This window comes from Watersipora subatra, chromosome 7 (genome assembly GCF_963576615.1).
Source record: "Watersipora subatra chromosome 7, tzWatSuba1.1, whole genome shotgun sequence".
In the NCBI taxonomy this organism is placed as follows: Eukaryota; Metazoa; Bryozoa; class Gymnolaemata; order Cheilostomatida; family Watersiporidae; genus Watersipora; species Watersipora subatra.
The window spans coordinates 58,362,432-58,506,610 of NC_088714.1; the positions used below are offsets into that span (position 1 = coordinate 58,362,432).

Below are 144,179 nucleotides of genomic sequence, written 5' to 3' on the forward strand. Positions count from 1 at the left end.
GCAAGGGAATTGCTTGCTGTATGAGATGGTTTACTTTTCTTTAGGAACAGGGTATATATACCTCGGTCAATGAGCAAGCTGTATCTAGAGAAGTGTCATGTTGGTCACCAGGCAATGGATAAATGTTGTAGGAAAGCTATATGCCACTTCTGGTGGCCAGGAGTTAGCGTAGACATCTATGAGTTTATAAGGCAATGCGATACCTGTGTCATCCATGGGGCAGTCAAGCACCAACCCATGGTTGAATATGAGTTACCAACAAGGCCTTGGGAAGTACTCGTTAGTGATGTGTTTGTATTGAATGGCGAGTTATATTTGGTGATAGATGATTACTATTCCAGGTGGATTGAAGCACTGCACGTCAACACTCAAACATCTAGGAAGGTAATAACTGTTATGAAGAAAGTGTTTGCTAAATTCGGTATCCCTAGCATTTTGCAGTCAGATAACGGGCCTTGTTATGATAGTAAAGAGTTTAGAGATTTTGCAGATTTGTACAACATCAGAGTGGTTACTAGTAGTCCTTGGTATCCGCAGAGTAATAGCTTAGTGGAAAATGCAGTTAAAACAGTGAAAAGTTTGTGGAAAAAAGAGCGGGATAAGGATATGTCGTTATTAGTGTATAGAACAACCTCTTTGTCAACCGGCTACTCGCCCGCAAAACTAATGTTTGGCAGAACGGTTAAGTCGAGTTTGGGAGTAAGCAATAAAGGAGAATTAAATTATTAGGAGTTCGAAAATAGGGAAAGGGAAGCAAAGTCGAAATTAAAAGCAGTTGCGATAGAGTGCCATCATAAAGCTTAAATCAAGCTAATTTTGCGCTATTTATTCTAATATAGCTAAATATTCTAATACTAGAAATTCCCCTGTCATACAGCCCACGACCAAAGTGATAATGGAAAAAAGAAAGGGTACTGCTGGTTGTTGAAAAAGTAGTTACAACAGGTCAGAATTCTACAAAAGTAGAATTCTTTAGTTAGATGTTGTAGGCTTCGCCTACAACATCTAACTAAAAAGTTGTCAAGTTGTTTTGAAATGAAATTCAAAAGGTCAATTATGCAAAACAAAAGGTTGTATAAAAATTAGACCTAATCTATTACTATCTCAAACTATGTTTTACAACAATAAAATAAGTACATGTATTAATTCAAGCTGTAGACCTAACCTACTGTACGTAATTTAACTAACAACAGCAATAATAAAATATGTTTATTATATCTCTGAAATGCAATATTAAAAGTAAAATGGCAAGCTGCCGTGTAATATATACTTTGAAAGTTGGTTGTGTTGTGAATGTAGAAGGGTTTTGACAGCGATATGTAACAAAAAGCAAGGATTAGCATTCACACGTCTGGAAGTTTTCTGCAAACTGGAGTAAAATAAAGAAATACAAAAGGGCACAAAGGGGCATTGTAGTTCAGCCTTAGCTTTTAGATAAGATGTAAAGAAATCTGGTTAATGTTCTAGATAATTTAAAAAACTTTTGATAATTGGACAAAAAATGTAGGTTGATTTCGTACCTGTAAATTGGTCTACGCCTCAAACAGTCTACGTTAATTACTGTACAGAAACCGTTGGCAATTAAACAATGCTATAGACTGGTGAAATGTCCACGTTTTTCTCGTAAAATGCTGGCTACTTAATATTTTTACTCTCTGTCACACGGCTTTATTAGCGTTTCATGTGCCGGTCTTAATTTTGATTAAAATAGGCTTATAAAGTTTTTATTTCGATTTAAGGCCAAATTAATCTGTCTATTTATCTATAATTCGATCAGATGGGTTAGTTTTAAGATGTTGCGGTAACCTTTCAAAGACTTGGTAACATATTTAAATAGGTTTATATGTGTTTTGTATCATTATTATACTTAAACGACACTACACAAAAATGGTTAAATTTGTTGACGATATTTCGGTACAAGGGTTTGGTCACGCCGTTAACGGATAATTTTTCGGGAGTTGTGTGCACATATGCATTTATCATAAATCTCCCAAACAATCGCTATGCTCATGTTTGGTTATGGGACAAGTTATGCTTTTGTTTAGCTATTTATTAAATAGCCATATCTAATGGTTATATAAACTAGGTCTGGAAGGCAAGAGTGCAATACATACTATAAGAGTGAATAAACCACTTTTTGTGTTATTATTCATACAGGTAACATTTATTACTGTTATACTTTCCTTGTTGTCTCTACATGTTAATGCAATACATACTATGAGAGTGAATAAACCACATCTTGTGTTATTATTCATACAGAAACATAACAAGTTGGGATATTCAGCATAGGGTATCAAAGTTGCCAGAATTAGAGCCAGGACAGGTAGTCGGCCTGAAGGCGCCTACTGGCACCGGAGCATCAGGTACGGTGGTAAGAAAGGACAATACGTTAGAGAGTTGTTGAGTGAAGGTTGGTTTGGGTAAGACCAGGAAAAGTAGAAAACATTTTGTTACATATTAGCTGTGCAGTCACGCTTTCTTTTAGCTGTGCTATAATCGCATAATTGTCTAATAACTCATAGCTATGGGCTTGCTAACTAAGTCAGTTCCTTTATGTGCTTTTTACCTGTTAGCTGTGTTTTCTGTGATACAATACTTTTCGTGATAATACAATACAACAACTGGTATCAAAAACGAATATTGTGGACTCACAGCCAGCATTTTTCTATTGTCTTGCTATGGATCCTATCATAAAAGCTTTGATCGATGCTACGCAGAAACAGCAACAACAGTCCCAGCAGCAAAACGCTGATCTACAGAAGCAGTTTATTTCCTTGTTTGAAGCTACCAAGAGTGATAGTGCTGCATCAATACCAGTAGCTGTCGCCATACCCAAGTTTGAAGCATGGGACAGGGGTAAAGAAAAATGGAACCAGTACCTTCAACGTTTCAATCAGCACTTTAATGTGTATCGGTGGTAGATGACAGTCAGAAACGAGCATGCTTACTATCTTGGGCAGGAGCTGAGACATACGACTTGTTATCAAACTTATTTGGCGCAGAGGATATTACAAGCAAGTCATTTACTGAGTTTTCGGAGAAACTTAATGAACACTTTGCAGATACCATACATGTTCAGGCAGCAAGATTTGAATTTTCTCAATGTAAGATGAAAACTGGTCAGTTCTATGTTGATTGGGCTGCAGAACTTCGTGGACTCGCACGGCACTGTGCTTTCACGTGCAAAAGCACAGGCTGTGGCACTAGTTATGTTGATGAACAAATTCGTGACATAATCATTAAAGAGACGCCACATGCTGATGTACGTCGCCAGTGCCTACTTGATGCTGATCCCTCTCTTAATTATGTTCTTAAGAAGGCTGCAGCATTCATCAAGACAACAGAGACCGATAAAATTCTCAAGGGGGAGACAACTTCTCCAGCTATTGAAGACACAGTAAACAAAATGTCAGATCAGTACAAGCAAAGATCATGCCGAGGTCAACAAACCAATGGAAAGCAACAAGCTAATGCACAGAACACAGGTATGTTGAAGTCTTTCCCTAGCTGTTACATTAAACATGACAGAAAAAATAGTCCCTGCAGAGCATTTGTCTGCAGGAAATGTGTCGTCAAAGGTCACATTGAGGCTGTCTGTATGGCTAAGACAGCAGCACAAATTCAGACAGAACAGTCTGTTAGGACAGTTGAAAACTCTGTGTTAAGTGTGCTCACTGATGCAAGTAAACCTTATCATTCAGTAAATGCAGTTTCAGATAATCTTTTCCAACGAGTCAATAGAAAGGTTTGGATCAAAACTGTTGTCAATGGTCATGATGCGATGTTTCAATGGGACACAGGGGCTACTTGCTCTATAGTTGATTTCAAGGCTACCAAAGTCTTGGATCACCCCCCTCTTACCTGTCAGTACCCATCTTAAAGCGTATGGGCAGAGTGAGTTACAGATTAAAGGACAATGTTCAGTTAGTGTGAAGGTAGGAGATGTGGAAAAACAAAATCTCAAACTTCTTGTTGTAAACACAACACAAGGTTCAAACCTTTTTGGTCTAGATTGGAGTGACAAATTCGGTCTCTCGCAGCAGAGACTAGCTATATTGACCCAGGGTAGTTTTGATGTTACCTGTACTGTCACAGGAAGTAACCCTATTGGATTAAGGGACAAAATCGCTGCACTCTCCTCTAAGTACTCTGATATCTTTAAGGCAGGTCTTGGCCGATGTAAAAAGGTAAAAGTACCAGTACGTACGCTTGAAACCAGAAAGCACACCAAGCTTTTCTAAACCTCGTGTAGTGCCATTCTCTAGACGCCAAGCTGTAAAAGAAGAGCTAGATCGATTAGTTAAAGCAGGTGTTCTGGAACATGTGGACTTTAGTGATTATGCTGCTCCAATAGTAGCAGTTTTCAAACCAAATGGAAGAGTGCGTATATGTGGTGATTTCAAGATGTTGAACCAACAAATATCAATTGATCAACACCCATTACCAAGCCTTGAAGAGTTGCTAGAGAAGTTGAGAGGCGGGGTACACTTTTCCAAGATAGACCTGGCAGATGCCTACTTGCAACTAGAGTTAGATGATAATGCAAATAAGTTGTGTCATCAACACTCAATGTGGTTTGTTTCGCTACAACAGGATGTGTTTTGGATTGGCATCAAGCCTGCACAGTTTCAGCGATGCATGGACTCAATGATTGCTGACTTACCTGGAGTTGCAGCATACTTGGATGATCTGATTATCACTGGTAGCAGTGAGAGTGAGCACTAGTCTAATCTCGACAAACTCTTAGCTAGACTACAGAGAGAGAAATGCGAGTTCTTTAAGAATGCTGTTGAATACCTAGGTCACATAATAGACAAGAACGGCAAGACTCCCTTGACCTCTGCAATAGAGGCTATTGAACAGCTTCCACGACAACAGAACTCACAACAGCTACAGGCGTTTTTGGGCAAGATCAACTACTATGGCTCATACATTGCTGACCTGTTTAGCAAAGCAGCCCCACTCTACAAGTTTCTTCATGAAAATGTCGAGTTTGACTGGACTGATGAGTGTGACAAGGCCTTCCATGTTCTTAAAGAAAGTGTCATCAAGGCTACCAAACTTACCCATTTTGACCAGAGTGAACCGCTGGTTCTAGTAACAGACGCATCTAACTATGGAATTGGGGCAGTATTCCTACAAGAAGAAAATGGAGCTGAAAGACCACTAGCACATGCATCAAAGACATTGAACGTGCACCAAAAGAATTACTCACAGATAAAGAAAGAAGCGCTTTCTATCATCTATGGAGTGACTAAGTTTAGACAGTAGCTATAGGGAGACGTTTTACGCTCATTACTGATCATAAACCCCTGGTTGCCATGTTTTCACCAGAAAAGAATATCCCCGTTTTAAAAGCTCAGCGACTGCAGAGATGGGCCCTCACACTGATGGCTTATTAGTATGACATCAGGTACAAACCTACAGCACAGCACGGCAATGCAGATGGCTTGTCCATGTTACCTATAGGGGCAGACCCGAAGTTTGACCATGATGAAGAGAAGGAGAGCATTGAGGTCTCACACACTATACAAGAGGAGCTCGATCATGGTCCCCTTGATGATGAGGCTGTTAAACAAGAAACCATGAAAGACACATCACTACAGATAGTAAAAGAGTGGATACTGAATGGCCTTTGGCCCAATAAGCTTACAGCTAGCTATGAACATTTGTGGCCATATTGGAATATGAGGGAGTCTCTTTTTATTCATGGGGAGGCTGGGCTTTTGCAACGTGATGACACTACCAGAGTTGTCATTCCACAGGCTCTGAAGAGTAAAGTGTTAGACTTGCTGCATACATCATACTGGGGTGTAGAAAGAGTAAAACAGCTTGCTCGTCGATCCGCATGGTGGCCTAGCATCAATGCAGACATAGAACAGCTAATCAAAGCTTGTGAACCTTGCCGAATCTGTGCTAATGACCCAGCCAAGACTTACCAAAGTTGGTCATCCACCCAACTACCATGGGAACAAATTCATTTAGATTATGCAGGACTTTTTAAAGGTCAGATGTGGTTGGTTTGTGTAGATGCACATTCCCGATATCTGTATGTTGCTATGCTAGATGTAGGAAAAACTACTTCTAAGGACACAATTGACGTGCTACGACAGATCTTTGTACATGAAGGTATTCCTCGGACTATTATTACGAATAACGGCCCACAATTCGTGTCAAATGAATTTGACCAGTTCTGCACCATGCATGGCATTAAACATATAACATCACCCGCATTCCATCCTGCATCGAATGGAAAAGCGGAGAGATTTGTTCAGACTCTTAAGCAATCTGTAGAGAAGAATTGTGCAGGAGGGGAGAAAATGAAGACTGCCCTACAACTGTTTTTAACCACTTACAGATGTTTGCCTCATTCCTCTTTGAACTGGAAATCACCTGCTGAAGTTCTACATGGACGACAGCGGAGAAATACTCTGACCTTGCTAAAACCAATTCAGAACAAGAAAACTCTTTCGCCAGGTCAAGCATCTTCTACATCATCACGGTATGAAGTAGACTCTTTGGTTTATGCAATGAACTATAGCTCTGGACCTAAGTGGATACCTGGAACAATAATTAACAAGCTGGATAACATACTGTATGCTGTGTGAACAGATCGTGGTGTATGGAGACGATATGCCAATCAGCTACAAGCTAGACTTCAAGTTAATGATACATCAACCAATGACAATATCATCACAGCTTCAAATGATCTTAACATCCAACCTGCCCAATCTGTACCTGATGAGAGGCCAGTACAAAGTCCCAGATATCTACTCGTAATAGAAGACGACCTGATTACTTTGACAGTTCCAAGTTCTAACAAGATCATGCCTAACCATAAACTCAGAATAGTGAGGGAGATGTGTTACATATTAGCTGTGCAGTCACGCTTTATTTTAGCTGTGCTATAATCGCATAGTTGTCTAATAACCCATAGCTATGGGCTTGCTAACTAAGCCAGTTCCTTCATGTGCTTCTTACCTGTTAGCTGTGTTTTCTGTGATACAATACTTCTCGTGATAATACAATACAACACATTTGTTTCCTCTAAATAAGAATCTCGCCTGGGGATCCCCTAACGATACTAACACCGGCAGTCATGGGAGTGCTAATCATAACATCACTAATGATTTTTGTGAGTTGTTTGAAAGTAGTGAGGAAGGTAAAACACGGTACTGGGTAGACAGCCAGCTTAGGCATAAGGAAGGTGGGGAGAGAACAGGTGGTTTAAATGATGAATCACAGAAACCACCCAGTGCCACGGTCGAAAGTGGCCTAGCCAGTGGGGACCCTGATGTGAGTACTCGAGATACTCAAACTTCGCATGGGTCTGGAGAAGGGGTAATAGCTAGAAAAACAGTTATAAGGAGTGGTCGAGTCAGTAGACCCCGGCTAGATATAAATAGCTTTTACTACTAACTGTTGTTAAAAGATGGTTGCTATGTTGCAGGTTGTTGTAAAGAAATCCGAATTAACAATTCAATCTCGATGGCAGACAGTCTGGTGGTAGAGCTAGTGGTGGCGGACGACCGGAGAAGAGCAGTGATGAGAGGGTTGTAGAGAGGAAGGATGGTAGCGAGGCTAAGAAGCCTGTGGTATATGGTAGTAGCGGTAGGCTGTGGTGCATGATTTTTAGAGCGAAGCGAGATCACTTGGCTGTGAATTGCCCTGGTAATGCTGGTAGGAGGTGCGGGAGAAGTGGTCACTGGCAGAAGGACTGCAAAGTACCAATCTGTCAGTAGTGTAGTGAGACCGGGCAAGCGGTTAGTGGATGCCCCCGCCGGGATTCAGGTGGTCCTGTAAGTAACGAGACAGGGAAAAGGAAGGGCAGTGAGGAAGTACTGGTGCCTCAGAGGAAAGTGAGAAGTTATGCGGAGGTGAGTGGCGGTGCTAGGCAAGCTGTTATACCGGTACCCATTAGGGGAAAAGTAAGCTCTTTTTCGCAGATGTGTTCAGTAACGGGATGATGGGCAGAGAAGGGTGCCAGAGGAGGATCGCCAGTATTGAGAGTGAGGAATTGGAGGTGTGGAAGAAGTTTGAAGCAGAGTTGGCCAGATTGGCTGTCGAGCGCAGGGCAGCAGTCAGCAAGTTAGAGAATGCAAAGGCATTCAGGGCGGCCATTGAGCAGTTGGCTGAGGTCCAGAGGAAGATTGCAAGTAGTAGGCTTGCACCGAGGGAGGGTCAGGCCGAGGTAAATGCGTCTGGGCCTATACTAATTCCCAACGCTGTGGCGCCATCCCCTGTGCAGCCGATTACGGCCCTAGGGGAGACCTCCCACAGGATGCCTGTCAGGCCCGTCTCCATTGGAGAGCGTGTCAAGATGGAAGAGATGGAATCTGAGGTTGAGGAGTCGTTACTGACCCAACCACCAGGTCCCGAGCTAGTTGAGAGTAGTGGAGGTAGTAGTGAAGACAGTGATGTTGGTGTTGTTGGTGACAGAGGTCACGGCGGTAGTGAAGGAAGTGAAGGGGACCAGGAGAGTGAAGAGAGTGGCGCTGCCGAGTACGATGGCAGCCCAGGGTTGCTCGGGAGTAATGATGCTCCGGATGAGTTGATGGACCAGGCGTAAAGAGTAAGGTAAACTACACCAGCAAAGTGAGTCACTGAATGAGTTAAAGTGTATTTCTGGAAGGTTAGTGGCCCAAACAGGAAAAAAGGAAAAAAAAAAGGGCATGTTGTATAATTGGGTTAGCGGGCCCCAGGCTATGGTAATGTCTGAGGTCATGGCAGTTACAGGTAGTTACGAGAGGTTTTGAGAAGTCAAGGGCGTGGTAGTAGAGGGAACAGTACATAAGCGTGGGCAGAACAGGATCGGGTTTTCTTCTTCACATCAATTCATGTAAGTGTACATGTTTATACAACACAAAGTGACCCTGTTTAAACCTTCATTGAGTTTTAATAAGACGAGACACCTTGGATGTCACAAGTAAGAAGTTATTTCATACTAGCAGTAAGTACGGTCTGTAAGTACTAAGTAAGTATTAGCAGTAAACCTGGTGATGCCTGAGATTATTTTACTTTTCAATCAGACAGTCAGCAGTTGAATGCTCGAGAGGCTGGTTCTTGGAAACCAGGGAGAGGTTTGAAACCAAATATTTTTAGTGATCTAGCAGAAGGCATGGACCATAAGCATGTAAAATTTGGATGTAATGGGCCAAAGATTTCGGAAATGCGTAGTGTTTACACAGACTAACACAAAATAATAAACACACAAACGCGAACACACACACTGCCGACCATCCATGTGCACACCATATTCGCATGCACGCATACTCGCACAGGCACGCACACCATGCGAGCATACACACACACACGCATGCACACACACATGCACACACACAATAATAAAATGGGATACATTATTATCTATGCCGGGACTAATATTAACACAGATTTCAACAAATTTTCTCAAAAAATGTAAAAAGTTGGATGACCATCAGTCAATGTCTGACTGTCTATGATTAGACTGCAGTTCAACTTATGAGAACATTTCTAGAGTTGAAAGAGCCATGGGCTGAGAAAAAATTGTTATCAGAATTGTTTTTAAAGGTCTACGAGTTGAGAGCATCAACCAAGAAAAGTAAATTTTATTTATTTAATGAGTAGAACTCATAATGTTGTTCTGGACCTTACTTTGCTTGACTATTCTAACAGTAGTGACAGGAGGAGGTGAAGGTTTGCTTACCACATTGCAGAAATATTTAGTGCTTCTCAAAAATATTTCTTGAGATGACATGTTATAAGTGCAATTGTGAAGCGCACAAAGAAAAAATATGCTTAGAAAAAAGTTAAGGTACGCCAATGTATATAAACATACACTTGGATATACATATTACAAAGGCATATCCGTATTACATATACATATCACGTATCACATGTTACATATATATATCATCTATTACGCATTACATATACATATCAAGTATTATGTATTACATATACATATTATGTATTACATATACATATCACGTATTAGATGCTGAAAGCAGATTATCATTATTAATTAAAACAGTTACAAGTTCTCAACACTGTACCTTACCTACTCAACCACAATAATGTGTGGTACAAATAGAGTCTGGTACAAATAAGGAATGTGTTACAAATAGATCACCTCAAACTTGTTAACAACTTATTAAATCTCAAAAACAAAACTTGCAAGTTAAAGCTTGCCTCCATAATATGTTGCCCAAAATTAAATGCCCTTTTTACAAGAAGAACGAATGATCGACTTATGTTCCACCAAAAAGTGTGTTTAAGCTAAGTCGGATTCTAAATAAGAAATGGCCATTTTTTACAACAGCCAATTTTAATATTACTCAGATGTAATATCTTGATTGGCTACACAGTACATATTCTTAGCATGATTATTATTGACAGACTATGCTTTACCAATGTTTTCAACCTTTGAATTTTGATGAACATTGTCTAAAGCGAGTATTACACTAAACCAGTCCTTACCTTCAGATGACCTTGAAAGACTTAACAGCAAAACAGCTGCAAAGGCTGACCAAACGCCCTTCATTGTGTGTCTAGAAAGCTGCAAGAGTCAGAATATAGTTGACATAACTTGTGATTCGTACTACTACCCCAAAATTGCAGTCGATGGATTAGGCTTTATATAAAATTTAAATTTTAATAAACTTGAATTTGGTAAATTTAAACTATGTAAATTTAAATAAAATCAGTTGCTGAGTAATTCTTTAGATTCCATGGCAAAAATTTGATTCAAAATTCTGATTGAATCATCTTGTGTAACAAATGATGCCTGTGTTTCACGGCGCACTAGCTAATTCCCCTTTTTCAGGCTCCGAAATAATCACGCGTGGGAGTAGAGCGTTTTAGTATATTTGTATATAACAGGCACAATCGCAGCCAAGGGCTACTTCGCCATCTTAGAAAAAGTGCCAGCCTTTTATATGGTTGACCTACGACAACAACAAGTATTACATAAAGTGTGATCAAACTCGTGATGGCAATTACATAAATTGTGGTAAGACATTATTTAATACACAAGAGAGACAATAATAAACCACTAAATACTGTCAGATATACATACAACCACTACTACGAAAGATTACTAAAATAAAGTATAAGTTTTTTTCTAAAATTTAGCTGGTAATGTCTAGCTCACTATGGCCACCACATGAGCACCTAACTCTCAACAAACAAGAACATTCAAAAAATGGCTATAGTCAAACTTGTCATCTGTTTAGTTGAGTTAACTAACTAATAAGGTTCAAAGAAAAATATTTATGATGGAGATTACTGACCGGATTCAAAAACTCGGACTCTGAAGTCTATTCTTTGAAGGTTCTTCCACTTAACTGCCAAATTTGGTGAGCAATAGTATACCATCTGCTATTTCTCATACCCTTTTTATCATCATTCCTCTCATAGCCTTAGCAACATACACTACACATGCTCTATGAGTTTCAACATTAATAGCTTTCATAAGAACCAGAGTTGCGCTCTCCAACGAGACTAGAATCCATAGGGTTACAGATATTGGCTCCGGCTCAGATTCCTCAAGATAGATTGTCACCAAAATCGTATGATAGATTGTGCCAAGATAACTTTGAATCATTCTAAAGCTTCAAAAAGGTGATAGTTGCCTTGAAGGTTATATTATAATCAGAAAAAGGCTATTCTCATGTAAAAACCAGTTCTAGGTATGTAACTCTCTGTAACTATGTAATTCTATGTAACTCAGTGTTACAGAAATTATTAATTAACTAGAAATTCCACTGTCATACAGCCCACGACCAAAGTGATATTGGAAAAAAGAAAGGATACTGATGGTTGAGAAATGCAATATTAGCAGTCAAATGGCACTGCAGTGCAATAGGATAACTGCAATGATAGCTGTAATGTACTGGGTGTGGGTGTTATGATATACAACAAACAGCAATGACGAAAGGAAAAGATTATATGTTTATATCTTTCCCCCTGCCAAGCCCGTATTCCCTGGAGCGGCTGGCCGGCTGAGCCGCCCCAACTTTTTAGGAATTTTTGGCGGCCAAGTAGTCAAACTCGGATAACTCGCTCTCGGATAAAATGTAAAATTTTATCACGAACACTTGGTCAACTCGAACGGATTTGTTTGGTCCATTTCCACGCAATGATAAATTGCTTTAGATAACTCCACCTCAACATCATTAACTCGAACAGTTATTTGCCCAACTGCTACGGAAACGGTTTTTATCACTGTAGAGTATCCGCTTTATTCCAAGCCATAAACAAACGTCAACTTTTAATAGGTCTTTGGCGTCATTATTATCGTGATCGGCAAAATATTTTTGTTAACGACTTTTACATAAAGGTTTGAAAAAGGTCAAGTTTTAACAAACATTCACTTGGCATGGCCCCACGAAAGCGTAGAAACCTTCGGATGAACTTAAAATAAAATCGGCAAAATTGATCTTTGTTAAAACGCTCAAAGGAAAAGATGTATTTTTTCTGAGCGTTTCAACTGCGGTCAAGTTTAGCCTATTTTAATCTGAAAACGTCCTGGCAGTCACATCACCTAAAACAAACAAATCTCAAATAACAGAAAAAATGTTTATACTTTCCGATAACATTTTTTTAAACTTTACATGAGATACCCGGTTGAGGTCTTACATAAAAGAAACTGTTGGGGGGGGGGAGGCTGACACCGCCCCTCCAAACCCCCAGATGCTCATAACTAATCGCCTAACATTAGCCACTCCAACTTACAACCAGGAAATAAAGGCCTGCCCTCTGCAATAGGAGAAATGCAATATTGGCCAATATTAGAAGTAAAACGCACTGATATTATTAGAATAACCAATATTATTAATATAGTAATAATATGAAACCAATGCACAATTTTGTTTACATTTCAAAACGTCATAGCTAACAATATCAAGAAGTGATATTTATATAGATTTTTAGAAAATCTATTTAAAAAGGTGTTGGGTCATGACAAACAGCAATAATGAAAGGAAAAAATTATATGTTTATATCTCTCCCCCTGCAATAGGAGAAATGCAATATCAGAAGTAAAATGCACTGATATTATTAGAATTACCAATATTATTAATATAGCAATACAGTAATACAGTAATAATAAAAAACCAATGCACAATTTTGTTTACATTTCGAAACGTCATAGTTAACAATATCAAGAAGTATCAAAAAGAATATCCAAACTTATAATTAAATATCGTAATAATCTCATAAGAATCGTTAGAAAAAAATATCATCGTCATTTCCTTTACTTACACTGAGCTGGACATCAGTTAGAACACCAAAGTACTCCAAATTGTCTAAGATGTCGGTTACTTTGAAATCGGCAAAAATTAAACGATTTCAGTACTCCTACGTTAATTACAGAAACCTTCGGCAACTTGACAATGCTATAGACTCGTGAAATGTGCACGTTATTGTTTCGTGAAATGCGCATGACTTAATCGTTCTATTCTCTGTCGCTCGGCGTTTCAATTTCCAGTCTTTATTTTGAAAAAAGCAAGGCTTAGCAAGTTTTAAAAATGATTTTCGGCTAAATTAATCTGTCTATTTGTGTATAATCCGATCAGATGGGTAAGTTTTAAGATAATGTCGACGGTTTACAAAGACTTGGTAACATATTTAAATAGGCTTTTATGTGTTTTGTATCGTTGTTATACTTTAACGACTACAAAACGATGGTTAAATTTGTTGATGAAATTTCGAGATAAAAGCTCATCTGATTGTTGATGAGTAATTTTCGGGAGTTGGGTGCACATGTGCATTTATCATAAATCTCCCAACCAATCGCTTCGCTCGTGTTTGGTCGTGGGATTATTATTTAATGCATGCAAATATCTGACTAAATATTCATCAAGAAGCTCGATTGTCTGTTGTATTGTGAAGAACATTAGGCCATTATGGTGCTTACTGTCATTGCACCTAGTAATGCTTAGTGCCTCTGTCTGTTGTAATGTTATTGCCTCTGATTGTTGTAACGCTTAGTGCCTCTGACTGTTGTAATGTTATTGCCTCTGACTGCTATAATGCTTATTCCCCGTGACTGTTGTAATGCTTATTGCTTCTGACTGTTGTAATGTTATTGCCTCTGTCTGTTGTAATGCTTATTGCTTCTTACTGGTGTAATGCTTATTGCCTCTGTCTGTTGTAATGATTATTGCTTCTGTCTGTTTTAATGATTATTGCCTCTGTCTGTTGTAATGCTTATTGCCTCCGACTGCTGTAATGCTTTGTGCATATGTCTGTTGTAATGCTTATGGCCTCTGTCTGTTGTAATGCTTATTGTCTCTGTCTGTTGTAATGCTTATTGCCTCTGTCTGTTGTAATGCTTAGTGCCTCTGTCTGTTGCAATGCTTATTACATCTGTCTGTTGTAATGCTTATTGCTTCTGACTGTTGTAATGCTTAGTGCTCTGACTTGTGTAATGCTTGTGACCTCTGACTGTTGTAATGCTGATGGCCTCTGTCCGTTGTAATGCTTACTGCCTCTATATGTTGTACTGCTTATTGCTTTTGACTGTTTTTTTGCTGACTGTAGGTCAGCAAACATGAAACACCGCATAAGTCACATATTTTACCAGAAAAACATATTTCTGTGCCTCAACAGAAATGGTTATTTTTGCCAGAATGAAGCTTAAAAACGTTAAAAGACGTATATAATAGATAACCAGGTTCCAAAACTCCAGATCCATTCTCCAGATTTCAGAAATTCTTTGGCTCAACTAGAAAGGTAAGTAACTTTTAGCATACCATCTGGTACTTCTCACATCCATTTGCGTCATCATTTTTCGTGGAGTTTGATCAAACACAAGCCTTAGCAACATATATATAGGAAGGGTTCTTAAATATTCATTACATTAATAATCTCCAAGTTTCATAGAGAGCTGTTCAATATTTAGAGTAAAAAGCTAACTACATGTATTTGATTTGCATCATGAGTGGTATCAAAAGTTCAAAAAAAAATTCTAGAACATATTATCTGTTTTCCAAACCGACAAACATGCTTTTAAGTCAAGTTACATGCTAAAGGTTCATATTGTAAAGGTCATGGATACAACTACAACTTGGAGGATTGTTTCGTGTGCAAACCAAACATCATTAGTTTGTCATCACTCCAAAACCATTTCATGGGACAACCAACAAAAGTCTTAAATCAACCTTATTATTAACCTTTATTATCATCTCAAATAAATAATGACTTGATTTTTTAAAAGATGGTGTATTTATGGCTGAAATTTGCAAAATTTAAATTCAAGGTATTTTTCAGCGGCTGTGTACTTGTGTTACATTGTTACCTGTGTTATTTTGCTCCCATCAACACGCTGAGCAAATGAAATGATTTAAATATTAGACTAAAAAAAATTAATGCTATTACAAGAAAGTTACATTCAACTAGTAATGCTTTAAAAATAAACTTACACAAAATTTCAGTAGATTTTATCAGAAAGTATTCGTATTTTTCTATCATTTCCGACTGTTTTTGATGTTTGAGGTGATCTGATTGACAGGATGTTTCAAGATTAAAATTGACTAAACTAGAGTATGGTTAAAACCATCTAATCATGCGTTAGTGTGATGATGACGTCTATAATCGCAAAGAGACTTTCAGAATAGAAATGTGTAACGCTGCAACCTGTACGCAACTACACGTATAATCAATTATAGCAACTAGTGATAATTATCGGTTTAACCACTATCAAGTTTTGTCTATTTTAATCTTGAAGCATCCTGGCCATCAGATCACCTCAAACACCCTAAACAATCTCAACTAATAAAAAATACTAATACTTTCTGACAAAATCTACTAAAGTTTCATCTTTAAACATCTGTATCAGTAAAACTGCAGAGCTTATCCTCATGTTTGTATTAGTTAAAACATAATAATTGTTTGTACTTAGGTAATATTTGGTACTTGCTACTAAAATATTACCTTTGCTGAAATAACCTAAAGTCGTGCTTTTACCATCATATCCGGATTGGCAATCGGTTTTGTTAAATACTTCCAGCTTTGATTGGCTAGTTAATAGATTGTACAGTTTTGTTAGCTAATAGGTGGATTTACCTTGATTAGAGCCCTCATTGGTCAACTAATAGATTGAATAGATTTGATTGGTCAGCTAAAAGGTTGACTACTAGTCAACCTTTTAGCTGACCTTTTAGCTACCCATTTTTGGTTGACTAGTAGCTTTTATAGCTTTTGCTGATCAGCTGATACGAGGGCGATTCGATAAGTAAAGATAATTTCCTTATAAGTTAGAATATTATTGTGATACATGCATAATTTTTTGGGGTTATGTTCTTTTAGGTGTTGTCTTCACACTGTAATCCTTTTCAATAAATTGAGGCTATAAATTTTGTTTGAGACTATTTCAAAATGGCTGCCTTTCTTGAAATTTGCTCACATGTTGAACAGAGAGCTATAATAAGATTTTTGTCAAGTGAAGGAGTCAGACCAAGGGACATTTATAGGAGAATGAAAGCTCAATATGGTGACAGTTGTTTAAACCAAAACAGAGTTTTCAAATGGGCTAGCAGTTTTAAGAAAGGAAGGACCTCTATTGAGGATGAACCAAGGTCAGGCAGGCCAAAAGAGGCAGCCACACCATCCAATTTGGAGGCTGTGAACAAGCTTGTCAGAGCAGACAGGAGGATAAAGGTAGAGGAAATTGCTGAATCATTGAGCATCTCCATTGGAACAGTGCATCCCAGTCTTCGTGAAGGTCTTGGGTACTCAAAGGTGTGTTGCAGGTGAGTACCCAAAATGCTCAGTGATGCCAACAAAGCTAAGCGATTGGAAATGTCTAGGAAGAATCTGGACAGGGTTCAAAAAGAAGGTGATTTCTTTTTAAACATACTTGTGACTTGTGATGAGACCTGGGGGGCACACTATGAGCCAGAGTCAAAGCAGCAGTCATTGAGGTGGAAACACCCATCATATCCTGTCACAAAGAAGTTCAGAGCACAGAGAATTGTCAAGAAAGTGATGTTGACAGTGTTCTGGGATGTGAGAGGCCCCATTACAGTAAGCTTTCTTGAGCAGGGAACCACAGTAAACAGTGAAAATTACTGCCAACTACTACAACAAGTCAAGAAGGACATTAAGAACAAGAGAAGAGGCATGCAATTTCGTGGCGTCATTCTCCACCAAGGCAATGCAAGGCCCCACACTGCCACTCAAACCATTGAGACCATAAACCAAATAGGTTGGAAACTGTTGGACCCCTGTTGGACAACCCACCTTACAGCCCTGATCTTGCACCTTCTGACTATCATCTCTTTGGTGCTCTACAGTCCTATACCAGAGTGATTTATATGGAGACTCACGACGAGGTCAAAGCTACTGTGAGCGAATGGTTACAAAGGCAATCTGCAGAATTTTATGCAGATGGGATCAAAAAACTGGTACCAAGATGGCAGAAATGTGTTGACTTGTCTGGCAATTATGTTGAAAAAAAAGTATCTAACTCAACTACAACTTGACTTATTGTAAAATTATCTTTACTTATCGAATCGCCCTCGTATATTGACTATCTTTGATTGATCGGCTGATAGATTCACTAGTTTTGATTGGTCAGCTAATAAGTTGACTAGCCTTGATTGGTCAACTAATTAATTGAATAGCTTTGGTTGGTCAGCTAATATATTGACTATCTTTGATTTGTTAGCTAGCAAATTGAATAGCTTTGAATAGCCTGCTAATGGATTAAATAGCTTTGATTTGTCAACCAATAAAATGAAAAGCTTTGATAGGTCAACTAATAGAATGGTTTGTGTTGATTGGTCAGATAGTACTGCTTATGAGGTAGCTAAAAACAAATAATTGTAGGTGCATTATTTATTTTCAGAAACATTTAAATGGTGACAATATATATTTTCATCCAACAACTGCATTGCCGTTTCCCCGATTGAAATAATCTTGGGCTCCTTTGAACATAAACGACCTCTCAATAGGAAAGACCTTAATTTTTATCTTGGCATCTTTTGAGGTCGACATTCTTCCAGTAATACAAAACATGCTATCACAATATGTAACAGGTTGGACAGAATTTTTGTAAACTCGTCGTTTGAAGGAACCACTTCCACTGTACATTTTTTCAGCGGTGTCTGTCCCGTAATCATTCATCAACCCAACAGCAAGTACATTGTCACAGTCTTCATTAACAGAAATGGACCACGTGACGACAGCCTTTTTTCCTCCTGCCAAAGTTAAGGCTCCACTTCCATATGTTCTTAATGGAAGCGGTCGCCAAATATCCAAGAAATTCCATGGTTTCCGAAACACCACTATTGATTCTCTTTGCCCGGGCTGAACCGTTGTTATGTCCCCTATTTTGTCACCGTCATTCAAATTCCCTTGAAAATCGAACAATGGCCACATGCAATAATTTTCCAGGATTACCTGTGCCGAGGCTTTATACGCCAGGGCAGTCCCAGCGAAAGCTACATTAGCTATACCTACAGACCAACCATCAGTGATGACTGAACTTGGTACGTTTAATGCTTCTGACCTTTGACCTACAATCACATAAGAGATACAACTGAAACAGATATTTTGTGTTCATATAGTTTGATTTTGTAAACAAATGTGTTGATTTTTTAGTCAATTTTATAGTGTTCTCATACGCTGGCAGTCCCATTCACCAAGGGAGACCGTCATGTGCAATCAGTATGTCCACAATTATTCATACAAGCTCTATGGTGGGCCAGCGGTGCAGTTGGTAATGTGCTTGGATGCACACCTGAATGTATGAGTTCAACTCCTGTACAGTGCAATCTTTTTTAAAACTCTCAGCGATGCTTTGACGGAATGACAAATGGACACGCCTCTTATTATAGCAAAGACTAGCTGAATGCCCCGCGTTGCACAGGTAATAAAATAATCTTTGAATAGAAAGTTTACTTTTTTATTCAACTTATACAGCATTTACTATTCTAGCTTTTAAACTTCATATCAAAAGACAGTGTTTTCTGTGCAGTTCAAATGAATTAGGAGAAAAAAATAAAACAGCTGTACAGGTTTTCAAGCTTTTTCAAACAACTGTAACTTATAAACTTCATATCACAAGAGAAGTGTTTTGTTGAAATTAATTAGGAGACCGGAGTTAACAAGTCATGGAGCTATATAAAAGATAATGTTCACCAAAGAAGAGAGAAGCATTTTGTGCTTTCTATGTAATGTGCAATAGTTGTTTTATACTAAGTAATTGTATATAAATATTTTCTTTGAGGCTTTCACTACGAGTTCTTTTAAAACATTGGTGTGACCGCGTAGGCAGTCGCACTGACTTGTAATTAAATTTGTTAGTAAGAAGGAAAACTTAGTGGTTGTCTCTCTTGGATGGCGATGCTAGGTGAAAACAGAATGATCAGATACGTAATGGGAACAAAGTCTTTTAAGATTTGTTTGCCTATATACAGCAAAAGTATTTGTGTGACAAAGAAGGGTGCATAGATGGTGGCAAAAATCAGTAAAATATGTTAAATATTAAAGCATTAGGTATCCGCTCGAAAAAACTCACCAAGCACGTTTTTGACATAAAAACAATGAATCTCTCAGATGTTTGGGATAAAAAACTTTTATTATTGTTACTCAAAAATGCTGCTTGGAGAGACTAAATTGCATTTACATCTATGAATGAAGAGAGATTTTGATAAACATTCTAGTATTGAGAAGATAATTCCATAAGTCAATGGCGCTGTTATAGTCTCAAGGAAAAAAACTACTCTGCATATAATTTCGAATACAAACTATTGAGTTGGCGTTGCATGCATAGCTGTTGTTCATAGTTCTAGATATCTAGTCCACACAGACTTGCAGCATACATACTCTAATGCAGTCCGCCTTAACCCGTGTTAAATTGAACCTCAAAAGTTTGTCTTCAGTAATTCAGAGAAGGCCAAGCAACACAAGATATAGCCTTTTCACATCGGATAACTGGCAAGTTCACCCCACATACTATCAGTAAATGAGGTAAAAATGTCTCGCCAAGCCTAATTTATTGTTTATATAATTTCTCCGACTGTTGCATTTCTAAACTGTTATTTTTTTATTCTAGTAACTGTTGACTAGTTTTCTAATCCTTGTTTTTTATTTATTGAAGAATGTTCTAAAAGACTACTACAACATCTTACCATGAGATGACCTTGAAAGTGCTAGCATCAAGGTTAGTGCTAAGGATGTCCACTGACCCTTCATTGTTTGTCTACAATCAAATAAATAAATTTCGAGTCCTCACACCGTGGGTGGCATATCTATTAGTGACGTTACAGCGCAAAGTAGCAGATTGGATGGTTTCTAGTTGACAGAAGTTGCTACTTTCGCATTGACAGGTTGGATTGGTCACTTTTGAAAGTTTTGCTTCCGAGTAAACCAGTGTGACTAACAAGACCGTTCAAAAAGTCACTAAGAACAGTTTCAAAATTAAAAACTGTATAATAAAACTAGGATAGGGATAACTCACCAGGTTTCAAGAAGGCCACGACTTCTGGATTGTGTCTCCAGTATACGAGTTCTGCTCGACTAGTAAAGTAAGCAAGCAGTAGCATACCTTCTGCTACTTCCCACATATTTTTGTCTCTTCATTTATTATGTAGCCTGAGTAAATACCCGCCTTAACTAATACTCTTTAAGACGGGGCCTTGATCTGTCATTTTGCTAACGATCCCTAAAAGGGCTGGAGTTGTGTCCTCAATAAGGCTAGCTTTATAGCCATGTCTGAGAGGAATTTTGTATTGGTAGTCAGAGGCTTATTCTGATTGCCATTTTAGAAAAGGTGACAATAGTTCAAGAAACTATCTGTAACATTTTACAGGCAGAGCTAATATAATCCTTAACAACCTACTTATAGGATGGGCCCATAAATTTCATTTTTTAAGCGATAATTCTTGAATGTGTTTGCTGAAAATCTCAGCAAGGGAAAATTTTTGAATTTCTACATGCCATTCTTGTTGATACATCAAAAATTAAAAATGAATTCTAGAACATTCTAGCTGTTTTCTGCAAACCTGTCATGCTTCAACACAATGTTAAATAACCAAAAGCCTTTGTTGAAATTGTGAGAGAGAGGGGAGAGAGGGGGAGAGAGAGGGAGAGAGGGAGAGAGAGATGGAGAGAGTGTGTGTATGTGCAATATTTTGAGTAATATTTGCGCAATATAAAGTTTGTGCAATATTCCTTGAGTAAAGCTTGATGCACTCATCTGATGTAATTTTTAGTGTTTTTTTATCTTGTATCTCATGGTGTTTGCTTCTGTAAGTGGATGAAAAATACATCAGCTATTAACCATTTGGGTATCTTATCTTGTATGCAACAAGAATTGAAAAAATTGATAAAGCATTTGTAACCTCTGGCGTGAAAAACGCCAGAGGCAAAAAGTAAAACAACATAAAAATGTTAAATGTATAATAAGGAAGAAACAATTAAGTTAAAATAATTTAAGCTTCACTTACTCCCAGTTATTTTACTGTGTATCTCTACTTCTACTTTTACTTCTCCATAACGCTTCTCTTGCACTTTCATTTGCATAACTTCAAAATAGGTCAGAGTCAAAATGCTCTTTTATTGGTTACTTCTTTATTCAACAATTTTTTGCTCTTTCGCATACATACTTGTCATATATATATGTATACTGTATTTATATGTATTCATAATTTAGTGTATTCGCCATATTGTAAATGCGTCTTCTGCCTTATTGTTGAAAGTGTCTTATCGAGTGTATGTGTCATATTATAATTGTGTCTTTTGTCTTATTGCGCTGTCTTACTCTTGCCTGAGTCCTTACATAGGTTATTACATTTTGTGATTGGGATTAGCTGTGAGTAATAAATACATGTATGTAGTTGGTAGTTTTGTAGTTCAGTGCATTTTTATTGCTTATTTGTTTAATTAGGTACTTTGAGTAACTGTGTGTAATACCTTCCCACTGAGTTCTCTTTATGTGATTACATAACCTTCTTCTCCGCTCTCTTATAAATTTTTACTGTGTACATTCAGTGGGTGATTATAATACAAGTGCTCAGTCATGCAAGTTGTGTCGCTCATTTACTGAAAATTGTAACAACATATATAATGCCTTTGTTTTATTGTTGAATGTAGTTACGTGCCATTTATTAAGAAATTAGCCAAGATTTTTGAACTGTAGAATGAATTAAAAGAATTACAATGCATTTTTATGAGAAAATTTGATACAACATAAAAGCACCATAAACACCGATTTAAAAATATGAAGTAGAGTTTAGAATGAATTGAATTGATATATAGAGATTTGATCTGTGGTCACTGATAAAACGTCCGTTCATAAGAAACCAATAAGTAACTAGCAATTAATTGCGGCTCATCAAGTTAGGGCTTCAGGATTTTTCAAAGAGTTGATCGCTCGATGTGCAAAAGTTCTGAAACATTTCAAAGCCGGGTTAAACCTGTTGTTGTACTTCATTCTCTACTTTCTTGTCTACAATTTTATTGCTTTGTATCTTATCAGTGGTACAATATACAAATTAGTAAGTGGTTTTGTCAAGAATCTCCAGCCTTGATTAATCTGCTCACACCATGTCAAAATCACAAACATTTCAAGTTCGTAGACCAGTTTTATTTATTTGAAAACCTTTAAACTATGATCAGTTTTAACCCAACAACAGCATTTCCGTTCTTCTGATTCAAGTAATCACGTGCCTTTTTTATCATAAAGGAGCTGTCAATCGGAAAGACTTGAATTTTTACCTTAGCATTTTTTGAAGTTGACATTGTTCCAGTAATACAAAACATGCTATCACAATATGTAACAGGCTGGACAGAATCTTTGTAAACGTGTCTTTTAAAGGAGCCCTTTCCACTGTACATTTGGTCAGCATTAATCTCACTAGAATTTTTCATCAATCCGACAGCAAGCGTGTTCTGCTTCTTATCTGAAACTAACCACATCACGACTGCTCGTTTTCCTCCAGCTAAAGCCAAAGACCCGGTTCCATATACTCTGGGTGCTTGTGGAAAGCGATGCATCCAAAGTGCTATTTTGGGGTGTTTCAGAGCGAGTGGTGTCCATCTACGCTTTCTGTGATACACAACGATTGATTCTCGCTCCCCAGCCTTAACCATATCTATGGCACCTTTTGCTTCACCATCCTTCAAATTTCCTTCAAAGTTGAACAGCGGCCACTGGCAATAATTTTCGACTGTTATTTGTACCGATGCTGGCATTTGGGCATCATGCGCGAACTCTTGCTTCGCTGCCGATACAGTCTTTCCATCAGTGAGGACAGAGCCTGGTACGAGTAGTGTTTTTGACTGTTGAGCTACAATCATAGGAAATATTGTAAAGGATCTGACTCCGGTAGCTGAGTCAGCTTTACTTCCTAACAAGGGAGTCGCAACCTGGGCTACTGGCTGACCTTGTCCGAGGCCTGATTGACCTGCCTGTGGCGGTCAAGTCAGTCCAAGACAAGAACCTAGTAGTCAGGCTTGCTCCGAAACCAAACCCCCGGCCTGCCTCTGGATCTCTATCTCAGGCTAGTCTGGATCCACTAATGGCTGGTCTTAAGACTGGATCTCTTGTGCCATGGCACACCCGATCGAGTCTAGACAAGGCCGTGGATCGCCTCCTAGCCTTCTTAGAGTCACCCTGGCAGTTCCGTCTGTTGGTTGTACTGAGCCTGCTTGTACAATCGGTGAGCCAACCAGGCAGGCGTCAATAGAAGCGGTTCGTATGAGTGTATAGCAGTTTATTAATGATGTCTTCAATACAAGTATGCACAAGTATGAGTGGAATCAAGCACACCCTGCCTGTCTACCGCGCTGGCTTATATAGCCAGCGCCTATCGTTTAACTCCGCCTACTGATCTATTTATATCACAAAGGATATGCCAGATATAACAGGATGGTTATGTAACAGAAAGGCAGTTCAGTAATACAGTTATATAATAAAAAGGCAGTTCAGTAATACAGTTATATAATAATAAAAAGGCAGTTCAAGTATGCAATAAAGGAAGTTCGAGAGGTTCGGTTAAATGATAGTGCGGATATATATATGAGTGCAGTAAATAGTACACAGGTATGTCCCGGTCCTCCACACTCTCCCCCCCAATTGTTTGGCCAGGGGTGAACAATTAAGTGTTCTCAGTGGAAACGTCGCGCTTGTGTTCTCAACCTCTGAGCTTCTATATGGCATTCCTCGGCCATCCGGATGTAACGTTGGTATCGGTCCTCTTCTCTTCCTGCTCTACGGTTGTACTCTTCTCGCCGGGCCCGTGTGTTCTCTTTTTTCTGATCGACCGGAATCGTTGGTAGGTTTATCGAGCAGGCTTGTACTGGTCCTGGTCGTGGTCGAGTATCCAATTGGTGCCTCTGGCTAGTCTCTAGCGGAGGGCCACCCTGGAGTGGTTTACTTCCGCTCCTGACTTGGAAACTCTGGCCCTCAGAATTTTGCCTGGCCTGTTTTGGCTTGGCTTTGTCCTGGGGCGCCCTGTTCCCTACCATTTGCACCATCCTGGTATTGGTTATCGCCGGTTCTACCGGCCTCGCTCCCTTATAGGCAATGGGTGCAATATTTTTCTTGGCTATGTTATTCCCAGGTAGTTTTACCTGATCGACGTCTTGGTTCCCTGCCGTTATCTCAGTTTCCTCCAGGATCTCATCCAATTCTGTTAATAATTCCTGCAGTTCTGGATCCTCGATGGCGTTGGTTTCATCTGAAGTTGGTCTCATATTCGTGATATAGGTTTGTGGAGAGAGCTGGTTATTCGTTAGTGCGCAACGGTTGAAGTGACTGGAGGCTGTCTCAGTTTCACAAGATGGCCGCTTTCCGGTCCTGCCGTGCTCTTGTTCCTGAATTGTTCTGCCGTTCGGAGTCTGCTGTCGAAGGCCTTCATTGCCGGATGGTTCCTCTCCTGCTTGGTTTTCTTCGTCTGTCTCCGTCTCTGTCCCCTTTCCCGGGATATTTCGGTTAGGTATGATTGTATCTGGTTGCTCTCCTCCATGGCGGCTTGCGGCCATCATCTCTTCTAGTTCGGCAACCGACTCTTTTAGAATTGTATATTGAGACATCAATTCTAAGTTCGTCCTCAGACCTTCCCTCTCTATCAAGGTCTCCAGTTGTTCCACCATAGCTTTGGTAGACTGATACCGTTCCCTGAGTTCGGCCTGTCTTTCTCTAGCTTCCGGTCCTTCTTCTTCAGGGTCGATTTGGTGGCACACAGTCTCGCCGTATCTGATAGGAGGACCCACCATTCGCCGGGGTCTCCCGTCTCGTCTTTCTCCCATACCATTTTCTGTTCTCCTTGGTTCTGCGTTCATTTGCACCTCTTCTTCAGCTGGTGCTGGTGTAGAAACTTCGGGTTGGGGCGGATCCCTTTGTTCGGTGACCCCGGAGTCGGAGGTCTCATCGACTGCGGTATTGTCTGTCTCTCCTTCTGTCAAATCCTGTCCGGAGGGCTCCACCGGGGGTTCGGAACAGGGCCCGAGATTTGGTTCCTCTGGTTCTGCGTTGGATATACCGGTTTGCTCTGTTGCCTCCCTAACCCCTCCGGTGGGATCGTGACTGCCCGAGGCAGACCCTCTTTCTCTGGCCAGGACCTCCAGAAGTCGTCTCCTGAACGTGTTACTGTCCATATCCGGGGGAGGTTCCATCCTCTCCTGCCGTGTTGGCGGGGGGGGGGGGGGGGAGTATCCCTTCCAGTGTACTCTACTGCGGGCAGCATCTCCCTTAGCTCTTCCAGCCTCCTCTCTCTTCGTCCAGTGGCACCTCTCATGTTTGGCCTCCTGGTGGGTTCCTTGGTGGTCGGGGCCCTCCCATCGGCTTCTGGACACGCGTAGTATGGTTTTAATCTCTCTTCGTTTTGTACTGATATTTGTCCTTGTCTCTCTACTTGGTACGTATGGTTGGGATTACACCAAGTGACTGTATAGGGTCCCACATATTTGGGCTGTAACTTGGGGTTTTCTCCTCGTCTACGTCTCTTGTTGACCAGCAGCACCAAGTCACCGGTCCCAAACGATGGGGGCTCTTCGTCGTCCTCCACCCGGATTTTCATTTGGCGGTCTCGGAGAATTTCATACGTTTCCTCCAGCCAGCTGGCCAGTTCCAGTACGTAGGGCTGTACCGCCTGGCCAGTGACTGCAACGGGTTCCGAGAGCTGGTCTGGCAATCGCAGTTCCCTGCCCATCATCATGTAATTCGCGGTTTCTCCTGTGGCGGAGTGGGGAGTGCCCCGGAAAGCCCTCATTATCTGTGGCAGCAACAAGTCCCACTCTGTAGGCCCATGGCGCAGGAGCAAGGCTTTTAAGGAATCTCCCAGGCTCCGATTGTTTCTTTCTACAATGCCATTCCCCTTGGGGTGGTATGGTGTAGTCCGTGTTTTGTCTACGTTCCATAGACTACATAATTCTCCCATGAGTTTAAACTCAAATTGAGCCCCTTGGTCGGAGTGTAATTCCTCGAGTAGGCCAAAATAACAGAACACCCTTTCGTCCAGGGTTGTGGCTACCACCGGGGCAGTTGCATCCGGGATCGCTATTGCATCCTGCCATCTGGAGAAATGGTCGCTAATCACTAGGATCCACTTGTTCCCCCGGTTAGTCACTGGCATTGGTCCCACCAGGTCGACCGCTAGCTTCTGCCACGGTCGCCCGGCGTACAATCGGTGTCTGCTCCTAGTTGCGTGATTCCCGCCGGTTTTTGCCACTTGACAGATCTCACACGTCTTGATGAGTCGTCTCACGTCGGCATTCAGTCCCGGCCAATACCAATTGAGCAGTAATCTTTTTACAGTCTTGTGAACCCCCACGTGGGCAAGCCTGTGCGTGTCCCACATTACCCGGCTCCGGTCCGCCCGAGGACATAGGGTACACCATCTGGGGTGGCTGTCCGTCGTTAGTCTAACCTCCAGGACGCCGTTGGGGGATAACCTCAGAGCCTCCCGTCTCTTGTGTAGGACCCGGAGCTCGTTACTCCCTAGAGTCAGCTCCTCCTCTGGTAGCTCTTGATCATTTTTTACTGCCCAGTACATCCTGGCCACGGCCTGTGTCCCTTCCATTTGGCTCTGTACCAGCTGTCGGAAATTTCGGTCTCCTGGTAGCTTAATTGCGGCCACGGTGTCGGACTCTCCTTCCAGCAATGCCTGTTTGCTAGGGCCCCCGTCTCGCTCCTCTATTCGGATACACTGTCGACAGTCGTTTGGGCAGACCTGTCGACTCAGGCCGTCGGCATTCTCATGCTTGACCCCTGATCGGTGTTCCAGTAAGTACGAGAATTCTGACAGAATCTCCAGCCACCGAGCTACTTGAGCCGACGGCTCCCTCCTCCTACACAGCCATCTCAGGGAGGCATGGTCCGTGCGGAGCACGAACTGTTGACCATACAAGTAGGGCTGGAAGTGCTTGACGGCTTTTACTACTGCCAGGAGCTCTCGGCACGTTACACAGTAATTTTGTTCGGCTGGGCTGAGGGTCTTGCTGTAGTATGCCACTACGGTCTCCCTGCCCCCCTGGTTCTGAGACAGGACGGCCCCCACTCCCACATTACTGGCATCGGTGTCCAGAGTATATTGACTCTTTGGGTTGGGGTACCCCAGCACTGGTGCCGAGATCAGGCCTTGTCGGAGGGTCTCGAATGCCTGCTGCTCTTCCTCTCCCCACCTCCAAGGCTTCCCTTTGCTAGTCAAGATCGTGAGTGGCTTGGCAATAGTGGCGTAATCTCGCAGGTACTGTCGGTAGTACCCTGTGGTCCCCAGGAAGGCCTGCAGTTCCTTTATATTTCGAGGGGTCTGCCATTCGGCCACTGCTTTTACCTTTTCTGGGTCCGTGGACACTCCTTCCGGGCTCACCACATGGCCAAGGTACCTCACTTTCCTCTGGAGGAGCTCGCATTTAGAGGGCTTCAGTTTCAGCTGCGCGGCGGCGAGTCTCTGGAAGACCTCTCCCAAACGGGCCAAATGGGTCTCGAAGTCTGGAGCAATTACGATGATGTCGTCCAAGTATAGCAAGAGGGTTTTCCAATGGAGCCCGTGAAGTACAGACTCCATCAGTCTTTGGAAGGTGGCGGGGGCCGACGTCAATCCGAAGGGCAGTACCTTCCACTTCCACAACCCGCTTCTCGTGGCAAAGGCGGATTTCTCTTGAGCGTCCGGACCTAACGGTACTTGCCAGTATCCACTGGTCAGATCCAATGTACTAAAAAATCGGCTTCCTGCCAGGGCGTCCAGGCTTTCATCAATCCTAGGGATGGGGTACGCATCCTGTTGGGTGACCGCATTTAGCTGTCAATAATCAATACAAAATCTCCATCCGCCATCCTTCTTCCTCACCATGACGACCGGGGAACTCCATGCCCCATTGGCAGGCTCGATCAAACCCTTTTCCAGTAGTTCCTGTACTTGTTTATCCGCTTCTGCCTCCTTGAGGGGTCCCAACCGGTGGGGGGGTTGTCTGACCGGCCTGGCACCCTCCATCAGGGGTATGCTGTGGGCGATTCGGTCGGTCCTTCCCCCGTCGCCATCATACTTGCTGAACACGTCCTGGTACCTGGTCAGAAGATGGGCCAGGCTCTGCTTCTCTCCTTCGTGCCGGCATCCTGGGAGGGCCTGCCGATATAGCTCAACCAGGTGACCCGGGACGGCTTTCCCCGTCCTTACAGTGGCAAATCCCACTCCTGATTCGTCGAGGGTCCCGTGTTCCGGCCCAGACCAGAGATCCGTCTGTATGTCCTCTTCTTCCACAGCCGTGTATGAGCCAATGACGTGTCCGGCGCCCAACTATATCGGTTGACGTCCGGGGTTCAGGCATCGTATGGCGACATCACCCCCCTCTCCAGGCCTGTTCAGGCTGCATGCCACGGGTATGTGTGGATCAGAGCCCTCTATCAAGCCCATCGGGACGTAATTTCTGGCGGAGATCTTCCCCATCACTCTTACCTCCGACAAGGGAGGGATAGTAACTTTCTTCCAGGCGTGAACGTTGGACACCATTATCCTCCCGTATTTGTCGGTGCAAGTAAGTTGCCTATTCCCTAGGGAAATGACGGGTCGGCCGAATTCAATCTGACACTTGTGGGAGATCAGGAAAGGCATACCCAGAATAGCGTCTTCGCTGATCTGGCTTACGAGGAAGTTCTCCTCTATAGCCACGTCCCTGATCCTTCCGGTTAGCCTTATCAGTCCATAAAACTGGAGCTTGCTACCATCTGCCATGAGTCCGTACCGGTCATTCTCTTCTAACTGCACCCTCACTCGCTCCGGCATTCTGTCGAACACCTTTTTGGAGAGTAGGTTAGTGTTGCAGCCGGTGTCTATGAGGAACAGGAGGTCTTGCCTCTCTACCTTTCCCGGTAGGAAGTAGCTCGACCTATGGGGTTTTTCCAAGGCTCCAATCCTTGGCAACCCTTCCCCCGTTGCGGCGGTATCAAGCATCTCTTCCGATTTTTTCCTCCTCGGACGTCCCCTAGGCCTGTCTGGTGGTGGACTCTTTTTGAGCTGGTCCTCCAGGCTTTCCTCGGGAGTAGCTGGCCTTGTGCTCTCCCCGTACCGGCCTGTCGGACCCGACACCGGACTCGTGGGTTGGCCTAGTTTCCCTCCTCGGAGATGGCCGCCTCGGGTCGGCCCCCGTGTCGGGGGTTCGGCTTCATTCCAGCCCTTTTCGTCTCTGGGTCTATGGTACTCCGGTCTCTGGAGATGCTCCGCCATTGCTGGGTTCTCGTTCCATCCCGATCCGGTTGATACGGATCTCCTGAACGGATCAGCACCGGTGGGGCCATCTCTCTCTGACCTAACCTGTCTAGGCTTACGGCGGGGTTCCATCTGGGTCGCAAGCTCCCTTCTTCCTGATCTGTACAGCGTTGGTCTCTCGAGAGCTTCAGTTACCACTGAATCCGCTCTCTGTCCCGACCCTTGCTGTCCAGATCGCTCGGGGTGCTCGGCCCTAGTGGGACCTCCCTTCCGCCCTGGCCTCTCTGGTTCTCTGGTACGTCCATAAACTCTTCGTTTCTCGTCCAGTCTCTGAATCTGGTAGAGGTACTGCCGCTGCGCCTGTTTGGCCGCCCGCGGTGAGTCCCGGGGGCTCGCCTCGCATCCCTCTTCCTCCTCGTCCAGTTCCCATAGACTTTGGTATGGGTTGTAGACGGGAATCGTTTCTACCGGGGGTCTCTTGACCGGTGCCGCCGTTTTAGTCGGATGCTGCCAACCCTCCGGATCAGCCCCAGATTCCCTTCGACTTGTATTGTTACGTTGTCTGTGTTTTTCGTGTCCGGGTGCCCTTGTGCAGCCAGCAGGTAGACCTACTGCTGCGGGCCGTAGGCGTTTCCCTGGTCCTGCCTATAGGGTGTCCTCTGATTTGCCTGCCTCCGCGGACAACTTCTCCTCTGGTGGCCTTCCTGGTCGCACCCCCAGCATCTCGCCATTTCCTTTTTCTTGGTCCCGCTTTCTGTAATAGACTGCGGTCGATGGATATACAATTTTAACTTGGCCACTTCTTTGGCTAGGTCCGTCACCGAGGTCAACAGCAGCTCGAGGGTATTCGGGGTAGTCCTAGCCACCACAATCGGCTCTTCGGGGCCCCGTTCTCCCTCGCCCTGTCCTGTCTCGTCTGGCTGGACTGCCCTGACGTCCGACCTGAAGGGTTGGGCTTGGTGAGACGCTATACTAAGTCGAACCTGTAAGTACTCGTTCCCTGCTCTCACGGCTGCCTCCAACGTAGGAGTAGGCACCGCTAGCAGATGTCGCTGCAAATAAACATTGCCCAGCGTACCACAGAACGTGTCCACGGCCATCTCCTCTTTCAGGCGATCTGACATTTCCCCAAACGCGATGTCGGTCAGCTTCTCTATTTGGGTGGCGTGCTCAAATAGCGTTGCTTGCTGGTCCTTTTTTAGGCCCTGCAGTTTGGCTCTGGCTTCTTTGGGTGTCAGTCCAAACCTGGCCCGGAGGTTGTTAAATACGCCGTGTATGGTCTGCCCGTGTCCACAGTCCTTAGCCTGCCCTCACAGTCTCTCTCGGATGTGTAACAGCGCGGACCCTGGCCCCCAGTCATTTGCAACGGCTACATCGTTGAACTGCCTGATGAAGGCCTCTACATCGCTATTTCCGTCATATTCTGGGGCTCTGAATGTTTCTCTTGGTGCAGGGGGTCCCTGTGTTCCCTGGTTGACGAGCAGTCTTTCCAAGACACCCGTCAGTCGCTCTAGACCCCCTAGTCCCTCCTCTCGGAGAGCTTCCGGTCTTTCCGCGCTGCGAGCCCGTCTGGTCATACCTGCGTCGTCTTTTTGGTCCCCGTTAGTCGTCCTGTTGTGGGTTAAGCAAATCCCACTGCTGCCACCAGTGTAAAGGATCTGACTCCGGTAGCTGAGTCAGCTTTACTTCCTAACAAGGGAGTCGCAACCTGGGCTACTGGCTGACCTTGTCCGAGGCCTGATTGACCTGCCTGTGGCGGTCAAGTCAGTCCAAGACAAGAACCTAGTAGTCAGGCTTGCTCCGAAACCAAACCCCCGGCCTGCCTCTGGATCTCTATCTCAGGCTAGTCTGGATCCACTAATGGCTGGTCTTAAGACTGGATCTCTTGTGCCATGGCACACCCGATCGAGTCTAGACAAGGCCGTGGATCGCCTCCTAGCCTTCTTAGAATCACCCTGGCAGTTCCGTCTGTTGGTTGTACTGAGCCTGCTTGTACAATCGGTGAGCCAACCAGGCAGGCGTCAATAGAAGCGGTTCGTATGAGTGTATAGCAGTTTATTAATGATGTCTTCAATACAAGTATGCACAAGTATGAGTGGAATCAAGCACACCCTGCCTGTCTACCGCGCTGGCTTATATAGCCAGCGCCTATCGTTTAACTCCGCCTACTGATCTATTTATATCACAAAGGATATGCCAGATATAACAGGATGGTTATGTAACAGAAAGGCAGTTCAGTAATACAGTTATATAATAAAAAAGCAGTTCAGTAATACAGTTATATAATAATAAAAAGGCAGTTCAAGTATGCAATAAAGGAAGTTCGAGAGGTTCGGTTAAATGATAGTGCGGATATATATATGAGTGCAGTAAATAGTACACAGGTATGTCCCGGTCCTCCACAATATGCATGATTATTGTAAGCTATACATTTAAGTACTACTACATTTTAAGTAGTCTACTGCAAAAATAAAAAAAATAAAAAAATCAAAGCATAAACAATGAAGTCAAATGTTTGTTTGAATGTTTGTCAATCCATTATAACATATTTTCTTGAGCAAATCTTTTCGGCAAAAATTTCGAATATTGTGCTCGATACTATGGCTTGAATTGCAGATGTGGTCTTTCTATTTATCATAGAGCTTGTCATAGCCAAGCCTTATCAAAAATAGAAAGATCTAAGGCTATTTTCATTTTTTCACTTTATATTTTCAACATAGAATATCAGCAGGGTAGGGCAATTCTAGGAAGTAAAACAGCATTTTAAGTCAACTTTTGTAGAGTAAAAGAGGAGAATACATTTTATTGACCAGCCTAATTAATTTGACCAGGCACTTGATTTTAGCCTCTGTTCTTAAATACCTCTGTTTTCTTATTACCGTAGATGTTGTTAGCCTATTGAAAAAGGTGTGACATGAAAATAGCCTTGGTATAGTCAAGGTCAAGATCATAGGCCAAGTCATAGGCCAGAATCACAGTAGGGATAACGTAAAGAGCGAACGCATAGAGAGATTGTGTTTGGGTGCTAAGAACTGCTATGTAAAATGTAGAATGTAAAAATAAGTTACAAGAAAACAACAAGGTATCGATAAAACAGATAAAAGTATAACAAAATCATTCACTGCCTTATAAAACATGTACGTACGTAACGTACATATATGACTATTGTTGATACAAAAGCTTATCATTAGCTCATAGTGGCCTTCTTTGAGTTTTAATAAGTTGAGAAACTTTGAATGTTACAAGTAAGTTATTTCATACTAGCAATAAGTAAGGTCTGTAAGTACTAAGTATGTAGGCCTACTAAGTAAGTAAGTACTAACAGTAAATATGGTGATGCCTAAGATTATTTTACTTTTTAATCAGACAGTCAGCAGGTGAATGCTCGAGAGGTTGGTTCTTAGGAACCAGAGAGAGGTTTGAAGCCAAATATTTTTAGCACTCTGGCAAAAAGCATGGAGTATATGAATGTGAAGTCTGGATATAATCAGCCAAAAAATGCAGAAATGCATAGTGTTTACACAGACTAACACACAATGATAAACACAGACACGCGAACCACGCAGACATGCGCACCCACTCACACATGTGCACACCATATGCGCATGCACGCATACTCTCACGCGCGCACACACCATACACACACACGCACACACATACAATAATAAAATGGGATTCATTACTATCGATGCCGATACAAATTGTAACACAGATTTCACCACATTTTTTTCAAAATATTTAAAAAATTGGGCGAATATCAGTCAATGTCTGACTGATGGTCAGCACGTATTATGTATTACATATCACATATTACGTATTACATATCACGCATTAGATAATGAAAGTAGATTAGGCCTATCATTATTAATTAAAATAGTTACAAGTTCTCAACACTGTACCTTACCTACTCTACTACAATAATGTGTGGTACAAATAGAGTCTGGTACAAATGTGGAATGTGTTATAAATAGATCACCTCAAACTTGTTAACAACTTATTAAATCTCAGAAACAAAACTTGCAAATTAAAGCTTGCCTCCATAATATGTTACCCAAAAGTAAATACCCTTTTATACAAGAAGAACGAATGATCGACTTATGTTCCACCAAAAAGAGTGTTTAAGCTAAGTCAGATTCTAAATAAGAAAGGGCCATTTCTTACAACAGCCAATTTTAATATTAGTCAGATGTAATATCTTGATTGGCTACACAGTACATATTCTTAGCATGATTATTATTGACAGACTATGCTTTACCAATGTTTTCAACCTTTGAATTTTGATGAACATTGTCTAAAGCGAGTATTACACTAAACCAGTCCTTACCTTTAGATGACCTTGAAAGACTTAACAGCAAAACAGCTGCAAAGACTGACCAAACGCCCTTCATTGTGTTTCTAGAAAGCTGCAAGTAGAGTCAGAATATATCGTAGTTGACAAAACTAGTGATTCGTACTACAACCCCAAAATTGCAGTTGGCGGATTTAAATAAAATCAGTTGCTGAGTAATTTTTGGAGACTCCAGATTTAAATGGAAAAAAGTTGGTTCAAAATGCTGATTGAATCATCTTGTGTAAAAAACGATGCCCGTGTTTCACAGTACACTAGCTAATTCCCCTTTTTCAGGCTCCGAAATAATCACGCATAAGAGCAGAGTGCCTTAGTATATATTTGTATATAACAGACACAATCGCAGCCAAGGGCTTCTCCGCCGTCTTAGAAAAAGTGCCAGCCTTTTATATGGTTGGTCTATAACAACAACAAGTATTACGTAAAGTGTGGTCAAACTTTTGATGGCGATTACATAAGTCGTGGTAAGGTGTTATTTAATATACAAGGAAATTGATACTATTGCATAAATTGTGGCGAGACATTATTTAATACACAAGGAAGACAATAATAAACAATTAAATACTGCCAGATATACATACAACTACTGCTACGGAAGATTACTAAAATAAATTATAAGTTTTTTCCTAAAGTGTAGCCGGTAATGTCTAACTACGGCCACCACATGAGCACCTAACTCTCAGCCGACAAGAACATTAAAAAAATGACTATAGTCAAACTTGACATCTGTCTAGTTGAGTTAACTAACTAATCAGGTTCGAAGAATAATATTTACGATGGAGATGACTGACCGGATTCAAAACCTCGGACTCTGAAGTCTATTCTTTGAAGGTTCTTCCACTTAACTGCCAAAGTTGGTGAGCAATAGTATACCATCTGCTATTTCTCATACCCTTTTTATCATCACTCCTCTCATAGCCTTAGCAACATACACTACACATGCTCTATGAGTTATCACACTAATAACTTCTATAAGAACCAGAGTTGCACTCTCCAAGGAGACTAGATTCCATAGGGTTACAGATATTGGCTCCGGCTCAGATGCTTCAAATAGATTGCCACAAAATCCTTTGGTAGATTGTGCCAAGGTAACTCTGAATCATTCTGAAGCTTCAAACAGTTGGTAGTTGCCTTGAAAGTTATATTATAATCAGAAAAAGGCAATTCTTATGTCAAAACCAAGTCTAGGTATGTAACTCTATGTTACTGTGTAACTCTATGTAACTCAGTGTTGCAGAAATTAACAAGAATTCTTATGAACAGTTAAATTTGCATGCTATTTATAGAATTCAAAATCTTCTCTATGTTTCTTGTTATTTGTGATTATATATATATGGATATATACATTTTATATTTATTTATATAAATCTATATTTATTATTTATACAACTTTTGCAACAATCTAGTTTATCACGATAAATCGTCAGATGTGTTGACAAAACAAAAACTAGGATAGCTGCGCAGGTGCTCATAATTAAAAAGGCAATCGTTTGGTGTAGGTGTTATATCGTCGGTCCACCAATCCTAATGTATCAAGTTGGAGTATTGTAGAAATTTCTCATTAATCCTAACCTTGACCCCTGGATACAGATAGACAACGAACAGGAACAGGTAGTACCACTTTTTGTGAATTATTTTGTTTTGCTGGTAGACGTATAAAATATTGGTTATTAGTCTTACTTTGCTGAATAGACTTTGCTGTTTAGAAAAAATAAGCAGATTGTTGTAAATGAACGTCGAAGGTGTGCGCTCTCCATTAACTTATTTTAAAAGTACCCCAAACATGGTCTATAAAACCCGACAGATTTATCATAAAAAAGAGAAAAGTTGTCGATGCCAACCAATAATACTGCAGTTATGATACAGCCCGCAAATTGAAAGAGTTAGGTCAAGTTTTTCCTTTTTGCATAGCCAAAGGGCTGAGTTTCGAAAGATCTTGGAACAGATTAGGCAATTTACATGTATTTCACTGTTTTTATAATGTAAATTTCGTATAACGTAAACGTCCCTAGAACGAATTATTTCCATTGTAGGAGCGCCTACTATATGTATAAATCTCAAAGTTTGTATATCTTTCGGTATGCCCAGGTATAGCTATTAAAATCTTGAAATGAAGAATCCGTATCTCAAAAGATATGATCCTGGAACCTCCCTTTCACCAGTCAAATTTCTTACCAATTACACCACAAGAGCTTTATAGATTCATTAGACGATATATGTCGCTATGTGGTAGAAAATTCTATGTATTGGTACAGGCTTACTTAAATTAGCCATTGGCAATGTGCCAGGCTAATGACAAGTGGCATTGTTTATAAGCTGAGTTTATAAATGTGGCATTGCTATCACTGTTTATAATCAGATTTTTAATATCAATGCAAAGCAGAGCATTTCGCTAGCATATATAAAGCAGATATAACGTAAGTCAATTGACGAGTGCAGAAGCATATATATATATATATATATATATATATATATATAATTTGTTTTCTCACCCCGGATAACCCATGTGGGTGGTAACTTCTGCTCTAACTCGAGTCTCCTACCAGAGACCTGGGAGTTTGAGCACTCGCCTCAAGATCTTAGCTGTTCCCAATGGCGCACTTTTCTGCAACTCACCTGAGTTGATTGTTGTTGGTATTTGGGCAAGCCAAATTTTATGCGCCGGTGTTATTGCGCCCAGTGCCCCAATGACTACTGGGATTACAGTTGTTCCTACATCCCAGCATTTTTCAATCTCTTCTCCAAGAGGGAGATATTTCTCTACCTTTTCTTTTTCTTTGCTGGCTATATTGTAGTCATTGGGTACTGCTATATCTATTATAGTAGCCTTCTTGTTCTCCTTGTCCACCACCACTATATCTGGTTGGTTTGCTAGGACATGCTTGTCAGTCCGGATGTAGAAGTCCCAATATATATATATATAAATATATATATATAGTTATATATATAACTTGGCACTGGAGTCGATCTCAACTGGATCGATCAGTGAGACTAATGCCCTAATCTACAGTATGACAACCGTCGTCTTGGAGGAGATGGATATTAAGCCACTGTCAACAAGGCTTCAATTCATTCCATCTTGGCAGCTGAGGCTACAAAATAAGATCAAGGACTTGCGCAAGAAAGTTAGTAGGCTCAGTGAGAGATCTAACTACAGTTTGGAGCGTCCAAAAAGGGAAGCCACAATAAAAGCTCTAGAATCTGCCAAACAGCAGCTAGTAGCACTCTCAGCACGACTGAAGCGGTACACCAAAAAGTGGGATAACAAGAAAATGAACAAACTGTTCATCAATAATCCATTTAAAGTGTATTCCCAGTTCAAAGGTAAACTGCGGAGGCCAATGTCAGATCCTCCCCGATCCAGCACCTCAAAGTTCTGGAAGGACAACTGGGAGAAAGAGACTACTCATAACACCACTGCAAATTGGCTGAAGAGGCTTAAAGAGAGCCACCAACACACTGTGGCTCAGCAAGGACTCACCATCAGCAAAGTGGACATCAAGTGCAGAGTGCAGCGTATGAAGAACTGAGCAGCACCTGGCCATGACATGATTCAAGCCTTCTGGTTGAAGAAATTTACATCACTTCACACTAGAATGGCTAAGCAGATGGAATGCCTAATAAAATAAGGCGACCATTCGGAATGGCTGACCAAAGGACGAACTGTACTTCTGATAAAAGATCCAAAGCAGGGGCCGATTCCCAAGAACTATCGACCAATAACGTGCTTGCCCACCACCTGGAAACTCCTCTCAGGAATAGTTGTAGACAAACTGGAAGAGCACATGAGTCACTATATGACCAGTGCTCAGAAAGGAATTGGGCGCAACACCCGAGGAGCCAAACATCAGTTACTGGTGGATCAGACGGTCTATCAAGACAGCAGGATAAGGCATACCAATCTTGCCATGGCTTGGATCGACTACAACAAGGCCTATCACTCAATTCCCCATAGTTGGATACTTGAGTGCCTCAGTATGTACAATATTCACCCTGCTCTTGTGGCATTCATCAAGAGGTCAATGACCAAATGGAAGACGGAACTGGAGGCTAATGGCAAAAAGCTGGCGAGTGTAAAAATTAAGTGAGGCATCTATCAAGGTGACTCCTTATCACCACTGCTCTTCTGCATATGCCCAAACCCTCTAAGCAATATGCTGGAGAGGACTCAATATGGGTACCAGTTTAAGAGTGGCACCAAGATAAACCACCTCTTCTACATGGATGACATCAAGCTGTACGCTAACAAAGAAAGGTACATTGATTCGCTAATACACCTCACTCAGGTATACAGCAAGGACATCGGAATGACCTTCGGTATTGAGAAATGTGGAAGGCTAATTCTTAAGAAAGGCCATTCTATGCTCACAGATGGCCTAAGAATGCCAAATGGTACCATCAAAGATATAGAAGAAGGGTACAAGTACTTGGGGATTATGCAAAGCAACATCAACCATGAAGCCGAGGTACGTCACAAAGCCATTACTGAATACAAGAAACGCCTTCGGCAGGTCCTACGGAGCCAGCTCAATGCCAAGAACCAAGTCATGGCAATAAATACCTACGCACTGCCAGTAATAAGATATCCAGCAGGCACAATAAAGTGGGCTGAGGAAACCATCAAGGAAACAGATATAGCAACTCGTAAACTGCTGACCATGCATGGAGCACTCTACCCAAAATCTGATACTACTACATTGTATCTCGATAGGAAAGATGGCGGTAGGGGACTCAAAAGTGTACAGCAGACAGTGAAGGAGGAAGAACAAAGCATCAAAGCCTATGCAGCCTCTATGGCCACTTCAGATAAGTTGCTAGCTGAATTTCAATCGGCTGCTCTGACAATGGAGCTTCGCAGTGATGATGAGGAAACTGACTGGCACATGAAACCTCTTCATGGTGCCTACCACCGACAAATATCTAAGGTTGGCAATCTTCACCAGACATATATGTGGCTGAACAAAAGAAACCTAACGGCCAATACAGAGTCGCTAATCATGGCAGCCCAGGAGCAAGTGCTTCCAACAAGGCAACTTAGAAGTCTATGTGATGAGTATGGCCTTAATAAACCACAACACTGGTGAGAAGCTCCTGGTAAGGTCAATGAAAATGACCGCGCTAAGATTCTCTGGGACTTCTACATCCGGACTGACAAGCATGTCCTAGCAAACCAACCAGATATAGTGGTGGTGGACAAGGAGAACAAGAAGGCTACTATAATAGATATAGCAGTACCCAATGACTACAATATAGCCAGCAAAGAAAAAGAAAAGGTAGAAAAATATCTCCCTCTTGGAGACGAGATTGAAAAATGCTGGGATGTAAGAACAACTGTAATCCAAGTAGTCATTGGGGCACCGAGCGCAATAACACTGGTGCATAAAATGTGGCTTGCCCAAATACCGACAGCAATCAACTCAGGTGAGTTGCAGAAAAGTGCGCTATTGGGAACAGCTAAGATCTTGAGGCGAATGCCCAAACTCCCAGGTCTCTGGTAGGAGGCGCGAGTTGGAGCAGAAATTACCACCCATACGGGTTAACCATGGGGAGGAAACAATTATATATATATATAATTATATATATATTAACATGTTAATATGTTAACACAATATTAACATGTTTAACATATTATAGCCTGTGTCCTTCTTTGCAATTTGGTAGAGCTTTTAATTTTTATTTTCATCTAAAATTGAAGACATTTTCATTTTATATCTGTATTTAACAATGTTGTTCCATAAGTGCTCATTGCACTCATTGACATGTTCGCTACAGCTTGCAGTCAAAACTAGTTTTTATGCGCAATAGAAGAGGATTTACAAGCGCTGATAAATTGTAAGATCGAATTACTGCAAAGGATGCTACCAAACAATATGCTATAAATCTGCAAATTGATAAGTTATATGATGATAATCTATCGAATGCATCAAATTGAATTCAAAGAGTTTGAAAGAAATCACTGATTACAGTTTGGAGGAGAGGAAACTGTTTACCAATATCTGATTACATTCAATGTCATGTCAGAAGTAAAAAGCTTCTGAAGGTCAGGTATATTTGGTAGAATCATGTGGGTGATCAGTGGTTCAGAAGGTTCTCCATCTCACCATGTGAAAGCAGAAAACTGAAGTTTGTTTTGACCTGTTCATAATTTTTAACAAAAAAGCTTAGTTAGCAATTGTTGGCCCCCCAACTGCCCCCAAACACCCCTCGCAGTTGACTACCATAGCTGACCATTAGTTTATCATTATTTTAGCTAATCATTATGCTAGTTGATCATTATAGTGTACATGTATAATCTTTGTTGACCATTGGGTGACTACTAGATGTGACCACCAGTTGACCAATTTAACTGACTCCTACAATTGACTATCGATTGGCTATAGTTGATCATTAGTGAACCCTTTGTTGACCGGACTGCATGTATATAATATTTAATATTATTTACATAAAGTAAGCCATAATACATATATACTGTATATACATAATATTATATACAGAAGCCTCTCATAAAGTTAGCCAATCAGGACGTAGAAGTGATGTAATTTGCATGCTCGTTGGCTCCTACTCTGTTTTTGATTACAATAAAGATTACTCCATGCATTTGCTTGCTGTTTTACTTATACTGTTTTTTTATTGATTACGCAAGTTACTTTCTGAAAGAAGATTGCCTTCCCTACCTCTATGTTTTACAAGTTGTTTAAAGTGCAATTCCTATAGTAAATGTGCATTAATATGATGAAATATGGTGATGCTTCATAGTTTTCTATAGTACATGTAAAACAAGTGTATTCATTTATTTTGTAGCATTTGGAGCAATGAAACACAAAGCCATCTATGTTTTGTTATATTTTATTTTTATTCATCAAAATATACAATATAAAGTTAGTTAGTTTGGTCAGCTCCGGTGAAATGCTTTCCAATGGTGTCGACAGCGCTGTTGATAGTGTTGCCGATTCCATCAATGGCTGGCTGAGCATTGCTGAGGGTTTGTTCTGTAACAATTCAGAAGACTTATTACTGCTGGCATAAGTTGTTATAGCGATTCAGTCGATCGCTGCCAAAAGTCAGCGAGTTAATAATAATTTTATGTACAAGTAAAACCAGATTTAAGACTAACTCTAAGACATGGGCAGTGCTCTGAAACAACTACAACTGAGAAATGTGATATATTAACCTGATTGGCTATAAAATTACGACTGACGCTGACTTGACCTTGAAATGATGAAGGGAGAGTTTAATTCCCTGTGAAAATATTGTAAGACTTAAAATAAAGCAGCACATAGCTTTACATGTCATATTTAACGTTATGCTATATAAGCAGATTGTCTAGTCAATCCTTCACTTTGAGCATGATACAGAGGATGCATGAAACTCACTGAGAATGTCAGAAACAGCCTCTGAAAGAGCTCCAAGAGCATTCTTTCCGTGCTCGAGAAGGGCATTTCCATGGGTCTTCAAGTCCTCAACATGGCCAGAGAGTTTTCCCTTGAGGGCATTGACGTGTCCCTTGACAGTGTCAACCAAGTTGCTAAAGTGTCCCTTGAGTGTGTTTCCGAGTCCAGCAACAATCTACAAGGGCGGTGGCTAATTGACAGCAAACTTTACAACTTAATGAAAATGACTGGCAACACAATCCCAAAAAACTGAATCAAGAGCAGAGATGAGGCTCTCATAAATAGAGCTGCAACAAGTAAAAAACTCTTCCTTAATCTGTAGAGTGAGTACTCGAGAATTGCATAAGGACAAAACTTACTAGCCTTAGAGACCACAAACTGCAGTAATAAGGGGCATGACAGCTGTTGGCAGGTGCTCTAAACAAGCAATGTCGTATGAATGTTAAACTACTATAATACCAGATGTCTTAACTTACATCTTTGAATGGAGAGACTGCGGAGCTGATGGCAGTACCAATGTTCTGCAGATGCTCGCTGAGGGTGGTTCTCTTTGCTACTCCCTACAACATGAATGAGAATATAAGACTACAGCAATGACATGAAACAGTAGCTGTAGAGTGAAGTTGCTTTCTCTTTGCCTATGAAAAATAAATTTTTGACAATAAAATTATTGTTGTACTGTAAATAGTTCACTCCTCAGTTGATCGAACTTAGTCAACATTAAATCACTTTTGATAACCAAATCTTCCACTAACTTATAGTTCCCTAATATTGCTTGCAGAGAATCAGATTAAACCAACTCACTTAGCCAATTAGCAGGTAATAAAACCCATGGTGTTTTCAATAAAATTAAATATCATATGACGCTAGGGTTTGAGCTACCTCTCAATACTTCCCTGGCGTAATTTTTGTGAAGCAAATTTTAGTAGTTAAAGAAGTTAAATTAGCTGGCTAATAGAGATGAATGGTACAGCCATATTTATATACATACGCCTGAAAGAGTATCCTTGAGTGATTGTACGACTTCGGCAAGTTTTTCCTTGGCCTTCTGGATTGTGTCGAGCAAGAATCTCTTCTGTTCTACATGGTGCTCAGCCACAACATCATCAACTGCATCATTCACATCCTTGGCATCCTAAACAGGGGCAAACAGGTTGCGCGTACTGTGATGACAACGGGTTAGTTATTATGAAAAATAGATTGTGTGCATTTGAGCTAGGCCTAATTTTGGGAAAACATTTTCTACCGTTAATGAGGCGAGTCTCTCATGGAACTTCTGAGAAATCTCTTTGAGTTTGTCCATTGCCTTTCCGAAGGCGGATGCTGCAAGGTGCTTGCCATTGTCGAACAGCTCATGCAGCTAAAACAGACAATATTAATAACAGTCTAAAAAATACCCAGTTCAATAATTGTAATAGTTGCTATGGAATATTCTAGAACAGCTAAAAGAGACAATAACATCTTCAGGTACTAGTAATTAAAAAATAAGCAGTTCAATGCTGGTAATGGAATATTCTAGAACCTTAAAACAGAATAGACATGTCAAAGTCATACTTTTTCATTCATGGACTTCAAGTGTGGAAGGAAGGTCCCAACCTCTCGTTTTCCAAGCTTTCCGATCAAATCGCCCAGAATACTGGTGGCAGCGTCTATACAATATATTAATAAACAGTATGGCTAATGCTATCTTGAATATCTCTAAGCTAGTCACCACGACTAGTGAGTTGCAGCAAGAATAGAGTGGCTATTTTTTTCTTCTAAAAAACGTGATCATAGGGCTTGTTTTCAGGAAGTCTCGTTTTTTTTATCAAAACATTGTTACTATGTAGAAAATCGTGAGCTTTTTAAGTGAATTGTTTCAAAGTAAAAAATATAAAAAAGTACTTATAGCTTTTACGTTTAAAGTTTATATTTTATTTTTGTTGGAATTGGCCCATCTAATATGGCTTTCAGTACTAAAGGAGTTGTCATCTCTTGAACAAGGAGTTTTCAAAGGTAGTTTTTAAATGAAAATTTGTTACCACAATCCAGGCTAGGTCTTATCTTTCAGTGATACCTTTGCTTAAAAACTTTCACAGCACTAGAAAAGAAGGACATCAAAAAGTCATATGTAGCATGACTGCATCACGATAGTGGAGAGAAAGCTTTCATGTGGTGCCTCTGAGACAATTATAAATAAAAAAACTAGGTCTATATTGCTTGTCATGAAATACAGATTTTATCAAAAGTCTTGACAGCGTAATACAATGAATATCTGTGAGAGTATCACTCTATACTTACTTTTCAGGTCATCAAGAACTCCTGTTGCAACAGCAGTTGCCTTCTCCTTGAGGTCATCCAAAACATTAGCTTGGCCTGCGGCTAACAAGCCTACGACCACAATAAGGACGATGGAAGCTCTCATGATTCTAAAAGAAACAAACTGGGCTAGTGAAAACTAACATTTAGAATAAATGCACAGAAAAATTGAAAGGACACTAAATTCAGGTAAGTTTAACTCATCATGAACGGTTTTCTAAGCGAATCAAATAAAAAGATACCTTTGTCTACTGCGTTGAGATCCTGAATACCAGCAGAGTTCATAGGGAATTATTTATATGAGCATTTAGAAACTCCCATCTGCCTGTTCTCATGATGCTTCATAGCATTACAGGTGCGATGGTTGGGAAGCTAATGACAGCCCCTTCCTATCTAGTGATATTAACCTAAATTCGAGTCCAACTATCCAGAAACAAACGTCATTCGCTCTCATATCACCAAAAAGAAATGAATATGCTAGGCTGTCGGAAGGGCAAGAAATGGAATACGGTGTTCATGAAGCTTGGGAAGTGACATCAATGATATACAGCCACCATAGGAAGGGGGCTGTATATCATTGGTGACATGGAGTGCACCAAGCACAGCATTTGATTTCACATTGTTTAGCAGAGCACTACTACTAAATTCACTGTAAATGGTTGAATAAAAAATGTTATTTTATTTGTCAGTTTGCCAGTTTATGACCACAACCAGTACCTAATATTAGTTCCGCATTTACTAGCAAAACAGCATCCTATACTTTTGCCACAATTTTGTTCTTGAATAACCAGTATTTGTACTGCTTCAAATGTAGGTTGCTATGAATGCCATGTCGCTAATCCAACATTCAATACTCATTCCACCTTGTATTGCACATCTCCATATTTTATTATGTAACTCGAGATTATGGGAACTATTATGCAACTGCAAGCAGGAAATGTTGAAGCTGATAAAATATTGTGCGATGTGCAACTTATTGTTTACTAAGTATTTTGATTGTTGAAAAAACAAAATGGTGCAAAATATGTGCGTGCCTGCAATTCACAAGTTCAATATTGAACATTGATTATTCCTATGAATATAAGTTCTTCATTACAGTCAGATAATTCTAGCACAAGTTGAATGATAATGTTGGTCATCTTGACGATTCAGAGATAGCAATCAACATGAAAACTGAACAATTTGCTAATGACAACTAATACAGTAGCTCCTCAAAAGTTATATTGTTAAGCAGCTAGTACATATTCAACAAAAGTATGTGATGACTTGACGGGATGACGTGATGACTTGATGGTACTTTTTATTATTAAGGATACAGACCTAAATGTGTATAAATAGTAATGAAGATGCCTGAATACATGGACTACAAATGACGAATATAGAGCAATAGCAAAATCTTGATTAACGATGAAACTAATAAAATATTAATAATAATATGGTAGATTGCGTCTCTTCTTCCTAATTATTATCTTTGCTATCTTGTTTGAGGGTTCGTCTTGTTCTCCGTCTAACCAATCAGCCTTCCTCTTCAAACCCCTAGCAAAGTAAAATGATGGTACAGACAAGAGGATGTTGCAAAGCCTGTCTCTCAATCCAACCAACTGGGATATGGTGTTACACCGCGATGGACAGGTGATAACTAGGGATATCATCTTGACAAAAGACATGACATATTCTCACAGTATTTAAATATGTTGAAAAGTTTATAACTGTTTTAGAACAATTTTATAATAAACAGTGGAGTTCAATTTTTCGATTACTTGAAATACTATACATTTTTATTGAAAAAGGTTTTTTATGAAGGAGTCATTTATTCAGCGTGACAAATGGACTAAATATGTTAGTATGGTCAAGTAAAGATAAGCCATGAAGTTATTCAAGAACATACAACAGTTATAAAGTTATACAACAATTGGCTCCTTTTCGAACAATGCTAATCACATTCAACTAACAGTTTCGATGTTGACTACAGATACCAATCGAGTCACGCATAAAACATCATTTCAAAAACACCAAAAATAATCGATATGAACATAAATACTGCCGTAGAGACCAGAGCATAAAAAGAGTGACTACCAGAGAGGCAGCGGCTGGTCAGTTATCAGCGCAGCTGACAGCCTACATACTGATAACGGGCTTTTGACAGGCAGCGGAGCTATTTTTAGCACCAGCTAAAGTAATATCCGTTCACCGAGGTCATCATATTGCCCGGAGATAAGGAGTCAACAACATGCATATCCAAATAAGACCTTGACACTTGAGAACTGGTACCCTAATGTGAGGCTGCTTGTTATAACACAGAATCACAACTTGAATGGCCTGTCCAATGGTATCCATGCCGACCATTTGCAGCATATATTATATTTTAGCACCAATAAAGCCAAATAAATTGGCCCTGATTGGGTGAGAGTCATGATAACCGTTCAAGTTTTTATTTAAAGTTTATCACTGTCAAAGTAGAACAATTAATCAAACACTTTTCGAGAACATTTTAGCGAGTGGACCCAACGATATACAGCAATTGCCAATTTCTCACCGTAAAACAGGAATTGATAGACGATTTTTTTGTACATTCCATCAAGAAATTACAAAATTACTAAATGGTTTTTTTATCGTGAATTTAATTTCTCAGGTCATACACGTTATCCTCTTTATTACTCAACCTAGACAGTTACTGACAACAGCAGCCATCGCTCATAAAATCAAGCAAGTAATGAGTGGTTTTTGTCGCTCACATGTGACTAAATGAATAAACTGTATATAGAACTCTGATCAGTGGAATCAACTTCTCTGGCCATTTGCAGATGTAAAAGTATCAATGATAATGCCGATCAGCTACATGTTGCTACTGGAATAACATCTTCCCAACTAGATGACCATACTAGCCTCATTCCGTATCAGTCTTACCTTCCTGTTAGTACTGGGATCAAATGGTCGTCATCCTTGATGCCTCCTTTATGAGCAGAGGCAACCCTGACACTATCGATGTCAACGGTCGACTGAAGGGTAGTGGCCCAACCACGTCTTGTCTGCAATACATTACAGTTTCGCAGAACAGCAAAAAACATTAATACAAGTAGTATTAAAAGTTAAAACAAAAACAAGCTAATGAATGACTTAGTATTAAGGTTATTAGGGTTTATTGATAAATCATACCTGACTCGGACATACCATGTGGCAGCGCTGTCCTCCTGCGTGACCATCCTGTGAGGTATGATATTGATATGCCCTGACCATATTCTTTGATCCATACTTTATCGTGACTTCATCATCCCCAATTTTAATAACGCGACGCTGCGAAAATTGAACAACATGGTTTTTAAACGACTTACAGACACCGAACAAGAGCAGTTTCAGACTTGAGCACATAATTTGACAGATAAGTAATATCAACGAGCTCTGATCCATTACACCAACTCACTAATACAGTTTTTGGTGATTTCAAATTAAAATTTTCAAGTCAAACCAATGAAACTCTCACCATCCAATAGTGAGCAGTTTGGATACTACAATCAGAGATATCCCTCACTGTAACAACTTAAAGTCTGTCAATGGATTACTTGTCTCCGATAAAACTTACCAAAGACTGAATCACAATACAATATTACAATATAGAAACCTCACAACTTCATTGTTCGAAATACTTGAAGTAGCCAAATATCAAATGATGTTTAAACTTTATTACTTTTTATCATTTGATATTTCTTATACTTTCCTTTAATTTTTATACATCATGCTGTTCACTATCATTAGTAAAAATGTGAATGCTGTATGTAGAAAAGCACTTGGGTACAGAGTAAAATAATAACTCTAACTTTACATGTGTTGGAAAATACTTAGGCTAAGGCCGTGTTAAGTGCAGGTGTGACTGTATTTAGATTCACTTGACACCTGATAACAGGTAATAGCAAGTGAAATGACAACAATGGTGAGCAACAATCCTCACTAGCAAATACAGGGGTCCTTGACTTAGTGGAAGCTGATCCGTTCTTGAGACGCAGTGTAACTCCAATTTCTGTTTAAAAGTCAGAACATTCTAAATAAATTACTTTGTACTCTTATTAATAACTAGTTTAGGCTTCATGATGATGGCCTTTCTTTTCTTGGATACATCAACATTAGAAGCATCTGCCTTGCGCATGGGAGTCATAATGAAGGTCAAAAAATAGAACCAAACTCAGTCAGGCGACAGAGCTCGAACCGACATGCACAAAAAAAGGCTTATTAATAAAACTACAATCCACCACAAGCAAAACAAAGCATACTCATCACCTGCGCTCTAGATACTAGTTCACAATCATTTCCATCGCTTACACAGTAAGTGATACTAGGATGCAACTACATTGAATATTACTTTAGATACTGTCATATATCTAAAGGGCACCGTTCATAACCTCAATTTCCCTGTACATTATCCTTGGCAAAAATGATTTCAAATGGGTTCAAGATAATCCAAATCCTTTCTACTGAAGCAATTACTTTTGCAAGCCCACAAACATTTTGACAAAATAACAATGAAGGAACAGAAGATAAAAAAGACAAAACTTACGTATCGCAGAGCTGAAACACCTCTGCGTTTGACAGCCATCGGAATTGAAGGTAAGAGATCAACTCTTATTACATCTCTTGTACTTGGAGCAATTTACTAGCCCACATGCAGTACCAGCTGCAGTAGGAAAATAATAACGTGTCATCAATATATGAGTACGAACAAGGATAGGTCATATAAGATAGCTTTCAGTGGTTTTACAAGGTTAAATATTGCATGTTCATTAGAAAAGCATCTACTTCAAAACATCTCCTGTAGAAACCAACTGGTAATAGAAAGAAAACCTCATTTCAGAATCTCTTTGATAAGTTGAAAAGCAAAATATTTTAGTTTTGCCATGAACTCCATCACCGTTGAAACAAATGGATGGGCAGTCCTTGTAGAATGTAAATTGCAGTTTGTAGCTAGAGAATAAACATGAATGATGTACAATATGTGTACATACAAAATCGCCTGAGCCATACTCAGCTAATTACCCAATTTTTTATTTTTGATCATCTTGTCTCCATGACCCTATTAACAGAAGGAGCACACAAAACGATGTTCTATAAAATTGTACAAGTCAATAACTTGAAGTGAAACGATTCAGTTTTTATGCTGAGACAAAAATTTAGTAGAGAAGGATAAGACATCTGAAGCCATGTGTACACCAGTGCGAATAACGCCTTGGTAAAATATTGCAAAATGAGCATGAAAATAAAGTCCAAATGTGTGGACATTTTTGGTAACATATTATTACTACAGCATATTATTATTACAAATTTTGCAGCATTCTACTCAATGTCTCAAACATTAACATGTTAAGACCAAAATTTACCTGCTGCGAGGTTATCAGCAGGTAATCGACAATGATCGAAGCAAAATCAATTTAACACAACTCTAATCTCTTAGCAACTTTATTTCCTGATTAAACGTTGCAAAACATTCAGCTAGCCTGCTAATTATGTAAATTAGTGTGTGATGTTTTAGGAAGCGCACTGTACACATAGCTTAAGATGCCCAACTGGGAAAATATAAACATGATATTGTATATCATCGTAAGATGGAAGAGAACGACGATAAAACGCGAGTAACAATGAAAAGCTGACTATACCTGAAATGCCGAAATCGCGTCACACGCTCGACTTCCGCCGCCCATGTTTGTCACGTAGGAGACGGAATGAAGAAGGTATGCTTCATACATCGTGGTGAATGGGTCATAAGTACCCTACGAAACTTGCTATTAACTAAAGGGTTCCAGAAGTGAACGAGGGAAGGCTGTATACCGTATAACTTCAAATCTCTTTGTAACTTGTCATTTTTTATCATTGGTTGATTATTTCAAAGAACTTAGCAAAGGAATATTGGGTTGTATTTGTCATGAAGATGCTGGGGTTATGAGCATGTCGACTGTACTTATTTATTACAGGAAATCAACATTGAAAAGACAATTAACTGTACAGAAATATAATAAAAATGAATGTTCAGAAGTGTGATATTGAGACGGGGAATATGCGTAACCGAGAGTAGCCACTTATGCCGCACAACCGCATATCTATGCGACACGGTCAACGAAAGCTCTGTCCGTCCGAGGAGAGTAAAGGTCTGCAAAATAACAACAAGTGTCCGGAGCCAAAGGCTAGAGGTAGAGCTATAGAACCATAGAGCTACCAAGGTTTGTAACCTTGGTAGTTCTACTATCCACCTGTTAGATCTTATGGCAAATCTAAAGACAAGAATATGAGTGATGAACACCGTGCCGTTGTACAAACAAGAAAACAACTTCTGACATGTGACAGATTAGTGACTCCATCTCCGGCAAACCAGTTATCAAATGCACATCAATTGATCATCACAAAGGGAGAGTAGAGCGATTCCAACAAAATACCTTGCGATAGCCTTAATATGGTCTTGGAGCTCTTCTGTAGTATTCTCCGTGAGACCTGGAGAACAAAATATGGTGTCTCTAAGAGTTTTTACACAAACAATAACTACTAGAATACTCTATCACCCAATGTTGATATTATTGGAGTTCAATAAGTATTGATTTTCATTGCATTCACTCTAGACTCTAGATAACACAAAATGATCTAATTTTTTGAGGTTATATTCTTGAAATGCTAAAAATGCTTCTTAGCAAAAAACTGATTTAGTTGATAGCATCAATCTTGGGATGCTTTAAAATCTCTTTTTAGTATTCCATGCCTTGTTTTTAATTTTTGTTTACTTAAAGGGGATAATAGTGATGGCTGCACTCTTCATAGCGCCAACCTTCGCAAAACTGATAGCAATTAAACAGGGAATATCCATGGGCGTTCCATTCCACTCATCACCTTCCTGAGACATTATTCAGACATCAACTTTGGTATGGAGACATTGGGTGATTCAAGTTCATTGACTGCTACTTGATGTTTGTAGTAAGTTACATATCCAAGAGAATTGTCAATTTAGTAAACTTGACAAAGATTTGTAAGGCCTCCCTATCATGAAGTACTGGATGTTTTAAAGAGTTGCAAATGTATTGTTCCAACAAAGTCAATGGTCACTATAGTAACTGCTTTCACTCCATTTAGACAAGATGATTCACAGACACTAGGATGATACCTTGCCAACTAAACCAACTTTGAACAAGTCTGCAAGATTAATCCAAAATAGGGTACTAGCGTGCATCAAGTGTTAAACATTCAACCTAGAGAAGTCTGCAGTCTTCTGTAGATCTCAAGTGGTCTGACATTTCGCAAATGCAATCCTCTACACATACGAATAGACTTTCATACGAATCACACATTGCTACAGCAACTAATAAAATTTGGTAAATGGCGGTAGTAAAAAGATTTGAAGCAAAAGCTAGTTTCAACCATATCAAGTTAAATTTCTAAAAAAAAAAGTCAAGCTACCAAAAACAATAATTCGCATATTGAAGAGCGCTTATACTACCATGAACAGCTATAAGCATTGTAAAATATATACAGAACTATATACGAACCTGTCAGGACCTGGAGCACTATAGGCTGCCGGAAGCTGTCTGTCAGTCTCTCTAAACCTCTCAACACCGTCCTCGGCTGCTGCATACCGCTCCGGCTCACCAGTTGGAAATCTTTCCTGTTTCCCATGCATCATATCGCCACCATTAGAAGGAAACTGATCATGCATATGCCGCGACTCGCGTTCCGGAAAGCTAGCTAAAGGATCAATGTCCTCAGCAGAACGCTGAACAATTGGCCTCTCCACTTTGTCATCAGCAAAATCATAATAGACAGGTACAGCAGGTGTTGGGGCTGCCACAGGCTGTGGCACGCGTTCCGGAGGTGCACGCTCCACTGGCGCGCGTTCATAACGGTATTCATCAAAATCTCGAGGTGGTGGGGGTCGTCTGGGCGGCAGAGGGTAAGGGTCATCATACCTGTAGTAGGCTGGTGGAGGGCGTCGGCGGGGTGGAGGCAGTGGATAATCGTAATCATATGGGTCATCATAGTATAAAGGGGGAGGGAGCCGGCGCCTACAGTCATGAAAACAGACAACAAATATGTCAATTGTTTGCCTAACAATCGATCATACAAAGGGAATCAATGGGTGAGAAAAAATATGTAGAATATGTAGAGTTAATAATAACGATTCTTGCATAGATATGTGTGTGCGTATGAAAAAGTTACTGTCCCACCAGAAGCTATCCATCAAAACATTGAATGCGAAGATAATAGTACCTCTCGATGCTGGTACAAATGTAAAAATGAAATACCGGACTGTCGTTGTCTGACCGAACGGTGACAGAGTGTCGTCTATTCCTACTCGAGATATTACAATCGTCCGCGTGAAAAGCCTTGATCACGATATAACTTGAGTTACTTGAGAGCAATTGAGTTTTACCAAAAAACAGAAATGGAAGTTCAAGAAAATACGAAAAAGCCTCGCGTTTCATCGAGTTGGTAAAATTTCAATTAATACGCCATTTAGCACGTGCAATTGAGAAAAGGAGGTATAGAGTAAGCGCTATGAATTGTAAAAGCTTTCACAGTCTCGTGGTTAGAAAATTGGATTGCAACCTTGTGGAGGCAATCTTCGTGAGTTCAATTCCAACAGAATGTAAATTTTTAATTCCAAGATTTGAGTAGCTATAACTGGACATACCGAAGAACATACAAACTTTGAAAAAAATATATATAGAAACATAATCTCAACTTTCAAATAATATGATGTATAGGAAATTGCAACCTACTGAAATACTATAGGAACTATAGTATGTATAAGGCTACTTAGTATAGACTTGAACTGTTCATAAAGGTGCTACCAATTATAATCACGGCCCTAGCGTGAATCCCAAATTTGCTGTCCCTATGCTGAACACCAACAACTAAAATAACACCGACCTCCATTTTACATACATTCATGTAAATTATACCAATAAGTGTATATTAACCTGATATATGTATGTCATTGATACAACATTCACGAATAGTTTGAAATGTGTAAATAAAATGTGTATAACATATATAACATATAATAGAGAATAGACACACTCATTTCATGTTATTTATGAGTGCTTGTAAAGCAAGTGTACACACACCATTACAAAAAAAGGCTTGGTAAAATTTCTTGCAGGAAGACCAAATAGCCCCTGGGATGAAGACAAATGAAAGCAGCCATTTGCTGAGTATGGACATTTGGAAGAGAGAAGGCAGGGAGACCAAATAGCCCCTGGGATGCGGGCAAATGAGAGCACTCATCGGCTGGGTATGGACATTTGGAAGAGAGAAGGCAGGGAGACCAAATAGCCCCTGGGATGCATACAAATGAGAGCACTCATCGGCTGGGTATGAACATTTGGAAGAGAAAAGCTGAATAAAACTCTTGACCAATCAGCTAGCAAATTTTTTTTAACTGAGCTGCATGAGTACAAAATTTACATACATGAGTGATCTCTTGCAAAAGGAAGGTGTATTTTTTATTAATCCATAATGCACCGATGGGAAAGGGTGCAGCGTACTGAGAACCACTGTATATCTAGTTCAACAGCTTTAGCTTTGGATTTCAAGACTAATAAGGGATAAGTAACAGATTCTTTTCCAAGTTTTTTGATACTGCAGTAACTTTATAACAGGAATAAGAAATCTGAAATAAGGGCTAGAAATGCTTGTAAGTACATAATGGAACATTTGTCAGTGTTTGCGTTCCTCATTCTTGTATCCTCAAAATGATAGATTATTCATTGTATAAATCTGTGGTAAGCTGTAAACACAGTTGTTAAATAGATCCCAGAATGAAAAATAGTTGCAATTGCATAAACTCTAGTACACATAAAAGGTGACAAATAGTATACGAGCATCCATTGCTAAATTGTTAAGGATTTACCGAGGGTAGTAGTCATCATAATCATCAAAGAAGGGAGGGGGTGGAGGACGTCTCCTCCTTGGTGGATAAGGGTCGTAATCATCGTAAAAGTCATGTGGATCTCCAGGATACGGCATTCTCTCATCATCATATCCTCCAAAGCCTCCTCTCTTGTTCCTCTCTGCACGCCGACTCTGCTTCTCCCTTTCTTCTTCCCTATAAATGATCACATGAAGAGGATATCAAACGATAAACAATACACAAAATTTTGGATAAAGGAGGAATAGCAGGCACTGTTTAACATTCAAAGGTTCTGTTAAACTATGCTCATCAGGAAAATACATGTACTGTACTTTTCGGACTATTAACCGCACCCCTATATAAGCCACATCTGCTTTATTTAAAAAAACGATAATAAAACAATACATAGGCCGCACCATTTGTATAGGCCGCACAACTCATGACCGTGATTTTTAAATGGGCAACAACTTTGCGGGTTAAACCAGGACAGTGCCCAACGGCACCGTTACGTATTAACTGACGGTCTTTTTTCCAGCGCCCAACGGAGCAGTACCGTTTGGCATTGTTTCTTTTTTCTTTCACCGCAAGAGGTGCACTAACCAGAGATTCCGGTTAATGCACCCTAGCGATGAAAGAAAAAGCTACAGAATAGACACAGCCTCTAAATTAGCCGTATGGCTCAAAATATCGGAAAAAAGTAGCGGCTACTAGTCCGAAAAGTACGGTAAATTTTAGCAACGAATAAGAAGACCACAAGGCTACAGCTAGCCTTTGGTGACACCGAGTAAACGATTGCTGATGTTGACAGAGTGTTTTACATTAACCTGGTTTGTTAGGACTTTTTTATCAAAAAATGGCATTAACTGGTTAAGTTACAGGAGTTATGGACCTCCTATATTTTTCTACTCGGTACAATTGCGACGCAACATAGTTGACAATTACCGTGACAAAGACCAAGAAACCCAACTATTTGACACTGAAAAGCTTGAAAATCTTACTTTGCTAAAAGACAACCATTTTAAACAATACTAGCGGAGTGTAGTAGAAATAGAAGCACTCGGCCTACATATTTACGATTCACCCACTTTTTGCAAAACGCCAAAATTTTTCACTGCATGCAACACAACCACTATTAAATATGTAAACCACATGTCGTGTTGACTACTAGATTAACTCTTGCGAATTGTGTCACAACATTTGGGCAAATTTTGTGAAATGTTTGCATTTTTCAAATATCTTGATTCTTTATGCAGCCACTAACCAAACGAAAATTTTATCCTCAAGGTTATTACTAAGTTGCTACACTACTTATTACTAAGTTGCTACACTACCAAGTACAAACATGCTGCATCATGGTTACATTTGATGATGGTTAGCATATCATAGCCTAGCCTGTCTTGGACAAACTGTTGTTTTTGCGGAGTTGTCCCTGTCGCGCGGGCGAGCAACACAACAGCTTGTCACAAGACGTACTGCACCTGATGCACCAGCTGCACTTATAGGGCGTTGTTCTCTTCCATCTATGCAGCTTGGTTGCGATTTTATGTCGGTCGCTCCATTGGTAATCATAACGGATTTCGCACAAAAAGTTTATGTAGAAAAAAATGATTACAACGTTTAACCAGCGAGCAGTCTATGCGGTAAACTTTAATAATAGAACTTGAGAACTTAGGCAACAACAGCTACTAAACATGTCGTTATTTGCGCGCTCAGTCAGTTTAATTTCTATTTTTGTATAAGTCAGTTTTATTTGTTTTTATGGATTTTATTTTCCATTTATTTTATTCTCAAGTTTTACTAAAGTTTACAACAGAGTTGTAAACAACCAACAGTCTTTGGTTAAACGTTGTAATCTTATTTTTTCTACTTAAATTTTTGCACGAAATCAGTTATGATTACATGATTACCAATGGAGCGACCGATATAACATCGCAACTAAGCCGCATAGACGGAAGAGAACAACTCCCTATAAGTGCAGCTAATGCATCAGGTGCAGTACGTCTAACCTCCTGATCAGTTTATTTTCCATCCTATAACAACTGCGAAATAAGCAATAGAACTTGATAAGAATTTTACTTTAATCCAAAAAGCTACTTTCTTTCTACATTCACAAGCTCTGAAAAATAGATCGCTTATTAACACGTAGCAGGACGATGTTGAATTTACTGAGTTTCCAATAATTCGTGTGATTCTAACATTAACGACCATCAAGTTTATTGAACAAATAGTCATGGGAATTCCAGTTTTCATTAGCCTGAAAGATAATTAAACACACATCGAAGACTTCAGTATGAAATTAGTGCTAGTTGGGCCAATAGGGCAACTAATGGCAAAAACTGTCAAATCCAATGAATGATCGAAAAAGGGCTTGAGTTGAAATATGAGGAAACCAAATGTTAATTAGCCCATAAATTTCAAGATTAGATCTCGGTTATTATCTCATCTTAGGCCCATAACGCATGAAAACTTGTGTTCTCATCCTCATATAAAGCATATATTATAGATGGTTAGGTTTAGACAGTTAAAACCCTTCATTATAGTAGAACAACTCACGGAACTTGAGGACAATTCTTCGCCCAGTGACCAGACCTACCACACACATAGCATGTCTACAAAAAAATGCTAACATGTACAACCAATATTTACGCAAATAGAGCAAGTAAAACAAGCACATAATGATCTACTCTAAGAACTAGCTTACAATGGTTCAGAGACAAAATGGCTTGATTTTTTTTAAAATAAACGTGTCAACTTGAAGATTTGTTCTGGATAAAGCTGATTATGTGACCCATTATGTCTGCAAACACAGTTTTGTTTTCATATTATGATTTTCTACTTTAGAGTTCAACCATGTGCTCTTTAATTCAATCATTTTCCAAAAATCACCAGACAATTTATTGAATCGCGATATATCGCAATATTTGTATTATATAAACAAACTTGTAAAGTTGTGTTAATATTTATTTGTATATTTTAACATGAAAAGGAAACTGTTTTGTGTTCAAGATAATAAAAAACGCGTTATGAATGCTGGTGTGCGTAAAAGCCAAGGAACGAGGGAATTATAAGACTAGAATACCCATCCGTATCGCACTCAAAAAATCGTCAACTGTGAGATAACTACTGTACATTGCCATAATACGATTATATCCTTTATATGATTGGCAATATTTCTTTAAATGTTCAAATCATCCTTAAAAATTGCCACCAAACAACTAAACCGCAATACCGCGAAGCTTTAGGTAAACAGTATAGCTTTAGGTAAACAGTATATATCGACATGTCGATTCGTGTCGATGTTAATGCCATATCGACATGGCCAATGTAATGCTAAGCTTATATCGATATAAGGCATACTTATGACCAATTTATCTATATTGTTAATAATCCACTATTTATAATTAGATAATAAATATTGACCACAGTTTATACGCGATTTATTGCTTGTTGTGTCACAACTAATTAAATGGACATCCAGAAGTGCTATTGACACTACACATTAATTGTGGCGGCAAGAAAGTCGTCGACAGCGACACAGTTTTTTATTGAGGCTGAAGTCAGCAATGGAGCTGGGGCTTTATACTACAATGCTAGAAATCGGCTATGACTGTCCTTGCGAATTTTGTTTCGTAATGGTACAAACTTGTTGTTGGATTTTCAGTTTGTTGTAGTCATTTGTGTTAAGCTGAAGTTTGTTTTGGTGTTTTTAGTTTGAAGTAGATTGTTTCCATTTCCAGTTAAATGTAGTTGTTTTATAACTTTTGGTTTTATTACAATACACTCTTAATTTATGTCACAGCAAAACCTAACATTATTCATTAGGAATGGAAATATCGCATCGATATACAGAAAACCCATTATGCACAGCTATAGTAAACAGTTAACCAAAGTTAGATAATCTATTAAACTACCACGTTTTTAACCATTTTCTTGACTATAAGTCACTGTTCTTTTTATAGTTTGGCAGAAGGTGCGCCTTATACTCTGGAACGACTTAATTAAGTGTAAAACACGTTATTATTAACATATTACTACCAGGATACCATTTTACATGTTATTTTCATACTGAACAGCTCCAGGCCAGTGCTGGTAACTTCAGCGTTGGTGGTAACTTTTGAAGACAACTGAGAAGGGCTTAACAAAAATGGCACTAAAAAGAAATCATATTCCGCAGATTACAAGTGCAGTAAGATATCTAGTCGAAAATAGTGACTGAGCAGCAGAGAGAAGTTGGATATGGTGTGAAACTTGTGAGAGACAAGAAAAAAAGTAGAGGTTACTCTTACTGAAGAGAAAGAAGACAGAATGCCAATCGCGGACTAAAGATAGGTGGCTGATATTCTAGCGTTGCGGCAGTTGCGTTGCAACAATCAGAACGCAACTGCCCGAGCAAATGATGCTAATATTCTGTTTTATATATGTACATATTTGTTTTAAAATGTTAATTCTTGTTTCTGCATGTTTTATAATTATGGCTTGTTTATGTCACTTGTTCTCGAGTATATATTTGTAGCATTGATAGATTATTATTAAACTTGGAAATTTGCAGATTTATATCATATTATTTGATAGCATGATTGCGGTTATCTGAACTCAGCTTACAATGGATCGACGCTCGTAACTCATGTTCTATTGCATATGAAAAGCAAGTTTTGGATGCAAACTGTAACAATCGTATCGATGAATGCAATGAGCGTTTATGCAACCTTGTTAAATATAGTTATAAAAAAGAGCCACTTACACTCTAGAGCCACTTAGAGTCCAGCAAATATGAAACCCAAGTTGTTTTGATTTCTGCATTTCCAAATTGGCAATCACAATAAAATTACGCCATCGACTGGTGAAGTTTTTATTGGTAAAAAGTCCTTTGATCATGAATAGCAAGTACAAGAGGCCTTATGCCGTCTAAGAACTAGAGATGCTGAACAAAAACATGACTAGTAGTCACAACTACTATCTCATGTAAACAAACAGATAATAGATACACACCTCGGCGCCCATGTTACCGTCGCCAGGCCTTTTTCTTACATAACTGGTAGACTTTTCCACCTTAAGGGTTTGGCCATTAAAGAGTGTACCATGCATGCCTGCTAAAGCAGCATCTGCCTCAGCTGAATCCACAAAATGCTACAAAAAATACTAAATTGAAATAATTACCGAAAGCGGATGTGAATATCAGGTGACAGAGGCGGTTTCTGGCATGGATGAACTAATCTACCGATCTATCAGTTTTTAGGTATTCCACTTGAAAATGTTTAGTCACTGAGCGCCTTACAAGCACTGTTTTCACAAAATATCTTATGCTTTACCATCGTACTCAAAGCCATTGCAACAATATTGTGACGTTAATGCATTACAACTCACACAAATTGCACACCAGCTCATTTAAAAAGTTCCAAAACTAGTGGCTATACCCATTTTACTAATGTGTATGACTACATTTCTTTGTTTCGAATGGGTTCAGAGTTGCTTTCCTTCTGAATCAGAAAAACAGTTGATTCCAAACGCATTTGATGACATTTTGTTTCGCTAAATTTGTGCGAAGGCATTCGTAGTGAGACTACTTTGATATCAAATAAATGCTTACTGCTGATGGGCTAAGCACTCCCTAGTGGAGGTAAAAAATATTTCAGTACCCATCCATATAAGTCTCTGCTACGAAAACATTCTACATCTATTCACTACTGTTTTTGCTTCTACATTAACATGCCAAGGATGGGTTGCTTGTAGAGATATGACGAAATGACAATGTTTTAGTGCAACTAGTTGACTATGCATGAATTGAATTGACACGAAAGCAAGTTTACTTTTACAAGCTTCATCTCGAGGAATACATAGTAAATCTTGGAAAGATATATAGTGCAATATTATTATCACGCACGCGCACTCATGAATGTATTTATGTTTAGAAATCCTGAAGACCACAAAACGTTCTACCACTCAAAATTGACACACAACATTGACACAACATTGAACAATAATCTGTGATATGATAGTGTTTATTAGTAATAAATCCTGGTTCTCACATAACACCAGAAACCACATGTGATGAATTAAGAGATGTATGAAAGCCATGTGTAAGCCACTACAGAAAGCTGTGTTCATGAGAGTCAAGGCAATCCTGTAGTTGTTTTTGCCATCTTCATCTTTTTCACAAAAGGCCTTAAAAAGAATATACACCTCCACAAAACATGTCCAGCCCAAAAATCACTTACCACAAAACCGTAATCTGAAATAATATCACATTCTGCAACTGAACCAAATTCTTCAAATCTTGCCCTCAGATGTGCCTGGTCTGACCCGCGGGCGATATTTCCGACAAATAGCTTAGTTGTGTTCCTACAATCATTAATAGATTCATTAACCTTATTATTGCGTTAAAACAAAGGATATTTATTTTAATTAACAATATATTGTTTAGAAAAGCAATAATTTATTAGGAAGCTAATAAAAGCATACCATAAGATGCGCCAAAAATCATCTCTATCAAAACATGCTACTTGAAGCCATTGCCTTAAGAAAAAGCCATTGCCTTAACCAAGACCAAAACTCATGAATGGACAATGGCAACAAACTCGACTTCCATAGTGAAAAAACCAAACAGTCTACTTCTTAGCCAAATTTCAAAAATATCTTGCGTGCAGTTGAATATGTTCGAAACTTATTGTCGTATGTAGCAGTATAGAGACCAACGTAATTATGCAAACATTCCCTGGTGAAAATCATCAAAATTTTATAAAAATGTGTACATATTCAAAATTAGTAACAAAATAGTATGTTAACTTTAGTAATTATAGTTACCTACAGTAACTGTATTGTATTTAGTGTATTTCAATGGTTATGACCTGCAGTAAAATGCAGCATTATGTGTGTACCAAATGCAGTACGTACGGTAAGGAGTTCTTACCTTTAAGCCATACGTATAACATAAACTTTGAATTCACTTTAAATAAGTTTGGCTTCCTAAACTCGCACTTAAAACTAAGTTTTAGTATACATGTATTTTCAACTACTTTACTGAATTTCAACTTTTTATCACAAAGATTTCATTCTTCATCAGTTTCTGTCTTGACTTTCATTATAAAATTTAGCATGTCTGGTTAAAACCTTGTTCAACCTAATTCACCAAGACAGACTGAGCGATGCAGTTATCGAAAGCGGCCTCTCGCACACTTGACCATTTAATGGCTGTCGAGAAGAAAAATGAAATTTTATTTACTATACAGGACGTACATGCCTTTGGAGTAACGTGACTTGAGCTGGTACATGTAGCGAGCAAAGCAGAGAAGCAAAGACATACCAATGCTAATTTATGTTACTATACACTTAAAAATAAATTTAATACATAATGAAATGGAATTTTTTAGCAAACTAAAAGAAGTTGTCTCATCCTGTCCAATTTTTCTACTGGTTTTAAAAGAAAAAGTTCCCCACTTTTGGGTCCTGCAAAGCAGAAATGGCCAGGAAAACAGCTTTCCTACTGGTGCGGAGAGTGCTCTGAGAAAGCAAACTAATTTGGAGTAATGTAGAAAATAGCCTACTTGACCACTTATTGAAGATGATGCTTGCTGGTGCACAATAAATGCTGGTGCAATGCAGAAAATTGCTAGCTAGCTGAAGCTTGTAAAAGGATCCATCGAAGGTTGCACAGTAATTTGTTTTGTATGAAATGTGCACAAGAATCAATGTAACCATAAATTTATACAGAAGTTTGTACGTATTTATACCTAGAGGACAGGGTTTTAACAAGTTCTAGAAAGTAATGTGGATGCGTCAACTATCTTGAGTAGCTATTATATGTGAGCCACACACATACGATTCGTATTTACATAGTAGAATACAGGCCCGCCTGCAAAGACATGGCTAAACAAGAAAGTAAAACAAAATGAAATAAATAAAACAAAATGAAATAAATAAAACATGAAAAACATGTCACACAAAGAAGATAAATAATGATATACATTATACATGCATTGTACAGTACTGTTTTTATGTACCAGTCCACATTAATAAATTTAACACTTGAAATTTTTCTGCCGATGTAGATTTTGTCTCTTCTACTTCCTCATCACCACTAAATAAATGGTTGCTCATCTTGAATGCTGATCCCATGCATGGCCTTCAACTCCTTAAAGGTTGACTTGCAACAAAATTCACATTGCAGTTATTTGGTATCACAAGATTCACCATGTCTTACTCTGTTGTGTTGTAGGTGCCAAATATGTGGAAATGTGATTACAAGCTCTTGAAAGCTCAAAAACGAAAAGCCGCCGTAGATTGGAATCTGTTTATTTATCTGACGTAGTTATTACAGTGATGTTCTCACGTGAATTGAAAGGCCAATAAAAAGCTCAATATAAAACTTATCGTAGCACTAGTTTATGACGAACACTTCGGGTTTTACTGAAGACCCCGTATCAAATATAGATGCTCGCTACTTTACAGTTTTGTTTCGGCTTGATCTAATCGTCAAGTCGTAATCTGATTATGTGACCCAATACTTCGCAAATAATTTTTGCAGCACTTTTCGATTATCACAGGTGACCAACAGTCTCACCTTGATTATCAGACAATGATATGTACTCCTTCGAGATAAGATTAAAAAATTAAATGAATTTTTGCGATAAGTTATAAGATATCAGTGCTAAAAGTGACAGCATTACAATGATGATAAAAAAGACGCGTAAGAACAATAAACATGGTTTTATTGAATGCGTGAAGTATACTTGTGAAAATATTTTGACAAATAAGGTTGCATGAAAGTGTAAACAGAAACCATCTACCACAACTACATCACATTTGAGCCGTTTTGGAAAGAGAATCCAAACTACGGCATTTTCTTGATGGCTGCGATTAACTGTTCGTTTTTGAGCTTTTAATCACATTTCCACATATTTTGCACCTACAACACAGCAGAGTAAGACCTGGTGAATCTTTTGATACCAAATAGCTGTAATGTGAATTTTGTTGCAAATAAACCTTTATTTAAGGTTTTACATGATTTAATTTTTTTATATCAATTTATACAATGAATTTTCCTTAATACTATATTTTACTACATGAAGCATTCATAATTGTTTTTGGGTATCGGAATCAAGTCAACAAACTACAATGCACTCACTAAGAAATTTTGCTCCAACGTATCGTGATCTTAAAATACAGAAAATATCACAAATCAACGTGGTATACTGAGGTTTGACTGTAATTCAAGTGCTAACTTCAAGCGTTTCAAGTTGGCAGTTGAAAGAGTGCTGATTCAAAGAGTTTACTGGTTCATGCTCTACCAACCATTTCACATCGCATTGTCAATAACATGTTTGAGGAAACTCTGCTAAAACAAACGTACTGTTTCCCAGAAAGCACTTTTTCTGTATGAAAACGTAATTCCATATAAACCAGGCTAATAATTGTGTGTTAATTGAATTTACATTGGGTATAACTGCCTTTGTAAAAAGTGTGGTGAGGGAACCCGTCTGCTATTTATTATTATTATTATATTTTCCCACTTAGACCGCATAGCAGGTGCGTAAGGGGCGTGGGAACACGATGTGTTTACACTAATAAGTGGTTTCAAAATAAGATTTTTTTTTATTATATTGTGTTTTTCTATTTATTTATATATACATATATATATTTTTACATACATGTATTTTATTCTGTCTTAAGGATTCATCTTATCAGGATTTTAACTCTCTTAGTGTACGGGGCCAAAAGGACTGATAGAATACATTAGTTCTTATATATGGAGTATAGGTGTTTGATTTTTGGCGAGTATTGTATCCTATGTTTTCGCATTTGAATGGTGGTTCTATGCCCTCGGCAGCAGATCTTACAAACAGTTTATGCCTACCCTCTCTTCTTCTCTCCTGAAGGACTCAACACTTGTATCTTCTCGTAATTTTGTAAAACTTATCAGGCCCTTAATATTAAAAATAAATCGTAGTGCTTTATTTTGCAACTTTTCAAGCTGTTTGACATGTTTATTTTGATAGGGATCCCAGATTTGTGAGGCATATTCTAGTGTTGGCCTTACTAAAGAAAAATAGGCAATCTTTTTTGTAGGGGTATCTGCAGATTTTAGCACCCGTCTGATCATTGCCAACTTCTGTGTAGACTTAGTTGTTATTTTGTCTATGTGTTCATTCCATTTTAGATCTGCTTGTAGTTGTAATCCGAGATAAGGAAAAGAAGACACTTTATTTAGATTTTGTCCACAAAAAGTATATCCAGGGTGGCTATTAATGTTTCTACCAATTTGTAAGAATGTGCAGTTGTCAACATTAAATTTCATTTGCCACTTAGAAGCCCAAGCCTCTAATGCAGAAAGGTCTTGTTTTAAAAGCGTTAGGTTGTCACTTGTGTTATACAGTATTGCACCATCGGCAAAAAGACAACACTGTGATTGAAGACAAGATGGTAAATCATTGATATATATCAGAAAAAGCAAAGGGCCCAAAACTGAGCCCTGTGGCACACCTGAACTGACTAGTTTTGTGTTAGACCTCTGACCCTCGATTTCAACAAATTGATGTCGATCGCTAAGAAAGTCAGATATCCAAGAAAGCAAGACATTGTTAATACCAATATGTGATAGTTTAAAGATCAGTTTTCGATGATTAACGGTGTCAAATGCTCTAGAAAAATCTAATATTATAACATCAGTTGTTTGTTTTTGATCATATAGGTGTGAAAGGTGTCCAACAGTATGAGCTAATTGAGTCTCGCAAGACCTATGAGGTCGAAAACCATGTTGACTGTCTACAAAAATGTTACACTCCTTAAAAATCTTATGCAAATATGAGGAAACTATGTGTTCTAAAAGCTTGCACACTATGCTAGTGAGGGAAATAGGTCTATAATTGTTTGGTATTTGTTTGCCTCCCTTTTTGTGTATAGGTTGGACCACAGGTGTCCTTTAGCGGGGATATTGTCGAAGCCGAGACCGGGCCGTAGTCTACACACACAAAAAAACAACAAAGGTCCACGTAGTTCTGAGCAAAAACAAAAGTATCCATCCAAATATCTCACCAATCCGATGAGCAGCACACACAAAAACTAAACCAATCGACAGCGCCACCCATCATGTCAAAATATTCCAAGTTTCAAGTCATGTCTTGCACAACTCACCTTATGGTTTGTCAAAACTTGTCCCAAAGTCCTTATTAATTTGAGACTGTCTAATATCCGTTTTAGAAATGGTTGCCGCTAGCCTAGCCTAACGTTCTGATTCAACATCTTAGTAACTATCGGGGCATTGCTGAGTTCTCCCGATCTTTTTGAGTCCCTCTTAAGTTTTGTTTACAATAGCGTTAACCCGATGTTGATTGGTTCTTGCATGCTTAAGAAAGATTCAAAAAGATCAGGAGCACTCAGCAATGCCCCGATAGTTACTAAGATGTTGAATCAGAACGTTAGGCTAGGCTAGCGGCAACCATTTCTAAAACGGATATTAGACAGTCTCAAATTAATAAGGACTTTGGGACAAGTTTTGACAAACCATAAGGTGAGTTGTGCAAGACATGACTTGAAACTTGGAATATTTTGACATGATGGGTGGCGCTGTCGATTGGTTTAGTTTTTGTGTGTGCTGCTCATCGGATTGGTGAGATATTTGGATGGATACTTTTGTTTTTGCTCAGAACTACGTGGACCTTTGTTGGTTTTTTGTGTGTGTAGACTACGGCCCGGTCTCGGCAATATCCCCGCTAAAGAACACCTGTGGGTTGGACTCTACCAAGTTTCCAAATCGAAGGTAGTTTTGCTATTGCCAGAGAGTATGCAAAGATTGAAGAAAGGCTATTATACACCACCTATTTGGTAAAGGTTAGGAGCAAACTACTTTTTATCTCTCAATATTTATTGTTTAATAATTTACCATTCAAGTCTGCTTGCTTTCTTATAGTACCAACAGGTTCTCAACCCATTTGGATTTGCCTATCCAAAACGTTTAGAAAACCATTATGACGGTGAAAATAATTAATTATATATATTAAAAGCATAGCATAACAGCCACACTACAGAATATTTGATGTTATTTTAACACTAATAGCAGCTCTGCTTAGTACATGATTTGACCAATGCGAAGAGTCGACAGATTAATAAATGTACTTCACATGAGCGCACATGAGCATTCCACAGTGCCAGCGTGATGTAGGGTATCTCTCACGTCAAGGAAAATAAGTTTTCGCGATAAGCAAAAGTACCTGGCGACTTCCATGTCAACAATATGTCTAAATTTGAATGTTTAGTATCTCTACTTCCTCTTTCAGACATTTAGGTGTTACGATATACATGAACTAAGTTCAAAAGTGTTATAACCGATAAAAGCAAGCTACTACAGAAATAACATTTTCTCACAGCTAATTTTAGTTAAAAAAAAATACATGTTGTAATAACAGGGCACTATGTTACTTACATAACAGTTGTTGGGCGAATTCAAGGCAGCGCGATAGACAATGTACTTCTATATTGGACAAGGGCAAAATGGCCGACCAACATACGTCCAATCAAAATTAATGTAGCTTACAGACCTTCAATTACACTCGTACTCCATTCCATAAAGTTAACTTATAACACTTTCGTTACACTCCAAGCCAAGGATCTTCTCTAATGATACCAGCGCTATGGAAAGCCCGCGCGAAATTCCGTCCCTTCATAAGACCGCGTTGTATTGGACTCACGGAATTTTTTGACCGACCGCACAGTCGGCTGCAAGCAACATACTGTACATAATACATTATAAAGTCAATTACCGTACATGCATACCGCACATAGTCTAAATAATAGCAACAGAACAATTTTAGTAACAATTAATACTACCAACAGTATTTTGAAACTTATAAGCCTGATGCTTTATCTGATGTAGAGAGGCTATTCGAAAAACTCAGCCATTATGTCCATTAGTTTAGCAGGCCAAGAAAAAGTTGTTAGGTGGCCTTAGGTTGCTATGGCTCCTAAATTTACTACTTCTGACTTCACAACTTTTCCGAAGGACCAGAAAAAAAGACATAATGTAAAGCGAACTGAACATTTAATTTCTAATTAGTGCCCACATGTAAAAGTAGCAACACTAGCAGTGGCATTACTCGGTAGAACTAGGTGGTTGTAGATGGTTTGGCTTTATTGTCAGAACCGTGTTATCATTATTACATTAGCTTGTACTAGTTTGACAAACATCAAGTTTTCACAAGGAGCAAGTGGGATGTCGATGAGATGGTTACATGCTTTGCCAAACCACGTGCTGCTTCATTATTTTTTAAATTACTCATTTATATATTTAATCGAATTACTCATTTTACATTAGAGCTTGCTGAGTGGTAAGTGTTGATGTAATTACCTGAACCACTTAGAATTGTCCTTAAAATTAACTTGATGGTAGCTTATAACAATGAGAGGTAATGAGAGTTGCCTGCCACTTGCTATTAGCCTGGCACATTGCCAATCGATTATTTGAGTAAGCTTACTAATAAGAGCTACCGCTTTTCATGACGCTACGCCAGCACTTTGTGTCACGGAGAGCAGTAACATATTTGCTCCCATTTAGTGACATATATCGCCTAGTAAATCCATCAAGCTTGTGTGGCTAAATTGGTAAGGCATCGGACTGGTGCACGGGAGGGTCCGAGATCCAATCCTCTGTGAAATAGATTCTTTATAAAGAATTTCTTTCTTAGAATAAATAAGATTTAGAATGCTCTTTAGAATCCTCTGTGAAATAGATTCTTTATAAAGAACCGTGAAATAGATTCTTTATAAAGAATCTATTTCACGGTTCTGCCATATAGATTCTTTATAAAGAATTTCATCTATTCTGCCATATAGATTCTTTATAAAGAATCTATATGGCAGAAGATTCGATCTTGGACCCTCCAAGCTCTAATGGAATAAATTCCAAGATTTTAATAGCTATAGGTGGAAATCATACACACGCATGACCCATTTTGAGAAATATGTAAATAAATTTACTAACCATGCTACCCGGTGCTACCCGGTGTTGCCCGGTGGCACTTAATAAAAAAGTCTTCGGACAGAAAAGTGGTTTGCATTTAATATATAACAACACTTGCCATTCTAACTTTCAAACTACATATCATGAGAGAAATGTTGTGTAGTTGAAAAATTTAAGAGAGTAAATAAAAACAACTTTAAAGGTTTTCAAACTTTTTCAAACAATTGTAACTTTCAAACGTCATAACATGAGGAAAAGGTTTTGTGCAGGACAACTAAATTAAAAATAAATAAAACAACTGTAAAGGTTTTCAAACAACTATAAATTTAAAATTTCATGACTTGAAAAAAGTGTTTCGTTGCAATAAATTAGAAGGAAAAATAAAAGTGTAAAGTTGTTCAAATGTAAATGTGAAATCATTAGCAAGTAATGGCTAAAAATAATCTATTTTGCTATGATCACAATAAAAAAATTGTTTGGTATACAATCATATGATTTCAGTTCGTTTCAGTGTTGGTATGCAAAAATTGGTGTGTACATGTAGGCTACTACCGTAGGCTATAGACGTACATAGAGTAGTATAGAAACCTATAGTGATTATCTAATGCAACCACCTCCTAGTAAAAAACATCAGCATTAAAAATAGTACCAAAATACTATATTAACCTTAGTAACTATTATAGGTACCTACAACAACTTCAGTGCATTTTGTAGTTATGATCTGCAGTCCCTAGATAATATAACATTACAATGTACTACATGGAGAGTTCTTACCTTCGAGACATACGTGTAACATAAACGCTGAATCTAACTTAAATGAATTTAGTTTACTAAACGCATACTTGAAGGAAGTTTTAGTATGTATTTTAGTAAACTTCAAACTTTTAACAGAAATTTTATCATTTATCCATTTGCTAACTCTTTTAATAAAATGTATATCGGATATACCGTAAAAGGGATACGGATAACTCGCCATGGCGAGTTCAACGATGTATATCCTTTAATAACGTATATAACCAGGACACAAATCACCAAATTTTAAGTTCGAGATCTATAAATTATTGTCGATATTGTAGGGTGGAATAAATTAGACCTAACGAAAAAAAGACGAAGAAGCATCTTGTTGCATATGCTTACGTCCCAAAATATTGTTTAACAGAGGCATCGTAATGCGTAGGCGCAATGCTAAAATAATAGCTATAGCTGGACAATTACATCTACACATGAATACACCAATACACACACAAAATTTGAGAAATATATATATAGATTGAGCTTGCATGCATTAAAATAACTATCTGGGCATTATCTTATTCCCTACAACTGTGTATCCAAATAAAAATTGTTGGAAGTGCCACTCGGTTGCCTTCTACTATCATTCGGACAACTTCCAAAACAATCAAAATGTAACCTGTGAGTTATATCTAACTTGTGACCGAACCAAAGCTGTAAAGGTTTGTTATGATGCCATAACCCAACCAAACAGCAACAATTTTTAAGGTAGACACAACACCAACTTTTTGTTAGGTGAGTCGAACAAGTTTCCATTCCTTCTTGTTAGTAATATTAGTGCTTTTGCAATGCATGGGGAAATAATACAAGGTAAAAATTTTATTGCTGGTTGCTTATGATCATACCAATTAACAAAAGTCAATATAATTGTGGCTATGATAGCTCTATTATCTTTCAATAAATATTCTATAAGATTGGGAGGTTAGTTACAGGATCGTAAATAACAACATCTAGTAGAATATAAACTGTGTACACTCAATGTTGGTTTATAAACAAATTTTCTCATTGTTGTCTGAGGCCAAAGAACTCATCATGCAAGAGCATGGTTGAATGCTGAATAATATGATATAAGAAATTGGGTTCAACCTGAGAAAAGAAACATTGTATCAGTGTTGTTAATTCTATATATATATATATATGTATATATATATTTATATATATATATATATATAAATCTCAAAGTCTGTCGTTTGGTCTGTCCAGTTAGAGCATCTAGCTATCTAGCAATGAAGAATTCTTATTGCAGAAGATTTGATCGGAGCCTCCCAGGCAATAAACTAACCTATTGAGCTACGTGAGATGCAGTTGGTTCATTGGACGATACGAATCATTATTGAGGTTAAAATATGCATAGCACTCTGCATTACGACGCAATGTTATTAAACCTTGATCTCACAGCTTTTATTACTAAGTTTGGCAATACGATACTAGCTTACTCGAGTTACCCAGTGGCAATGTGCAAAGCTAATGACAAGTGGCAGGCAGCTACATTACCTGCCAGTGTTTATAAGCTGTTTTTTAATACTCGTGCAATGCCGGGCATTATAACATATAACCCAGAAAATTATAAGCAGCAAACAAATTCGATGTTAGTCTCGAAATATCAGCATAACAAGTGAATGTTAGTAAAGAGTGAGAAGGAAGACAAAGGCTAATACATTTCACTGGACATATACACCAATCGGAAGTGTAATGATAATTGGAGCAAGCAGAATTAATCTAAAAAAAACACTTCACCAAAAAGTAATTCTTTATTTAATAAATTGTAAAATACAAAAATGTACCTAATCACTAGCTAATAAAATATGATAGTTTAGTGGGGCAGCGCAGGAAGGCTGGTTCAAAGTTCATGGTGTGTTCATGGTCCTTGCAATGGTGGAAAATGTCAGATGTTACTTTATTGAGCAGCTCGTGCCATGTATTGTGAGAACAAGCAGATGTGAACCTATGAAAAAATATGTATTTAAACCAGCTCTTTTCCAACCTCCTACCATTCTGGATTTCTAGCTGGACTAAAAAGGTAAGCTCATGTTTTCATCTTTTCGTTGCTATAAGACTGCTTTCTATTTTGTTGGACGAATCGGATTGAATTTCACAACCATTCCATTTTATTGCCTTTAGAATCATGAGGGCATCAATCATCCTTGTTGTTATCGTCGGTCTATTTGCTGCTGGTCAGGCTGACCTAATAGACAATCTCAAAGAAACAGCAGGTGCACTTGCTAACAACCTACTTGATCAGGTGAAAGGTGAGTATTTCGGAGTTTTCTTTACTACATAATAAAAAAGATAATAACTCCATTCTGAGTGTTCAACTAAAATTAGAGCTCAAATAGCAAGTAACGCATAGGCTCCAAATAGAGCATAGACTCATAGTTCATGTTTTTAACTTGAACTTGGAGGCTGCATGTTAAAAGCCTATCTCCAAATACTAAAGCATCTTTTGTTGTGCTCCATAGGGAAAAAAATTTGAATAATTTTATAATATTAGGCCTGAAATTATCCTCAAATTCGAATAGAAAATAAAATAATAAATTATGAACAATCAAACATACAAAACTTGGTCCAAAGTAAATCACACATTTCAAAATTGAAAAGTTACCAGAAAACCTTCAATTTCATCATTTTCACTAAAAGTAAAATCCAGCATGCTAAAGAGGAAGCCACCATTATTCGCATTATCATTACTATTATTATACAAACAGTTCAAACTCTTCCTATTACATAATCAATAACTGAACTTGTTTTTTACATTCAGTTTACAATTCTTGCATTCACCATCTCGTTAAGCAACTTCTATTTTATTTGTTGTTTTCTATTTCTCTACAATCTCCGATGTTTTCAGAGTCACAAAGTATTAACCCATTCGATCAGCTTCAATCATTTAAAATCAAATTGTAACAGCTAAATTGATTTCAACATCATTTTAAGTGCTAATGCTGACACGAGTAAATCAGGCCAGGTAGAAATAATAAAGAAGCTAAAATTATAACACCAGAATTTAATAGTATTTAAAAAACAAAGTATTGTGCTATATGAATGTTTTAGACATAGGACAGGCAAGATGTTTGTCTGGTGTGCTCAGTGGTTTTAGCTATGAAGTGGGTGGTTGGGTATACAGGATTATTTGTTACTTAATATTAATTAAATATATTTCGCAAAGACGTTGAATAATATATAATAAATTTATTACATAAATGATGTTTTAAAATAATTGTTCAATGAAGTTTTGTGGTTGAACAATTTTATTCTCTTCATGGTTGTAACCCTTTAATTTTAAAATAGTAGATTTGCTGCTTTGTCACATTGATAAACAAAAAGGGTACTCTGAATTACAAACAAATCAGCCAAAAAGATTCGAGCATTGCAAGTTTTCTTGAGAAACTCAGAAATGCTAGTCTTTATGTCTTGTATGTCTAGGCCAATTGAAGCAAGTGCTATACAGATCAGTACATACATACAAAAAAACCAGCACTGGCGATGACAAATAATTTTTGCGCCTTTTGACATAAGCAGAAACGACTGAATCAAGCTACGTATAAATGAATTTTGTTAAAACAATTGCAACAGCAATTGTAGCCACTAACTTGCTGGTATTGCAATTCCAAAATGTTCAAAGAATCTAGAACTAAATCTAGATTCTAAAATTAATTCTTCAGTTAATAATATTTTTGAAATGAAGAAAGTTAAACTGCTTTTTCACATACTTACAGAAGCTGCCAAGGGAATTTTGGGCAATCTGATAGGCACACTTGGAAAGAGAGATGTTCTACCTCTAGTAGCACAAGGAAAAGCTTTATTTGGCAAGGTATGAATTTAGCTACATTGTTCTGAGATTCTAAAATATTCTTATGAAGTATTTGCTGGTTTGAGTGCGTACTACCAGCATTTTAATTTCTGATCTAATGCAACATTTTAGTTGAATGACCTGCTGCACAAAGGAAAGGATCTTGCAACTTCTGCTTTGGCAAATGCACTCCACAAGCTCAAAGCAATCTCTGACAAGTTCCATGACAAACTTGCTTCACTGACAGTATGTGTATCACCTACATGTATATATTCAATGTCACCTGTGCTATCCATGTCCCATGTGTCACTCATGTCACCTATATCAATTGTGTTACCTTTTGTCAACTATGACATTTCTGTCACCCATATACCTTGTGTTACCTAGATCACCTGTGTCACTTGTGCCACCTTGCATCACCTGTGTCACTTGTGTCACCCGTGTCAACTATGTCGCCTGTGTCCACTATTATACCTGTGTCACTTTTGTCACATGCTTTTATTCATCTTATTCATTCATTCATCATTTATTAACTATAATAGTACAAATTTGTAAACAAATTTTTTACTGGTCAACAGTTGCGAGTACGTCAATAACCCTAGTTATGAGACAGGTCAAGTTCATTACATTATTGAGTATTCATGAAGCCTATAAAGGTTTTGCAAGCCAACAGAGAAGTGCATTAATTTTGAAATTAAATTTTCAACATGACCTTTTATTTTTAGATTATATTTTGAGCAAAATTAAACTACAGTGATAAAATCTTATTTTGCATAGTTTGATAGTTTTACTGATGATAGTTTTACTAGTTTTACAGTTTAAGAGAATCAGCTATGTAAAAACCAACTTCACTTTGACTCTCTACAAGGCAGAGTGTGGAGGAACTCTATCTTTGAACAAACACACTTATGTATTGAGTTTATGGATAGTTTTTAAAGCTTATAGTAACCAGCCATTGTCTTTTCCATGGGCCATCTTAAACATATCTAATATACACACAGCCTGCTTTTCGTTGTCTAGGATGCCCAGGATGCCAAGGACGCCGTCGACGACGTTGTGGCTGAGCACCATGTACGACAGAAGAGAATCCTTGAGGGTCTGCTCCAGAAGGGCAAGGACTTGCTCAACAGCGCTGTGGAATCAATCAAGGGTGCTCTCTCAAACGTACGTATATACGTCTGGTTACATCATTGATCTCTAACAACCAACTGGTTCTATTACTTAGCAGCCACTTAAAGAAGGACTTGCACAAAGTTTGTGTAAACTTTATCAGAATGTATCGGTACTTTTCTTTCATTGGCGATTGTTTTGATGTTGGAGGTGATCTGACTGCCAGGATGTCTCAAGATTGATGTCCACAAAACTTGGCCCTGGTTAAAAACTCAGATCAAGCGATAGTGCAATTATGACGCCTATGTATAGTTAAAAAAAGTCCGACAAAATGTATATGTGTACCGCTGAAACTTGAACGCGATAGCCGATATCAACTATAGCAACTCATGATGTCATTTCCCAAGTAGTTTTTTCTGGGCATTTTTCTTTTTTTAAATGTGTTTGCAGAAAAGTAAAAGATGTAGCCTCAACTCTAGTTGGTTTATTTGTTGTTGATCAGATTCAGTTAATCTACAAGTGAGCTATTGACAACACTACTGGGTAGAATTCATATGACATAAACTACGAGAAAGCAACTTTACACAGCAGTTGCTGATTCATGTCACTCCTGTTTTATAGCCTTAGATTCTTCATATTGTAGCTGAAGGGAAAGGCCAGTGACCTCGTAAGTACACTTCTGCAGAAGGGTGCTAATGTCCTGGTTGGAAAGAGAACCACCCTCAGCGAGCATCTGCAGAACATTGGTACTGCCATCAGCTCCGCAGTTTCACCATTCAAAGATGTAAGTTGAGTGACACCTGCTCTGACACTAGACCTTACAGTTGCGTAGTATGTATTCCTCTAGCAATGCTCGTCTAAAGCACCTGCTAACAACTGTCATGCTATTTATTTCTCCAGATTGTGGTTAATGACATCAGCAGGCAAGCAAGTTTTCCTTTTGTATTTATCGACTACGCGCTAGGATGAGTAGAGAGTAATAAAGGAGTTTTCTACTCGTTGCAATTCCACTTCTGCGAGCCTCACTCTGCTCATAGTTCACCTTTTTGGGATTGTGCTGCCGGCCATGTTCCTTGCTGTCAACTGGCTACTATCCTTGTAGATTGTTGCTGGACTCGGAAACACACTCAAGGGACACTTTAGCAACTTGGTTGACACTGTCAAGGGACACGTCAATGCCCTCAAGGGAAAACTCTCTGGTCATGTTGATGACTTGAAGGCCCATGGAAATACCCTTCTCGAGCACGGAAAGAATGCTCTTGGAGCTCTCTCAGAGGCTGTTTCTGACATTCTCAGTGAGTTTTATGCATCCTCTGTATCATGCTTAGAGTAAAGGATTGACTAGACAACCCATTTATATAGCATAACGTTAAATATGGCTTGTAAAGCTATGCTCTCCTTTAGTTCAAGTCTTACAATATTTTCACGGTGGTTTATCTCTCCCTTCATCATTTCAAGGTCAAATCAGCGTCAGTCGTAATTTTATAGCCAATCAGGTTAATATATCACATTTTTCAGTTGTAGTTGTTTCAGAGCATTGCCCATGTCTTATAGTTACTCTTAAATCTGGTTTTACTTGTACATAAAATTATTATTAACTCGCTGACTCTTGGCAGCGATCGATCGACTGAATCGCTATAACAACTTATGTCAGTAGTAATAACTCTTTTGATTTGTTACAGAACAAACCCTCAGCAATGCTCAGCCAGCCATTGATGGAATCGGCAACACTATCAACAGCGCTGTCGACACCATTGGAAAGCATTTCACTGGAGCTGACCAAACTAACTAACTTTATATTGTATATTTTGATGAATAAAAATAAAATATAACAAAACATAGATGGCTTTGTGTTTCATTGCTCCAAATGCTACAAAAGAAATGAATACACTTGTTTTAAATTTACTATTAAAAGCTATGAAGCATCACCATATTTCAGCATATTAATGCACATTTACTATAGGAATTGTACTTTGAACCATAGAGGTTAAAACATAGAGGTAGGGAAAGCAATCTTTTTTCAGAAAGTAACTCTCGTAATCAATAGAGAAAAAACAGTATAAGTAAAACAGCAAGCAAATGCATGGAGTAATCTTTATTGTAATCAAACACAGAGTATGAGCCAATGAGCATGCAAATTACATCACTTCTACACCCTGATTGGCTAACTTTATGAAATGCTTCTCAACTGTTAAAGATTATATACATGCAGTTAGGTCAACAAAGAGTTCACTAATGATCAACTATTGCCAATCAATAGTCAATTGTAGGAGTCAGTTAAATTGGTCAACTGGTGGTCAAATATGTGACAGGTCGTATCAGTTTCGATATAAATGAAACATTTTATATAGTGCATAATGGGCTCCAAAAGTGAAAATTGTCCATGTGGCTAAGACCTTTGTGAATGCAAGTCTTTTCCAACATTCATGACATGTAACACTGTAAACAAATAACACTGTTTATAATCATCTTTGAAGACAAATTTCTCAGTTTGTTGTGTTGACTATGTGACACCGCCTTTGATAAAAAGCTGTATCTCAGGTTAAACTTCTTCGATTTCAATTTCGAAAACAGTTTTCAAAAAATGGGAAATTTTTCTATTACATAGGGCTAAAAACAATTTTGTGATCAGACCTCATTTGTATTAAAAATGATATGACCTGTTGCATATATTAGTCACCTAATGGCCAACAAAAATTTTCCACTATAATGATCAACAGTTGCTCACTAATAATTACTAAAACTAATGAACAGGTGTAAACAACTCCAGTGCAGTCCAACTTGTCAGGCCACCCAATATTGGGCCAATCACTCTTACTGATGCCACCTGTCCTGGAGCGAATTTGTTCCTATTTCATTGTGTACAAACTTTGCTTTGTGAACGTTTGTCAACAGCGCTGTCGACACCATTGAAAAGCATTTCTTTGGAGCTGACCAAACTCTCTAAGTTTATATTGTATATTTTGGTGAGAAAAATAAAACTAAATATTATCACTCGCATTAGCATCCTATCAGCTCCGTGTAAAACCAACAGCCTGTTCAAAGCGAACGGTTTTGATCGTTCTTATTGTTACAGTATTATTGTTACAAATGGATGAATCTTAACAAATACATGTATAAAGCCACGTCACAAATTCAAAGATATACAGCAAACTACTAATTTTGGTGCGCATTTAAGTGCAACTTAGGAATCTGTCGATTTAGATGTAGTGAACTTCTGTTTTTTTTTTCTCTAAATTTTAAGCACAAGCGCAACTAAACTTGCTAAGACCAGCAGATCTGTTGTTTAGAGGATCTGAACAGAAAGACAAGATCATTAACCAGACCAACTATGAAATGTCTATGGAAGGAGGTTATCTTTGCCATCCTGGGTTATAGCTAACTCACCACATTTAGAGAAACTGTTTTTCATCTTTGTTAGCTTAAGATCAAACATGAGGTTTATAATATTAAAATAGAAAAAAGATAGGATACAGAAAAAGGGCTACTAGTGAGGCAGACATCAAATGGTATTTGATAAAAATGGGTCTCCAGCCTTCATCACTGTCTATTTCTTGATTTAAATAATTACATAACGTATAACATATTAATCACGTACACACATGTATTCTTTTAATTATTGCTATTTTTTGGGAAATACTGGACTAAAACACAATAAATTCATTTATTAATAATGGATTCTTCCAAACAAAACTTTAAAACAACTGTGGTGTCTAAATACAGTAAAAGTGAAAAACAAAGTAGAGTGCATGCGTTCTGTGACAAACAGGAAATGGATTAATAAATAATTGCAAAGAGAGTCAATCGCTGTATCGACTGTAAAAGTGAGATCACAGAGTCCCTAGTAGAGCTTCACAATTTCCGAAAATCACCGCACGATTCGATATTATTATGCCAAAAAACTTGTAAATTATTTAGCAATATTATTTTGCACAATTTAACTTGTAAAGATATTGTTTTTCTGTTCGTGGTAATTAGAAAGATTTATTTTATGAATTTCCTTGTGCGTGAAAGGCTATGGAATGAACTTACTATAAGACTAAAAGCCCAGTGTGTTTGAGTTCCAGTATCGCCCACTTTGAAAATCATCAGATGCGGGATAAATCGTCATTACACGATTACTGTATATTGTTTATACGATTGGCAGCATTTCTTTAAATGAGGGCAATTTTCAAATCATCTTCACCACCACCAAACAATTAAAACATCTTATTGTGAAGCTCTAGCCTCTCGAGGAACATGCATTAGAGAACATCTGAAAAAAGTGATCCCAAAAATAAATCAACAGCCTCATAGTAGAGGGTCAAAAATGATCATGAGTATGCGAACCTTTGGAAAGTATCGATTGTTATAAGTGTTCTTAAACATGATCGGGCAACAAATGATTTTAGGGGACGCAACGCACACAAATGCAAGATTTGATGACACTAGTAAGCAGGTGGCTGTGACCCAGATAGATAGGTGTGGCCGATAATTATGGTTCAGATAAATAATTGACATCGCACGTTATCAACTTGTCATTTATCGACCCAATCAAAAGCTTCCCTTCGCTATATATTCCAACAGTCGCTGCCTGAATAAGACTCGTGTCATCAGCAAAAACTGATTCCAGCTCTGCGGCTCCCAAAGGGTCCTTCACTCGAATCACCTGCAATTAATGCTGAATAGTTTACCACAATCCTATGAGTTTTTCAAATATTACTGATGTTACTAATCACAGTCACACTAAACACAGTTACTGTTACTAAACACAGTAGTCACAGTCACTAAACAGTCACAATAGAATCTGGATTATCCCCCATGGTAGGATAACCCTTACTTATTTAGCTCAGGGTCTTATGACATCTAGATGAGAAGATAATAACTCAATAATAGCACCTGGCTAGAATGGCTGGAGAACTAAGAGCTCTTAAAGGTTGACTTCCAACAAAATTCACAGTACAGTTATTTGGTATCAATAGATTCACCACGTCTAACTCTGTGGTGTTGTAGGTGCCAAATATGTGGAAATGTGATTACAAGCTATTAAAATCTCAAAAACGAAAAGCCGCCGTAGATTGGAATCTCTTTATTTCTCTGACGTAGTCATGACAGTTTGGTTATTGTCTTGTCACGTGATGTTCTCACATGAATTGAAAAGCCAATAAAAAGCTCAATATAAAACTTATCGTAGCACTAGTTTATGACAAATACTTCGGGTTTTACCGAAGACGTTGTATCAGATATAGATATCTAAAATATTCGTTGAAGTGATTGCAGTTTAAATTCGTAACCATTGGAGCACCCTTTTCCAACTTAAAAATAGCACAAAAAACATTAAACTTAAATATAATGCTTGAAAAGCTCAGTCTAATAAGAGATAAGCCCAGAACTCTGCCAAGCCTGAGTTAAACAAATCGGTAGACCATTTCATGTTTCAGTCAAATTATGGATGCTTTTTCTGAGTAAAATTGTAGATACCTGTGATAAGAACATAATAATACCCATAGGTTTCATAATAGCTAAAAAATATCATCTGCATGTTTGACAAATTAGTGATGTAATGGTCTAAACATCTGACCTGCAAACCACAGGTTGGGGTTGAATTGCTAAAAAAAGCCAGCGGTGGTGACAGAAATCGCATCTAACCTTAAATTGCTCTCTGCAACTGAGCCTGTCTCCAGTCATTGAGGTGTCCTTGACACTGGGCTCAGATATGTCTAGGCAAGATCACTAAGCTAATGTTTGAGTGACATTGCTTTTTAAAAACCAGGCACAGCCTTCGTTTGCCAAAAGCTATGTAGAAATCATACTCGATTTTCGAGAAATTGGTCACACAGCGTTTCGTATGCTTTTGTGTGACAGATGACAGCCCAATGTCAGCCAAGTGTCAAGTTATTCAAAAAACCAACTAAATTGGAATGTCAGTGGACAAAGCCAAAAGTGACATTGGACGACAACGGTTGTCAAGTGTCTATAGTCTATATGTATAAATTCATCTACCACTAAGCGGCGTACATGGCGAAGTTCTACAAAATGACACAAGATAAAATACCAGAAAACAAGGGGAGCAACTTACCGTAGAGTGGCACTTGCGATTAGAAGGGTCTTTCATATACTCAATCGTCTCCCCAAGGATGTTCTGACAGCCTAACCAAAGATTTCCAGCAGAATCTAGTTTTATGTTGTCGATGCTGCCGATATTCAAAGGAATAAACTAAAATAACAGCAAAAACAATTGACACTTAAAGATGGGCAAAGAGCCCAATGACTAAATTTACTATTCGGCGTCATCAAGTTGCAGATCTAGCCACGATTGGTGTCGATCTTTTTCTGATGATGAGCTGTTTACACTTTTATACATTGCCTGCTGCTCATATTAGCGATGCTCTTGAGGTAGGTCAAATAGGAAGATTTAGTCTTAGGCAGATACAAAAAGGAAAAGCTTAATACTTTAGAGCCAGACCTTGTACATAAAAGCAGGAGCCCTTATCCTATACACTATACCGTACTAACAACTTTTTGTCGACTCTGAAAGTAGTTAAGATAGCACAACTCCTTTGAACTGAATATCACTTTGAAGCTGAAAGCTTATATAACTCCTTAAAATAGAAATCAAATTAAGTGAATAAATTTTTTTTACACTGTTTTAATGAAGTGATGTTTTAGAGGTAGCTGAAGAAACATAATAGATGCAATACACAGAGTCTGATAGAGTGTATATTGTTATGAATAGAAAAACAAATAGTTTTAGTGTGAAGATCTTGTCGCTAAAGAGAGGAAACTTTCCTCTCTTTAGCGGAATGTCCAAACATTCGGAAAGACTGAATGTATTTTACAAACTTATGCAAGCTTGTAAAAGACATTCGGTCAGTTTGAGCATTAACAATTTGTCTAGAGACAAGAAATGATTTGATTCTTTTATTTTTATATATATTTTTCAAAGTATGTCCGTGGATAAGTTGGGATGCATTCCGGCTATAGATCTTAGAATCTTGAAATAAAGATTCCGTACCAAAGAAGATTCAATCTCGGACCCTGCCATTTGCCATTCTGATGCCCTACCCACTAGACTACAGAAATCGAATTACTAGCTTGCCAATATAGATAATTATATGAGAGCAAATAACTAACTTTGTCTATTTCTTAAATTCAATTACTAAGAATTTCTATGTGTGTCATTGGAAATTAATGTTCTGTCAAAAGTCATTTTTTATTTCTCGGTCAATTAGAAGTGTCCTTGGTATTTCGGCAATATCTCAAGAACCAATCATCCAATTGACTTAACACTTCAGCATTATACTAGAGACCTACTACACACAAAGCGACACACATTTGGTACTACTACCTAAAATGGAAGTAAAAAAGACAAAGTGAAACTACACAGTCGAGTTTACTCAGATGTACATGTAGGATCAGGTAGGAAAACAACTCCTCAAATTATCTCTGGCCCGGACTTCAAAGTGTTAACTAGCTCAAATTGGCTAACCGACATCTGGCAGAAAGCAAACTGGTGAATGTCCATAGCTATATGTAAATTGAACAAAAATTTAAAAGAGACTAACAATCGTCATCACCGATGCAATATATCATCTCACTATATCCATCCAAGGTATATAAGACCTAAGGCTACGGTTAAGTTCTGAGCTCAAATTTTCAATCATTTGGAAAATTTAGTAAGTTAAGGCAATGTTTAAGGTTGACTTGCAACAAAATTCCCATTACAGTTATTTGGTATCAAAAGATTCACCATGTCTTACTCTGCTGTGTTGTAGGTGAAAAATATGTGGAAATGTGATTACAAGCTCTTAAAAGCTCCAAAACGAAAAGCCGCCTTAGATTGGAATCAGTTTATTTCTCTGACGTAGTCATTACATTTGGTTATTGTTTTGTCACGTGACGTTCTCACGTGAATTGAAAGGCCAATAAAAGGCTCAATATAAAACTTCTCGTAGCACTAATTTATGACAAACACTTCGGGTTTTACCGAAGACCCCGTATCAAATATAGATGCTCGCTACTTTACAGTTTTGTTTTGGCTTGATCTAATCGTCTAGTCATAATCTGATCATGTGACCCATACTTCGCGAATAATTTCTGCAGCATTTTTCGATTATCACAGGTGATCAACAGGCTCGTCATGTTTATCAGACCATGATATGTACTCCTTTGAGCTGAGATTAAAATATTAAACGGATTTTCACGTTAGGTTATAAGATATCAGTGCTGAAAGTGACAGCATTACAATGACGATAAAACAGACACGTAAGAACAATAGACATGGTTTTAATGAATGCGTGAAGTATATTTGTGAAAATATTTCGACGAATGAGGTTGCATGAAAGTGTAAACAGAAGCACATTGTGTTCAACTACGTCCCATTTGAGCCGTTTTGAAAAAGAGATTCCAATCTACGGCGGTTTCGTGATGGCCGCGATTAACTGTTAGATTTTGAGCTTTTAAGAGCTTGTAATTAAATTTCCACATATTTGGCACCTACAACACAGCGGAGTAAGACATGGTGAATCTTTTGATGCCAAATAACTGTAATGTGAATTTTGTTGCAAGTCAACCTTTAAGCAATTGATGAGGTAGCCTGCAGATGTCACCTTGTATAACTTGAGAGTGTTGTCAAATCTCCTTGAGAATACTTTCACAGCACCTTTAGTAGCCACATACACATACCTGTAAATAGATAGTTATCTATATACCACTGCATATTCATGTTTATATCACTACAAATAAACACAAGAAAGTGCATACTAGTGTATATATCACTACCATTGCACACAGCAAAGTAAATATTAATGTATATAACGATACAACTATACACAAAAGATACATGCTAATGTATATGTCACTACAACAGTATACAATAAAGTTCATACTAATGTATGTATTTAACTACAATCGTAAATAGGAAAGTATATACTAAGGTACATGAATATATATTACAACAATAAAAAATGAGGTGCATACACTCAAACTTGCGACTGAATGCAAAGATGGTGACTAACGATAGAGATGCTGTACAGAAGGTTTCACAATTATACTGTATTCAGATATTGCTATTCAGCATAATTATAGTTAATTATTTATTAAACCAAAGTAAATACGAAATAGTAAAATAAAAAATTTCTTGACAAGCTGGTGGTTACGGTGGCCACTATAAAACAGAATTACTACCTTTAAGATACTGAGAGAAAACCTCTATGCTTTCAACAGTAAAGTGCTGACTTTAAGCATATATATATATAATATATATATAATATATATATATATATATATGTACTAGCTGTACTATCCAGCGTTGCCCGGGTATTAAAAATCAGCTTATAAACAATGAGAGGTAATGAGAGTTCCCTGCCACTTACTATTAGCCTAGCACAATGCCAATGAATAATTTGAGTAAGCTTACTATTGTGAGCTATCGCTTCTCATGACGTTACATCATCACTTTGCATCATGACCGAAAGCGGTGGCGTATTTGCTCCCTTATAGCGAAACGACATACATCGCCTCATAGCATCAAGCTTGTGTTGCTGAAGTGGTAAGGCATCGGACTGGTGAACCGGAGGATCTGAGATCAAATTTTCTGTTATACAGATTCTTTATTCCAAGATTTTCCCCCGACCAAACACGAGCGAAGCGATTGTTTGGGAGATTTATGATAACTGCATATGTGCACACCTCACGAAAATTATTCATCAACGGCCGTCGCAAACCCTTGTACCGAAATCTCATCGACAAATTTAACCATTTTTCAATGGAGTCGTTTAAGTATAATAACGATACAAAACACATATAAACCTATTTAAATATTTTGCTAAGTCTTTATTATTTGTAGAAAACTTCCTACACCTTACCCATCTGATCGAATTATACATAAATGGACAGATTAATTCGGCCTAAAATCGTTATTAAAACTTTACAAACCTTATTTTTATCAAAATTAAGACTGGCAAACGAAACGCCGAGCAACAGAGAATAGGACAATTAAGTTGTGCGCGTTTCACGAAAAAATAATGTGCACATTTCACCGGTCTATAGCATTGTCTAATTGCCGAAGGTTTCTGTAATTAACGTTGAAGTACTGAAAAGAAATCGTTTCTTTTTTGCCGATTTCAAAGAAACTGACATTTTGGACACTTATGAGTACTTTGGTATTCTAACTGATGTCCAAAGCAATGAAAGTGAAGGAAATGACGATGATATTTTTTCTAACAATTCTGATGAGATTATTACAATATTTAATTTTAAGAATAATTATTCGATTTTATAAGATTTAATTATAAGAATAAGCGTTCGAATTTACAAGATCGAAGTATATAGTGACTGATGTTGGGCTATATGTTACTGTTATTATTTTTTCTAAATATTTTTGTTAAATAGATTTTCTAAAAATCTTTATAAATATCACAGCTTCTTGATATTGTTAGCTATGACATTTTGAAATGTAAACAAAATTGCGCATTGGTTTTCTATTACTACTGTATTACTATATTAATAATATTGGTTATTCTAATAATATCAGTGTTTTATACTTCTAATATTGCATTTCTTCTATTGCGGGGAGAGATATAAACATATAATCTTTTCCTTTCATTATTGCTGTTTGTTGTACATAATAACACCCAGTACATTACAGCTACCATTGCAGTTATCCTATTGCACTGCAGTACCATTTGACTGCTAATATTGCATTTCTCAACTATCAGTACCCTTTCTTTTTTCCAATACCACTTTGGTCATGGGCTGTATGACAGGAGAATTTCTAGTAATAGCTATAGCTGGAACGACACACAAACAAACGACACTCAAATATATATAGACATATAGAGAAATATATATTTTTTATATATATATAAAATACATATATATATGTATTTTAAAATATATATAAGTGGAACTTCACTCTATAAGTTAAACATTTTATTAGCTCTGATTTATCATTGAGCACTCTGTAACGAACTGTGCAACATCCACTTTATGTATATGTATTTTATATATATATTTCTCAAATATATATAGATATATCTATATATATTTCTCAAAGTTTGTATGTATGTGGGTATGTATGTAGTTCCAACTATAGCTATTAAAATCTTAAAATAAAAAATCCATATTGCAGAAGATTTGTTCTTGCCAGTCTGACACCTTACCAATTCAGTCACACCAGCGTGATGTATTCATTAGGCACTATATGGGAACAAGTACGCTACCGCTTTCCGTCACGATGTAACGTTATAAGAAGCGGTAGCTCAAATTATCCATTGACATTATACCAGGCTAATAGCAAGTGGCAGGTAACTCTCATTACCTATCATTGTTTACAAGCTGATTTTTAATACCCTGGCAATGCCGGATAGCCCAGCTAGTGTGTGTATATATTTGAGTATATTGTGTGTATGTGCATGCATATGTGTGTATGCGTATATGTATGTGTATATACAGTGTATATATGTATGTGTATATGTGTGTGTATGCCTGTATAAGCATGTGTGTGCGTGTTAAAAAATATATGGATGCTTTAATAACAGGAAGCACAAAAATAGTATTGATTTGTAATTCTTAGACTTAATATTTGCTGTTCAGCAGTTGAGCATTGTTTACTATATTGTCTGGTCTGTAGCGGTATTAACAATTATATTTAAATGCAATTATCTTTAGAATTCTTGAAATTTTATGTTTAAAGGTTGACTTGCAACAAAATTTATATTACAGTTATTTGGTATTAAAAGGTTTACCATGTCTTCCTCTGCTGTGTTGTAGGTACGAAATATGTGGAAAGGTGATTAGATTACAAGCTCTTAAAAGCTCAAAAACGAACAATTAAAGAAACCGGTCGTAGGCTGGAATCCCTTTATTTTGATGGTGTACTCAACTCACCGTGGTTATTGTTTTGACATGTGATGTTATCACGTGAAATGAAAGACTAATAAAAAGCTCGATATCAAACGCCTCGTAGCACTAGTTTATGACAAACACTGGGTTCTAGTTTATGATCAAATATAGATGCTCGCTACTTAACAGTTTTGCTTCAGCTTGTCTATTCATCTAGTCTAATCTGATCATATTACCCATACTTCCTGCCAAATGGCACAAACAATTTCTGCAGCATTTTTCGACTATTGCAGGTGACCAACAGGCTCCTCATGGTTATCAGAGGATTATATGCACCTCTTCGAGCTAAGGTTAAAAAAATTAAACTAATTGTTGGGCTAGGTTTTGAGATATTAGTGCTCAAAGTGACAGCATTACAATGATGATGAAATAGATGCATAAGGACAATAAACATGGCTTTATTGAATGCCTGAAGTACATTTGCGAAAATATTTTGACGTATGAGGTCGCATGAAAGTGTAAACAGAAGCACATTGTGTTCAACTATGTCCCATTTGAGCCGTTTTGCGAGGGATTCCAACCTACAGCGGTTTCACGATGGCTGCGATTAACTGTTCGTTTTTGAGCTTTCAAGAGCTTTTAATCACATTTCCACATATTTTGAACCTACAACACAGCAGAGTAAGACATAGTGAATCTTTTGATATCAAATAACTTGAATGTAAATTTTGTTGCAAGTCAGCCTTCAAGTACATGCATGGAAATTCCGATTACAAAAATAATCTCTGGATGTGTACCATCATAAAAATATTATTAATCCTAGTATATCTATAGAAGAAACAGTCATATTCAATCAACTATTCAATAAAGTAAATAAGGACTGCAACTATGAAAACTCGTGCAATAATAATACGATACGTCAATATTTCTACTTATGAATTTAGACAAGCTGTTCCAAATTTGTTGACGTAACCTGCCATGACCTGCCATGAATGGACAAATCTCTTTTGTTGCATGACCTTGACTAGTTTACAATGATCCGTAGCAACAAATGCCCTTACCTGTTGTCACCTGTCAATCCATTGGGTAGATGCAAACCATCAACAGCACTTTGGTAGTTATCTCCCTCGACATAGACAACATTAGAAATAGGCATGTAGAGAATAAACTCTATGAAGGCCATAAACTTGTCTCTGAATCTCGCATGCATGAGGTTAGAAAGGTAGAAACTGTCTTCTCCTGTGCAGAACACCGAGTTGAGGCTGTCAAATGTCGATAAAACAGTATTTTTAAAATGAAAACATAATACAATACTAATATGGAGAACCAATGCTAAAGCAAAAAGTAATACTGTGGAGGAGACAGGTTGGGTGCCAAGCCAAGCTGAAGACAAGGCCGACTAAAAATTGGCCAGCCAGGTATGATAAAAACGATCTGGCTCTCGACAGCAGGAAGAGCTAAACTCAGAGCTGTATGAAAATGGGCTGCGTCTCTATTCAGTGCGCGGAAGGAGAGAAGCGATGACAAAATTACTAGCTATAAGATACTGAGAAAAAACCTGTAATGCTGCCAACAGTAAAGTGCTGACTTTGAAATAAAATTTGTATAATTTTTAGCTTTTAAAGAGCTTTACTAGGATGAACCAACTTTGCTAGATTAAAAAGTATTTTAAAATTTCTTTTAAAATATTTAAAAAAAAATTCTAGAAATTCCCCTGTCATACAGCCAACGACCAAAGTGATAATAGGAAAAAGAAAGGGTACTGCTGGTTGTTGAAAAAGTAGTTACAACAGGTCAGAATTCTACAAAAGTAGAACTCTTTAGTCAGATTTTGTAGGCTTCGCCTATAACATCTACTAAAGAATTCTCTGAATCAGATGAGTTGTTATTATTTTGAGTAGCGTGTTGTTGAACATTAGCATTTGATGTTGATGGTTGCTGTGCGGACCTTTTATTTCTCCTCCTCCCTTATAATTGGGAAACACATGGACGGCCACTGCGACGACGTGGTGTTCTGGAAGGTTGTATGTCCATGGTAGTTGTCAAGTTGTTTTGAAATGAAATTCAAAAGGTCATTTATGCAAAACAAAAGGTTGTATAAAAATCAGACCTAATCTACTGCTATCTCAAACCTATGTTTTACAACAATAAAATAAATGCTAATTCAAGCTGCAGGCCTAACCTACTGTACGTAATTTAACTAACAACAACAACAATGAAATATGTTTATTATATCTCCGAAATGCAATATTAAAAGTAAAATGGCAAGCTGCCGTGTAATATACACAGTTTGGAAGTTGTGTTGGAAAGTTGGTTGTGTTGAATGTAAAATGGTTTTGACAGCGATATGTAACAGAAAGCAAGCATTAGCATTAACACGTCTGGAAGTTTTCTGCAAATTGGAGTAAAATAAAGAAATATTCTTGTGACAAAGAGGCATTGTAGTTCGGCCCTAGCTTGTAGATATGATGTAAAGAAATCTGGCTAATGTTCTAGATAATTTAATGAAACCTTCGGTAATTGGACAAAAAACATAGGCTGATAAACTGTGTACCACATTTTCGTACCTGTAAATCGGTCTACGCCTCAAACGGTCTACGTTAATTACAAAAACCTTCGGCAATTGGACAATGCAATCATTATATACTTCGATATTGTAAATTCTAATGATTATTATTATAATTAAGTATTCCCACGACCACACGAGCGGAGCGGAAGTGTGGGAGTTTTTATGATAAATGCATGTGCACACAACTTACGAAAATTATTTATCAACAATGAGACGAACCCTTGTCAAGAAATTTCATCAAAAAATTTAAGCATCGGAATGTAAAGTCGTTAAAGTATAATAACGATACAAAACACATTTAAACCTATTTAAATATGTTACCAAGTCTTTGTAAACCTTCGATAATATTTTAAAACTTACCCATCTGATCGGATTATACACAAATAGACAGATTAATTTGAACGAAAATTGCCACAAAAAGCTTGAAAAGCTCGGTTTAATAAAAGTTAAGACCGAAAATTGAAACGCCAATAAAGCCGTGCGACCAATTGTAGAACTATTTAGCAGTGCGCATTTCACGAGAAAACCGTGCTCATTTCATCAGTCTATGGCATTTTTTACTTGTATTCGAATTTATTCGAATGTTTCTGTAATAAACGTAAACCGTTTGAGGCGTAGACCGATTTACAGGTACGAAATTGTGGTACACAGTTTATCAGCCTGTGTTTTTTGTCCAATCACCGAAGGTTTCATTATTTGAAACGTTAGCCGAAATTCTTTACAACTTATATGCAAGCTAGGGCCGAACTACAACGCCCCTTCATGACGAGAACATTTTCTATTTTGCTACATTTTTATACGCGTGAATGCTCCTACTCGCTTTCTGTCAAAGATCGCTTATCAAAACCATTCTACATTCAACGCAACCAACTTTCAAACTGTGTATAGTACACAGTAGCTTGCCATTTTACTTCTAATTTTGCATTTCAGAGTTATAATAAACATATTTCTTTATTGTTGTTGAATTACATACATTACAGTAAATTAGGCCTACAGCTTTATAACATTTTTATAACAGCTTTTATTTTGCTGCAGTTTGCAAAAATCTTCGAGACGCGTGAACGCTCATAGGTTTTCTATTATTGCTGTATTACTATATTAACAATATTGGTTATTTTAATATCAGTGCATTTTACTTATAATATTGGCCAACATTGCATTTCTCCTATTGCAAGGAAGAGATATAAACGTGTAATATTTTCCTTTCATTGTTGTTGTTTGTCATGACCAAACACTTTTTAAATAAATTTTCTAAAAACCTATATAAATACCACAACTTCTCGATATTGCTACCTATGACGTTTTGAAATGTAAACAAAATTGTGTATTGGTTTTCTATTAATACTATATTAATAAAATTGATTATTCTAAGAATATCAGTGCATTTTACTTCTAATATTGACCAATATTGCATTTCTCGTATTGCAGGGGGAAAATATAAACATCTTTTCCATTCATTATTGCTTATTGTTGTATATAATAACACCCACACCCAGTACATTACAGCTACCATTGCAGTTATCCTATTGCACTGCAGAGCCACTTGATTGCTAATATTGCATTTCTCAACCATCAGTACCCTTTATTCTTTTGCCAATATCTCTGGCCATCTCTTTGGTTGTGGGCTGTATGACAGTGGAATTTCTAGTATAATAATTTTTTTATCCCACGACCAAACGAGCGGAGTGAAGTGTGGGAGTTTTTATGATAAATGCATGTGCACACAACTTACGAAAATTATTCATCAACAATGAGACGAACCCTCGTCAAGAAATTTCATCAACAAATTTAAGCATCGTTATGTAAAGTCGTTAAAGTATAATAACGATACAAAACACATTTAAACCTAATTAAATATGTTACCAAATCTTTGTAAACCGTCGGTATTATTTTAAAACTTACCCATCTGATCGGATTATACACAAATGACAGATTAATTTCAACGAAAATCGCCACAAAATACTTGAAAAGCTTGGTTTAATAAAAGTTAAGACCGAAAATTAAAACGCCGAGGGACAGATAATAGAACGATGAAATCTTGCGCATTTCACGAAAAAATAACGTGCACTTTTCACCAGTCTATAGCATTGTCGAATTGCCGACGGTTTTGGCAATTAACATAGGAGTACAGAAATCGTTTCATTTTTGCCGATTTCAATTTTTTAATTTTCATTTGCCGACACATTTGAATACTTTCCCATTCTAACTGATGTCCAACGCAGTATAAGTAAAGCAAATGACGATGATATTTTTTAACGTTTCTTATGAGATTATTACAATAATTATTTATAAGTTTGGATGACTACAGAACAATGACTACGAAGTGCAAACTTTCTAAAAATCTAACGCAGTGTAAGTAAAGGCATGACGATGATATTTTTTCTAACGGTTCTAATGAGATTATTGCAATAATTAATTATAAGTTTAGATGACTACAGGACAATGACTACGTAGTACAGATTTTCTAAAAATCTATATAAATATCACAACTTCGTGATATTGTTAGCTATGCGGTTTTTAAATGTAAACAAAATTGTGCATTGGTTTTTTATTATTGCTATATAAATAATATTGGTTATTCTAATAATATCAGTGCATTTTACTTATAATATTGGCCAATATTGCATTTCTTTTTTTGCAGGAGGAGAGATATAAACATATAATCTTTTCCTTTCATTATTGCTATTTGTTGTATATAATAACACCCAGTGCATTACAGCTACCATTGCAGTTATCCTATATGACTGCTAATATTGCATTTCTCAACCATCAGTACCCTTTCTTTTTTCCAATATCACTTTGGTCGTGGGCTGTATGACAGTGGAATTTCTAGTAAAATAAAATAATTAATTTGAATAATAAAATCGGCAAAAAAGAAACGATCCCTTTTTAGTACTTTTAAATTAATTACAGAAACCTTCGGCAATTGAACAATGCCAAAGACTGGTGAAATGTGCACGTAATTCTCGTGAAATTTGGACGACTTAATGATTATACTATCTGTCGCACGGCCTTATTGGCGTTTCATTGGCTGGTCTTAATTTTGACTAAAAAAGGCTTCTCGAGTTTTTATTTCGATTTTAGGCCAAATTAATCTGTATATTTATGTATAATCCGATGAGATCGGTTAGTTTTAGGATATTACGGAAACTTTTCAAAGACTTGGTAACATATTTAAATAGGTTTATATGTGTTTTGTATCATTATTATACTTAAACGACTCTACACAAAAATTGTTAAATTTGTTGATGGGATTTCGGTACAAGGGTTTGGTCACAGCCGTTAACGGATAATTTTTCGAGAGTTGTGTGCACATATGCATTTATCATAAATCTCCCATAAACAATCGCTTCACTCGTGTTTGGTCGTTGGAATATTCAAAAAAATTTTATGTTACATATTTCAAAAACTTCATGTTAAACATTTAAAAAAATTTATTTTAAATATTTAAAAAAATTTTTTGTAACAAATTTTAAATCAGCTAGAAATGAATGTTCATAGAACTTTCAATGAATCAAGGATGGTAAATGGTACGATTAATATACACGTAAAAGCACTTGGATCACTGCCTTATTAGAAATGAATTCATGGCAGGTTCTCCTTCAGCTATAAGTTGCAGTTAGATTAAACTGTTCAACTTGGAAAGTACGCAGAAAAAAGCGATAAACCTCAGCAGATTATGAAGCGTTGACCGAGTCTTGCTGCATTTTTAGAAGAGAGATACATGTATATGTATCTATGCGATTACATATAAAGTATCAAATGTTATGTACTTTATTCCGAGAATAAAATTTATTCTCGTATTTATTACGTATTTAATATGTATTTCAACAACATATTTCAACAATTTCAACAACGTATTTCAGCAATTTCAACAACGCATTTAATACGTTGTTGATATTGACGAAAGTTGGTGTTATCTTGATATGGCTAAAGCCCTAAAATCCTTTACAATACTTTCCTAATGCAAACACACATACAATAGGTGTGTACTTATGACGATAAATACGTGAAATAAGAAAATGTAAAACAACATAAAACATACTTTTTCATAAACTTGGAGTTCTCATAGATCTTTGTTAGAGTCAGCATCCCCTCTCCATCGTAGAGAAACCTCGCCACGCGTTCTGGCATATGCAGCACCACAAATACTGATATGGAGTCTATAAATATGTAAGAATGATTAGTAATTCACAATCTTGACTAGGCATATGACAAGCACAAAGAATGCCTCTTAGTTGTGGAAGCATAACTCCAAAGCTATATTTTTTCTGCAGAGCTTTTAAAAAATGTTGTTAATAGTAGAATGTCCGAGTGATGTAGAATATCTAACAGATTTCACGCTTGTCAAACATATTTTTCCCCATTCTGTTTAGCTTCTAAAAATGGAAAAATAAAAACAGGATACCTTTGATAGTTATGCTCCAGTCAAATGAGTTTAGTAAGAACCAAAGACTACTGCAATAGGGTTGCTTGTATCGAGTTGACAACAACAAATCAATTCTTAGTACAAAGAACTTTTGTGAGTCAATCTGCTGGCTCTAAATATGGTCAAACACAATCGGTTAACATTAAACCCATAAACTATGGGTTAGTCAGAACACGCTTATATAACCAATATCTTATGGTATTTGTAGTTTGCTTCTGTTCCGTATACACTTATTTTAAAGGTTTAAACTAATATAAAAACATATCAACTCCCAGTAATTTCTTTCCACCAAAAACTTCAAAACCACAAATATTTTTTAAAGAAGTGTAATCATGAAGCTGTCTACTGTACCTACTGTATCACTGTACCTACTGTATCATTTTACCTACTGTATCATTTTACCTACTGTATCATTGTACCTACTGTATCACTGTACTTACTGTATCACTGTACCTATTGTATCCCTGTAACTACTGCAGCTCTTTACCTACTGTATCCCTGTACCTACTGTATCACTGTACCTACTGTATCACTGTACCTACTGTATCTCTGTACCTACTGTATCTCTATACCTACTGTATCCCTGTACCTACTGCAGCTCTTTACCTACTGTATCCCTGTACATACTGTATCACTGTACCTACTGTATCACTGTACCTACTGTATCTCTGTACCTACTGTATCTCTATACCTACTGTATCTCTGTACCTACTGCACCTCTATACCTACTTGTATACCTTGTGTATTGTTATAGTGATACATGCATTAGTATGTACTTTCTTGTGTATTGTTATAGTGATACATGCATTAGTATGTATGTACTATCTTGTGGCAATAAACGATCATTTTATTTCTGTCGTATTTATTTCTGTTTGCTAGTCAAACAACATTGTTGACAACTTTAATGTTATTTCGCAGCACCCATCTAGACTTCTGAAAAGGTATTCAAAGTAATCTCACTGTTTTCGTGCAGCCAATGATCGATCCCGTGAGGCTCAAAGTGTTCACCTACAGGCCAATCTAGCAGCGTCAGCTTGTGAGCGATGCTCGTGTCTCCAGTTGTATTCACTACATACAGCTGGCCATTGGCTGTGTTGGTACTGTAGTCAAATTCCTCAGCAAACCCTGTCAGCCCCTGCAGCAATGTAAAATATGTCAACAAAAGTGTATCTGCTATAATTATTTTAAAACTCTGGTCTTGTAATCTTGAAAACGGCGCATTGAAGTGCTGCATAAAATGTTGTATTGCAATGGTCTCGAACCCGTGACCTTCCACTTGCTAGACCAACAGTCTACCACTTGCACCACTCAGTAAACTAGTTGGAGGTACTTTCACTTTAATGTATAGGTAAACCAGTTGGAGGTACTTTCACTTTAATGTATAAATAAACTAGTTGGAGGTACTTTCACTTTAATGTATAGGCAAACTAGTTGGAGGTACTTTCACTTTAATGTATAGGTAAACTAGTTGGAGGTACTTTCACTTTAATGTATAGGTAAACCAGTTGGAGGTACTTTCACTTTAATGTATAGATAAACTAGTTGGAAACATTTTTAGTTTAATATATACATATAATCATATATAATGATATATATAAATAATGCTGAACACTAAGTGTATAATATATATATATCATATACTTAGTGTTCAGCATATTATATATACATATTTATATATACATGTATATATATGTATATATATATTTGTATATACATATATACATAGTTTTATATATACATATAAAATATAATGATATATATAAATAATGCTGACCACTAAGTATATAATATATACATATAATGATATATACAAATGATGCTGATTATTCAATGGAATGATAAAGAATCAAAAGAAAATAGAAGGAAGTTGTTTACTCTACCTTTCTGACTCGTTGGATATGTCAAAGCAACTCTAATCATAGCAGCATAGTGTTACCTGTTTTGGACACGTATTTCAGTCTTGAAGCTACCAGACTTTTGTCTAATTCAAACACCAAAAATTTTGAATATGTAGTTAAAAGTTGTGTACTGAGTTACAAAAAATTGCAGAATGGTAAGACAATAAATATTTTGTGACTAATCAACATGGATAATCACAAGATATGCATTAATATTGAGTTAAGAGTACCGTGTACCAATATGTAGATTATCACTTTGAATGATAATATAACTTACAGATGTTATAATTGCTTGGCCAGTAGGAAGAAGGGTGATGTCTTCTGCTCCATGAGTGGCTACAATGTTAATCCTGCATCGGTTAATCTAGAAGGTTGAAGATTTTATAGTCATTCTACGCCAACAATTGTAGGTTGAGTTACGCTATCCACTTTCAGAAATGTCACCTTCTAGTATACAAATGCATAGGAGAGTTTACAGGTGTACAAATTCATAGGAGAGGTTACAGGTGTACAAATACACAGGAGAGTTTACAGGTGTACAAATTCATAGGAGAGGTTACAGATGTACAAATGCATAGAAGAAGGTACAGGTGTACACATTCATAGGAGAGGTTACAGGTGTACAAATACACAGGAGAGTTTACAGGTGTACAAATTCATAGGAGAGGTTACAGGTGTACAAATGCATAGCAGAGGGTACATATGTACAAATGCATAGGAGAGAGTACATGTGTACAAATGCATAGGAGAGGTTGCAAATTCAAAGAAACTTATTTGCCATTTGAACAAAACCTCCAGTGCACATAAATGAAATGTAGTGTTTGGCATCTATTAAAAGCTGAGAATATACTATCCTAACTACTTGCTCATGGCTGTTCTTCACTTTTTCTATTTGCACTAAAATTTTGTATTAAAATTATGCAATAGCTTGATTCATTTTTGTATTTGTGGAGAAAAACGTATTTCATTATACTCAATATATATTACAATGCAAAAATAGTTTTTAACATAAAATGAAATATATTCATTTTTTGCTAATCAAAATTTTCCCATTTTTTTTGCTCAAAATCACAAACTTTCAATAAAATATATTTTCAGCTTAGTAACAATTAGAAAATACAATATTTTTATTTAAGTCTATCTTTATTATAGTAGGTTAAGCCTCTGGTCGCAGACATAGAAATGAAAGAAATAAAATTATAAATAAAATTGGTTAGGACACAACAATAATACTCCAGAATTTTACAATTTATCTCCCATGAATTTGAAAAATATGCAAACAATTGAAAATGAAATACGTTTGTCCACATACCATTTGTGTAGCTGTAAAAAAATTGTGCACAAAAGTCAAAAGTTTGCAGGCAAGCAGGGAACCAATCTACAACATCATTACTTTAGGTAAGATGTACAATTACTGTAATAATAACTTACTTATGCCTTTCACCTGTTCACACTTGCCAGGGTAATGCCGTACTATAGTATTACCAAAACTCAAGTAAATATACCTGCAATAGGAGAATATTGAATCATATACAGAGCTTCAGAGATGGAGGAAAACTAAGGCCATACACAAACTAAATCTCTACTGAAATGTTAGCCCCAACTGTAACTCTAACCCCTGATATATGCAATCCCTTTTGTGTGCATCCCTGAGAGGAACTCAGATCTACAACCCCTTTCGTATGCGTCCCTGACAGAAACTCCAAGATACACTTTTTGTAAGCATCCTTGAAAAGAGCTCAAATCTACAATCCCTTCCGAATGCATCTCTGAGAGGAATTCAAATCTGCAACCCTTTTCGTAGACGTGGCTGAGAAAAACTCAAATCTACAGCTCCTTTTGTATGCATCCCTGAGAAAAACTTGAATTTACAACCCCTTTTTTATGTATCTCTGAGAGGAACTCCAATCTACATACTTTTCCCCATGCGTTTCTTAGAGGAACTCAAATCTAAAACTTTTTCTGTATGTATCCCTAAGAAAAACTCAAATCTACAGATCTTTTTGTATGAGTTCCCTGACAGGAACTCCACAGTGAAAATTCAGTCTGCTGTTCTTTGGATATTCTCATATTTGCTACTATGTTCAGATTAAAGAAAAATAATACAGTTGTAAGTGTGAACAGACAGGCATCAGACATTCTATACATTAAAATAGTTTATGATTATCAACACATGCTAGCGTAGTGAATGTTTAATTCTTGTTGTCAATACATCTATGCTTTCATAATAAAAACAACAGTTAATCCGACACGTGGAACAAGAATAATTCACTTCATAATCATCCGCACATTAATGTCTGCCTGTTTAACGGATAATTCTCCACTGCCTTATTTTTTACTAGTTTTCGTTATTCAGAGTTGTTAAAATCTTTGTTGTAAGTAGGCTAAAAAAACAATGCATATTTGACTATTTAATTATAGTAACAAACAATTCCAGTTGGGAGCATTATGGTAGCCTTCCATTATCAACCTGCTAATGTTTCAGTTGCACATAATTGGATGAAAATGACTTTGTTCCCTAGACAGTAAATCTGCGTAGCATTTGCTCCATTTATAAATATGCCTCATCTGTTCGCAAACCTAGTATCTCACTCTAAAACTGGGATTAAGCAGCAACAAAGTAAGGAAGTGGCGTCAGCTGCAGAGCTTGAGGTCGTAGACTTGAAGCCTGCATATCTGCAAATACAAGTGTCCGCGGACTTGTGAAAGCATCAGGTTGTGAAATATAAGGGCACACACTATGCGCTGACATGGCTGGGTTTTGGCCTGTCATGTGCTTCCAGGATTAAGGCACCAATTCTTGAGAAGGTTCTTTCGCTGGACAGACGTGTTCGTCATGCTACAGATCACTGTATTGGTGATATAGTAATTCAGAAGTCAATACTTGAGGCCAAAGAAGTGCGTGGGCACCTTGCTAAGTACAGACCCAAAACGAAAGAGCTGAAAGACTCAAAGAGGGTCGATTGTTGGAAATTGCTCTCAAGGGAGACTCTAGCGGGCATTTAAAAATGGTTAGAGGTACTGTTTTCACTAAAATCAGCTTCAAACTAGTGAGGCAGACGAAGCAAGAATTTTTCTATTGGTGCGGCAAATGGATTAGTCACTACCTTTGATTAGTCACTCATTTCATTTAGCGAACAACCTATCATCAATTATAAAAGTTCAGCTCATGTGTTAAAGACGGATAAAGCAGAACATCTAACATGTTTTGAACTTGAATGAACTTGAATGAACTCAAATCTTGTAAGAAGCTAGACATCGTGCGTAGAGTTGAATGCGTCAAGACTGAAAACATAAATTTCTGAGTATCAAGACTGTTTTACAGGTATTGGGTGCCTCGATCGGGAACATTAATCAAGGTTGATCCCAAGGTGAAACCCGTTATTAACAGAGCTCACAGAATCCCGTTAGCCATGACATACAGAGTCAAAACAGAGCTATAGAAACTGGAGGCTTTAGACACCCTAGTCAAAGTTGGTGAGCCTAATGAATGGGTTAGCAGTATGGTTGTAATGGAGAAAACAGATGGCAGTATAAGGATATGCCTGGACACCGGAGAGCTTAACAAAGCTGTGCTTTGAAAACACCATTGCATACCCACCCTTGATGACATAGCTCATAAACTTGCAGGTGTGAACCTATTTATGATTATTCATATGAATTATTGATTGTTGATTGCTTATTGGCATGTTCTATTGGATTAGACAGAAAGAGTCAATTACTTACCACGTTCAACTTTCCCTTTGGTAGGCGATGTTTTAAAAGATTGCCTTTTGGCATGAACTCATCAGCTTAAGTCTTTGAAAAGAGAGTTGATGAGATATTTGGTGACCTCAAAATGAGAATATACTTTGATGATTTGATAGTGTGTGGAAGAAATCAACAGGAGCACGACAACGATCTTACGCAATTACTAGAGAGGGCTATTACTAGGAAATACAATGTGAAGTTCAACCAGGATAAGATGCAGCTGGACCAATTGAGGTGAAGTACTTAGGCCACATAGTATCTGCATCTGAATGACACCCAGACTCTGAGAAAGTAAAAGCCATATTTGAAATACCCAATCTAACCGATACCAAAGGAGTTCAAAGATTAATGGGTTTATTTTCATCATATCTGAACTCACTGAACCGTTCAGGGTACTTTTAAAAGCTGATGGTTCAGAATAGACTTGGGGCCTGGAACAAGATAAAGTCGTAGGTAAAATAAAATGAGCTCGCACTAGTGAGCCTCTCCTCCAGTCCTTTGACGTAAAGAAAAAGACAACGTTGCAAGTTGATTCTTCAAAAGCAAGTTTGGGAGGAGTTCTTATGCAAGACGGTCACCCCGTAGCCTATGCTTCCTGTGCTCTAACAGAGACAGAGCAAAACTGGCCTTAAACTGATAAGGAGTTGCTAGCTATTGTATATGGGTTTAAGAAATTTTACAGCTATGTGTATGGTCAATCAGTCGATGTTCAAATTGATCAAAACCCTCTAATAAATATTGTGAAAAAAGACCTGCACAAAGCACCACCTCGCCTGCAGAAGTTACTTTTGCGGCTGCTTAAGTATCATGTGCACCACATCTCTTTTGTTCCTAAAAAAATTTTTTACCTGGCCAACACCTTATCTAGTGCCAAAATTGGCAACAAAGATGGAAATTTAGAGAAGGATGTTATAATAGTCCATACGATACAGATTAGCGAAGGCAAAGAGATTGCCCTACGTGCTGCTTACCAAAACGATCAAACCCTGACTCAATTAAAAGCCATCATCCTAAATGGTTAGCCTTGAAACTCCAAAGGCAATGCATCTCAAAAATCCACCCATTTTGGAACGTTCGTGACGAAATCTGCATCCAGGACGACTTAATTTACAAGATAGAACAGCTATTGGTACCTAGTAAGCTTTGCAAGGAATACCTCCAGATTCTACACAGAGGGAATTTAGGTGTGACCAAGTGCACATAACGAGCTCATCAGTACATGTTTTGGCCTAGCATGGCCGCGGATATTAGGCAAATGATATCCAATTGTGCAACATGTCAGAAATATGCCAACCAACAACAGTGAGAACCATTAATTTCTAATGAAGTGCCCCAGCTGCCATGGAGCAAAGTCGGTATGGATCTGATGGACTTTCAGAGCAAAACTTAACCTGTTGTCGTAGATTTCCACTCCCACTACGCAAAAGTGTGTCTAGTGAAACGAAAACAAAGCGAGGATGTGGTTGAGGCCCTGAAATAAGTATTTGCTGTTCATGGTGTACCACTAGAAATAATTGCTGACAACATGCCCTTTAACAGTGTTTTTATGGCCAAGTTTTCATCTGACTGGCATTTCATGATAGCTACGTCAAGCCCAACTGCCCTAAATCCAACAGTCCAGCTAAACGGTTTGGGCAAACTATCAAGAACTTTCTACGTAAAGCTGCTGGGTCCAACAATGGACTGTATGTGGCCCTGCTTGCACATGCCTCTGGCTGGCCTACCTTCTAGCCCATTAGCCCAGCTGAAATGCTGTTTAATCGAAACATTCAAGACCCACTACCTTGCACCCTTAATCATCTAAGTCAGGAGTTTCCAATTAGGTTCGTTGGTTTCCCCCTTTCAGACTACGAAAACTCTATTTCCCTCTATTCTATCAGGCTTCGTTTTGCTTTCAATCTGCACTTCTTCATATTTTAAAATTTCTGCATACCACAGCGCCAAATATTAAGTGTCACAGCATTTAGTATGTAGTGCTATCTTTATAAAGGTCTGGTCAGAATCTTATTGGTGACAAGGAAATGGAAAATCCTCAAAGTTATAGAAAGTATGATGCAACTATGAATCACAAAATAGTACACAATGTAATAAACACCCAGTTTATTAACAACAAACAACAATATGCAGCATGTAACTATTATGCACAGCTTTGCAAATACAATGTATTAGCAAAAATTTGTAAATACGGCTGCCAGAATTCCCCTGAAAATGAAAATTTCCCCTCTTGGGGGAATTCTTCACCATTTGGGAACCACTGATCTAAATCATAGAGCTATGAATGCTTATGATGCTCTAGTGGTGAGACATAGAGAACAAAAATCACCTTGACAAATCGGCTAAATCTTTCAGACCTTACGGTGATGGAGAGGGTGTGATGATCAAGACTAAAAAGTAAAAAGGAAGAAGCATGAGTGCCAGCTCGTGTGGTAGAAGCGCACATTACATCAAGAGTATCCATTGTTGATAATGGTCTGAACCATGTCCAGAGAAACAGAATACACATAAATTCAGCTATAAATGACGACCATTGGAATATTACACCCATTTACGACCATTTACACCCAGGCCTTCTGTAAGGAGGAGTACCCAAGAAAATAGAAGAACCCTTCCGTCACGTTTCAGTGACTTGGCCCTTCAGTTTCAGGCCCTTGTATACCTATATGTACTTATAATATTAGTCTGTAGCTACAAAAAGCATGTAATACTCACCTAGCCAGTAACCTGTTTAAGATTGCCGTTCTGTAATACCCGGCTAGGGTTATTTCAACTAGTCCTACACTACACTCAAAATTATTCTCGCAAAGACTACTCTCACTAATTACTCATTTTACTATCATCAATGATATACAGCCCCCACATGGGGGCTGTATATCATTGCTATCATACTCATTAAATACTCAAAAGGGAGGATGTTATATTATTATTAGTACCTTATCACATGATCGTCACGTGGCTTTAAATTCAACATAAAAGTACAAGAAACGTACTACTTGATTCGCATAGAGAACCAGGTTGCTACGAGATGCCTTGTGATATTATGTCAACAAATTGGGTTAAACAATTAGAAATCTAGTAAGGCTGGCTAGCCACTTATATGTAGATCCGTAATATCGTCAACAACACTACTGACATGCAACAACACTAATACAGGTAGTACACCATATAACAAGCATAATAAAAACAAAGCTACGGGGGCAATAATCGAGTTACAGCTAAAATTTCACATTAATAATAAATCCTTCGTATTCTACAAGGACACTAACTACATATTGTTGATTTGATTTTAAAACTTATTAGGCAATTGAACTTACGCCAAATTTGCAACATGTTGTATCGCTACAGCAAACAAAGCCAGCAAAAGAACTTGCACATATTTATTCATACTGCGATTCGCTAACGAGTGTTTGGAAAATTACTAGCTCGGTCAACTTTAGCACTAGCGGAAACGGAAACCCTCCCTTTTGCTTTATTGCCTTGACCTTACGGAGTTGCATTTTCCAAGATATTTCGGGAGGTAATTGTACATGCACTGTAAGTTCAGAAGCTATAGAATTTTAGCTCAAAATATAACTTTTTATCATCGATATATCGCCGGCGCTCCGTATAGGTACCAAAATTAAAAATTCCAAAACGAGGACTATTATATGTTTAATATCCACGTTTACTAGAATCACCTGTCATGAACGTGTTTGTGAAATTTTTGTTTCTGGGCTGTGCTGTTGTTGTAGCTCGCTACTTATGGAGCTTTTGGTGAGTTATTTTCTTTTGGACTAGCTATAAATAGTTACAATCATATTTGCATCCATACCTGCCAACTCTCACGCATTGGGCGTGAGACTCCCGCAATCACCCCAAGAAAAAGTGAAAATGCGTGAGATTTTTGCCTCAATTTCCACAATTTTATATATACTATCATTGACACATCAATTGCCCCAAACCAAATCTCTCGCATTGCCCCACTTTTGGGTTGGTAGGCCTGTTTGCATCCGTCTTTTAGTTTTTGTAAGAATGGAAGAAATCCCTTGTTAACTATGAATGTTGCATATGTATATTCAGCTTCAGCCTTTATGAAGCATCTTACAAAACCGTTTGATGAACTGTTGTTTTGGTATTACTAGTGGCCTTGAGTATGTCTATAGAAGTGGACGATGTACTGTTATTACTAATATGATGAACCTATTGTCTCCTGCGATTGATTTACTTGTTGATATCCTCCAAAAAGCAATGGTTTTCACTGGGGTGAGCAATTCAGAGTTGGTCTTTTTCGGTAAAAGCTCAAAAAAGCAATTAGTTTTTGCATGAGCTGTTCCACCACTACAACACAACTGTAGCCTATGCAGTTGGATTTAATTGAGAAGATTCAGCAAGTAATGCTTTGGCTTGCAGTATTAATATTTTCTAATATATACCAATTCGCTATTTGAAACAAACTTTTTCGGTGCAGTTTTAGGCTGTTTTTACTGATGTTTTTATAGTGGCTCTGCATTGTACTATAGCAAGATCTTGAAGCAAGTTATTCATTGCCACCAACTCAGTTGGAGCTCATGCAGGATACTAAGGGATATGTAGGGGTTAAGAATATTTCAGTTAAGTTAAACATGTATCAAAGAGAGCTACTGTCGTGGTGTTTGCACAATTACCGTATAACATTTCAGCAGATAAAATGTTACAAGGAGTGAAAAGGAAGTGGCAATTACAGTAATACTTACGACCTGTTGTACTTACTTACACTATGTCATATCATACACTCTGTTATATCATACACTCTGTTATATCATACACTCTGTTATATCATACACTCTGTTACATCATACACTCTGTTACATCATACACTCTGTTACATCATACACTCTGTTATATTATACACTCTATTACATTATACACCCTATTATATCATACACTCTGTTATATCATACACTCTGTTATATCATACACTCAGCTATATCTTACACTCTGTTATATCATACACTCTGTTATATCATACACTCTGTTACATCATACACTCTGTTACATCATACACTCTGTTACATCATACACTCTGTTATATCATGCACTCTGTTATATCATACACTCTGTTATATCTTACACTCTGTTATATCATACACTCTGTTATATCATACACTCTGTTATATCATACACTCTGTTACATTATACACTCTGTTACATCATACACTCTGCTATATCTTACACTCTGCTATATCTTACACTCTGTTGTGTCATACACTCTGTCATCACTAGCTTATTTTTAATGTTTACTTGTTGATTATAGTGAGTGGATTAGTAAGACGTGACCAATCCATTAGCTTCTAGACACGGGTTGCTTCTCTTACCAGAATAACCACATAATGACTAACTGTTAAGTTGTGTTTGTGGTAAGTCTAAGTATTGAGAGGCTAATCTACTGAACTTGTGAACTCAGGACTTGGGCCAATAGGTTGTGATCAAAACTAATCTCAAACTAAAAACTAGATCAAAACAGCTGCATATTCAAGTCTGAATTTGTAAATACAAAGTTAGATTTCAATGTTCTCACTTATCACAAGTCACAAATGAGAAGCACCAAGCAATAATTCATAGTTCTCTTCCTTGATTCTATGTATGAACTAGCTGTGCTACTCATCGCTGATCGATTAATAAAAATCAGCTTATAAACAATGAAAAGTAATGACAGTTCCCTGACACTTGCTTTTAGCCTGGCAAATTGCCAATGGAAAATTTTAGTAAGCTATCTCATGACAATCGCGTACTTAACACAATCACCCTGCGTGGTATGCAAAGCCGTTGGGTATGTGCTACAATATGGCGACTCATGTCGTCAAGCTTTCAACTTATTCTCTGTGGCCTATTGGGTGGGGTATCAGACTGGTGAATGGTAGGGTTTGAGATCAAGTCTTTTTCGGTACGGATTCCTTATTCCAATATTTTAATAGCTATAGGCCTACGGACATACTTTGAGACATATATATGTATAGATAGATACATTGCTGTTTACATTGCGTCATAAGTACAGCTGAAAACTGTGACTGGGAACTAACTCAGGATTACATTATACGTGTGCTAGTAATGCAAGGTGCATTATTGCTTTTTATAGGTTTCATATGAATGGCTATGGAAATGAAGTTATTAAGCATTATCCTGGCAAGTGTGAACTTGTCAAAGGTTTTCGTAAGTATTTGCTATGCATATTTATTTGTGTTGAAAGCAATATCATAGTTTTTTATCTTTGGAAATTACTATAATTTAGCATTAAATCACCCGATCCAACTATGAAGACGAGAAAAGGCAATGTGGTGACTTGGTTTCATTTGTTGAACTCGTATAGAATTGTCTGTCCTCCAGGGGGACAAAGCTGCTGTGATCAAGCAGGTTGCATTTGATGTCACATGGTTTAGACTAGTTTTTATTCCACCAATGATAAGTCCTTACAATTAAATGTATTGTGTTGCACAGTGTGTAGACACGCAAACTAAGCTATGTGTTTGACTTGTTTCTCACTTTAGCGCGATGAAGTATCGGATTTTGAGATATTAGTTAGACTTCAGTCAATCCTCGCTTTTACGATTTTCACATCTCCGCACTTTCAATTTTCTGGACAACGTTTAGGTCCGGACAACGTTTAGGTCCGGACGATGGTCTGTCCGACGAATGACAACTTTGATCGGTCGGTCGCTCTAACCATAGACGACGCTTGAGTTCTCTACCAGTGGTATACTGTAATTTCCATTTGTTAAATAATATTATTGCTGCTATTAATATTATACTGTACCCTATTGTTTGTATAATTATATTTTAGTTTGTCATGTATACTGTACATGTATACTGTACATTGTATATGTGTGCGAGACAATATAGCCTGTTTAATGTATAGTACTAAATGTTCTTTTTTTAACTTTCTCAGTATCTGAATTTGACTCGGTCTGTATCAGTCCTAACACATGAGGATTGCCTGCATTTTTATTACATTTTTAATGAGTGTAGGTCAGCTTGAAAGTCCAGTGCATTGGTATTGACAGCTTTATGACTGAATGATGTTTCGATGCAAGTCCAGTTACTCCATTTTGATGTGCTTGTATTTTAGAGACAGATGGCTCAGAGGACATGACGCTCCTTCCTTCTGGCCAGTTGATCATCTCTTCAGTAAGGCTGAAATCACTCATTTATTTTCAAGTGATGTAGTTGCCATCATGCAGCTGCTATGGCTGACATGCTGAGGGCATTGTCCAGTCTAGCGAAGTTAGGCCTGTATTATGTCATCGCAACGTTTGACTGCAGATGCTGGTATTAAAGCCTGGTTTTCATATGACAGCGCAAGGCGCGCAACAAGGCGCACGACGTCGTGCGTGGGTCAGCTGTGATGTGGAAACGTCAACGCACGACGATCGCGCGACGGGCGTACGCTGATCGCAAAGATCAAACAGAAAGGATCCTTGCGACGGGTGCGCGCGATGATGTATCCCACAATACACCGCTCGACTTTTTCAACCTATCCCACAATTCAAACCGAGAGCTGGTTTCTGAAGACATCGGTCTCCCGTACGAAAGAGTAAGCCTGGTTTTCATATGACAGCTCAAGGTCGCAACGGATGGCTGTTTTCCAAAGAAATCAGTCTCCTGTATGAAAAAGTAAGGAAATTACCGACCCTGTCCAATGCAAGCATGGCTCCTAGGCGCTCTATGGAAACACTGCGTCGCAGCCCAAGAAATGCTTTGCGCACGATCATTGGGCTGCGCACGATCATTGCTCCATCATATGGAAACCAGGCTTTAGCCACGAACTGAACATACATGTAGGCTTGTTAAGGCACAGTGTTCATTAATGCCCACTCACACTATCACTCAAATCAACGTTTATTTGTGGATGGAGTGCAATGATTAGGATTAGCTGTTTTGATGTCATCACCAATGATTAAATGTACATATTATGAGGGATTAGCTGTAGGTGATCACTAACCAACTAGAAATTACGAAGTTGCATCGATGATATCGCAGGACCTTCTGTTATATTTAAGTTATCTGATTATGTATTTCATTATGAATATTAATTCATAATAATATTTGTTGACATATAATATTGTCATTCATATGAATTGATTTATTTTCACAATTGTTGAAATATGATCCGATGCGGTCAACAAACAGCCAATCAAGATGCTAACAGTTGTGATCATCCTGTGTCGAAGTTCAACATGTTGAAAGTTCATCGCATTGTCGCTAACAACGCCTACGTTAGCCGCTCATCGCAAAATGATGTCATAGCAGCCATCATTGCAGTCAATTGAGCAGCTAATCGTCGATTTGAGCGATAGTGTGCGCTGGCCTTGAATACACTGTTCACTACAGCACCACACAGCAACTCTGCTAATCTGTAAATATTTTCATGAGAGATTGGTGCTTCTCATGCTTACCTTCAGGGTTGGACTTAGCCTGTCTTGGCAAACTGTTGTTTTTGCGGAGTTGTCCCAGTCGAGCGGAGCGAGCAAAACAAGAGCTTGTCACGATACGCATTGCACCTGATTCATCAGCTGCACTGAAAGGGAGTTGTTCTCTTCCATCTATGCGGTTTGGCTGCAATGTTATGTCAGTCGCTCCATTGGTAATCATAACTGATTTAGCCCACAAATGTAGGCTATGTAGAAAAAATAAGATAAAGATGTTTAACCAGGGACCAATCTCTGCAGAAAACTTTAGTAGAACTTTAGAATAAAATTAATTAAAAATAAAATCAATAAGAACAAATAAAACTGACTGATACAAACATAGAAATAACACTGACTGATCGCACAAATAACAACATGTTTAGTTGCTGTTGTTGCCTAAGTTCTTAAGTTCTACTAAAGAGACCCCAAAAACTGGTCTCTGGTTAAATGTTTTTATCTTATTTTTTCCTATATAAATTTTTGGGCGAACTCCGTTATGATTACCAATGGAGCGACTGACATAACATCGCAGCCAAGCCGCATAGATGGAAGAGAACAACTCCCTATAAGTGCAGCTGATGCATCAGATGCACTACATCTTGTGACAAGCTGTTGTTTTGCTCGATCCGCTCGCCGGGGAACAACTCCGCAAAAACAACAGTTTGTCAAGACAGGCTAGGTTGGACTTTATGTGGAGCTCTGATTATTCGTGTAAGATCCGAAGTGTCAACCCTAACAGAGGTTGTTTCTAAGATTTCTCTTTCTTCCATCTTCATAATGGCTACAAGAGCTCCTTTTTTAGGGCATTGGCTGGGAAGGTTTGCGTGACTTTGACTACAGTAAAAATGTGGCCATGGGAGGCATGTATGTTATGGACACTGCTAGTAGTACTAACACCGTCACAAAGCTGAAAATGGAAGGTTGGCCAGCCGATAGTCATTTTGAACCGCATGGCATCGATCATTGGATCAATGCTGACAGTGAGTATTGTTATTTATATATTTTCTATTATTGTAGCTCCTTATGCTGCCAAAAGGCTCTGGTTACACCCGCGCTTATGTTAGGCCTGCTGGAAATTAGCTATACGTTCTGCAGTGGATCATTTTTGCTAATTAACAACCTCAAAAAGAAACTTGCACAGAGTTTTATTAGATGTTATTAAAAGATATCAATATTTTTTTATCGGTTGCGATTGTTTTTAATAGTAAAGTGATTTGACTACCCGGATGTTCTAAAATTAAAATCGACAAAACTTGATTGCAGTTAAAATGCTCAGAAGGAAATACGTATGAAATGACGTCACGAATAGCTATAGTTGATATCAGCTATTGCGTTCAAGTTGCAGGGTTTCGCATTTCTATTCTGTCCGTCTCATTGCAACTACAGATGTCATAAACACACTTTCGCAAGATCTGAGCATTTTTGCCGTGATCAAGTTTTGTCGATTTAGCATTCAGCTTATATCACCTGTCGTAAGTCAGTGTTAATCACACAACTCTTCAGTGATCGTCCACGATAGCAATGTTCACATGTTCAAATACGTTTACATCGACAAATAGTCTGCGTCATACAATGCAGTCGCTGAAACGATGAAATAGTCTCGCAGAAACTGTCAAGAAAAAATATAAATCAAGCAATCCGCGATGGCCAATCACCACTGCCGAAGTGGTGCACAATTCACAAGATGTTCAGTGAACTATTGGGAAAGGTTGACTGCTGCAATCCTTCTCATAGTGTCTGTGTTGCCTGGCCGATGCCATTGTTTACTGTGCACATAGTCAAGGAATAATCGTCGAGTGGACAACACGGAAATACGTTGATATAATGTGAGCGAGCCGTTCAGCTCCACAGTTACTGACTTGTTGAGTGTCCTTCTATCAGCTGCTAAAACTTTATCTTGTCAGTTAATTATCACATGTGCTGAAAGGTGACAACAGGCTTGTCAAAGTCTTATCTATTTTAGAAGATTCATAGGCAAGCTATGCGTAAGATCGAGAGAAATATGTGCATAAGAAATCTTGGACGCTGGTATGCCAGCTTTATTATAGGTTATTGACTTGTTTAATAGCCTACATGCATCAATTCCATCAAGGTAGTTGAGATGGGCTGCCCTCAGCTATCTAGGAACAAAAGTAAACTGTAGATATCATGCCTGGTTTTATACTATTACGATATGGAACTTGTTGGATCACATTACCTATCTGATATATGGCTGAACTGTCAATTATAAAAATGTTACGGGGCATAAGCCACTCTTAAATTTTAGGCAAGAGCATCAACTAAAGAGATATGCCAAGGTGCACATCTCCTGCATATATAAGCATATATTTGCTGCCAATGTTTGATTTGGCAGGTTAATATGTTGAAGTTTGTTTTATTTTTGCTATGGTATGTTCACTATTCCTTTTAGTGACTAAAAGTTCTGTGTTTTAATTGTGATGATGAATAAAAAGTTGTATATCAGAGTTCACAAAACCTAAAGTTTAGCTGAAAGCATCACTTTTGCTTTACAAATGTGTTGAGCTGCTTAAGGTTGCAGTACACATTAATCAAACCATTATTTTATTTTGTTTTTCAAATACTGTAAAATAGAGATTTATTTTACAGTATTTCAAAAATGGCGCTCTATTTTTCAACCCTTTTCTTAGAGTGGCGCTTTATTTGAGGTGACGTTCAAATAAAGGGTGTCGTATTTTTCAATCACTCCGTCAGAATATTGAGGAGACAAATTTAACCCTTTCATGAGCTAATCGAATGTCACCTATATTTTGCACTCTCTTATGGGTGGAGGGACATTAAGCCTTTGGATGGAAGAAATTTGGTAACCTACCTCCAACTTGTCGTAGCTCTCGTAATAAATAATAAATATGCATGGGGAAGCTGATACATGTCTCTACTAGTTGATATCGATTGCTTGCAATTAGCCTTCGATAATTTTATAGCCTGCGTTGCAACTTGTTGGAGCTTTCAAGTTTTTTATTTCATTTTAAATTTGAAGGCATATTTTCATTTTATAACTATTATTTAATAAGTTGCGTTAAGGCTCATTGCACTCATCGATATGTTAGCTAAAGTTTGCAGCCAAAACAAGCTTTTTATGTGCAATAGAAACATAATTACAAATATCCGATCCATTGTAAGCCAAGTTCATATTAGTGCAATGATTTTATCAAATAATATGCTATAAATCTGCAAATTTATAAGTTATATAATAATAGTGTAATAATAAACTATTAAATGCTACAAATATATATTCAAGAACAAGTGGCATAAACAAACCATATTTATAATACATTCAGAAACAAAAATCAACATTTTAAAACAAAAATTAATGTTTTTAAAACAAAAATATCAGCATCATTTGTTCAGCCAGTTGCGTTCTGATTGTTGTTTTCGTTGGAAACCATTTCATATTCTTCTTGTTGTTCAACACCTTCCACAGTTTCTTCTTACATCAACTCCCCTTCCGCACAGCTGAGCTAGTCAATATTAGGGTCCAAACAATTTTTAGCAGAGCAAAACTTACACCATGTACTTTAGAGAAACCAAGTGTAATCAAACTAACCTCAAAATATGTAGCAGTGCAGATTCCATCGTAAATGCAAAAAATCTTTTCATATACTGTACATCGAAGTATCAGAACTGTGTTAAAAAGGACCTCTTATTAGCCTGATACATTTACTAATTATTTCTACGGTGTTGCATTTAAAGTTTTAACAAAAAACCGTAAAAGCTTGAAGTTGAAAAACAGACTTTCATACGAACAGAAACAACAAACGAATTGTATCATTATTAGTGCGGTTTTGTGAACACTTTTTTACTGATCACTTGCAATTATGGGTTCATAATGATCAAGAATGTCAAATAGTGGTACTCAAATAGAAGTGGCGTTCAAATAGAAGTGGCGCTCAAATAGAAGTGACGCTCAAATAGAAGTGGTGCTCAAATAGAAGTGGTGCTCAAATGGAAGTGTCGCTCAAATAGAAGTGGTGCTCAAATAGAAGTGGTGCTCAAATAGAAGTGGCGCTCAAATAGAAGTGGCGCTCAAATAGAAGTGGCGCTCAAATGGAAGTGGCGCTCAAATAGAAGTGGCGCTCAAATAGAAGTGGCGCTCAAATAGAAGTGGCGCTCAAATAGAAGTGGCGCTCAAATAGAATTGGCGCTCAAATAGAAGTGGCGCTCAAATAGAAATGGCGCTCAAATAGAAGTGGCGCTCAAATAGAAGTGGCGCCCAAATAGAAGTGGCGCTCAAATAGAAGTGGCGCTCAAATAGAAGTGGCGCTCAAATAGAAGTGGCGCTCAAATAGAAGTGGCGCTCAAATAGAAGTGGCGCTCAAATAGAAGTGGCGCTCAAATAGAAGTGGCGCTCAAATAGAAGTGGCGCTCAAATAGAAGTGGCGCTCAAATAGAAGTGGCAGTCAAATAGAAGTGACGCTCAAATAGAAGTGGCGCTCAAATAGAAGTGGCAGTCAAATAGAAGTGACGCTCAAATAGAAGTGGCGCTCAAATAGAAGTGGCGCTCAAATAGAAGTGGCGCTCAAATAGAAGTGGCGCTCAAATAGAATTGGCGCTCAAATAGAAGTGGCGCTCAAATAGAAATGGCGCTCAAATAGAAGTGGCGCTCAAATAGAAGTGGCGCCCAAATAGAAGTGGCGCTCAAATAGAAGTGGCGCTCAAATAGAAGTGGCGCTCAAATAGAAGTGGCGCTCAAATAGAAGTGGCGCTCAAATGGAAGTGGTGCTCAAATAGAAGTGGCGCTCAAATAGAAGTGGCGCTCAAATAGAAGTGACGCTCAAATAGAAGTGGCGCTCAAATGGAAGTGGCGCTCAAATGGAAGTGGCGCTCAAATAGAAGTGGCGCTCAAATAGAAGTGGCGCTCAAATAGAAGTGGCGCTCAAATGGAAGTGGCGCTCAAATAGAAGTGGCGCTCAAATAGAAGTGGCGCTCAAATAGAAGTGGCGCTCAAATAGAAGTGGCGCTCAAATAGAATTGGCGCTCAAATAGAAGTGGCGCTCAAATAGAAATGGCGCTCAAATAGAAGTGGCGCTCAAATAGAAGTGGCGCCCAAATAGAAGTGGCGCTCAAATAGAAGTGGCGCTCAAATAGAAGTGGCGCTCAAATAGAAGTGGCGCTCAAATAGAAGTGGCGCTCAAATAGAAGTGGCGCTCAAATAGAAGTGGCGCTCAAATAGAAGTGGCGCTCAAATAGAAGTGGCGCTCAAATAGAAGTGGCGCTCAAATAGAAGTGGCGCTCAAATAGAAGTGGCGCTCAAATAGAAGTGGCGCTCAAATAGAAGTGGCGCTCAATTAGAAGTGGCGCTCAAATAGAAGTGGCGCTCAAATAGAAGTGGCGCTCAAATAGAAGTGGCGCTCAAATAGAAGTGGCGCTCAAATAGAAGTGGCGCTCAAATAGAAGTGGCAGTCAAATAGAAGTGACGCTCAAATAGAAGTGACGCTCAAATAGTGGTGGCATTCGTCTGAAGGTGGCATTCGTCTGAAGGTGGCATTCGTCTGAAGGTGGCATTTAAATACAGGTTTTACGATGTATTAAATTATTTATCATTTTGTCCTGATTTCAAATATATAAACCGAAAAGTTGTAAAATTATGTATTGGAATGATTATGTAGGCTAAATTTCGAACGTGTCACTGTTTTAATGTTTGAAGATAACAATCTCTACAGATATGATCCCATTACACACGTTTTTATTTTTTATTTCAAGTCATACGCATGTATAATAATAATAATACAGTATATAATTTATGGCTATCGATTAAATTCACAATGAGTAACAGTGTTGTAGATGAGAATATTGGTTTTCAACTTAGGGGTCCAGTTTATTTTGTACACCACTATATAATTATTAATAGTAGTGCTCAGCAACTCCCGCAACTCAATTTGTACTTGAACTTATCCTCCTCATATACTTATAGATTCTGTATCGATATTCGTTGTTATACATACTCCGGAACGAGTTGCCCGATTTTTGTATGACGGTAAAGACAAGCTGACCTTGAAAAAGATTTATAGAAACCCACTGATGGTGAAGTAAGTTGCTGCCTCATTAGTTTTTCAAGAATGTGCATGTCAACTTTCAAATTACTTCAGTTTTTTTAACACATGTATTTTCAGTTAAGGTTAGTAAGGCTATGCTAAAATTAAGATAAGACATTCCTCCTGATATCCACAAGGATCAGTTCCGTAGTGATGGCAGGTCACAGTCTCTGGACAAATACTATGCAAATTTGTAACCCATAATTAATAATACGCATAGCGAAAGTACCATTATCTGTTTCAGCGCTCATCTACATGTATGTTTCACTGCTGAAAAAAACATTCAAATGAGCTTTTTAGTTTTTTGGTGTTTTTCAGTGTATCTCCTCATTCTCTACTTGGTCTTCCTTTTATTCCTGTTTCATATTAGGTGAGTCGAACCTTCTGTGATATTGATTGGCCATTATTGAACTGGAGATTCTGACAGTCGCTATGTTAGTTGTTAGTTCTGGTTAGTTCATGTTAGATATCTGGCTGTTACATACATGTTAACTATCTCTGTACAACATGTTAGATATCTGGATGTTACGTACATGTCAACTATCTCTGTATAACATGTTAGAGATCTGGATGTTACATACATGTCAACTATCTCTGTATAGCATGTTAAATACATCTATGTTACATGCCAACTATCTCTGTATAACATGTTAAATACATCTATGTTACATGCCAACTATCTCTGTTTAACATGTTAGATATCTGGATATTACATGCCATCTATCTCTGTATAACATGTTAGATATCTGGATATTACATGCCATCTATCTCTGTATAACATGTTAGATATCTGGATATTACATGCCATCTATCTCTGTATAACATGTTAGATATCTGGATATTACATGCCACCTATCTCTGTATAACATGTTAGATACCTCTATGTTACATCCCATCTATGTATAACATATTAGATATCTGGATATTACATGCCACCTATCGCTGTATATACAGAGATATTAAATCATAAACCTGGTTTACAAGTAGTAGGCCTTATGAAAAATATGGTTGGTTACAGATAACGACACTGTAAATGTAACTAACCGTAGATGTAACCATTCATATTTTCAGTACTAAATACAGTAAATCCTCACTTTACAATTAATGAGACCGGCATCTTCGGCGATAACTGAAAATCTGCTAAATAGAAACTAATTTCTCCAAAGTGTATGTATGAGCCAAATTTAAACACCAGAACACTTAAACTGCTTTCTAAACATGTAGTTATTTCCTATATAATAAGTAATAAGTGAGTAAATTGAAGTTATCTTCATTGACTTTCAGTTTATATTTTAACTTCAGTTCCAGTATTGTAAACCAGAGAATGCACTTTACATAGTACGGGCGTAGTTTGAACTTCATCTGGTCTGAATATTCATACTTTTGATTAACTGGGTTCTTTGTGAGAATGAAGTCACGTGTTTGTAATTTATGAGATTTATGTGCATTTATGTATTTTAATTTACTTAAAGTTCTATTAATTTGCTTTGTTTAACGAACATTTTTAACTGCAAAGTACTGAAACCGCAACAGGTCAGTCACGAAGTAGTTAGGATTACTAGAGTCATTCATCTATGGCCATTTCTACTTTACTTTTAATTGTTTCAAGTTATCGTAAATGCTCATGTATAAGCCTCACCTGTGAACTTTTCTTTAAAGGTTTGGTGTGCTACTTATATATGCAATCTAGAAATTATATCTGTAAACCAGTTCAGGGTTAAGGTACCGTTTAAAATGTGCAAATGTTAAGAATAACTTAATCAACAATTATATCCAGTACTTCTACTCCAGCACTTGATTTCGTTCGTTAGGCTGTTTTTTGTTGATGCCAAAAACTGCAACAGCATTTCGGACGGTTGTTTTCAAAGTTATGTTCACAACATTCAATTTAAATGTGACTGGCGTCGTATTTCACCTTTCTCGATAACAGGGGTTTAAAACATGCTTGCTGATGTGGTACTTGTTTAGAGTGGTTTGCTGAAGGCATACCACTTTCTCAGCAAAGGTGAGGGCACTCATTTGTCACAACGCATGCGTGTGACAAGAGACGGGAGACTTTAATTGTGTCGAATGAATGAAAAACAGTGGTTGCTGCTTATACAAGTTGCATGACTGTAGCTCCAAAAACAACCTTCAAAGTTTCGAATGTGGCTTATGCAGGGTGGCAGCTTATGTACGAGGATTTATGATATAGCAAAGTCAAAGGTTATTCATTTACTAGGCATCAGCTGAAAGAAAATGTGTTCTAAATTTGAATTTTTAGCATAAACTCTGTGGCGGCACAAGGGGAGGACAGTTTCTATTTAACAAACCTATTCAACGCTGAGGCTGGAAACATGCTCTCCACTTTGTTGGAGATTTTCTCCAGCCCTGGAGGCCACGTTGTACATGTCAAGGGAGACGACTACAAGCCAGCCGCTGCCGGCTTTTTTATGTCTAATGGAATCACCTCAGACGAAAAGTATGTGCATACATTTGGTATATATATTTATATATATATATACAGTATAGTATATACATGTATATATAAATATAATAATATACTCACTTTTTATGACTTGGAAAGCTGGAGTAGAAAATAAGAGCTGCCGAGTGTGCTAAGTATGGAGTTGTCAGCAACTGAAATAGAGCATATGTTAGGTAAGGAGTTGTCTGCAACTGAAATAGAGCCGTAGAGTATGTTAGGTATGGAATTGTCTGCAACTGAAATAGAGCCGTAGAGTATGTTAGGTATGGAATTGTCTGCAACTGAAATAGAGCCGTAGAATATGTTAAGTTCGGAGTTGTCCCAAGATTTATATTATGGTTGTATCATTCACTTTTGCTTGGGTTGAAGTGAATAGTAAGATAGCGTACGACTTCGCATTTTATGGTGGCTAATAACGGATTGGGTAATAATTTGGGAGTTGTCTGACCTAAGAATGACAACTACACGTATATTAAGTGTTAGTGTGATACGATATGGAGGTATTTATAAAAAGGACACAACTCAGTAGCTAAGTAAGGACAGGAAGCAATTATTAAAATTATATTTGTTAACATTACAGTGCTAAAAAGTAATTGGAATCAATTATTATATAAACCTATGAAAGCTATTGAGATTATTGTTCTTCACAGCATATAGTGTACTATAGTGTACAGTAAAACCTCTGCTTAGCATATAGTGTAGTGTACAGTAAAACCTCTGTTTACCATATAGTATAGTGTACTGTAAAACCTCTGCTTAGCATATAGTATAGTGTACAGTAAAACCTCTGTTTAGAATATAATGTAGTGTACAGTAAAACCTCTGCTTAGCATCTAGTATAGTGTACAGTAAAACCTCTGCTTAGCATATAGTGTAGTGTACAGTAAAACCTCTGTTTACCATATAGTATAGTGTACAGTAAAACCTCTGCTTAGCGTATAGTATAGTGTACAGTAAGACCTCTGCTTAGCATATAGTATAGTGTACAGTAAAGCCTCCGTTTAGCATATAGTGTAGTTTACAGTAAACCCTCTGCTTAGCATATAGTGTAGCGTACAGTAAAACCTCTGCTTAGCATATCGTGTAGTGTACAGTAGAGCCTCTGCTTAGCATATAGTGTAGTGTACAGTAAAGCCTTTACTTACAAATTAATTCATATCACGGCCACTGTTCATTGAAGAATACAGTGTACTTGGTTTAATTTGTTCCACGCCGTAAAGCTCATGGTATCTCTTTAATAAATCCTACACGTGATTCCATATAGCATGAAAGAAATGCTTGATGTAAATGTGTAAGCAAAGAATCATTTGTACAAGTAATAATGTACGAAACAATAAAATGAAATGTTATATTGTTTACTCCGCCTTGGAGATACATGAATGAAAGTGTGAACTCGATATTACGTAGGTTTGGAGAGTGAGTGGTTAGAGGCAGCTTTAGGGGATAACAGCAGCATAATAGAATTTAACATAGACTAAGTCAAGTTTGAATGAATTTATTTTTTTGTTGTTCCTACATGTTCATTGGTAAATTTCAACATCCTCTTCACTTTCCCTACAAGTCTGTGATACAAATCTGAGAAATTTTGTAAATTACATCTAGTGTACAGTTAAATATTTGTTAGAAGTTTACGCTAACTGTTAGAAAATTCAGATGTTAGCTTAATCATGCATAAATGTTTGATTTTACGTGGAATAGTGCTGGGCAGTAGTACTTCTTGGCTGACAGATTTTTCGGGTATCAGGTTTGTTGATAAGGGTTTATGTCTAAAATTTCCAAACATCAGACATTTCTTAAAATATTTATTATTTTTTACTATTTTCTATCGACTGATATTCGTGCTCGCAGTGTTAACAGGCTGGTTGTTAAACGGTGTTTAGAGAGATAATAGACCAAGTTTTTGTTCACTCTACTTGACGGATCTGTGTACCAAAATCCGAATTTGCGAGTCAAAACCCGAGCTCGCAAGATCGAAACCCGAGCTCGCAACATCAAAACCCGAACTCGCAAGATTGAAATGTTCATATTTTCTATTATCCGAGACTCGAAAAAAGATAAACCCTCAAGTTCAATGAGTTTTCTTACCCGTGCCCAACACTAATGTGGAAGTTATAACAGTAACTAAATACTATGAGAATTAAAGGTGATATTGTACCTGTTGTACCTGTTTCAGAGACTGCCAGCTTCATGATTATGCAATCTTGACCATGGGAGTTGTTTACTTTATCTCCATCATTAGCTTCATCTTATCTTATCATCTCATAGCGTTTCAATATATGCAAATCTAGATCCTTTTACTTGTAGGCTGCAGGTTTGCGTCCATTACAAAAAAAGTCATGACTGCGCATTGATAACCAGATAACCCACTGCTGCCCAGATGTAAAATGCATTGCGCTTGAGGGAAAATTTTTATCTTGATATCTAATTGTTGCATTAGCAGTGCAGTAGCAGTAGTTAGCATGTCACAGCCATGCAGTATAGTTGCCTTACGTACTCTACTACTACTTGCGTACAATGCAGTATATATGCAGTATATATGCAGTGCAACTATTTTTAATGCGCAGTAATCAGTATTGTTTGCAGTGGGGTCTTACCAACTGCACAGTGTGCAGTGTCAGGTGCAGTTGGAATGTTGCTAGCGCGCATTTTTTAGCAATAATGCAGTACCATAGACCTATTAACTATTATACTATATTAACTATTGTAGTATAGTTGATAGGTCTATGTGCAGTACGTAGTAACTTTTGCATTGCACTGTACATACTCAGCACATTTTTGCTAAAACTTATAATAGAATCAGGTATTTAGTTGATTTTGACGCAACCGTAAATTGATTGCAGGATTTAAAATATTTATCGATCAAAATGGTGATAATGTCTGACTGTCTATTTCGAAATGATATAGGTGTTTAGAGCGCAAATTCATGAGCTTGCTGAACATGTACATATATGTAGCGTCTGAAAATTTTGTACAGTGCATTACAGGTGCCTGGAAAGCCAGCAGTTTTAGTTGATCCGCAGTATCAATGTCATACTAATGTGCAATTGCAGTGCATATGCAGTTCCAAGTTTTGAAGAATGCGCATTCACAGTATGCATGAGTTGCTAGGTTTCAGGTAATGCGTCATGAAAGGAAATACGCGGTAGATCGCTGTAGGCAATTTGAAGTAGGAGTGCACTTGCCTTTCTACTGCGCATTAGAAAGTTGTAATGCACTACAAAATTACTGCCTACTGCAATGTTCTAGTGCATCACAACCCTGCTAGGTTGTGAATTCATGTATTTATTCTGGCTTTACTAAGAGGTGGCATACTTTGGTATAATAGCATCACAAACGATACGTACAAGTACTACCATCATTCGCATTTGTACATATGTGTATATGCAATGCTAATATATAACTATCTTTTACAGGTATGTGTACGTGGCTACCCATGGTGCTGTTCAAATCTTTACCAAGAACGCTGACCACACACTCACAGTATTCAAGGTATATATGACCTCTTGTTCCAGTTTGTTGATTATATTAATACTTATAGCGATGTTAATGAAGAGCTCTCTTAGCTCTGGTGGGTAGTCATCCACAGCAGCTTCCTACTTTGCTGAATGACCATCAACTCTCTGGAGTCTATGCTCAAAACTTGAAGTATTTTTTAATAAAATTATTACATCGAAGCTACCTGCAAGCACTGCAGACTTACCGGTAAAACAAACCTGTAATGCCGAGAACCTGTCATTGAACAATGTCATAAAAATTATCACTTTGGTGTGTGGGCTCTTTGGTGTGTGAGTGAGAGAAAGAAAGAGATGTTTTCAACAATAAGTGAGTTGCTCTGAACAGCTGACTGGTAGTAATACTAATAGACATCTATGGTATACTATAAACAAGTGAGTTGCTCTGAACAACTGACTGCTAGTCATACAAATAGACATCTATGGTATACTATAAATAAGTGAGTTGCTCTGAACAGCTGACTGCTAGTAATACTAATAGACATCTATGGTATACTTTAAATAAGTGAGTTGCTCTGAACAGCTGACTGCTAGTAATACAAATAGACATCTATGGTATACTTTAAATAAGTGAGTTGCTCTGAACAACTGACTGCTAGTAATACAAATAGACATCTATGGTATACTTTAAATAAGTGAGTTGCTCTGAACAACTGACTGCTAGTAATACTAATAGACGTCTATGGTATACTTTCAATTTCGCTCAGCTGACTTTATTGAAGCTTCGCATGACGCAGTTTATTTAGTAGATCTTTTGGTTTTGTGAGGCAGCATGACGATGCTAAGAAGATAGTGTAGAAAGTTGACCATCTTAGAAAGCAGTTACCCCTTGAATTCTATCATATGATCACAGGATATGCAGGATGTCTTTTCTGTAGGTCATACCAGTGGAGGTTGGAAGTATTGATAACATAGTTCTGGATTCTGATGGAGATCTCTGGTTGGGCTGCCAGACCGTATTGGCGGATGCCTTTGCATACATGCAAAATTATAAGGAGCTAACCTGTGCATCTCAGGTATTTTTGGAAGCTGTCTCCTTTGTTTTAGTGATGAAACTTTATTGCATTATAGGTGTATTGCAGCATTGTCAATTGTAAACTAGTTAACATATTATCGTCTCTGTCTGAGCTTCTTTGCTTTTCTCAAGCCTTCACATAGCGTAAACGTAATGATATGTTTGTTGGTTTCATACATTGCCACAAAGATCTTCTTACACAAATGATTGTACTTAAATTACCAGTCAAACTTCTAATGTCCTGCTCAGCTGACGCTGTTAAATTTTAACTGACAGCATTTTAAAATTACATTTATTTAAACAAATATAGGATAGTTTGTTTTTTAGCAATGATTTTGGTATTAGAAGAACTAAAAATAAGCTGTGAAATAAGGCGGTCATTTTTCTAGCAAAACATGAATTACGATGTGAACACCCGCGATTAGTCAATTCGTGATGTGAGACATGAGTGCTTCTGTTGGTCAGCGTTCTTATACATTTCCACCATCTAGTCACCGCGCTACGTTGTTATGGTTACCCAACATGGCAGGTAATTGTAATGCCAAGTCGAAGCAGATTCCACAAAAATCACCAGTCTATGCCTTATTTATATATCCCGCATTAACTTTCGAGTGGTGGTTATAGAATTACACCAATCGGCTTGTCCATCCATCTTGTAGTATGTGCCAGCAAGAAATTCTTCTTTCACACAAATACGAAATTTAACAAATCGTCTGTAAAAATTCTTAACCATCATCTGTTTAAAACCTATCAACGGATGCTCTGTTTTCGTGACTAAGTATGTTGAACTTTTAGACAATCTTTTGATTCCAACCTGCGGCATTTTTGTGATAGCGGGAATTAACTGTTTGTTTTTGAGCTTTTAAGAGCTTGTAATCGCATTTCCACATATTTTGCACCTGCAACACAGTAGACTAAGACATTGTGAATCTTTTGATACCAAATAACTGTAATGTGAATTTTGTTGCAAGTCAACCTTTAAGATTTAGGTAAAAGTTAGGATGGTACACACACACGTGCACACACGCATGCATACACGATAATAAATTAGATATATAGATTAGGTCGCCTCTAAAGAATTTGGATTCGAAGTATTTTTAAAAATATTCAAGTCAAAACTCGCTTTATATGTGTTAAAATTAATGTTGTAAGACATTTTCTGACAAAGTAATTGTTCATGATTGAGAACAGTGAACAGATCATGAGCAATAACCAAATGTAGTAAAGTAGAAATTTGCTTTAGCTGTGCCGAAATCGACCTTTAAATCTGATAACAATGAAATGTTCTTTTACTCGGTGTAAATAAAAAGTTAGTTGTAATTCCTGCATCAGAAAGTCTTTAATCGGTGTAGAAGGTTTCTCTGTCGGAATCCTTAAAATGAGAGATATTGCTATTCTGTAGATGTGCTATTTGTGAGAGCACTTTTAAATCTAACACAAGACTTCTTCAAACCTATCATCACACATATATCTACTGATGCTTTGTCTTGATAAACATTTTTATATAAATTGACTCTCTTGTAAGGAGTTGCCTCTCCTATCAGCATACAACTCCTACATAGAACATTAATGACCTTCACAAAGTTTGCTATTTGCTCAAAAATTTATATATAAACCTTTTTTTCAAGTTGTCAGCTCTTGAATATTTAATCGGTGAAGCTTTCATACTAGGGTTTTCTGCCATAAGTAGAGCTGTTGTTTGTGAACAAGTAGGGAACCAGTGAACACGAGATTTTGCAGTTTATAATGTTTTATTCATTACGCAATTCATTTTTCTAAGGTTATTCGAATTCGACAACCTCTGGGGGCTGCTGAAAAAGAGTCTGTGTTTGCTGATGACGGCTCCATGCTTCAGGCTGTTTCTGTTGGGCTCTACGCCAAAGGAAAGCTTTTCATCGGAACTGTCATTGACAAGATGGCCTCCTGCGATGTTAACTACCTCCACGGAAAATAACTCGTATCCTGCTTTGGAAAGATTTTCGGAAGTTTCTCCTCATAATTTGAATAACGAGATAGCTTATTATATCCACCTCTTTTTCCAGTCTCTTAATAATAAGCCAATGTAAACTCCTAGTTTTATAATTCAGTATAATGAACAAAAAGATTAAATTGTTTATATTATTTTACACTTTCGTATAACTCACCGCTTCCTAACTTTGGTCTATTGCAATGCTATTTTTTATACATAATCGGAATTGAAATGTTATTGAGATATATTATTCTTGAAATGTTATATAATTGAAATGTTTTTTGCGGGAGATCCATTAGATTTAACACTGTAACTATGAGACTATTTGTGGTTATTGATGGCATTCCAATAATAACATCGCTACTAAAAAGGCGCCAAATGCTACTTTTGGTTTGCTAAAAACAACCACGTCCTAATTAAAATACTAAAACAACAGGTAAACAAAAAACTTGGTGAGTTTAAGATGCTTTCGTTGACCCAAAACTACTAAGCAGAAATCTTTCAAGATTTGGTAGCATAAAAAAACTTCTGGCCCAATATACTTGCCTTCATAGGTTTGGAAAATTCTGATAAAAGATTTTAGAAAATTTTGTAATCGTCTTGATCTTTTCTTTGAACACACCTAACAAGTAAGTTCCATCTCATTACATAACAAGCGCATGATAATAATAGAATAAATAACTTATTGTCTCACAACAGGTCAAGAGAAATTGAAGCATTGCTTGTCCGTTATAGTTAGTCTAGTTTCTATGTAAAAGTTAATAATTGGAAGTGTTTGTGTTCAAGTCATGTAGATCATAAAGGTTCTCAGGCTACCCAAATAAGGCTGATCTAGAAACACAAGTCATATCTGTCATATAAATATATACTAGATCAGGGCTGGGCAAAGTGCGGCTCTTTGCAAATTTTGTTGCGGCTCTTTCAACTCTGTGAAAAATCAAATTTTTTGACGTATATAAAAATATCCTTATAATATACTGTACAAAACTACATGCATTGTGACATATTAGGCTTATTTAAATGTGCACTGCATTATATATAGCCTACACATGAGTCATAGTTTATGGCATCATGCATGTGTAGCTTTCCCGATGTAATAACGTCTGTTGCTGACCTAATGAGGACAAAATCAGAATGCTCTAGAAACGTTCATCAGGAAGTCATTTCATCATGATTTCATAATGCTGGCTTATATAAGATGCTGTCTCTTAGTTGAACATGTCATTTGCAATTAAGCCAAAAAATGCAGTGGGAGTAGCAATGAAATCTTTAACAAAACGAACCATTTCCAGAGTTACAATGGAAACTTCACAAAGTGAATGAAATAGAAACGAATCTACAAGATAATTCCAAGATGAGTGGACCCTGAAATATGCGTTCATCTTGAGGCATGGCAAACCGCAATGTCTATAGTGCCAGGAAACAGTCTCCGCTAACAAGAAGACGAACATCAAATGCCATCATGAGACGAAACACAAAGAGTTTACCACTACGTTTCTACTGGGATCTGTAGCTAGACATCAAAAGTTAGATAAACTTCAGAAATAACTAAATTTTTTAGAAAATATGCTAGCTTCTTTCATAGCTGCTGATAAACATGCTACAGAAGCCCCTCTATGAGTGTCAAAGATTCCAGCAAAAGCAATGCTTCTCTATTCTCATGCTGAGATTGTAAAGAATGCATGGTTGAAGCTATGGAATTACTTTTTCCAGATAAGCGTGATGTGATTGGTAAAGTCAAGGCAATACCACTTTCTAAGAAAGCTGCTAATGATAGAATTAAAAGCATTTATGATTATCTCAGTATGACTTTGCTAGCCCATATAGACCAGGCAGATTACTTTCGAATCGCTATTGATGAATCTACTGATATAATGGGTTTAGTTCAATTAGCAGTTTATGTAAGGTATGTAGGCTACTGTGTGTACACTAGCAACTGGTAATGTCATTTTACCATGCAGTTGCAAGCGGAAATCATACAAGTGCATTTTAAAAGACAGTAAACAGAGAACATAACTCCAAGTAGAAAAAGATGCATCTATTTTGTGGTATTTGTTTCCAAAATACTAACCCATACATTTATACTACATGCTTCTTTATAAAACATCAACATGTTTCTTTATAAAGCTTAGTATAATTCTTTAGTCCTATACCTGTGTTACATATTCTTTGATGGTAAAGAAAGGAAGGAGGGGCTTCTTAATTTGGTTGAATTAGAAGGAGAAACCAATGGCCAGGCTATCTATGATTCCCTCATTAAAGGACTTGATAATATGAAGATACTTCTCCACAAATGCATATTTGTAACAACAGATGGCGCACCAACCATGGTTGGAAGAGAGCAAGGTGTCATAGCTAGATTGTGTTGTATAATCGAGCTGGTGGGCCGCGGGCTACGCTAATGCCCGAGGTCATGGTAGTTACAGGTAGTTACGAGAGGTTACGGGAAGTACGAGAGGTTACAGGAAGTACGAGAGGTTACAAGAGTATAAAGGCGTGGGGAGATTGGGAGAGAGTTCTTCTTGGCATCAACCGCATGTGAGTACACATCGATTTATATAACATGGCGCAGTTGACGAAGCTCTGATTTTTTTCCTTTTGTGTTATCAATAGCGATAATTTTTCTGGTTGCGGGTAAGTTAAACGGTTGTATAGACCCTTTCACGGGCGTGTAGGTGAGGTAACGTGAGGTAGGGTAGTGTTGTGAGGTGTAGTAGCGGTGTTTTTGAGGTGCAATTATTTATTAGGGTAGTGTTGTGAGGTGTAGTAGCAGTGTTGTTGAGGTGCAATTATTTATTAGGGTAGTGTTGTGAGGTGTAGTAGCAGTGTTGTTGAGGTGCAATTATTTATTACATATTCGGAGGTGGGAGTTACACTAATTATACGAGTGGGGTAGAGTGTATTCGTAGCGAGGGAGATATTGTATCGGGTAGAGATGGAGAGTGGGTTTCCGAAGCTGGTGTTTGGGGAGCACGGTGATGGGTCGTGGGAGAGATTCATAGAGGAGATGAATTTATGTATAGAGAGTGCTGTAGAGAGAAGAGGTTACGAAGGTGAAGGTGAAAATAGGCGCCCTATTATGAGAGGTAGAGCTAGGTTAGTGCCACTATTGAGAGCTATTGGGCACAGTGGTAGAGAAGTATTGAGAGGTGCAGGGTTTAATGTAGATGGCGTAAATTCTACTTATGAAGGGGCAGTGGAGGTTTTACAGGGTTATTATGGTAGACAGGAGAGTATGTTCGTAAAGGGGCATAAGTTCCTTACGGCTAGGCAGACACTTGGGGAAAGTGATAGAGAGTTTTTACAACGGGTAGAGAGTTTGAGCAGATATGCAGAGGTGACTAACGATAATGATAGGGTAAGGTTTGCCCTTATTGTGGCGGTTAACGGGTTGAGAAATAGAGAAGTAAGCAGAGAGTTAATGAAGAATGCCAATCTTACTTGGGCGTTACTGCAGGAGGCATTGAGGGCTCGAGAAATGGCCGACAGCTCTGATAGATTTTTGAGAGGTGAGGGTAGAAGTACCGATTTAAAGAGTGAGGTTAAGAGAGAAGTAGCAAAGGTATCAGAGTTTGATAGCCGAGTGCAGTACAGGAGTAATGATAGAGATAGAAGTTATGAGTCAGCAGGTAGATCTTCCCCTAGGGGTAGCCCGAGGAGTAGTAGAGAGTATTATGGTAGTGAAGAGCAAGGTGCTAGTAGATATGGGACAAGAGGCAGGGAGTATAACAAGGACGGTGACAGTAGAAAGTATAGAGACAATAGCAGGGAGAGGCATGTCTCTAGATATAGAGCAAGCAGTAGAGAAGGCAGTGGAGGTAGAGTATGCTACAATTGCAAACGTAGTGGGCATGAGATGAGGAGTTGTCCCTCCATTAAATGTTTTTGTTGTGGACAGCAAGGACATGTATCCCGTTATTGTAGGGATAGGAGAGAAGTAGGTTATGACGGCCGAGGTAGTAGCAGGAGGTCAGGAGGTAGTCGAGATAATAGCTACGAGCGGTATGGTAGCAGGGACAGTAGTGGGGAGAGGTACAGGGGCCGAGGAAGCCCCCGCGAGATTAGAGACAAATTTGGCAGGTACAGGGACAACAGTATGGATAGGTTTGAGGGGGAGAAGTATAAGGAGAGGTACCAAGATAGTAGTAAGGGCAGAAGTGTCAGGTTCTCTGGTTCTAGGGATAAGTATGAGGATGACAGTTGACTAGAAAGGAGAATTGTACAGGTTTTGAAGGTCAATGGGAAGAACGTTGATTTTACGTTTGATACTGGGGCAGAGGTGTCGACTGTAACCGAGGGGACGGCCGAAAGGCTGAACCTACGGCTAGAGGAGCCATCTACTGTTTTGGCGGGAATAGATGGTCGTAAGCTAAGAGTAGTCGGTAAAGCAGGCGTTCAGTTGGAAAGTAAATATAGAGTTATGGAGACAGAGGTATATGTGGTGAAAGGGTTGAGAACAAATTTCTTGGGCATAACTGAGTTAAGGCAGCTTAAATTATTTGCTGTTGTAAACGCGGTATGCGAAAGTAAGTTTGAGGCTGTTAAGGAGTGTAGAAGTAATAAGCCAGTTAAGCCGTTTTCGTCAAGAACCATTATTGCTGGGTCAAGTTATGTTTCAGATGATGTCAAGTTGCAAAACCTGACAAATAAGTCTGATAGAGAGAGCGAAGTTAAGAGAGGTCACACAGGGCAAGATTGGTGGACTTGCAATACCAAGGAAGTGAAGAGTAGCGAATACGTGGAAATTGGTAGCCAACAGGGGACAGCCCAAGGCACCAGAGATGTGCAAGTGTCTATGGGGTGTGATAGAGAACAGAGTCACGATGAGGTAAGGGAAGGTGCTGAGAAAGTAGCTAAACCAGTGTCTGTAATGGAAAAGGTTTGCTCTTTTTTAGCCGAGGTATCCAGCAATGGAATGTTGGACAGAGAAGGTCATGAGAAAAAGGTAGCAGAGATTGAAAGAGAGGAAAGGGAGGTGCGGAGGAAGTCGAAGGAGAAATTAGCTAAGCTGAAAGCCAAACGGGAGGCAGCAGTCATGGAGTTGGAAAATGTCAAGGCATTCAGGGTAGTGGTGCAGGAGTTAGCCGAGGTTCAGAGGAGAGTTGCTAGTAGCAGACCTGCACTGGTTGCAGGTGAGGTCGAGCTAGATAGGTCTGGGCCTATGCCAACTCCCAGCTCTGTGGTGCCATCCCCTGTGCAGCCGGTTACGGCCCAGGTGGAGACCTCCCACAGGAAGCCTGTCGAGCCTGCCTCTTATTGGGGAGAGCGAGGTAAAGACGGAAGAGACGGAGATGAGGTTGAGGAGTCATTACTGACCCAACCAAAAGACTCCGGGCTTGTCAGGGTTGGTGGAAGTAGTGTTGGAGATGTTGGTGGAAGGAGTGTTGGTAGTGACAGTGGTCACGGTAAAAGTATTGGTAGCGGCGGAGGTCAGAGTGATGGAAAAGCCAGTGCAGACTGGCAATGGAGCTGGCAGTAGCAAGAAGAGTACACTGATTTATACAACAGTGAGAGTGGAGGATCAGGAGAGTGAGGAGAGTAGTGCGGCCGGGTACGACAGCAGCCCCGGGTTGCTGGGGAGTGATGGTACGCAGGAGGAGTCGATGGAGGAAGACCTGGGTTAAAGCGTAAGGTAAACTTCACCAGCAAGGTGAGTTGATGAATGAGTCCCAATGTATTTCTGGAAGGTTAGTGGCCCATACAAAAAAAAGAAAAGAAAAAGGGCATGTTGTATAATCGAGCTGGTGGGCCGCGGGCTACGCTAATGCCCGAGGTCATGGTAGTTACAGGTAGTTACGAGAGGTTACGGGAAGTACGAGAGGTTACAGGAAGTACGAGAGGTTACAAGAGTATAAAGGCGTGGGGAGATTGGGAGAGAGTTCTTCTTGGCATCAACCGCATGTGAGTACACATCGATTTATATAACAGATTGAAGGATATGCCATTAATGCTAGCATTCCAATGCATCATCCACCAAACTGTTTTATGCGGAAAACTAAATGATCACTTTCAACAACTAATGTGTAAGGCTATGAAGATGATCAATTTCCTCAGAAGTTGATCAGCTCTCAGACTCAGAAACTTAAAGAAAGTTTCTCAAAGAAAGCGATGCTACTAGTGAAGATTTGCTAACGTAAAATAACATTAGATGGCTAAGTAAGGTAAATGTTCTGTCAAGGTTGTGGAGTATTCGCCAGGAGCTAACATCATTTTTAAATACATGCACAAGCCTGAATGCAAGACAGTTTCAAGAGATGATGAGCTCTTTTAAAGATATGAGTGACCTCGCCTTCCTTGTTGACATCTGTGGCCATTTGAATGATCTGAACCTCAAGCTTCAAGGGAAGAACAAGACATTGATACACTACCAATTGTTTAAGCCTTCTCCCATAAGTTGCAATTGTTTCTAGTGGATGTGTAAGGTGATATGCTTCACTTTCCTACTCTAAAAGTATTTTTAGATAAGGATGAACAAATGGCCTCTTGTACAGCTGATTACACTCACTTTATAGAAAAGCTTCAACAAAAGTTTAACAATCGATTTAGTCAGTTTCACTTTTTGAAACACATCATACAACTCATAAAAGCACCTCGGACGGCAAAGCCTAATGGAGAGTGGGTTACTCAGTTGCCATTGAAGAGTGTTAATGCCTCATCTCTGCAACTGGAGTTGAGTAACCTTAAAGGTACAGATATAAATGAATTTGAGGAGGGCTTCTACTTGAAAGCTTCAACAAAGGCTGAATATCCACAGCTTGCTCAACTAGAAGATGGTGGCACACCGTGTTTGCTGTTAAATATATATGTGAATCAGCATTTTCATACATGAATAATATCAAGAGCAAGTTGAGATCCACTTTGACTCGAGATCACTTGTGTCAACTCCTAAAAATAGCATGATGCAATAGAGAGCCAGATTACCAAGAGATAATGAGCAGCCATAAAAAATTCTATAAATCTCACTAAACTTTAAGTTATACAAAGCTCTTTAGGCCCACTTCAACATTATTCAATGCTATTGTAAAAGTATTCTAATAAATAAATTTAATTACAATACAACTACTAAGCTTGTATTATCAGTATGAAATGTTATACTGTAACACACATGTTATGCGGCTCCCAAAAATCTTGCAACTTTGAAATTTGGCTCTTTGAAAAAACCTTTGCCCACTCCTGTACTAGATGAATGCCCTTACATTATCTTACCTACAGCATTACCTTTACACCACGCTACCTGCAACAGCTGTTTATTAGCTGCTTTTACTAACCGTGCAAAGTAGGCATTCACTTAGTGAGGCCAGCTAGTAATCTTTACATGTTTTAACTGATGTAATGAATATCTTCACCATTATTGTTAACTGTTTAGTTGAATGCCATAGTTCAATGGATAAGCCCAATGCCTCCAGAACTGGTGGATATGAGATCAAAGCCTCTGCAAAATGGATTTTTAGTGACTAAAACGTTATTGCAATAACTGGACAGAGGGACACTGGGATTTATATTTATACATATAGGTTATACATGTATATACTAGCTGACTGCACGGGTCGCACAGATAAGAAAGTAATTAACCAATGAATTTGCGTAACAAGCTAGTAACTTAAGCTAGTCTAAACTTTCTTTACCATAATAAGAGCCATGTCCATCCATCTGAAGCCAGTTTGTGATTATAATTGTTGCATTACACTTCTTTGATCTCGTAAGCAATCATGATCTTCAAGTGTGCTAGTAGTAACCCATAGTAGTTTTGCTCTCTTGTTTTGAATATTTTAGCTCGTGTAATAAGTATGCATACAATTATTCATTAGTATAACCACTTGGATGCGTAGTGTAATGTATAGTATGCCACTTTGCAGAACTGAAGGTTCCGAGTCCAATTCTAGTGCGAAGTGGATTTGTTGCTCCTAAAATTTTACCGCTATAAATGGACATACGAACAACGACAGACAGACTCTTAGAGTTATCTACATAAACTATAAACATAAAGTTATCTGTATAAACTAGTGAAAGGCTCAGCTTTGCACAGGTAATCAAAAGGTTTTTGTATAGAAAATTTATTTTCAATTGGCAAAGTTTCTTTACCCAATGAATTTGAGTAATTTAAGCTAGTCTAAAACTTTACTATAAGAGCAATACCTATCCCTCTAAAGCCAGTGATTGGATAAAAGATTGCATCATGATTTCTCATGCAATCATGATCTTCAAGCATGCTAGCTGGAACACGAAGCGTACTATTTTAACCAACCAGCGTTAAAGATGGGCAGGTGTAATAAGTATGGTGGGCACAATTACTCCATAGTATCGCCGGTTGAACTTGTAGTGTCATGAACAGTCTGGCTGTCTGTAGAACTGGAGGTTTCAAGGTCAATTACAGTGTGAAGTGGATGTTTTGTTCTGTCACCTCATTGCTATAACTAGACATACAAATGACAGACAGACACACACATCTATAGATAAAAAAGATAGTGTATATATTCTTTTATTGGGCAGCTCATAATCACTTTTACAAGAAAAAAGTATTACATATAGGGCCAAAAAAATAAACAAACAAAAAGAAGGTACTGCCATGAGGTTCATAAACGCAAAAACAAAAAATTATACAAGGAAGTCTTAAAACTCGTTAGCTTATGGGTACATCTTATGGCTTTCAATAAAGTATAAAAAGACTCAGCGAGACAATTGTTGATTGGACCTTGGAGCAAGTACAAAATAAAATCATTGAGTACTTGAACATTATGACAGCTCTTGAATACACTGCGATGCATTTGATGCATTTAATAATGAATTGTATTTATATGTTTACTTCTGAGTAATTCTGTTTGAATGTCAGCTGGTCTGTTTATAGCCATTCTGGTTGAAGCGATTAACTTAAGAAGAACTTTACCAAAGAATTCGTTTGATTTTCTAATCAGATGGATAAAAATATGGAGGAAGAAAAACAAACAAGCTGTAATTTCAAGCGTGTGGTTGAATATAGTACAATATTGATTCCTACACCAGGATGGAAAGTTTGCTGAAGAAGTCATTTTGATCTACAATACATATTACCAAAGTCAAGTTTAAAATCAAAACTTAATTTCGTTGTATGAGTTATCTTCTCTTGTCTGTACAGAGTGGTTAAAAGTGTTGCCTAAAATACTCTCAACAATTCAATTCAAAACAGAAACTGAGGTTAAATGGTGTTAGCTATCAAAGAAGCGAGTCACAACTCATACTCTCAACAACTCAATTCAAAACAGAAACTGAGGTTTAATGGTGTTAACTATCAAAGAAGCGAGTCACAACTCAGCTTGGGTAAACCAGAAGTGAAGCATACACTATCTTTGTAAGTAGCAAAGGTTTTCTGTGGATAGGTTTTAATAACAAAAGCATTTTATTTGATATAGCAATCAGTTAAATAACACTGCAGTAGTTGCTACAAGTTGGTGAATTTCTGCAAACAGAAATATGATATCCTGTTGGTAGACCTGATGTCAGTGTATATAAAGATCATTGCTAGGTGTTTCTGCATATATCTCAGTGTTTGTCTTTCTGTTAAACCGTGTGTCCAGTAACAGCAATTAAAATCTAGCAATGAAAATCTGCACAGCACTGGGTTTGATCTCGGGACCTCCAGATTTTGAGGAAAACGTAATCATTAAGCTACTCAGAATACAATGGATTAATTGGGCAAATAGTCATTATATTGCCTGCATTACTCATGCGCTTGCTTGGGGTTAATTACTAGCAACTATTGACCATTATGCATAATGTTGTTAAGCTGGTCTAAAACACGGGTGTTGTTTTCATAATGATATTAGTCAAGATCTAGCTTTCTTGGTAAGTTACTCAAATTCATTAGGTAATTATTCTATTACCAGGTATTCAGCTAGTTTGTTAATATATTGTACAGCGAGTTAAAGAAATTCTTTATACAAACTATGTATACATTAGTAAAAGGTCATGAACTCTACTCAAATTAGTGATGTTAGAGGTTTTGTAGAGACAAAAGAACTATTTACAGTTACCTTTGTTGCTGCCATTCTTAAAATAGTAGTCCTTGTTCTTTGTTGCTCACCAGTCATTCTGCTCAGACCGTTGTCATATCGAAACGTGAGTATGGCAAAAGTTGGACCTTGGTCTATTCTAATACTTTTGATGTTTTCTCAAAACCTGGCTAATTAATTTAATTTTTGTTTTGAATTGAGTTGTTGAGGGTATTTGAGACAACACTCTTTGTCATGTTAATAACTACAAACAAGAGATGATAACTCATACGAGAAAATTAAGTTTTATTTTCAAATTTGACTTTGCCAACATTGCAGATCAAAATGACCTCATTAACAAATTTTCCCTCCTGGTGTAGGAACCAATACTCTACTATTAGACTTACATTACTACTATATATCCAACCATAAGCTTGGAAGACACTCTGATGGCACCAAACGTAAGTAAGGATATTAATTTACTGCTACTTTCACCTTGTGATTAAATGAGTTTGTTGGTTTTGTACCTAAACAGATCATAAGAAAAGGTAATGAACATTTGGTGAAGAAAAATAAACAAAATTTTTTTGTATTGCTAGAGCTAAAAGTAGCAGTTTTTAGAGTTGTCCTATCAGCACGAATAAAATTTGCAACGCTGTCAGCAGCTTCACTATTTATGTACATGGAATCAGATCAAAGACAGCCGTTAAATAGACGAATGATAAGTAGCAGTTTACAATTGTTTTATTATTAAAATTGCACCTAGCACCATCATACTGGTACACTTTGGTGTTGAAGTTTATTGGAGTGCTACGTGACAACCAATTTTACTAAACTCGGTATCAAATGGCTGTTTTAGAGATATTAGACAATAATAACATCCAAATACTCAAACCTATTTTTAAACAAACCTTTTAGTTGTGTCACATTATAGCTTGAGTGTTCCCAGCTTTAAATGAGAAGCAAAATTGCCTTGACGACATGAACTGTCACCTTCAGGTTTTGCGACTTATTGTAGTGGGTTATTTCGCTGTCAGAATTCTGCGTACGCTCTGTCAAAGCGTTATAGTTTGACTGACTATGTATGTTTGTCAACACTCAACTCTGTCATTACTGTGACAAAAAGTCTGTACGACATGAGACAATTTTGGTCTAGAAGATCATCCAATATTTCTTCGTATTCTCTTTCAACATCAAATTCGTTAATCACACTCAACTCTCCTCAAAGCAGAAGGCCAAATTTCATGAAATATTTGCATGACTTTACTAACAAAATAATTTAACAACATGCCCAATATCACGAGAACAAACTAGTGAAGCTGTAACTATTACCAGGACACAATGAATTAATTTTCGAAATTACATGACTTGAGTTAACTTATTTGCATAGACATCCAATAACTATACAATAACTTAAAACTTTATGATTAACAAAAGAACTCAGACTAACTCTAAATAAAATACACTACGGTAATAATACATGCATATTTTGCTTTATTTTTTAGGACTTAGTGTATACATCTATTTTTACACTGGCTGCTGGAGCACACTTATGTCAACCAGAGTTCAACATTCTGCTGATCTATTCACCTCCCCAACATAGAAACAGCTGATATAAAAGGACTCTTCAAAATGCAGCCAGTGGTGACCACCTCTTCAATGGCATTGAGTGGCTGGTGACAGAATACACTTATAAGAAACAGAACAGTTATATAAGAAACAGTGTTATTTTTAAAGTGTTTTGTCACACCTACCAAGACAAGACATATCTAGGGTAAACACCTATTGTATTTGGCTTCTTTACACACAGCTTGTTCTATTAGCTACTGTAGATGTACATGTCATATCCTGAAAAGAAATAAAGTGAAACATCCATTTAGTAGCTGTAATAACTCGTCTCAAAGAAATAGTTTATTGTATGTAGTGTTAGTCTGAGTTCTCTTGTTCATCATAGAAGTATAAGTTTGGATGTAGTTATTAGATGTCTATGCAAGTAAACTAACTTGAATTATTTCATACAATAAATTGAATCCATCAGTTCTGGCAGTAGTTGCAGTGTCAATGGACATTGTTGATAGTCTTGTTACCGTGGTAAATCTGGTAGGTTTAGGTGATAAGGTAAGCAGTAGGCGTGCTTAACTGTTCCTTGCAGTGGCAGAATTTGTTGTGATTGAAAAGTTAGTAGTTGAGAGAGAAAATACTGTAGAGTAGCATGTGAGCTTTTCGAACAAGTGAGATAAATTAAATATTTTATGCAAGATAAATGTATCATTTCATGTTTTATTTTGTTTTTAACTTCATTACTGTTGTAAATAATAAATGAATTATTTCATGCAAGATAAAATAATTATTTCATGTTTTATTTTGTTTTTAACATCATTATTGTCGTAAATATAACCTGCTGTCTGTCCACTAAGCAAGTTTTGTCTTGATCAAAACAACAGCAACACTTACTGCTTAAAATCTGATTGCATGATTTTAATTGACCAAGATGGGACAACTCTGGTTTAAATGTTTCTGTAAACTTATATAAACTTGTATAAACTTACTTTAGTCACTGTCCTTCACCTAGATATTTCTTATTAAAACCCAAGTTGTAGTGTGTGAAGGTAGCAAGGTGTAAGTAACTTAATACCAGCTAATAATATGGTAGATGCGTATAGAAAGGATGCTTAAAAAACTTACAAACCAGACTAGCTCTGAAATTTTTAATATTTGACATGAACACAACCTCTAGTTTAATATAAAAGATAAAATAGAAAAAGATTGCACTATGTAGGACTTGAACACACACATTTGGCTTAGAATACAGGTATACTACTAATTGCACCACACAACCATCTTACTACATTATGTAATAATTGGGCACATTATTAGACATGATGATTTCTCACGCCGCCTGGGACTACCAGTGTACTAGTATAGCATAAAATTAGATAGTATAATATACAACATAAACTATACAATGGTTAATAGAGTTTTAAATAGTCTTCTGTGATACCTCAAAAAGCAGACCTTCAAATTTTTAAAAGGTGGATGCCATATTTGCTATGACTTCAGGGATGTGTGGCAATCTCGCCCTTAAGTATTTCTGTGACAGACACTCGACTTTCTGCTGAGTATAATATATAGACTATTATTTGACAGCAAAGCATATATGAACCATCAAACGCAGTTGGGGTCAGTGATGTGGCTCAGAAAACTGTTTTTGATTGTTTTCTGATGACTGATTTTTACTTGTTTGCTAGGAAAATATCTCATCCAAATTAATTGGAGAGGTCAGGGTAAATTACTATCAAATTGCCAAGGTCTTTGATATGGCCAAATCCTGTTTGTTTCCATTTGGTTTCACTTGACTACATGTATTTAATTATTAATGAACTTTCATGCTGTCTATTCTTTACGTTAGTCGCTGTTGGTAAGATCATGTTTTATAAACAACTAGCTGTGCTATCCGGCGTTGCCCAGATATTAAAAATTAGCTTATAAACAATGAGAAATAATGGGAGTTGCTTGCCACTCGCTATTAGCCAAGCATATGGCCAATGAATAATTTGAGTAAGCTTACTAATAAGAGCTACCGCTTCTCATGACGTTATCATCCCATCACATTACATTGTGACGGAGAGCGGTAGCGTATTTGCTCCCATATAGCCACATACATCGCCTAATGTATAAATCAAGTTTGTGTGACTGAATTGGTAAGGCAGTCGGGCTGGTGAGCCGGAGGGTCCGAGATCAAATCTTCTGTGATATAGATTCTTTATTTCAAGATTTTAAAAGCTATGGCTGGAACTACACACCTACGACCAACTTTGAGAAATATATACATCCGCATATATAGAATATAAATAGAAGATGTAATGAAGTCACTCATAGTTTAACACAATCTGCAATTGTATAATTGTATTTTATACTGATAGCCATTGCCTTAGCATGAGTATTCCCTGTCTACTACACAGACTTGGTAAGTTATACAACTAAGCTGTGGCAGATGTTTATTATTTCTAAATACACGTTATATATTAATTATTTTGCAATAATACAGTTTAGCTTCTACAGTAAATGTTTCCATTTGCAAAAATGGTTGTCTAATGTAGTAAATGCCCCTACGGGTAACATTCATTGTCGACAGCAAAAGATGCACGGATGGTGGTGCACCGTTTCCTTTCAGCTGACAAGCCTAATGATCATAGGCTACTTTACTATTCACAGCTTGCGGCTTGCCAAACGAACCATCTATAAGTTGCTGATAGGTTTCTTTGTCAACCATCGTGAGATCTGCTATTTTCATGATAATTCTCATCTTTGTCACTATAGCTACACTCACTTTTAAAAGTGATCATCCATTTCGCAGAGATTAATAAGACGTTAATGCTTTTGCTCGTTGACTCAAATGCTGTCCTTCACACAGTCTAATCTCCAAACAAAAGTCTCCAATTATGATGGAGATATCTAGCATGAATTACAGCATTTAGTATTGCGTCCCATTTCTGCTCAAGTTCTTTTTTGGGTCTCTCAATGAGTTAGAATTATGGTCTTTTGCTTACTGGTATTCAATTTCCAAGCGTACTTACAGTATTTTTATTGAAAGGAACTAATTTACCTTTATCAAATTTTTGCATTATATTGAGCATGGTTTATGCCTATGCCTAAATTTTTCATTTTGTTCATGGAATTCCATGTTGGCTCCAGAGAATTAGAGTTTTGAATACTTTTCAAAATAGTCAAACTTCGGCATACTGATGAAAATTTGCATATGGTGATTGTATCTCTCTTTTTCTACATTGTTATACCTTATACCCATATTTATCATGATACCTATTTTGCAGCTACCTACTAGTAACATGTAACAATCAAACCCTATTATATTGTATGAATATCCAGTATTATCCTGTAGCAATCTCGCAGAACTTTTGTCACTTTCTTTCAACTGCAATCAATCGCATCATCCTCTTTTGTTCTGCTAAAAAAAAGACAGGCATTTTTTTGCAAATTTATGAAAGGAACAGAATACAACTGAAACATCAACTCTTCAGCTCGGTTTGTATTGATCAACAAATTTAGTATCAAATTGTTAACTTGCTAAGCGCGAAAATAAGATTCAGTACCAGTAATAATAAGCCTGCCCTGTCTAGCTATCTGCTCTCTTTTTAAACTTTTATTATTGATCCTGAACTATTTTTGCTTCACACAAACCCATAATGGACTACATGTAGACGATTGTTGAGGGAGTTATCCCCTTTCTCCTGATGTTTGAATTTTCAAGAGCGGACAATCGATAATTGCGTAATCAATATCGACTTCCGGACCAAGTTAACTCGTTCAGTTCAAATTTTATTTTTAATTTCATTGGACTCTTTATTTAACAAAACTGAAAACTTTCGATAATTTTCGAACATCGTTTGAGAGATTAACTTGGGATGCAGAGTCAATAATTATTAGTACTTGGGACGCTCCAGTTGTGCATCGTAATTAGAGACAACTTGAGAAACAATTTTACCTTCACTAGCCCTTTACAAAAAGAGGCCACATTAACTAAGGTTCCTGCAGTTGCGCCGTTTTAGATACAGCCCTACTAAGTCACTTTTTTGTAAAAGAGGCGTGTGTTATCTTGCGAGATTACCTGTTGTATCCAAACGAGTACAAATTGACAGTATAGTGACATGCTTGATAATTTATGGATACTTCATATTTGAAACCACTACTTTTGCAAACATGTTTTTGTATGATAAGCAGCTATAACAAAGTTCTTAAATAAAAGCTACTAGCGCGTATTTGCAGTGTATTTTATAAAAACCACTCCTGCGATATTGGGATTGTATTAGACGCAACCATACAAATAATATCCCCGCCCACAGGCTATGAAACCTTACCGTTACTGCATAAAATTTCTCTGTGGTTGCCGCTGCTATATTCGGAATTGTATTAACCCTTTAGTAATGTTTGGCAGCTTTTCTCGCTGTTCATGCAAGTTTATGCATCAAGACTGGCGACAGGACACTGTTCGCTGCTGTTCACTTAGATGCTTCAGTCGCATTGATTTAAGAACAATACCCAGCTATCTTCGAACAGATAGTAAATAAATGAAAACCGTTGCTGATCAGCGAAGCGTTTTAAGTATCGTATGTGTAGCTCTTATTTAGTTGCTTTATTTTGTTTTTATTAATTTGATGCGTTGACAATTTTAAACAGTTATGCCATCAGCGTAAGTTCCTAGCCATAGTACAGCTTTATAAATTAATATCATATCTCAAACTAGAGAGAAAATGTAGAACACTTATTGTCACCGTTGGTGTAGTGAGAGTGCTTCTCCGTGTTTAGCAATATGGTATCATATCTTTGACTCTGGGTTCAATAATACTGCTGATCATGTTTAGCAGTTAGCTGGACAGCCCCTCATTTTGTGCATGGTCCTTGGTAGAAAGCTTTGGTGGTAGCATCTGGAGTTTGTTGTATGAACGTATACTCGGATGTTATCAGATTGATATATTTGTATTGCCAGATAGATACAGAATCACATCGGCTAGTTAGTACATGCTGTTACCAGATAAGGTTCAATGTATGTGCCACACAAATACTGAATCTATTAGCAACCGGATGTAACATAAGAAACTACACTAATAATACCATAGGGATAAATCTATGAATAATATAACATCTCTCTTTCCCTTTCTTTCCGAGAGCAAAATCTCAGTGATATGATGCGCACAAAAACAAAAAAAAACGAAGCAAAAAAAATGTACTACGCTATAACAAGAAACATTTGTAAGCAGCTACACTATTATGCTGAAAATGAGTTGACAACATGAATAAATATATCAGAATATACAGCTATAATATCAGGCTAAAACAAAGCAATGATTGTCTTATAAATGTATGTAAACAGTGAATGAAAACCACCATGAAGCCGAGATAGAACGTATAGATCACAAGTCGAGTCGTCGCGGCAGTTTTATGATGCGACCTACTCTAGACTTTATTAGTTTAATGTCAGGCGTGTCGTCATTAGATGAACTTTCGGATTGGGGTGTTTGACAACTACTGTCCATAGGAACCAAGTCCAAATGATTGCGACGTATTTGGCTGCCTTGTCGTTCTTTGACTATGTAGGATCTGGGTGTACCATTTGCCGGTTGAACAATTTCTGCTTCTCTCTGCATGTCTCGTACCATTACACATTCACCTGGAGAGAGAGGGCGCAACTCCACAGAACGGTGATGATTGTTAAAGTTAATTCTACTAGCCTCCCTTTTGCTCTGTTCTCTATTTTAGAGCTCAGCTTCATCTGGCAGCTTAGATTGCAGCACTAGGGGCAAACTGGGTACAGTAGTTCTCAACTTACGGTTCATTAGCAGCTCAGCTAGAGAGTAGCCGTTTTCTAGCGTAGAGGCACGGTAAGCCAACAATGCTAGATATGGGTCTTTCTCTTTCTTTAACATCGTCTTTACTGTTTGCACAGCAAGCTCAGCAGCACCATTTGCAGGAGAATGTTTCGGTGAACTAGTGGTGTGAACGAAGGCGTAACTTTGAACAAACTTTTTGAATTCTTCCGAAGCGTATTGTGGCCCATTATCTGATATGAGCATTTCGGGTATGCCATGTCTCGCAAACACACTTTTCATATTTTCTATTACGCAAGCACTGTTTAGGTGCGACAAAAGTGCAATCTCCACAAATCGTGAGTGGTAATCGACAAGTAGCAAGTACCACTGGCCCCCAAAGTGAAAAAGGTCACTTCCTACACGTTCCCATGGCCTGCTTGGAAACTTTGATCGCATGAGTGGCTCTTTGACAACATTCGAATATATACGGCATGTCTGACAATTGCGTACCATCTCTGCTATATGTTGGCTCATACCAGGCCACCAGACGCACTGCCTAGCGCGCTCCCTACATTTAGTGATACCAAGATGACCTTTGTGGATCTGAGTTAGCGTTTCATATACCAATAAGTCATCAATGAGGGAAAGCTTAGATCTGTTTTCAAAATATGTGCGAAGTATAGTTTGATCGGAGCTAAGATAATCGGGCCAAGATGCTTCTACATACGACAGAACTCGAGATAGCACCTCATCAGAACATTGTAGCTCTTTCAACTGAGCAAGTCTTCCAGTTGAAGCATGCGACTTCAATGTCTCCACGGCATATAGCTCTACTTCATTTACGTAACTAACATCTGAGGGTGAGGGCATTGTATTAGAGCGCGACAACGCATCAGCTACTATGTTTGACTTCCCGGCAATATGTTCGACACAATATGAGAATCTCAGTAGCCGCATTCTAAATCTTTGCACACGGATAGGCAACTTATCAAGCTCAATATCATTTAGTAGTGGCACTAAAGGTTTGTGATCAGTTTGAATGGTAACGGTAAGCCCTATTATGTAGTCCTTGACCTTCTCACAGGCCCACACAACTCCCAAAGCCTCTTGCTCAATAGTGGCGTAGCATTTCTCAGTCTCAGTCGATGAGCGTTTCGCTGCACAAACTAGTCTCGTACTTCCATCAGGTTGAACTTGTAGCAATGCTGCTCCAAGTCCATTTCTACTAGCATCAGTTTGCACTATTGTTTGGTATGATAGATTGTATGCTGCTAACTCTACCGATTTTGACAGCTCTGTCTTTATGTCTTGGAAAGACTTCTCTTGCGAATACCCCCAATACCAATCAGTATCTTTACATAACAACTCTCGAAGTGGGCCAGAAAGTTCACCAAGCAGTGTTGTAAATTTGCTCAACTGGTTGGCCATGCCTAGGAAGCTACGCACTTCTGTTACACTTTGAGGGCAAGAGAAGTCACGGATGCCTTGAATTGAATCGGGATTAGCCTTTATTCCACTGGCGGATATGACATGTCCAAGAAATTTGATAATTTGAAATTTGAAATGAAATTTGAAAACTCTTCGAGAACTCACACTTGCTACTATTCAATGTCATTCCCGCTTTGCTCATTCTTTTAAGTACTCTTCTGTTGTGCTCATCGGCTGACTCACCAACTACACAAACATCGTCCATATGCACTATAACGCCATCCAACCCACTGAGCACTTCAGACACAGTTTTAGAGTAGATATCTGGGCTTGAGGATAATCCAAAAGGAAGTCTGTTGAATGCAAAACGACCGAATGGCGTAAGGAAAGTTGTGAGCAGCTTAGATTTGTCGGACAGAGGAATTTGATAGAATCCCGAATTTGCATCCAGCTTTGTAAATATAGTACCGCGGCTGAGCTTTGCCAGGCTTCCTTCTACATGCGACATGGGATACACCTCTCGTTTAACTACTTTGTTCAGTTCGGTGTAGTCAACACAGATCCTGACGGCGTTATTGGGCTTTGGTACTACGACCATAGGTGCAACCCACTCAGTAGGTTGGTTGACTTCAAAGATCACGCCTTTATTTACCATGTCACAAAGTTCGGCTTTGACTCGATTTAACATAGGGTATGGAACAGAACGAGGAGTATGAATAGAGTACGCAGATCTGTGATCCGAACGGAGTTCTATCTCGACTTCATGATGCATTTTGCCTAGCCCTGTAAACAGAAATTTAAATTCATCTTTGATTCTCAACCCATTTGTAACATCTAAATGATCTACATCACATAACAATTTGATCAAGCCTAGCCTAACACAAGCGTCTCTACTTAGCAGGGCTTTTGATTGTTTAACCACATACATTCTTTCATTAGCATTTTTGCCTGCTACTGACAATTTAGCATCAAAATACCCTAATACATCAATGTTAGAGTTGCATGCCCCTAACAATGTTCTATCAGAAGGTGTCATAGCAATGTTACCACACAGTTGGTTAGGTATAATAGTGATGTCAGCTCCCGAGTCCAGCTTAAAACTGACAGGTATCTTTACACCACTCACTTGAACATGTTTAGTCCATGATTTACCACAATGACCAACCTCTACAGCTCCCAAGAACAGCTGGTCATCCGCAGGTTCATCTGCATCTACATCGTTCACAGATCTAGGTTTGGAGAGGCAACATCGGGCATAATGTCCAACTTTAGAACATTTATTACAAGATACCTCTGCTGCGGGGCATTTACTTTGAGTGTGAGTTTCATATCCACACCGTTTACACTCGCTACTGCTTAACTCTATGAATAATATAACAGAGTTCGCAAAAATTGATTTTGGCTTGCCACGAGCTGTTGTTTTTGTAGCCATTATCGTTATTGTACGATCATCTATTATCTCAACATAGGTTGACGAGAGTTCATTGTGAGTGTTCTCTGTTTGCACAATATGGCTCAGCAAGCTTAACCTATGATTTTTTGTCGCTTCTGAAGGGATTGCAGGCCCTAGCTCATTTCGTGCATCATTTACACTCTACTCATTTCTTTACTACATTACTACTCTCTACACTCATAGCTACTAAATGTTAAGTCAGAAAGTTTAATTAAAAGATCATTTTGTGTATAAATCTATCGCTAATAATATTAATCATTGCCTTGGGCTTATATTTCCACCTCTCAACTATTATTAGTGCAAGATACAAGTTTAACCAACATTGTGTTTCAGGATGTGCTTAAGACAAAAATACGTGTTGAAACAAGCCTTTTGGCTGTTCAGCTCTGTATTAATGATCTAATCTACTATATAGACGGCAATCGTTGTCTGTCTATCTGTCTGTCTGTCCGCTTTATAGAGTACCGTACTTTTCGGACTATTAGCCGCTACTAGGTATCTAGGGCGCATCACTGGGAGTCTTCGGTTACTACACGCCTCTATACATAACCTATTCATAGTTTTACACAGAGCGCGTCATATCTGGTTAGCGTGCCTCTTTACGGCGCCCAACGACATTGGTGCGTTCGGAACAGTAAAATTGCGGCCGTGTGAAAAAGCACCGTTCTGAGTTCGGCAGCATATACAGCTATACAAATGTACTAATCATTAAATAAAATAAATTAATGAATAGTAATTTACATGCGATTAATATTTACTGCCAACGTGTACCGAGAAGGTCACACGAACGTTGATTTCTTGCGGTCACGGGAAAACGCAGTTCTCACCTACATTTCTACATAAAAAAAGGTAGGTATTTCTTAATCAATGTTGTATTGTCTATGAATTGCCACACTTCCACTACATAAACCTTTCACTTGCGTCCGTGTACAAATTTAGCTATCGGCCTACTGCCAGCCATTTTGCCGATATTGCTTAATATGTATACGATATTTTTTCATTTTCAAACTCCATCTATACTGTTTGTTTTGGTTATATATTTCATTTTGCCAACATGTTAACAAGCACTGCTATACAAAAAATCGTTGTATCTATATTTTGTGCATTTTTATTATCTGTCATGTGTCATCAACATAAGTAGTTATTTGTTTTTTTTTAACTCGGACGTATTTAATGAACTCGCACAGAAAATCTTTGTTTTTAAGTTAGAAATTCTCGAACGAAGATTTAAAATTAAATTTTAGGCTAATTTTATAGAGAAATCTTTGGAAAACACTGTCACTACTATAAAAGTCTTGAAGACCGTTGGTTATGTTATCAACGAATAATAAAATTCAGTTACTAGCATTTGCTGGGAAAGTCGCAAAAATGTGTCCATGGCGGTCGACCATAGAAAACGCATGAGGGAGTCTACTTCAGTGAAAGGGTTGAAAACGTTGGATTTGCCACTGTTTGTGATAATAAACATGTTCATTTCCTTCCGCAGCTGAGTTACTTTTACTTCTTTTTCCAGCTACGAGAACTACAGAAACTACAGAACTTGCACGGGCACTCCGAGCCTGGCGATAGGCAGCGGTGAGAAGAAAGCGAGCAGCGTATATTACAAAAAGCACACCATCTCATTCAATGTTAGAAATGCTTGAAGCAGTACAATGCCTTCCAAAAAGCCTACTGCCCAAACGCAAAAACAGATTGATTCCCGTAGAGAGAGATCGAATTTGCGAAGCAGCAGCAAGACGAGCAGAAACTGCAGAGCAAACGCAGCTACGCCCACAACGAAACGGAACTGCTACTGCAGCTGCTAGAAGAGCAGAAACCGTCGAACAAACACGGGTACATCGAGAGCAGGCCAGAATAGATGCTGCAGCCACTAGAAGTGCAGAGACTACTAAACTGACCCCAGCAGTAATTAAACGGCTCAGAGCAGCCGCTACATCGGCCAGACGTGCAGAAACCTCCGAGGAGATGCAGCGGCGACAAGAACATGATGCACTAGCTACAACAGCTGCTCACCGAGCTGAATTTTCGGAGCGGATGAAACGGCGACAACATCGAGATGCACTAACTACAGCAGCTGCTACCAGGCGCCGTGTATGGACAAAAAACTTCGCGCTTGACTACAGTCATGCAACACAGTATAGGGTTGAATTTTTTTTATGGGACGAATGTCCAAAAATGCTCCAGATGTAACGCCTTACGTTGAAAAGGCGAGAGGCCATATATGTAGTTGAAATAGTAGATTTTATTGATAATAAATTTTATCAACAACCGCATTACTGCTGCACAGTTTGTATATACCATGTCAAAACACAGGCTATAGACGAAGAACTGGTGAGTCATGATTAGTGTTTCAAGCATGCAGAAGTCTCAATTCAATAAAAGCTGGCGATAGCTAAGCAGTGCAACAGCAAAATATTTTCTAGAATTTCTTAAAATATGTAAAACTTTTCCATACTGCCAGTTTGAAGAGCGTCAGTTTGCCTAGCGATGTCAATTTCATTATCAGTTCTGTGTACAAAATTAGGATAATGCCAATTTGAGTAGTTCGAGACTGATGCATTGTAGACTAGCTGTAAAACACATTGCATATCTCCAATGGGCTCTCCAACATTATGGACATGTACAACTGCATATGTGTATGCAGTCAGATCAGCACAAAAATTTCAGTAGATTGCATATTCGGAGTTGTTTTATGGTAAGAAAGACAACTCTCAATAAAACTTGCTTTACGTAAATCTGTTCCCGAACACGGGTAATGCAGCTAGTTTAAATTATATATACATGTATATTCACTTATGAGTTTGGGAAATTTCATTCTATTTTCACATGCATATTGTAAGAGGTGTGTGAGTGGTCAGACCATAGATATAGTAAACCCTAGATATGCGAATAATCAAAACAAGTGAGGCCTATAATTAG

General features: G+C 37.9%; 7 protein-coding genes across 11 annotated transcripts; 3 read left to right on the forward strand and 4 right to left on the reverse strand.

Annotated features, from left to right (window-relative positions):
* Nucleotides 1–16,359: 16,359 nt before the first annotated feature.
* On the forward strand, nucleotides 16,360–16,737 carry LOC137400926 (protein GVQW3-like). The gene has a single exon (XM_068087267.1). The coding sequence runs from the start codon at nucleotides 16,360–16,362 to the stop codon at nucleotides 16,735–16,737; it is 378 nt and encodes a 125-aa protein (XP_067943368.1).
* A 24,126-nt stretch (nucleotides 16,738–40,863) lies between these two features.
* Nucleotides 40,864–43,925, reverse strand: LOC137400927 (uncharacterized). Its single transcript, XM_068087268.1, has 8 exons — nucleotides 43,916–43,925; nucleotides 43,656–43,783; nucleotides 42,930–43,024; nucleotides 42,622–42,735; nucleotides 42,367–42,510; nucleotides 41,852–41,935; nucleotides 41,358–41,550; nucleotides 40,864–40,973 (listed from the first exon to the last, which is right to left on the reverse strand). The coding sequence occupies exons 2-8, from the start codon at nucleotides 43,777–43,779 to the stop codon at nucleotides 40,864–40,866; spliced, it is 864 nt and encodes a 287-aa protein (XP_067943369.1). The 5' UTR covers nucleotides 43,780–43,783; nucleotides 43,916–43,925.
* Nucleotides 43,926–44,956: 1,031 nt separating this feature from the next.
* On the reverse strand, nucleotides 44,957–49,470 carry LOC137399734 (uncharacterized). Of its 3 annotated transcripts, XM_068085949.1 has the most exons (5): nucleotides 49,316–49,470; nucleotides 48,223–48,339; nucleotides 46,830–46,967; nucleotides 46,581–46,702; nucleotides 44,957–45,209 (listed from the first exon to the last, which is right to left on the reverse strand). In XM_068085949.1, the coding sequence occupies exons 2-5, from the start codon at nucleotides 48,259–48,261 to the stop codon at nucleotides 45,098–45,100; spliced, it is 411 nt and encodes a 136-aa protein (XP_067942050.1). In that variant the 5' UTR covers nucleotides 48,262–48,339; nucleotides 49,316–49,470; the 3' UTR covers nucleotides 44,957–45,097. The 3 variants fall into 3 exon arrangements, with proteins under 3 accessions (XP_067942050.1, XP_067942049.1, XP_067942048.1); XM_068085948.1 differs by lacking the exons at nucleotides 48,223–48,339; nucleotides 49,316–49,470 and having other exon boundaries at nucleotides 46,845–48,211; XM_068085947.1 differs by lacking the exons at nucleotides 48,223–48,339; nucleotides 49,316–49,470 and having other exon boundaries at nucleotides 46,830–48,203.
* Nucleotides 49,471–49,607: 137 nt separating this feature from the next.
* On the reverse strand, nucleotides 49,608–66,079 carry LOC137399733 (RNA-binding protein lark-like). 2 transcript variants are annotated; one of them, XM_068085945.1, is made up of 8 exons: nucleotides 65,966–66,079; nucleotides 59,766–59,889; nucleotides 58,540–58,677; nucleotides 56,104–56,159; nucleotides 53,551–53,745; nucleotides 51,188–51,700; nucleotides 50,090–50,144; nucleotides 49,608–49,806 (listed from the first exon to the last, which is right to left on the reverse strand). In XM_068085945.1, coding segments are annotated over exons 1-7 (1,071 nt in total). In that variant the 5' UTR covers nucleotides 65,968–66,079; the 3' UTR covers nucleotides 49,608–49,806; nucleotides 50,090–50,101. The 2 variants fall into 2 exon arrangements, with proteins under 2 accessions (XP_067942046.1, XP_067942047.1); XM_068085946.1 differs by lacking the exon at nucleotides 58,540–58,677.
* A 4,336-nt stretch (nucleotides 66,080–70,415) lies between these two features.
* LOC137400179 (uncharacterized) lies at nucleotides 70,416–75,003 on the forward strand. Its single transcript, XM_068086498.1, has 7 exons — nucleotides 70,416–70,539; nucleotides 72,004–72,098; nucleotides 72,210–72,323; nucleotides 73,098–73,241; nucleotides 73,831–73,971; nucleotides 74,290–74,482; nucleotides 74,870–75,003. The coding sequence occupies exons 1-7, from the start codon at nucleotides 70,416–70,418 to the stop codon at nucleotides 74,977–74,979; spliced, it is 921 nt and encodes a 306-aa protein (XP_067942599.1). The 3' UTR covers nucleotides 74,980–75,003.
* A 1,612-nt stretch (nucleotides 75,004–76,615) lies between these two features.
* LOC137399822 (serum paraoxonase/arylesterase 2-like) lies at nucleotides 76,616–101,091 on the reverse strand. 2 transcript variants are annotated; one of them, XM_068086056.1, is made up of 9 exons: nucleotides 100,968–101,091; nucleotides 95,338–95,411; nucleotides 94,184–94,242; nucleotides 92,969–93,143; nucleotides 91,625–91,742; nucleotides 86,072–86,272; nucleotides 81,776–81,851; nucleotides 79,246–79,383; nucleotides 76,616–77,835 (listed from the first exon to the last, which is right to left on the reverse strand). In XM_068086056.1, exons 1-9 carry the CDS (start codon nucleotides 101,036–101,038, stop codon nucleotides 77,662–77,664), a joined length of 1,086 nt encoding a protein of 361 aa, XP_067942157.1. In that variant the 5' UTR covers nucleotides 101,039–101,091; the 3' UTR covers nucleotides 76,616–77,661. The 2 variants fall into 2 exon arrangements, with proteins under 2 accessions (XP_067942157.1, XP_067942158.1); XM_068086057.1 differs by lacking the exon at nucleotides 79,246–79,383.
* A 200-nt stretch (nucleotides 101,092–101,291) lies between these two features.
* LOC137399993 (serum paraoxonase/arylesterase 2-like) lies at nucleotides 101,292–121,462 on the forward strand. The gene is made up of 9 exons (XM_068086283.1): nucleotides 101,292–101,406; nucleotides 103,748–103,821; nucleotides 104,735–104,793; nucleotides 106,876–107,053; nucleotides 112,006–112,120; nucleotides 114,390–114,587; nucleotides 118,007–118,082; nucleotides 118,984–119,121; nucleotides 120,901–121,462. Exons 1-9 carry the CDS (start codon nucleotides 101,336–101,338, stop codon nucleotides 121,072–121,074), a joined length of 1,083 nt encoding a protein of 360 aa, XP_067942384.1. The 5' UTR covers nucleotides 101,292–101,335; the 3' UTR covers nucleotides 121,075–121,462.
* The last annotated feature ends 22,717 nt before the right edge of the window (nucleotides 121,463–144,179 follow it).

Bases quoted from the DNA above. Each gene is read 5' to 3' on its own strand.
- LOC137400179 (XM_068086498.1), top strand. From the start codon at position 70,416: ATGAGGGCATCAATCATCCTTGTTGTTATCGTCGGTCTATTTGCTGCT. The intron at 70,540-72,003 runs GTGAGTATTTCG...ACATACTTACAG, and splicing joins CCTACTTGATCAGGTGAAAG to AAGCTGCCAAGGGAATTTTG. The intron at 73,242-73,830 runs GTACGTATATAC...TTCATATTGTAG, and splicing joins TCAAGGGTGCTCTCTCAAAC to CTGAAGGGAAAGGCCAGTGA.
- LOC137400927 (XM_068087268.1), bottom strand. From the start codon at position 43,779: ATGAGAGCTTCCATCGTCCTTATTGTGGTCGTAGGCTTGTTAGCCGCA. The intron at 42,736-42,929 runs GTATGACTTTGA...TGTCTGTTTTAG, and splicing joins TGAAGTCCATGAATGAAAAA to CTGCATGAGCTGTTCGACAA. The intron at 41,936-42,366 runs GTATGTATATAA...TTCATGTTGTAG, and splicing joins TCAAGGATACTCTTTCAGGC to GGAGTAGCAAAGAGAACCAC.
- LOC137399734 (XM_068085947.1), bottom strand. From the start codon at position 47,081: ATGGATCAGAGCTCGTTGATATTACTTATCTGTCAAATTATGTGCTCA. The intron at 46,703-46,829 runs GTATGATTTATC...AATGTATTGCAG, and splicing joins ACATGGTATGTCCGAGTCAG to ACAAGACGTGGTTGGGCCAC. The intron at 45,210-46,580 runs GTAAGACTGATA...TTACTTTGCTAG, and splicing joins ATCCCAGTACTAACAGGAAG to GGGTTTGAAGAGGAAGGCTG.
- LOC137399733 (XM_068085945.1), bottom strand. The intron at 53,746-56,103 runs GTGAGTTGTTCT...GATCATTTATAG, and splicing joins AAGAATTGTCCTCAAGTTCC to GGAAGAAGAAAGGGAGAAGC. The intron at 50,145-51,187 runs GTTCGTATATAG...TTTGTTCTCCAG, and splicing joins AGTGCTCCAGGTCCTGACAG to GTCTCACGGAGAATACTACA.
- LOC137400926 (XM_068087267.1), top strand. From the start codon at position 16,360: ATGGCTGCCTTTCTTGAAATTTGCTCACATGTTGAACAGAGAGCTATA.
- LOC137399993 (XM_068086283.1), top strand. From the start codon at position 101,336: ATGAACGTGTTTGTGAAATTTTTGTTTCTGGGCTGTGCTGTTGTTGTA. The intron at 103,822-104,734 runs GTAAGTATTTGC...CTTGTATTTTAG, and splicing joins TGAACTTGTCAAAGGTTTTC to AGACAGATGGCTCAGAGGAC. The intron at 104,794-106,875 runs GTAAGGCTGAAA...CTCCTTTTTTAG, and splicing joins GCCAGTTGATCATCTCTTCA to GGCATTGGCTGGGAAGGTTT.
- LOC137399822 (XM_068086056.1), bottom strand. From the start codon at position 101,038: ATGAATAAATATGTGCAAGTTCTTTTGCTGGCTTTGTTTGCTGTAGCG. The intron at 86,273-91,624 runs GTATGTTTTATG...GACATTTGACAG, and splicing joins AACTCCAAGTTTATGAAAAA to CCTCAACTCGGTGTTCTGCA. The intron at 81,852-86,071 runs GTAAGGGCATTT...ATCTATTTACAG, and splicing joins GGATTGACAGGTGACAACAG to GTATGTGTATGTGGCTACTA.